Source organism: Oncorhynchus kisutch, linkage group LG13 (genome assembly GCF_002021735.2).
Source record: "Oncorhynchus kisutch isolate 150728-3 linkage group LG13, Okis_V2, whole genome shotgun sequence".
NCBI classification, from domain to species: Eukaryota; Metazoa; Chordata; class Actinopteri; order Salmoniformes; family Salmonidae; genus Oncorhynchus; species Oncorhynchus kisutch.
The window spans coordinates 57843407-57960416 of NC_034186.2; the positions used below are offsets into that span (position 1 = coordinate 57843407).

General features: G+C 41.8%; 5 protein-coding genes across 17 annotated transcripts; 2 read left to right on the forward strand and 3 right to left on the reverse strand.

Moving 5' to 3' along the window:
- Window positions 1–6054: 6054 nt before the first annotated feature.
- Window positions 6055–11107, forward strand: LOC109902116 (sialic acid-binding Ig-like lectin 11). 2 transcript variants are annotated; one of them, XM_031786654.1, is made up of 8 exons: window positions 6055–6146; window positions 6612–6765; window positions 7682–8002; window positions 8113–8373; window positions 8474–8755; window positions 8944–9070; window positions 9270–9351; window positions 9480–11107. In XM_031786654.1, exons 2-8 carry the CDS (start codon window positions 6705–6707, stop codon window positions 9858–9860), a joined length of 1515 nt encoding a protein of 504 aa, XP_031642514.1. In that variant the 5' UTR covers window positions 6055–6146; window positions 6612–6704; the 3' UTR covers window positions 9861–11107. The 2 variants fall into 2 exon arrangements, with proteins under 2 accessions (XP_031642514.1, XP_020353801.2); XM_020498212.2 differs by having other exon boundaries at window positions 6057–6146; window positions 6615–6765.
- Window positions 11108–17371: 6264 nt separating this feature from the next.
- LOC109901749 (sialic acid-binding Ig-like lectin 5) lies at window positions 17372–28811 on the reverse strand. Of its 2 annotated transcripts, none has more exons than XM_031786643.1 (11): window positions 28720–28811; window positions 28101–28254; window positions 27556–27951; window positions 27051–27371; window positions 26683–26946; window positions 26301–26582; window positions 25982–26108; window positions 25701–25782; window positions 25266–25572; window positions 20660–20899; window positions 17372–19396 (listed from the first exon to the last, which is right to left on the reverse strand). In XM_031786643.1, the coding sequence occupies exons 2-11, from the start codon at window positions 28159–28161 to the stop codon at window positions 19236–19238; spliced, it is 2241 nt and encodes a 746-aa protein (XP_031642503.1). In that variant the 5' UTR covers window positions 28162–28254; window positions 28720–28811; the 3' UTR covers window positions 17372–19235. The 2 variants fall into 2 exon arrangements, with proteins under 2 accessions (XP_031642503.1, XP_020353303.2); XM_020497714.2 differs by having other exon boundaries at window positions 28101–28251; window positions 28720–28809.
- An 8616-nt stretch (window positions 28812–37427) lies between these two features.
- On the reverse strand, window positions 37428–64129 carry LOC109902114 (myelin-associated glycoprotein). Of its 10 annotated transcripts, none has more exons than XM_031786645.1 (13): window positions 63995–64129; window positions 50159–50301; window positions 48959–49090; window positions 48602–48677; window positions 46084–46452; window positions 45498–45794; window positions 44783–45040; window positions 42788–43048; window positions 42354–42656; window positions 41960–42059; window positions 41183–41285; window positions 40747–40800; window positions 37575–40049 (listed from the first exon to the last, which is right to left on the reverse strand). In XM_031786645.1, the coding sequence occupies exons 4-13, from the start codon at window positions 48645–48647 to the stop codon at window positions 39888–39890; spliced, it is 1953 nt and encodes a 650-aa protein (XP_031642505.1). In that variant the 5' UTR covers window positions 48648–48677; window positions 48959–49090; window positions 50159–50301; window positions 63995–64129; the 3' UTR covers window positions 37575–39887. The 10 variants fall into 10 exon arrangements, with proteins under 10 accessions (XP_031642513.1, XP_031642512.1, XP_031642510.1 ...); XM_031786644.1 differs by lacking the exon at window positions 63995–64129 and adding an exon at window positions 58713–58956; XM_031786646.1 differs by lacking the exon at window positions 63995–64129 and adding an exon at window positions 58713–58853 and having other exon boundaries at window positions 50166–50301.
- Window positions 64130–65049: 920 nt separating this feature from the next.
- On the reverse strand, window positions 65050–75008 carry LOC109902113 (lipolysis-stimulated lipoprotein receptor-like). 2 transcript variants are annotated; one of them, XM_020498199.1, is made up of 11 exons: window positions 74762–75008; window positions 72855–73184; window positions 72543–72662; window positions 71949–72005; window positions 70406–70552; window positions 69540–69743; window positions 69267–69326; window positions 68822–68950; window positions 68083–68422; window positions 67496–67964; window positions 65050–66042 (listed from the first exon to the last, which is right to left on the reverse strand). In XM_020498199.1, exons 1-11 carry the CDS (start codon window positions 74799–74801, stop codon window positions 66007–66009), a joined length of 1932 nt encoding a protein of 643 aa, XP_020353788.1. In that variant the 5' UTR covers window positions 74802–75008; the 3' UTR covers window positions 65050–66006. The 2 variants fall into 2 exon arrangements, with proteins under 2 accessions (XP_020353788.1, XP_020353790.1); XM_020498201.1 differs by lacking the exon at window positions 71949–72005.
- Window positions 75009–92762: 17754 nt separating this feature from the next.
- Window positions 92763–106829, forward strand: LOC109901477 (serine/threonine-protein kinase Nek8-like). Its single transcript, XM_020497474.2, has 5 exons — window positions 92763–92823; window positions 99294–99439; window positions 102948–103086; window positions 103277–103384; window positions 103571–106829. The coding sequence occupies exons 2-5, from the start codon at window positions 99294–99296 to the stop codon at window positions 104693–104695; spliced, it is 1518 nt and encodes a 505-aa protein (XP_020353063.2). The 5' UTR covers window positions 92763–92823; the 3' UTR covers window positions 104696–106829.
- Window positions 106830–117010: the final 10181 nt, after the last annotated feature.

A 117010-nucleotide genomic window follows, 5' to 3' on the forward strand; every position in this document is an offset into this window, starting at 1 on the left:
GTCACTCTCTGAGGCTCTTCATCTTATGCGGCGTGACCAAGTAACTCAGAAGCAAAGATGATTGGAAACAATTCTGTTCCTCAAGTTTATCTCGATCCCGAGTCGCCCCATGTACTTGACTATACCCCTAGACCAGCTGCGGGGAGCTAAAGGGGAACCATCCTTTCTCAGAAGCACAGCACTGGTAGAATAGAAATGTCTTACTATTGTTAAGCATATAGTTGTTAAACTTATCAATATGCACGCAGATATAGTAAACAAGGCAGGTAAATACGTGTGTGGAGGCTATATACAGGAGGTACAGGTACAGAGTCAATGTGGAGGCTATATACAGGGGGTACAGGTACAGAGACAATGTGGAGGCTATATACAGGGGGTACAGGTACAGAGACAATGTGGAGGCTATATACAGGGGGTACCGGTACAGAGACAATGTGGAGACTATATACAGGGGGTACCGGTACAGAGACAATGTGGAGGCTATATACAGGGGGTACCGGTACAGAGTCAATGTGGAGGCTATATACAGGGGGTACCGGTACAGAGTCAATGTGGAGGCTATATACAGGAGGTACAGGTACAGAGACAATGTGGAGGCTATATACAGGGGGTACAGGTACAGAGTCAATGTGGAGGCTATATACAGGGGGTACAGGTACAGAGTCAATGTGGAGGCTATATACAGGGGGTACAGGTACAGAGACAATGTGGAGGCTATATACAGGGGGTACAGGTACAGAGACAATGTGGAGGCTATATACAGGGGGTACCGGTACAGAGACAATGTGGAGACTATATACAGGGGGTACCGGTACAGAGACAATGTGGAGGCTATATACAGGGGGTACCGGTACAGAGTCAATGTGGAGGCTATATACAGGGGGTACCGGTACAGAGTCAATGTGGAGGCTATATACAGGAGGTACAGGTACAGAGACAATGTGGAGGCTATATACAGGGGGTACAGGTACAGAGTCAATGTGGAGGCTATATACAGGGGGTACAGGTACAGAGACAATGTGGAGGCTATATACAGGGGGTACCGGTACAGAGTCAATGTGGAGGCTATATACAGGAGGTACAGGTACAGAGACAATGTGGAGGCTATATACAGGGGGTACAGGTACAGAGTCAATGTGGAGGCTATATACAGGGGGTACAGGTACAGAGACAATGTGGAGGCTATATACAGGGGGTACCGGTACAGAGACAATGTGGAGACTATATACAGGGGGTACCGGTACAGAGACAATGTGGAGGCTATATACAGGGGGTACAGGTACAGAGACAATGTGGAGACTATATACAGGGGGTACCGGTACAGAGTCAATGTGGAGGCTATATACAGGGGGTACCGGTACAGAGTCAATGTGGAGGCTATATACAGGGGGTACCGGTACAGAGTCAATGTGGAGGCTATATACAGGGGGTACCGGTACAGAGTCAATGTGGAGGCTATATACAGGAGGTACCGGTACAGAGTCAATGTGGAGGCTATATACAGGGGGTACCGGTACAGAGTCAATGTGGAGGCTATATACAGGGGGTACCGGTACAGAGTCAATGTGGAGGCTATATACAGGAGGTACAGGTACAGAGACAATGTGGAGACTATATACAGGGGGTACCGGTACAGAGACAATGTGGAGGCTATATACAGGGGGTACAGGTACAGAGACAATGTGGAGACTATATACAGGGGGTACCGGTACAGAGACAATGTGGAGGCTATATACAGGGGGTACAGGTACAGAGACAATGTGGAGGCTATATACAGGGGGTACCGGTACAGAGTCAATGTGGAGGCTATATACAGGGGGTACAGGTACAGAGTCAATGTGGAGACTATATACAGGGGGTACCGGTACAGAGACAATGTGGAGGCTATATACAGGGGGTACAGGTACAGAGACAATGTGGAGACTATATACAGGGGGTACCGGTACAGAGTCAATGTGGAGGCTATATACAGGGGGTACCGGTACAGAGTCAATGTGGAGGCTATATACAGGGGGTACCGGTACAGAGTCAATGTGGAGGCTATATACAGGGGGTACCGGTACAGAGTCAATGTGGAGGCTATATACAGGAGGTACCGGTACAGAGTCAATGTGGAGGCTATATACAGGGGGTACCGGTACAGAGTCAATGTGGAGGCTATATACAGGGGGTACCGGTACAGAGTCAATGTGGAGGCTATATACAGGAGGTACAGGTACAGAGACAATGTGGAGGCTATATACAGGGGGTACAGGTACAGAGACAATGTGGAGGCTATATACAGGGGGTACCGGTACAGAGACAATGTGGAGACTATATACAGGGGGTACCGGTACAGAGACAATGTGGAGACTATATACAGGGGGTACCGGTACAGAGACAATGTGGAGGCTATATACAGGGGGTACAGGTACAGAGACAATGTGGAGACTATATACAGGGGGTACCGGTACAGAGTCAATGTGGAGGCTATATACAGGGGGTACCGGTACAGAGTCAATGTGGAGGCTATATACAGGGGGTACCGGTACAGAGTCAATGTGGAGGCTATATACAGGGGGTACCGGTACAGAGTCAATGTGGAGGCTATATACAGGAGGTACCGGTACAGAGTCAATGTGGAGGCTATATACAGGGGGTACCGGTACAGAGTCAATGTGGAGGCTATATACAGGGGGTACCGGTACAGAGTCAATGTGGAGGCTATATACAGGAGGTACAGGTACAGAGACAATGTGGAGGCTATATACAGGGGGTACAGGTACAGAGACAATGTGGAGGCTATATACAGGGGGTACCGGTACAGAGACAATGTGGAGACTATATACAGGGGGTACCCGTACAGAGACAATGTGGAGGCTATATACAGGGGGTACAGGTACAGAGACAATGTGGAGACTATATACAGGGGGTACCGGTACAGAGACAATGTGGAGGCTATATACAGGGGGTACAGGTACAGAGACAATGTGGAGGCTATATACAGGGGGTACCGGTACAGAGTCAATGTGGAGGCTATATACAGGGGGTACAGGTACAGAGACAATGTGGAGGCTATATACAGGGGGTACAGGTACAGAGTCAATGTGGAGGCTATATACACGGGGTACAGGTACAGAGACAATGTGGAGGCTATATACAGGGGGTACAGGTACAGAGTCAATGTGGAGGCTATATACAGGGGGTACAGGTACAGAGTCAATGTGGAGACTATATACAGGGGGTACCGGTACAGAGTCAATGTGGAGGCTATATACAGGGGGTACAGGTACAGAGTCAATGTGGAGGCTATATACAGGGGGTACCGGTACAGAGTCAATGTGGAGGCTATATACAGGGGGTACCGGTACAGAGTCAATGTGGAGGCTATATACAGGGGGTACCGGTACAGAGTCAATGTGGAGGCTATATACAGGGGGTACTGGTACAGAGTCAATGTGGAGGCTATATACAGGGGGTACTGGTACAGAGTCAATGTGGAGGCTATATACAGGGGGTACAGGTACAGAGTCAATGTGGAGGCTATATACAGGGGGTACAGGTACAGAGTCAATGTGGAGACTATATACAGGGGGTACCGGTACAGAGTCAATGTGGAGGCTATATACAGGGGGTACAGGTGCAGAGTCAATGTGGAGACTATATACAGGGGGTACAGGTACAGAGTTAATGTGGAGGCTATATACAGGGGGTACAGGTACAGAGACAATGTGGAGGCTATATACAGGGGGTACCGGTACAGAGTCAATGTGGAGGCTATATACAGGGGGTACAGGTACAGAGACAATGTGGAGGCTATATACAGGGGGTACAGGTACAGAGACAATGTGGAGGCTATATACAGGGTACCAGTACAGAGACAATGTGGAGGCTATATACAGGGTACCGGTACAGAGACAATGTGCGGGAGCACCTGTTAGTCGAGGTAATATGTACATGTAGGTAGAGTTATTAATGTGACTATGCATAGATAATAAGCAGAGAGTAGTAGCTGTTTAAAAGCCTCTTGGACCTAGACTTGGCACTCCGGTAGCAGAGAGAACAGTCTATGACTAGGGTGGCTGGTGTCATTGACAATTTTTAGGGCCTTCCTCTGATACTGCCTGGTATAGAGGTCCTGGATGGCAGGATGCTTTGCCCCAGTGATGTACTGGGCCGTACGCATTACCCTTTGTAGTGCCTTGCGGTCGGAGGCCAAGCAGTTGCCATACCAGGCAGTGATGCAAACAGTTAAGATGCTCTTGGTGGTGCAGCTGTTTACGTTTTTGAGGATCTGAGGACCCATGCCAAATCTTTTCAGTCCCCTGAGGGGAAATAGGTTTTGTCGTGCCCTCTTCACGACTGACTTGGTGTGCTTGGACCATGTTAGTTTGTTGGTGATGTGGACACCAAGGAACTTGAAGATTTAAACCTGCTCCACTAAAGCCCCGTTGATGATAACGGGTGTGTGCTCGGTCCTCCTTTTCCTGTAGTCCACAATCATCTCCTTTGTCTTGGCCAGGTCTCTGACCTCCTGAAGTAGGTTTTCATCAAGGATCTCTCTGTAGTTTGGTCCGTTCATCTTTCCCTCGATCCTGACAATTCTCACAGTCCCTGCCGCTAAAATACATCACCACAGCATGATGCTCTTACCACCATGCTTTCCTCCAGAAGATAATCTTGATTTCATCAGACTAGAGAATCTTGTTTCTCATGGTCTGAGAGTTATTTAAGTGCCTGGTCACCTCCCTGACCAAGGCCCTTCTCCCCAGATTGCTCAGTTTGGCCGGGTGGTCAGCTCTAGGTAGTCATGGTGTTTCCAAACTTCTTCCATTTAAGAATGATCTAGTCCACTGTGTTCTTTGGGACCTTCAATGCTGCATACATCTTTTGGTACCCTTCCCCAGATCTGTGCCTTGAAACAATCCTGTCTCGGAGCTCTACAATCAATTCCTTCGACCTTATGGCTTAGTTTTTGCTCTGACATGCCTTTCCTTTCCAAATCATGTCCAATCAATTGAATTTACCACAGGTGGACTCCAATCAAGTTGTAGAAACATCTCAAGGATGATCAATGGAAACAGGATGCACCTTCGAGTCTCATAGCAAATGGTCTAAATACTTATTTAAATAAGGTATTTCTGTTTTCTGTTTTTAATACATTTCACGCTGTGATCAGTTGCATTATTACCATGTCTTCTTGCTATTAAGTCAACATAATGTAACGGTGAAAGAATCATCACTCTTCAAACGTGGGTCTTATATGTGTGTATACTGTAAAGATTGTGGTATAGAACCATCACAGAAATATATTGAATACAACCCAGTAGCCTCTAACGTTGATAATAAATAAATTACCCAGTCAGTTGCACAGCTGAACGCATTAATCCGAAATGTGTCTTCTGTATTTAACCCTACCCTGCATATTTTTACATTTGCCGGCCCCTTTGATTCAAACCAGCAAACTTTTGGTTACTGGCCCAACACTCTTAACTGCTAGGCTACCTGCCGCCCATAATAAGTGCATTTAGCACACTAAACTTACTATAGTTACTATGTCAGTTACTACAGAATATGGCAGTACCCTTTTTGCAGCAGATCTATCATATTGGGTACAGGGCTTCATTTCTCAGACCACAGAGGGCATCAATAACAGTGAGACTATTGCCAGCTTATCTCTATCCAATGCAAGGCATTCTCCATGTAATTCACATGCACATGTTTCAAACAGCAAATCTTGAAATATGTGCACATTTTCTTATAGAAATCTTATACATACTTTCTTATAGTAAAATAAAGCTGCATCTGAATATACAAGGCAAGGGGATTGCAGTGTTGATCAAGATTGGTTGATTGGTGTGGATTGGTGGGGTTTGATATGTTGGTTGATGTGTTTGGGTTGATTATGGTCTAGATGCAGTACAGTATGGCTGGGTGGTATGTGTGGATTGGTGGGGTTTGATGAGTTGGTTGATGTGTTTGGGTTGATTATGGTCTAGATACAGTACAGTATAGCTGGGCGGTATGCAGTACAGAGGGACTTCCTGGATTGCAGCACCAGGTTAGAGGGAGAAGTAACAGACTGGGGACATGAAGTGACAGTTCACACCCATCAGAGACTCACACAGGGCTCACAGTCAATAGGAAGAGAGAGCACACAGAGAGAGGTAATGTGCTGATTCAGTCTTATTCTCTGCATGGATCAAAAGACAAGCTATTGAACCATTATATATTTTTGTCTCGTTACATTGAATGACTGTTAAAACTTAATTATGACTATGTAATGTAATGGTAAGATTATTCATTTAGGACATTACAACATATTCCTTCATAAGGCTTTAAATAGCATAGGAATAAATATTTATGAATGCAGGTAAATATATTTATGAGCAATTGTGAAGAAGGCATTCATATGAACATTGAACATAAATGTTTCTTTGACATCCTCTCTAGGCATTACAGAAAAATACATCTTAGTTGAATAAAAGTGCTAAGAAGGTTGTTATGAATGCCACTGTAGCACTCATAAAGGTGTTATGAAATATTAATATCCAATGTGTATTGCTATATGTTGTTATTATCACAACACCATTTCATATTGTATTTCACACTTGTCTCCTGCTCCATACCAGTAGACACAGACAGATAGTGACCATTAGACAAAGAGGAGAAAGAGGAGAGAAACCCCGGTGTTGTGGTTGATTCATCGAGGCAGTAGAAGCAGGATGTGTGTCCTCATCTGGGCAGCTCTACTTCTCTCTCTGACAGAGAGAACCACATGCCCAAGTAAGGTTCCTTTTATAACTATTATTGTTAATATACATATGACACACATCCCAACAGATACTGTCACATGATTTTTTTACAAACAAGTGAAGTAGTATCAGTGCTTCTTGTATTACTCATGACTCTCCGTCAAAGAAGGCCACTGCAGCAGCATACAACATCACCTTCAGTCCAGCAGAGATAACACCACAGACTGGACTATGTGCTGTTATTCCATGTTCGTTCACTCACCCTGATGACTTCCTTGCTAGCATAGCAATGTGGCTTAAATGCCCTGATGAACAATGTTCTATTAAAGTAGAAACAGACTCTATTTTCCACTCAATGAATTCCTCTATAGCTCAGGAGGGTTATAGAAGGAGAGTAGCACTACTGGAGACAGACCTGACAAAGAAGAACTGCAGTATGATCATCAACGACATCACTAAGACTGATGACGGAGACTATCAATTAAGACTGTCCGGGACATTGAACAGTGGAAATATAAGTCAATTTACATACCAGACGAAACTGAAAATGGCAGTGAAAGGTACAGCATGACTATTACCGTTAGTTACAGTGACAAGAGTATTACTTTAGTGTAATTTGTCATGTACACTTACTGTAACATAAGTACCTCCAATTTACAAAGCCCAAGATTTCCCCAAGTCTCCCATTTCAAAGTGTTTATTTTTCTAAACCGGTACTATGATTTCATTCTTTCTATGAGTATATGTTTCTGCTGTTTTCTATATGGATACAAAATCCATGTTATAGCATGACTTAAATGTAAAGGAAAATTCCTATTGAGCCGACGTGTGCATTTACCATGAATACGGGAACATTGCCTCTAAATGTAAATCATGCTATTGTGCGAATCTTCCACGATCCTGATTGAATTTAGGCCTCAGTCTGTGTTTCTATTTCCTACCTCCAGCTCTGACCCAGAAGCCCCCAGTGTTGACTCCTCCTCTGACAGAGGGAAAACCAGCGACCCTGACCTGCACCGCCCCGGGGATCTGCTCTGGAACTCCCCCTAACATCACATGGACATTGGGAGGGACAGGAGACAACATCACTGAGCTCAGAGACAACACCACTACACAAAGGAGAGAGGATCTGACCCGCGTCACAACAACCCACTTCTCAACTTTGAACTTTACACCTTCAGCAGACCACCACACCACCAAGGTCACGTGCCATGTGACATTCAAAGGGAACATCACCACTGAGGAGACAGTGACTTTGAATGTGACTCGTAAGTAGCCTACATAATCTGACCTTACTTTGCACAACCCAACAGCTTGTTGTGCTTCAACAGTTATAATTCATGAACATGATAAACTGATTATATACTTTATTTTCTAGATGTGAAGGAACCCAAGATCTCTGGTAGTAACACAGTGAGAGAGGGTGATACCCTGAATCTGTCTTGCTTTGTTGACAGCTACCCAGAAACACCATCTATCACCTGGAGTAAGAATGGGACAACAGCTTTGAAACAGAATATCTCTGGACTGGCCACTCTCACCATCTCCAACATGACAAGAGAACATGCTGGGGAGTATGTGTGTAAAGCTCAACACCTCAACAGGACTCTGACAGCTTCCATTGATGTCACTGTGATGTGTGAGTACAAACAACACTGTACAAACCTGATAAAAAATTGCTTGAAACATGTTTACTTTAAATTGTCCATGATATATCTTCCCCCTCTGTCTCTCGTTAGACCCTCCTGTGATTCTCAATGCTTCTGGGTGTGTCATCCAGGCAAAGGTCATGACCTGTGTGTGTGTCAGCCAGGGGGTTCCCTTACCTCTCATAGGCTGGCTTAACACTGAGGAGTACTCCCTCACTAAATCAGTGTTGAGGTCCTCAGTGAAAACCACCATCAGGATGCATGTCGGAAACCACAACAACACTACTGTGGAGTGTGTCAGCACAAATGAAGTGGGCAGAGTGAGAGAGAAGCTGCAAGTCACCCAAAAAGAGAGCCAAGGAAAGCAAGGAGGTAAAGAAATAAGTTGTTACTTTGTTAGAGAGCAACAGCTTCCCAATCCCACCCAATATGTCTGCAGCATAGAGGATTTATATGCTTTGAGTGAGAAAATATAATGTTATTATTTCATTTAAAAAGAAAATCAGAGGATACAAAGTATTGTGAGCAACTTCTAAAATCATACTTTGTTCTCTTTATAGAGGAAGTATCTAAAGACATCTTGGCTCTGCTGTTGAACCCACCACTGATTGCTGCATTTGTGATTGGTGCAGCCTTCTCATCCACCATCTGTTGTATCATCCTGTGTTTGACAGGGAAATGTAAAAGGTACATGCATTCTGTTACTGAAGTACAGTTAGTGTTATATGAGTGTTGGTGATTGTCTTTAGAAATTCACATTTCCTATCAAGAGGATCAGATATATTGTCAAAAGTTGCAATGCTTTGCACCATGTTGTAATGGAGGTGCTTGCTATCCTCTCTAACATATACTTATTGAGACATTTTATTTATAACATTTTCCCTAGATGCAAAGAGAGGATCCCAAAGGACTCAGACTCCAAAAGCCCTTTAACAAAACTGGAGATGGTGGCATGTGAAGACCAACAGGTGCAGTACCAGTTTCCTTCTTTTTTCAGCTTTACCAACATTCTGTTAGCATTGACAGCATAAACAGATCTGGGACCACCAAGCTAACAAGACTCCTCACACAGTGCTTTCTGTAATCTACTCCATAGACAAATGCAGGACAGGCTGTGTGGGGCAAACAGACCCCTCTGCAGGTGGTGCTGATGGAGGGAGCTGAAAACACAGGACCTCAGACCAGTGGAGCTGCAGGAAACTCTGCCAAAGGGGAAAAACCTCAAGATCTGCACTACGCCACCATCAACTACTCCCAACTGAAGAAGACTCCTGAGGAGGCAGAGAAGAAGACCACCACCTCGGAGTCAGAGTACGCCAAAATCAAACGAGAGAATAAGAAAGAAGGGTATGAAGGTGGAGGAGAGGGGAGTGGAGTGATGTACGAGGAGGAGAACGAGAATGGTAAGCCAGCAGCAGAGACATATGAGAATACAGAGCTTTACTCTAATGTCAAGGCTATTATGGGTGGTGAGTGACACAGCAATTTTCACTAGAAACATGGGGGATAGCATGCAGTATTATATAGCCATGTGTTCTTATATCATTTTCTGAATCCAGATTGAATGTTTTATGTTGATACTGGGACTTTTGCTCAACTGAAACTACTGTAGTTTTGGTGTTGTTTCCTCATGTGCTTAATGCAGTTTGAATGTTTTATGATAATACAGAGACGTTGTTTAATAACTGAAACTACTGTAGTTAATAGTTTTGGTAAATGATTTATTTTACAGCCCTGTGTCAGATGGTACTGTATGTATCTGGTGGTTGTACATTTTCAATAAGAATATTTTCTAGTTATACATAGAAGCAAGGTTTGGTCATGTTTTTATAAAGTCTTTCAAGGAAGAGTCATTTTACTTTTGTAATGACAGTGTTTTGTCACCAAGGGGAAGGACTGACACATACGCGGTTGGGAAAAGTAGAGGTCAAGACATTTCTTTTTTCTTCTCCTCTTTCCTTTCATTTTTGCATTTTGATTTGACAAGTGGGTGGGGATATTAGGTAGTATGTGTGGATGTAATCAATATATTTCTGTAAATAGAATACTGATACACTGTTGGAAATGTTGGCAAAATGTAAATCAGAATTCTCATTTTGGGCTAGCCAGAGAGCTCAAATGAAAGAATCAAGAAAAAAAGTACATTATGCTTTTAAAGGTTGTTTGCTTTAGACAGATTGGTTGTTTAGCAACAAAACAGATGTGAGCACAACTATGTGGTAAAACAGATGGGTTGGCTTAGATTGTTGACAACATGTCACATATTTCATCTCCAATGTTTGAAAATATAAATACATTTCCAAAATGAGCACTTGTTGTCTCTCAAATACATTGTTACAGTTGTTTGGTTAGCTAGGTAGCATTTTTTGTGTGCCATATTAGCAAATAACACCCCCCAGAAATATGACATTTCCAGAACAACATAAAACTAGCTGAAACAAGCCACCTACTATTCGACAGATGGCAGCTTTGTGTCATTGTTGCTAGATATCTGGCCATCCAGAATCACCACAACATGTGGTCTTCTGCCCCATTGAAGCATGCCTATCGTTTTCATGACATTGTCAGCTAACCCATTTATGAGAATATTTTTCTATTCATAAGTGTGCATTATTGCAGTATTGTTTTATATTGAGGTACTACCTCAATCTTTTTTTGTATTTTCATTTGTTTGTTCTCTGAAATATGTTAAAAGAATGTATAAATGGTACATTTTCCAACTTACCATCTCCACAAATCTCGTTCAATAGTAATTATAAGCTACCAATTGAATAAATCAGGAATGGGCAACTTTGATGGGGGTGGAGACCACAAAGAAAATCATCACAGGGGTCCGCAGTGGCTCACAGGGCTGCATACCCACATCTATACCAACACATGTAGTCAGAGCCAGAGTCAGGGCTCTGACTACATGTGGGTATGCAGCCCTGTAAGCCACTGTGGCCCCCTGTGATGATTTGTTTTGTTTTTGTGGTGCAGTGGTGCATTCTGCCACGTAAAAAAAAAAATGTTGGACCATCATCTATGAATTGCAAGAGAAATGCCATATTGTGTTATTCCAGCCCAGGTGCATTTTAGATATTTGCCACTAGATGGAAGCAGTGTACGTACAAAGCGTTAGACTGATCCAATGAACCATTGCATTTATGTTCAACATTTTGTGTCAAGACTGCCCTCTCCCACTGAATAAAGATTACGGTAAGGAATTCTTTCCAAATAATATAAAACATGTAAAATTAACAAATGTACAGAAAGATCAGTGAGAAGGCCAAATTACAGATGAAGAACTTTTTGAGGCTATTAAATCCTTTCAGTCTGGAAAAACCCCAGGGCTTGACGGCATACTGGTAGAGGTATATCAAGTATTTTTTGATATACTAAAAGCTCCATTGTTATATTGTTTTAACTACTCCTATAGAAATGGTAGTCTGTCAGGTACTCAGCAGGAAGGTCTGATTTCTCTATTATTAAAACAAGTTACAGATGGCAAATATAAAGACCCGGTCTTTCTAAAAAACTGGAGGCCGCTTACACTTCAATGTTGTGATGCAAAAATACTAGCAAAATGCATAGCACTCTGAATTAAAAGGGCTTTACCAGGTATTGTTCATCCTGATCAGACAGGTTGTTAACATGGACGATACATTGGAGATAATAACCACTACTAGAAATAATAGAACATCATGAAACATATAAGAAGCCAGGAATGGTATTTATAGCAGATTTTGAAAAGGCATTTGAGAAAGTAAGACAGGGTTTTATTTATAAATGCGTGGATTTGTTCAATTTTGGTAATTCTCTTATAAAATGGGTAAAAAATTTGGTATAGCAACCCCAGGTGTAAAATAGTAAATAACGGCTACTTCTCAGAGAGTTTTGAATTGTCAAGAGGAGTTAAACAAGGGTGTCTGCTGTCACCATATCTATTCGTTATGGCCATCGAAATGCTAGCTATTAAAATCAGATCCAATAACAACATTAGAGGATTAAAAATCCTAAACTTAAAAACAAAGGTGTTCATGTATGCTGATGACTCAAGTTTTATGTTAAGTCCGCAATGTCTCATTAAAGATCTAGATAACCTTTCTGTACTCTCTGGACTAAAACCTAATTATGATAAGTGTACAATATTACGTATTGGATCATTAAAAAATACAACTTTTACATTACCTTGCAGCTTACCTATAAAATGGGCTGATGGTGAAGTAGACATACTCGGTATTCATATCACAAAAAAATATAAATAAGCTCTCCACAATGTATTTCAATAGAAAACTTGTAAAAATAGACAAGATCCTGCAACCATGGAGAGGTAAATACCTGTCTATTTATGGAAAAATTGCCCTGATTATCTCTTTAGTCATATCTCAGTTTACTCACTTACTTATGGCGCTGCCTACTCCTGATGATTCGTTTTTCAAATCATATGAGCAAAAAATATTTTGCTTTATCTGGGACGCTAAACCAGACAAAATAAAAACGAGCCTATCTATTTAATGAATATGAATTGGGTGGGTTGAGATGATTAAATATAAAAGCACTAACCTCTCTCTAAAAGCTTCACTCATTCAAAAGTTTTATTTGAACCCTAAATGGTTCTCAAGTAGATTAATAAGAAAAGGTCATCCATTGTTTAAAAATGTCATTTTTTGCCTTTGTGCAGATTGCCATGTCTCATTTTTGTTTAATTGAAAATGATACTTTTTTCAAAGTATCTGTCTTTTTCAAACAAGCATTGCAGAGCTGGCTACAATTTCAATTTCATCCCCCTGAAAAGATAGAACAAATATTACAACAAATATTATTACTGAACTCAAATGTGCTGGTTGATAAAATACCTGTATTTATGGGAAAGATGTTTGAAAATGGTATTTTGTTCTTAAATGATATTGTAATGGTAGAATTATGTCATTCATGGAGTAATCAGAATTGTATGGGAAGGTCTGCTTAATCCAAGAGTACAATCAATTAATGGAGGAGGCGGTGGCAGCGGGAGGAGGTAGGGAACTGGTCTGTCTGCCCAATATAAAGGATCAAAACTGTCGGAGGAATAAAAATAGCATAAATAGGAAAGTATACCAGTTTCATTTGAGGACCAGGATGTTGAAAACTGTGCCATACAGATTGCAAAATAGTTGGGAAGAGATTTTAGATGTACCGATTCCATGGTACAGGGTGTATGAGTTGATATATAAAACAACGCAAGATTCAAGACTTTGTGCTTTTCAGCTAAAGTTATTATATAGAATTCTTGCCACCAAATTTTTTTGAATGTTTGGGGCATAAAATCATCGAAGCTCTGCAGATTTTGTTGTGAGGATACAGAATCAATAGACCATTTAGTTTGGTATTGCCCTCAGATAGCCTGTTTTTGGTCTCAGGTTCAGGAATGGCTGAAAATGCATAGCATTGATCTAAAATTGACCCTAGAAATAGTACTGTTAGGCGATCTGGAGAGACCGGGTCAGTCAATTACTAATATACTAACACTCTTAGTAAAAGTATTTATCTTCAACACGCAATCTGTAGATTCTATTCGATTAGATAGATTGAAATTGTACGTTAAACATCATAGCATAGTTGAAAGATATGTGTTGCGTAGAAACACAAAGTGGGTGGCCAGCAGAGATAGATGGGTATGGGATGAGGGAAGCTGAGGGTTGGTATGTGGAATTGGAGACAAGTGGGAGTGGAGTTGCTGTGTGAGAGAGGATGATGGTCAAAAGATAAAGGGGAAAAATAGTAAAAACATTATAAAAGTACATTTGAATGACACTAATTGGCAGTGTTTTTACAACTAATGCCGGTTTGCCTGAGGCTGCAGGTGTTTGTGCACATGCATATACACACACTCTCATTCAAATAAACACATACAAGAACACACACATACATGTAATAGTGCCAGACATGCACACAAACATATACAGTAGGCATTGCTGTTATGATTCCAGTTGTCCTTGATGTCCTTAGTTTTAAATGTATTATTATTATTTATGTTGCATCGTTTTTTTTCTGTTTTCTTCTGTATTTTCCTTTTTTCTCTTTAGTTTATTCTCTCGGTTGTTGGTGCATTGGGTGGTTCTTGGGGTTGGGGAATGGAATTAATTAAAAATATATAAAAAATCTTCAGGGGGGGGGCTGTGGGAGGGGTCTCGAATGGTTGAGGGACAGCTATTGGGGAACTGTGGGGGGATCTTGGAGGGTTCCGGACACAAGATATCTTTAAAATAGGAGCAGCAGTAATGATACATGCCCTCAATGTGAAGCGACATCCATCCATAAATACAGAACACAAGTACATCCTTTTTATATAAACATTTTAATGTAGTAAGAAAATAAACATTCACTTAATATATCATTAAAGAAGCCTTGAATTACCAACAAATACCATGCTAGCAATTGCTAGCATGAAATTACTGTGAACTGACTGGTGCTAGTTAGCTCGTCATTAACGTGGCTAGCTAAACCAGCAAACACTTGATTGATTTGCTGAAATAGGCTTTAAATACATTAACGGCAAAATAAATATATACATAGTCACATTCGCTAATGACTTTGGGATATATGAACCAGTTTTCAAAAGACAAGATTGTGTTATACAGTTTTAAATAGTGTACAGAATAAAGAGACATGAACCTGCCCTCAGACTATCTCTCTCGGATTGAAGAGGAGGCAGACCAACTTTCCAAATAGGGGAGAAGCACTCAAAACCCACTAGTTGTTCATTCAAGGAAAATAATATAACAAAGGTAAGTCTAAAGACCTCTCGTATTGCCAACCTTACGACAATGGCAGTAAATATTTCAATGAATTCGACAACACATAATGAAAGGAAACTTGATTAATATTACATCCTTTTCTGAAGTGAATGGTTTCACCCACTACTCTGACCAGGAACCGCGGTGTTCTTGCAAGTGAGGTTGATGGAAACTCTACATTTTCACTTTGTCACAGTTACTAACGAGTCTGTTTTGTTTCTAAACCACCAACCCATCTATTGAACATCCTACAGTTTTGATAGCAGGCTTGTTACTACTTATCCCCAAATTAAGCAGTTAGGAATAGTGTTGCCCAGACCTCAAGAGACAGATAAATATGTGTGTATTCTGGTGTTGGGACATGAATTGAATTTCCAACCAAGGATTAATTGAATTAAATCAATAAAGTGGTTAAGGACTTGGAAGCATTTCACTGTAAGGTCGCATGTGACAACTAACATTTGATTTGATTTGAACAAAGTACTGAGTAAAGGGTCTAAATGTACATTTAATATTTGTTTTCTTTTGTTTTATTCATTTCCCAACATTTCTAAAAACCTGTTTTTGTTTTGTCAGTATGGGGTATAGTGTGTAGACTGATGAAAAAAACTATTTTATACATTTTAGAATAAGGCTGTAATGTACAAAATGTGGAAAAAGTCAAGTACTTTCCGAATGCACTTGCATATGTTGTTTATACTGTCACGACTTCCGCCAAAGTTGGTCCCTCTCCTTGTTTGGGTGGCGTTCGGCGGTCGACGTCACCTGCTTTCTAGTCGCCACCGATCCATGTTTCATTTTCGTTTGGTTTTGTCTTCATTATTACACACCTGATTTCTATTCTATTAATCATGTTCCTTATTTAACTCCCTGGCCTCCCTCTCTGTTTTGTGTGTTATTGTTTGTCATGTGGGTTCGTGTTCTTTGTGCTTTGGATGTTCCGTGTTGGAACATTATTCTCTCATTTTTTGAGTAAACTGTCGGACTATACTCATCTCTGTGTCCTGCGCCTGACTCCACCTTTCTCCATTTCACCAACACCCTCACATATACTCAGTTTATACAGAGTTTAATAAACTATAGTTTTATAAAATCACCTCTTTATAAAACACATTGTTTCATGATTCGGACTAGGCACCTTAGTTCCAGTGAAGGGAAATCTTGAGGCTACAGCATACAATGACATTCTAGACGATTCTGTGCTTCCATCTTTGTGGCAACAGTTTGGGGAAGGCCCTTTCCTGTTTCAGCTTGACAATGCCCCCGTGCACAAAGCGAGGTCCAAATATAAATGATTTGTCGAGATCGGTGTGGAAGAACTTTACAGGCCTGCACAGAGCCCTGACCCTCAACCCCATCGAACACCTTTGGGATGAATTGGAACGCCGACTGTGAAACAGGCCGAATCGCCCAACATCAGTGCCGGTGCCTGAATGGAAGCAATCCCCTTAGCAATGTTCCAACATCTAGTAAAAAGCCTTCCCAGAGGTGGAGGCTGTTGTGGAGGCTGTTACAGCAGCAAAAGGGGGACCAACTCCATAATAATGCCCATGATTTTGGAATGAGACTTTCGATGAGCAGGTGTCCACTTACTTAAAGTCATACCGTTTAAAAAAAAAAAGACAACTGTGATGGAAGCAGGAAGTTTCGATGATACAATTTAAAAAATGCAGACAGATCATTTGTTCGTTCAACATCCTGGGATATTTTTGTGTCAGTAAAAATGTATTATGCGAGAAATAGCAGTGGAAAATCCCGCACTGATTATATCTGCAGCAAGTCAGTTTGGTGGAAACGTGCACATTTTATTCTGCATGAAAATCTGTCGCCAATTGGATGGAACCTGTCTGGTGGGGTAAAGAGTAGAGCTAAAGTAGAATAGTGTTGGACCAATTAAACAAAGTGTTTTCGTGCCAATTAATTTGTATCACTTCCCACAGATATCCCTGGGCCAGAGAATAGTGACGTTGCAGTCTATCCGTTGATAATTGTTGGTCTGTTCCTCAGCCTTAATGTGGCCCTCCTTGTCTATCTGACCAGTGCTTGTAAATGGTAAGACAACATTACAATCCCACAGTTTCATTACAGGGGGACATATGGCATTAGGTCAGGTGCCAATGAAATGCTTATCACTGTTATATTTAGATGTTTTTATCAACAAGTTATGCAAGGTAGGACTGTCTGAGCGAGGTAAACTATATAGATAACAAACTGAACTGGTCACATTCTCTGTTGTTTACTTGATTTATTTGTTGTTTGGACCCAAAGAAAGATGGCTTTTCTTGAGGCGGGACAGACTTGTAAAAGAAAGAGAATGATCAAACATCATCATAGAGCTCTTATTGTCGTTAAGTAATAACAGTGCTAATTTGCAGAAGGATTGCAGAATTCTGATCGGAATATTTGTGTCAAAGATATAAAAACAATCATCACTGTAGTGTATTTACACATATGGCTGACAGCATAATAGTCATGCAGGGTATTTATTTACATAATGTATACTGGTATCCTTTTACCCATCCATATGCAGCGTATTAATATTGTATTAACAGTCATTGTTATCTAATGTTGCCATTAGTGAGCTTGGAGATTACATTACATGAGTTGATCAAGTATATTTGAATAGCACAACCAACTGGTATAACAACTTCAATGTTGTGCCACTCAAATGCCTCATCTGATACAACCCTATAGGATTAGGCATCGATTTCACACTTCACAACCATTGAAGTAGACATTTTGTGAGAAGCGGTCTCAGGTAAAGTGATCTTTTGAAACAGCCACAGTGATCAGTGTTCGCTGATCTTTCAGCGCTGTTTACATACACACACACACATTGTCTCAACGAGATACATTTTGTCCTGCTGTGCGAGTGTTACAGTGGAGTCATGTATGCCAGATTGATCCAAAAATGTATTCTAATCCATTGGTTCCCATTTAAGGATCAGTTAACACTTACCCTTAGCAAAACATCATCCAAAAATACTAGTAATTAAATCATGGGCAACGGCATAAATAGAACATTCTGTGTTACCCCGGCATATTTCCTCAAGAGCAAAACACAATGCAATCAGTGCTTATAATGCATAAAAACAAGAAAAATCAGGCCACTTCTTGTACGAGCAGAACCTTGTGTTCGAGGCTCCACAAACCTCTAAGAGTATCCATATTCTCTCTTTATATAAAATCAAAGAAATATTCATTTCTCATCATCATCAAAAGCCACGGAGTCACAGCACACATCACTATTGAACTATATGTGGGAACAGAATATGTGAGATGAAGATGACAGGCTTCAATTGGATGTGTACCAGGCCTAACGTTTGTTGAACACTGGTCAGCGTTGACAACCACTGGATCAGGAAGAGAGAAGAGATCCCTCATTTCCTCCAGATCCAGGGTCAGAAATAGAGATAAGAAAAGAAAAAGCACTTTCCCTGACACTTCGACTGGCAGCGGACACAGTGGAGAAGAACTATAACGGACGGATCTAGACAGTTAGCTTGGTATCCAAACTGATTGCGCTGCGTTTCACAGGAAAACTGATGAGCGCAGTGTTCAATCTGGTTTAACCAGGCTAGCTATGAGTATGATATAGGGTGACATACAGAAGGGGAGCCCCAGAAAAGCAATGCCAACAATTTATGGTGTAGAGATGGAAATAGCAACATTGAATCTAGATGATACAGTACAGTAACTAACACATTGCACCTGTTGTGAGGGAATTGTTTGACTATGAACAATAGAGTAAGAGCCTGGAGACCGACAGCTGCTGATAATACAAAGATCTTTTTACATTGTCCACTGGGCCGTGTTCTGACCCTACAAGTAGCTACCAGCAGTCCTGGGTGGCGAGATGTGACTGGGGTTCCCCTTGGAGGCTTGGGGGTCGACTAACAGGGACGTCATTTGAGATGATTCAGGGACGGGCGGAGACGATGGGAGTTCTTGGTGTGACGGTGAAGGTTGGTGATGGTGTCTACGGGGGAGGGGGGGAAGATGTTTAAAGAGGGGGTGAATGACGTGAGGAGGGGGGCGACAACATGGCTGCCACTGTGTCCCGCGGTGATGATGGGTCAGGGAAGGATCGCGCTTCATTTGGCCTTGATCTCGGTGTAGTCGCTGCTGTCATCTCTCCCTGAGGCCCCCCCCCATCCCTGGAGGGCCCCACGAGAAACTGCAGGGCGGCGTAGTTCAGCTCTTGCCTCTCCAGGTCTGCCATAGAGCCCACAGGTTGATAATCCCTGTCTTCTCCCTGTTGAAGGTACGGAAAGAGAGAAGGCCCATACAGAATCACAGGTTATATCAGCACAGTGCCACCAATGCCATTGACACCTCAGAACATTCAGAGTATAAAGGGATAAATAACATGACAGACATTGAGAGAGGAGAAAGGAGGGTTAGTAGTTACTGGTGAGCAGAGGCGTAAAACAAGGAGATTGAGGCGGTTTAGCATATCCTGTTAGTATCGAGGCAGCCATGCAACAGCAGTAGTGGAAATCAAAGGCAATACAGCACATGGAAGCTGATCTCAGACAGCAGACGACTGTGGGCCAGATCTGGTTGTTTTGTGACACATACAATGTGGCTCAGTTCTGGCACCACAATGAGTCATATGGCCCAGATCTGCTCCAAATGTAGGAGATGTGAACTGGGGGAGGGTTGGCACTTTGCTTATGGGCCATCTCTGGCTTGAGTTATGTGGCCCTAACAACTTCCCATAGTTACTTTTGGTCTGAATGTGGGCCACATTGCCAGGCAAGGTCTGGACATTTCATGCTACAGATCCACTTCAGGACCATAACACCAAGTGGTTAACTGGGTAAAATGGTAAGTAGTAATATTGTAGATTAGAGCCAAATTTGGGCCATCGTATAATTTTGCTGTCTGTGATGTGTGAGGGATGCTGTCTACCACTGAGACTTGGAGTTGGGATTGGGGCTGGGTTGTTTAGGAACCTTACCGTGCTCTCCTCTAGAATGGAGTTAAACTTTGAGCCCAGAGCTCTGTCTTAAGCTGTGCAAGAGTAAGGGAAGAGAAAACAGAGACAGAAGAACGCAGAGAAGCGATGAAGCAGAAAACAGTGGTCTGGAAAGGCTATGGTGGCAGCTACACCAGTGGTACTGTGATAGATAGCTATAGTGGTACTGGGATTCTCAGGCTCGGCCAGTAGTTGACTGGGGAAGTTTACAGTTTCTCTAACATAAGAGGTCATATAGGTTTTTGATTATTTATGAATATCTCCACGGAATTAACCTTACTTTACATCAAAAATAGGACATGAATTGAATGGGTATAGTATAGTTTTAGTACCAGCAACGGGTAAGCTATCATTCTCACGTTTAAGACAGATTTGAGAATGGTCATTATCATTGAGCATCACAGGACGATCTGGAAAAGGACATTGAAGAGAGAGAGCTATCAGTGTTAGATTGATGTCAACACGACAGATAAGTGATTCCATGTCATATCAATGTGTAATTTTCAATCAAGTTTGTATAATTCTGTTTGTACTTACACATTAGAGTTACAACAGTGGAAGCTGGAAGTCCTGTTGAGGTGTTGAGCACACAAACTCCCCTGCATGTTCTCTTGTTAGAGATTGTGAGAGCGGCCAGTCCAGAGTTTTTCTGTTCCAAAGCTGTTGACCTGTTCTTACTCCAGGTGAAGTTAGATGATGGTGATGGGTAGTTGTCAACACTGCAGGTCAGATTCGGGGTATCACCCTCTCTCACTGTGATAATGAGTACCTTCACATCTTGGAAACAAAGTGAATATGCAGTTAATCATGTTCATGAAATATGTGACACGCTCTATCATAATCAGTCAGACATTGCAATGGCTAATTTGCATGCACACCAGTGGAGGATCCTCAGAGGGCGAAGGGGAGGACCATCATACTCAGTGAATTTCATAAAAATTAAAATGGTAAAACATTTAAGAAGTTGTACTTTTTAGATAAGCAATACTAAATATGTCACCAAATAGTTAATTAAAACGCACTGTTTTGCAATGAGTAGCCTCAACAGCACTCTGTAGGGTTACACCATGGTGTAGCTGGAGGACAGCTAGCTTCCGCCTCCTTTGGGTACATTGACTTTAAATAAAATCTAGCAGGCTCATCGTTCTCCCCCTTCCATTGAGTTACACAATAATTATGACTTCCGGAGGATATCCTCCAACCTATCAGAGTTCTTGTAGCATGAACTGACATATCCGCCAAATCAAAGGATCAGATAATTAATCTAGTACTGAAAGCATAGGCTACAGCTAGCTAGCAATGCAGTGCATAAAATGTGGTGAGTAGTTCACTCAAAGAGAGAGAGAACGTGTAACGATTCTCCTCTTCGTCTGAGGAAGAGTAGTCAAGATCGGACCAACACGCAGCGTGGTAAGTGTCCATGTTAATATTTTAATATAACAGAACACAAAACAAAATATACCAACGAATGTAAGAAACAAAACAGTCCTGTCAGGTGAAACAACACAAAACAGAAAACAACTAACCACAAACACAGGTGGGAACAGGCTACCTAAGTATGGTTCTAAATCAGAGACAACGATAGACAGCTGCCTATGATTGGGACCCATACCAGGCCAAACACAGAAATACAAAACATAGAACAAAAACATAGAATGCCCACCCCAACTAACGCCCTGACCAAACCAAAATAGAGACATGAAAAAGGAACTAAGGTCAGGACGTGACAGAAAGACATTAGTTTAACAGTTTTGAACAAATTAATTTCTTCAAAAAATGAAGGAAAAGAAAGAGAGATAGAGAGAGAGATTTCGTATTTTTTTTTCACTTTCACTTACTTAGCTAGCAAATGTAGCTAGCCAATTTTAGCCCACTCAAAACCCCCGCTCAAACAGAGGGATGCTATGTTAGCTGGCTGGCTATGACTTTCCAACAGAACACCGGAATTCCTTCAAGTCAAGGTAAGCTTTTAGTTTGACTAATTTATGTTGTATGTGCTAAACTGCTTACTAACTGTACTCTGTAACATTACTGCATTATTGTAGGGGATTTACTAACGCATTAGTTCTATGAACTATGTTGACTATGACATTACTTACTAGTTAATATGGTGACAACGATGTAGGCTGTGTGTTGTGGCTATGATATGGTTTGACTTGGAAAGGTTTTTTCACCTGGTCACATACAGCTGATGTTTTGTGCATTGAACTCCACAAGAGAAGAGGAGAGTGTATAGATATGAGAAGGAATACAACGGGGCTGCTATAAAAGTGAACAGTTCACGCATGATCAGGGGTGTATTTATTACGCCGATTCTGTTGAAAACGTTTCTTAAACGGAAGCAAACGGAACGAAATGGGGATAAAAATACCTGAATTTGTCCATTAGATTCTCTCGTTTATAATTGTTATACTAATGATTACAACCTAGATCAGCTAGATGCAGGCAAGCGTGTGCAAGGCGGTATTGAATGTGCTTCTGTCTGTCCGGGTGTCACTGTCACCCCCAAAAATGATCTCGACCTGTGTGCACCTACGTCATAGCAACCTCATGATGGGTATAGGGAACATTTTTATATCAGGTCGTAGCCTAAACCTATTGCTGTTCCATTGAACTGGGTGAATAGAATATGAATGACAGTCTTAAAATATGCTGCAATAGAATGAGGCCATGCTTATGAAAAAAAGAATCGTCCTCACTCATTTTATACTGCACCGACCACCACTGATATATACTGAGTGTACAAAACATTAAGACCATATTCCTAATTTTGAGCCTGACACCTAGTACCGTACCCCGTTCAAAGGCACTTCAATATTTTGTCTTGCCCATTCACCCGCTGAATGGCACACATACACAATCCATGTCTCAATTATTTCAAGGCTTATAAAACTATTGTTTCCATCAACCTCACTTGCGCTGCATGCAACGTAATGTCAAAGAACCCCGCCGTTCCTGGTCAGAGTCATGGGTGAAACCATTCACTTCAGAAAAGAATGTGATATTAATCAAGTTTCCTTTCATTGTGTGTTGTCGAATTCATAAAAATATTTACTGCCATTGTCGTAAGGTTGGCAATACGAGAGGTCTTCTAACTTACCTTTGTTATATTATTTTCCTTGAATGAACAACTAGTGGGGTTTGAGAGCTTCTCCCCTATTTGGAAAGTTGGTCTGCCTCCTCTTGAATCCGAGAGAGATATTCTGAGGGCAGGTTCATGTCTCCTTATTCTGTACACAAAAACTATTTAAAACTGTATAACACAATAGTGTCTTTTGAAAACTGGTTCATATATCCCAAAGTAATTCGCGAATGTGACTATGTATATATTTATTTAGCCGTTAATGTATTTAAAGCCTATTTCGGCAAATTAATCAAGTTAGATTTGGGTAAATCATTTTAGGTTAAAATTGAAATGGATCCTTAAGAGGTTTTAAGGAGGGATCACATGATTCAATTCGAATAATCAGGAGAGATCAGCCAATGAATTATACTTGTAAGCAAATATTTCTGCAGGTGGTAGTAAATCACCAACCTTAGCTTTATTCCTGTTCATATAACACACTCTAGGTGGCAGAATGCACCATTGCACCACAAAAATAAAATCATCACAGGGGGCCGCAGTGGCTCACAGGTCTGCATACCCACATGTAGTCAGAGCCCTGACTCTGGCTCTGACTACATCTGACTACATGTGTGGGTATAGATGTGGGTATGCAGACCTGATTTTGGGGGGGCCTCCACCCCCATCAAAGTTGCCCATTCCTGATTTATTCAATTGGTAGCTTATAATTACTATTGAACGAAATTTGTGGAGCTGGTAAGTTGGAAAATGTACCATTTATACATTCTTTTAACATATTTCAGAGAACAAACAAATGAAAATACAAAAAAAGATTGAGGTAGTGCCTCAATATAAAACAATACTGCAATAATGCACACTTATGAATAGAAAAATATTCTCATAAATGGGTTAGCTGACAATGTCATGAAAACGATAGGCATGCTTCAATGGGGCAGAAGACCACATGTTGTGGTGATTCTGGATGGCCAGATATCTAGCAACAATGACACAAAGCTGCCATCTGGCGAATAGTAGGTGGCTTGTTTCAGCTAGTTTTATGTTGTTCTTGAAATGTCATATTTCTGGGGGGTGTTATTTGCTAATATGGCACACAAAAAAATGCTACCTAGCTAACCAAACAACTGTAACAATGTATTTGAGAGACAACAAGTGCTCATTCTGGAAATGTATTTATATTTTCAAACATTGGAGATGAAATATGTGACATGTTGTCAACAATCTAAGCCAACCCATCTGTTTTACCACATAGTTGTGCTCACATCTGTTTTGTTGCTAAACAACCAATCTGTCTAAAGCAAACAACCTTTAAAAGCATAATGTACTTTTTTTCTTGATTCTTTCATTTGAGCTCTCTGGCTAGCCCAAAATGAGAATTCTGATTTACATTTTGCCAACATTTCCAACAGTGTATCAGTATTCTATTTACAGAAATATATGGATTACATCCACACATACTACCTAATATCCCCACCCACTTGTCAAATCAAAATGCAAAAATGAAAGGAAAGAGGAGAAGAAAAAAGAAATGTCTTGACCTCTACTTTTCCCAACCGCGTATGTGTCAGTCCTTCCCCTTGGTGACAAAACACTGTCATTACAAAAGTAAAATGACTCTTCCTTGAAAGACTTTATAAAAACATGACCAAACCTTGCTTCTATGTACAACTAGAAAATATTCTTATTGAAAATGTACAACCACCAGATACATACAGTACCATCTGACACAGGGCTGTAAAATAAATCATTTACCAAAACTATTAACTACAGTAGTTTCAGTTATTAAACAACGTCTCTGTATTATCATAAAACATTCAAACTGCATTAAGCACATGAGGAAACAACACCAAAACTACAGTAGTTTCAGTTGAGCAAAAGTCCCAGTATCAACATAAAACATTCAATCTGGATTCAGAAAATGATATAAGAACACATGGCTATATAATACTGCATGCTATCCCCCATGTTTCTAGTGAAAATTGCTGTGTCACTCACCACCCATAATAGCCTTGACGTTGGAGTAAAGCTCTGTATTCTCATATGTCTCTGCTGCTGGCTTACCATTCTCGTTCTCCTCCTCGTCCATCACTCCACTCCCCTCTCCTCCACCTTCATGCCCCTCTTTCTTATTCTCTCGTTTGATTTTGGCGTACTCTGACTCCGAGGTGGTGGTCTTCTTCTCTGCCTCCTCAGGAGTCTTCTTCAGTTGGGAGTAGTTGATAGTGGCGTAGTGCACATCTTGAGGTTCTTCCCCTTTGGCAGAGTTTCCTGCAGCTCCACTGGTCTGGGGTCCTGTGTTTTCAGCTCCCTCCATCAGCACCACCCGCAGAGGGGTCTGTTTGCCACGCACAGCCTGTCCTGCATTTGTCTATGGAGTAGATTACAGAAAGCACTGTGTGAGGAGTCTTGTTAGCTTGGTGGTCCCAGATCTGTTTATGCTGTCAATGCTAACAGAATGTTGGTAAAGCTGAAAAAAGAAGGAAACTGGTACTGCACCTGTTGGTCTTCACATGCCACCATCTCCAGTTTCGTTAAAGGGCTTTTGGAGTCTGAGTCCTTTGGGATCCTCTCTTTGCATCTAGGGAAAATATTATACATAAAATGTCTCAATAACTATATGTTAGAGAGGTTAGCAAGCACCTCCATTACAACATGGTGCAAAGCATTGCAACTTTTGACAATATATCTGATCCTCTTGATAGGAAATGTGAATTTCTAAAGACAATCACCAACACTCATATAACACTAACTGTACTTCAGTAACAGAATGCATGTACCTTTTACATTTCCCTGTCAAACACAGGATGATACAACAGATGGTGGATGAGAAGGCTGCACCAATCACAAATGCAGCAATCAGTGGTGGGTTCAACAGCAGAGCCAAGATGTCTTTAGATACTTCCTCTATAAAGAGAACAAAGCATGTATGATTTTAGAAGTTGCTCACAATACTTTGTAACCTCTGATTTTCTTTTTAAATGAAATAATAACGTTATATTTTCTCACTCAAAGCATATAAATCCTCTATGCTGCAGACATATTGGGTGGGATTGGGAAGCTGTTGCTCTCTAACAAAGTAACAACTTATTTCTTTACCTCCTTGCTTTCCTTGGCTCTCTTTTTGGGTGACTTGCAGCTTCTCTCTCACTCTGCCCACTTCATTTGTGCTGACACACTCCACAGTAGTGTTGTTGTGGTTTCCGACATGCATCCTGATGGTGGTGTTCACTGAGGACCTCAACACTGATTTAGTGAGGGAGTACTCCTCAGTGTTAAGCCAGCCTATGAGAGGTAAGGGAACCCCCTGGCTGACACACACACAGGTCATGACCTTTGCCTGGATGACACACCCAGAAGCATTGAGAATCACAGGATGGTCTAACGAGAGACAGAGGGGGAAGATATATCATGGACAATTTAAAGTAAACATGTTTCAAGCAATTTTTTATCAGGTTTGTACAGTGTTGTTTGTACTCACACATCACAGTGACAACAATGGCAGCTGTCAGAGTCCTTTTGAGGTGTTGACCTTTACACACATACTCCCCAGCATGTTCTCTTGTCATGTTGGAGATGGTGAGAGAGGCCAGTCCAGAGTTATTCTGTTCCAAAGCTCTTGTCCCATTCTTACTCCAGGTGATTGCTGGTGGTGGTGGTGGGTAGCTGTCAACAAAGCAAGACAGATTCAGGGTATCACCCTCTCTCACTGTGTTACTACCAGAGATCTTGGGTTCCTTCACATCTAGAAAATAAAGTAAATAATCAGTTAATCATGGAATATAACTGTTGAAGCACAACAAAAGGTTGGGTTGTTCAAAGTAAGGTCAGATTATGTAGGCTACTTACGAGTCACATTCAAAGTCACTGTCTCCTCAGTTGTGATGTTCCCTATGAATGTCACTTGGCACGTGACCTTGGTGGTGTGGTGCTCAGCTGAAGGTGTAAAGTTCAAAGTTGAGAAGTGGGTTGTTGTGACGCGGGTCAGATCCTCTCTCCTTTGTGTAGTGGTGTTGTCTCTGAGCTCAGTGATGTTGTCTCCTGTCCCTCTCCATGTCCATGTGATGTTAGGAGGAGTTCCAGAGCAGATCCCCGGGGCGGTGCAGGTCAGGGTCGCTGGTTTTCCCTCTGTCAGAGGAGGAGTCAACACTGAGGGCTTCTGGGTCAGAGCTGGAGGTAGGAAATAGAAACACAGACTGAGGCCTAAATTCAATCAGGATCGTGGAAGATTCGCACAATAGCATGATTGACATTTAGAGGCAATGCTCCCGTATTCATGGTAAATTTGTACATGACAAATTACACTAAAGTAATACTCTTGTCACTGTAACTAACGGTAATAGTCATGCTGTACCTTTCACTGCCATTTTCAGTTTCGTCTGGTATGTAAATTTACTTATATTTCCACTGTTCAATGTCCCGGACAGTCTTAATTGATAGTCTCCGTCATCAGTCTTAGTGATGTCGTTGATGATCATACTGCAGTTCTTCTTTGTCAGGTCTGTCTCCAGTAGTGCTACTCTCCTTCTATAACCCTCCTGAGCTATAGAGGAATTCATTGAGTGGAAAATAGAGTCTGTTTCTACTTTAATAGCACATTGTTCATCAGGGCATTTAAGCCACATTGCTATGCTAGCAAGGAAGTCATCAGGGTGAGTGAACGAACATGGAATAACAGCACATAGTCCAGTCTGTGGTGTTATCTCTGCTGGACTGAAGGTGATGTTGTATGCTGCTGCAGTGGCCTTCTCTGACGGAGGGAAATTAATAAAGTCATGAGTAATACAAGAAGCACTGATACTACTTCACTTGTTTGTAAAAAAAATAATAATGTGACAGTATCTGTTGGGATGTGTGTCATATGTATATTAGAAATAGTAGTTATAAAAGGAACCTTACTTGGGCATGTGGTTCTCTCTGTCAGAGAGAGAAGTAGAGCTGCCCAGATGAGGACCCACATCCTGCTTCTACTGCCTCGATGAATCAACCACAACACCGGGGTCTCTCTCCTCTTTCTCCTCTTTGTCTAATGGTCACTATCTGTCTGTGTCTACTGATATGGAGCAGGAGACAAGTGTGAAATACAATATGAAATGGTGTTGTGATGATAACAACATATAGCAATACACATCGGATATTAATATTTCATAACACCTTTATGAGTGCTACAGTGGCATTCATAACAACCTTCTTAGCACTTTTATTCAACTAAGATGTATTTTTCTGTAATGCCTAGAGAGGATGTCAAAGAAACATTTATGTTCAATGTTCATATGAATGCCTTCTTCACAATTGCTCATAAATATATTTACCTGCATTCATAAATATTTATTCCTATGCTATTTAAAGCCTTATGAAGGAATATGTTGTAATGTCCTAAATGAATAATCTTACCATTACATTACATAGTCATAATTAAGTTTTAACAGTCATTCAATGTAACGAGACAAAAATATATAATGGTTCAATAGCTTGTCTTTTGATCCATGCAGAGAATAAGACTGAATCAGCACATTACCTCTCTCTGTGTGCTCTCTCTTCCTATTGACTGTGAGCCCTGTGTGAGTCTCTGATGGGTGTGAACTGTCACTTCATGTCCCCAGTCTGTTACTTCTCCCTCTAACCTGGTGCTGCAATCCAGGAAGTCCCTCTGTACTGCATACCGCCCAGCTATACTGTACTGCATCTAGACCATAATCAACCCAAACACATCAACCAACATATCAAACCCCACCAATCCACACATACCACCCAGCCATACTGTACTGCATCTAGACCATAATCAACCCAAACACATCAACCAACATATCAAACCCCACCAATCCACACCAATCAACCAATCTTGATCAACACTGCAATCCCCTTGCCTTGTATATTCAGATGCAGCTTTATTTTACTATAAGAAAGTATGTATAAGATTTCTATAAGAAAATGTGTACATATTTCAAGATTTGCTGTTTGAAACATGTGCATGTGAATTACATGGAGAATGCCTTGCATTGGATAGAGATAAGCTGGCAATAGTCTCACTGTTATTGATGCCCTCTGTGGTCTGAGAAATGAAGCCCTGTACCCAATATGATAGATCTGCTGCAAAAATGGTACTGCCATATTCTGTAGTAACTGACATATTCTATTTCAACTGACATAGTAACTATAGTAAGTATAGTGTGCTAAATGCACTTATTATGGGCTGTCACACCCTGACCTTAGTTATCTTTGTTTCCTTTATTATTTTGGTCAGGTCAGTGTGTGACTAGGCTGGGTATGTTAGTTTTTGTATTGTCTAGGGGGTTTTGTATATCGAGGGTTTTTTGTAAGTCTAGGTATATGTAGGTCTATGGTGGCCTGAATTGGTTCCCAATCAGAGGCAGCTGTTTATTGTTGTCTCTGATTGGGGCCCATATTTAGGTAGCCATATTCCTTGAGTATTTTGTGGGTTCTTATTCTATGTTTAGTTGCCTGTCTGCACTTTTCATATTAGCTTCACGGTTTGTTTTGTTACTTTGTTAGTTTGTTCAGTGTTCTTTCTTCATTAAAAGAAGAATGTATGCTTATCACGCTGCGCCTTGGTCTCCTAATTACAACGACCTTGACATGAGCGGAAGGTAGCCTAGCAGTTAAGAGTGTTGGGCCAGTAACCAAAAGTTTTTGCTGGTTTGAATCTAAGGGGCCGGCAAATGGTAAGAATAAGCAGGGTAGGGTTAAATACAGAAGACACATTTCGGTTGAATGCGTTCAGCTGTGCAACTGACTGGGTTATCCCTTTATTATCAACGTTAGAGGCTACTGGGTTGTATTCAATATATTTCTGTGATGGTTCTATACCACAATCTTTACAGTATACACACATATAAGACCCACGTTTGAAGAGTGATGATTCTTTCACCGTTACATTATGTTGACTTAATAGCAAGAAGACATGGTAATAATGCAACTGATCACAGCGTGAAATGGAAGGAATTTGTTGCAACAATGCCTGATAAAGTATCAGTAATGTGTAAACTGTCAGATGAATTTCAGTTTCAATTTGTGTAGTTGTAACGGAAGTGCATGTAGTCATAAATAGTTTACTTCATCTTCACACTTTGTGACTGTGATATTTGTTATTTGTTAGGTCGGGTGTTACTTCCCCGAAAAACTTACACTTAAACTCTCTGTTCCTTGAAATATACAGTGCCTTTGGAAAGTATTCAGACCCCTTAGCCTTTTCCACATTTTGTTACATTACAGCCTTATTCTAAAAAAGGATTAAATAAATAAAAAATCTCATACATCTACACACAATACCCCACAATGAGAAAGGCAAAAAAAATGTTTTTATCAATGTTTGCTCATGTATTATAAACAAAACAGAAGTACCTTATTTACATAAGTATTCAGACCCTTTGCTATGAGACTCGAAATTGAGCTCCGGTGCATCCTGTTTCCATTGATCATCCTTGAGATGTTTCTACAACTTGATTGGAGTCCACCTGTGGTAAATTAAATTGATTTGACATGATTTGGAAAGGCACACACCTGTCTATATAAGGTCCCACAGTTGATGGCGCATGTCAGAGCAAAACTAAGCCATGAGGTCGATGGAATTGATTGTAGAGCTCCGAGACAGGATTGTTTCAAGGCACAGATCTCGGGAAGGGTACCAAAAGATGTATGCAGCATTGAAGGTCCCAAAGAACTCAGTGGAATACATCATTCTTAAATGGAAGAAGTTTGGAAACACCATGACTACCTAGAGCTGACCACCCGGCCAAACTGAGCAATCTGGGGAGAAGGGCCTTGGCCAAGATTTAACGTCTGGAGGAAAGCATGGTGGTAAGAGCATCATGCTGTGGGGATGTATTTTAGTGGCAGGGACTGTGAGACTAGTCAGGATGGAGGGAAAGATGAATGGATCAAACTACAGAGAGATCCTTGATGAAAACCTACTTCAGGGCGCTCAGGATGTCAGACTGGGGGGATGGTTCACCTTCAACAGTACAATGACACTGGGCACACAGCCAAGACAACGCAGGAGTGGCTTCGTGACAAGTTTCTGAATGTCCCTGAGTGACCCAGCCAGAGCCCTGACTTGAACCTGATCTAACATCTCTGGAGAAACCCTAAAATAGCTGTGCAGCGACGCTCCCCATCCAACCTGACAGAGCTTGTGAGGCTCTACAGAGAAGAACGGGAGAAACTCCCCATTTACAGATGTGTCAACCTTGTAGCTGTAACGGTTTTCTTCTTCCTCTGACGAGGAGTATGAAATATCGGACCAATATGGAGCGTGGTAAGTGTTCGTCATATTTATTACACTGAACACAGAAAACAAACGAACAAGAGAATAAAGGAAAACCGTATGGTGAAAACACTGAAACGGAAAATAACCACCCACAAACAAAAGTGGGAAAACAGGCTACCTAAGTATGGTTCTCAATCAGAGACAACGATTGACAGCTGCCTCTGATTGGGAACCATACCAGGCCAAACACATAGAAATATAAACACAAAAACAAAACATAGAATGCCCACCCCAACTCACGCCCTGACCAACCTAAAATAGAGACATGAAAAAGGAACTAAGGTCAGGACGTGACAGTAGCTTCTTACCCAAGAAGACTAGTCTGTAATCGTTGTAAAAGGTGCTTATCAGATGGCGCCGGAGGGGATGGCTGCCGTTTTATGGGCTCTTAACCAACCATGCTATTATGTTTGTTTTTTCACATTGTTTGTAACTTATTTTGTACATTATGTTGCTGCTACCATCTCTTATGACCGAAAATAGCTTCTGGACATCAGAACAGCGATTACTCACCTTGAACTGGACAAATGATTTTTCTTTAATGAGTCGGACGAGATTGATTTACTCCAGACACCCGACAAGGCCCTCATCCCGTCATCCCGTCAAGAGACGGAGATATCGCAGAAGGAGGTCGTGGTGCCTTGTAAGTTTCCGGCGATGAGTGGCTAACCTGCCTTTACCATCGGTACTATTGGCCAATGTACAATTGTTGGATAATAAAGTGGACAAACTATAAGAACGTATATCCTACCCAAGGGTATTAAAAAGTGTAATATCGTATGTTCCACCGATTTGTGGCTGAACGACGACATGAATAACATACAGCTGGCGGGTTACACACTGTATCGGCAGGAAAGAACAGCAGCCTCTGGTAAGACAAGGGGTGGCGGTCTATGTATATTTGTAAACAACAGCTGGTGCACGATATCTAAGGAAGTTTCAAGGCTTTGCTCGCCTGAGACCACCTTTAGACTGTAGACCACCTTTACTCCACACACAGAGACGCGAATAAAGCTCTCCCTCGCCCTCCATTTGGCAAATCTGACAATAATTCTATCCTCCTGATTCCTGCTTACAAGTACAACCACGAAGCACCGGTGACCCGGTCAATAAAAAAGTGGTCAGAATGAGCAGATGCTAAGCTACAGGACTGTTTTGATAGCACAGACTGGAATATGTTGCGGGATTCTTCTGATGGCATTGAGGTGTACACCACATAAGTCACTGGCTTCATCAATAAGTGCATAGATGACATCGTCCCCACAGGACAAATATCGAATCGTACTACACCGGCTCCAACGGTCTTCAGATGTGGCAGGGCTTGCAAACTATTACAGACTACAAAGGGAAGCACCGCAGCGAGCTGTCCAGTGACACAAGCCTAGCAGATGAGCTAAATTACTTCTATGCTCGCTTCAAGGCAAGTAACACTGAAACATGCATGAGAGCATCAGCTGTTCCAGACAACTGTGTGATCACGCTCTCCCTAGCCGATGTGAGTAGGACCTTTAAAGAGGTCAACATTCACAAGGCCGCAGGGCCAGACGGATTACCAGGACGTGTTGTCTGAGCATGCGCTGACCAACTGGCAAGTGTCTTCTCTGACATTTTCAACCTCTCCCTGTCTGAGTCTGTAATATCAACATGTTTCAAGCAGACCACCATAGTCCCTGTGTCCAATAACACTAAGGTAACCTGCCTAAAAGACTACCGACCCATAGCACTCACGTCTGTAGCCATGAAGTGCTGTGAAAGGCTGGTCATGGCTCACATTAACACCATTATCCCAGAAACCCTAGACCCACTCTAATTTGCATACTGCCCCAACAGATCCACGGATGATGCAATCTCTATTGCACTCCACACTGCCCTTTCACACATTGACAAAAGGAACACCTATGTGAGAATGCTATTCATTGACGACAGCTCATGGTTTCACACCATAGTGCCCTCAAAGCTCATCACTAAGCTAAGGACCCTGGGACTAAACACCGCCCTCTGCAACTAGATCCTGGACTTCCTGACAGGCTGCCTCCAGGTAGTTAGGGTAGGTAACAACACATCCGCCATACTGATCCTCAACACGGGTGCCCCTCAGGGGTGCGTGCTCAGTCCCCTCCTGCCACACAACAGTGGCAGGCCTCATCATCGACAACGATGTGACAGATTAGAGGGAGGAGGTCAGAGACCTGGCCGTGTGGTGCCAGGACAACAACCTCTCCCTCAATGTGATCAAGACAAAGCAGATGATTATGGACCACAGGAAAAGGAGGGCCAAGCACGCCCCATTATCATCGACGGGGCTGTAGTGGAGCAGGTTTAAATCTTCAAGTTCCTTGGTGTCCACATCACCAACAAACTAACATGGTCCATGTTTTGTCGTGAAGAGGGCACGACAAAACCTATTTCCCCTCAGGGGACTGAAAAGATTTGGCATGGGTCCTCAGATCCTCAAAATGATATACAGCTGCACCACCAAGAGCATCTTAACTGTTTGCATCAGTGCCTGGTATGGCAACTGCCTCCGACCGCAAGGCACTACAGAGGGTAGTGCGTACGGCCCAGTACATCACTGGGGCAAAGCATCCTGCCATCCAGGACCTTGACACCAGGCAGTATCAGAGGAAGGCCCTAACAATTGTCAATGACACCAGCCACCCTAGTCATAGACTGTTACCTCTCTGCTACCGCACAGCAAGCGGTACCGGAGTGCCAAGTCTAGGTCCAAGAGGCTTTTAAACAGCTACTACTCTCTGCTTATTATCTATGCATAGTCACTTTAATAACTCTACCTACATGTACATATTACCTCGACTAACCGGTGCCCCCGCACATTGTCTCTGTACCTTTACCCCCTGTATATAGTCTCGCTATTGTTATTTTACTGCTGCTCTTTAATTATTTGATACATTTATTTCTTATTTTTTTATGTATTTTTCTTACAACTGCGTTTTTGGTTAAGGGCTTGGAAGCATTTCACTGTAAGGTCGCATGTAACAACTAACATTTGATTTGATTTAAACAAAGTACTGAGTAAAGGGTCTGAATGTACATTTAATATTTGTTTTCTTTTTTTAATACATTTCCCAAAATGTCTAAAAACCAGTTTTTGTTTTGTCAGTATGGGGTATAGTGTGTACGTAGACTGATGAAAATAAGTATTTTATACATTTTAGAATAAGGTTGTAATGTAAAAAATGTGGAAAGATTCAAGGGGTCTGAATACTTTCCGAATGCGCTGTATATGTTGTTTATACTCAGTTTATACAGAGTTTAATAAACTATAGTTTTATAAAATCACCTCTTTATAAAACACATTGTTTCATGATTCGGACTAGGCACCTTAGTTCCAGTGAAGGGAAATCTTGAGGCTACAGCATACAATGACATTCTAGACGATTCTGTGCTTCCATCTTTGTGGCAACAGTTTGGGGAAAGCCCTTTCCTGTTTCAGCATGACAATGATCGGTGTGGACGAACTTTACTGGCCTGCACAGAGCCCTGACCCTCAACCCCATCAAACACCTTTGGGATGAATTGGAACCCCGACTGTGAAACAGGCCAAATCGCCCAACATCAGTGCCCGTGGCTGAATGGAAGCAATCCCCGCAGCAATGTTCCAACATCTAGTAAAAAGCCTTCCCAGAGGTGGAGGCTGTTGTGGAGGCTGTTACAGCAGCAAAAGGGGGACCAACTCCATAATAATGCTCATGATTTTGGAATGAGACTTTCGATGAGCAGGCGTCCACTTACTTTTGGTCACTTATCCATCCACAATGTTTATGCTGGTAAAGTCATAATAATAATGACAACTGTGATGGAACCAGGAAGTTTCGATGATACAATTTAAAAAATGCAGACAGATCATTTGTTCGTTCAACATCCTGGGATATTTTTGTGTCGGTAAAAATGTATTATGTGAGAAATAGCAGTGGAAAATCACGCACTGATTATATCTGCAGCAAGTCAGTTTGGTGGAAACGTGCACATTTCATTCTGCATGAAAATCTGTCGCCAATTGGATGGAAACCTGGCTGGTGGGGTAAAGAGTAGAGCTAAAGTAGAATAGTGTTGGACCAATTAAATAAAGTGTTTTCGTACCAATTAATTTGTATCACTTCCCACAGATATCCCTGGGCCAGAGAATAGTGACGTTGCAGTCTATCCGTTGATAATTGTTGGTCTGTTCCTCAGCCTTAATGTGGCCCTCCTTGTCTATCTGACCAGTGCTTGTAAATGGTAAGACAACATTACAATCCCACAGTTTCATTACAGGGGGACATATGGCATTAGGTCAGGTGCCAATGAAATGCTTATCACTGTTATATTTAGATGTTTTTATCAACAAGTTATGCAAGGTAGGACTGTCTGAGCGAGGTAAACTATATAGATAACAAACTGAACTGGTCACATTCTCTGTTGTTTACTTGATTTATTTGTTGTTTGGACCCAAAGAAAGGTAGGACTGTCTGAGCGAGGTAAACTATAATCAAGGACAACTCTAAGTTCCGTTTGGCTAACTGAAATTTGCAACCAGAGAATGTAGCCTAGCGGTTAGAGAGGCAAACCAGCAAACTAATTCCAGATCCGATGAGGGAAAAGTATTTTGTGAAGTGAGCTGGCAACTGGAGGGTTGCTGGTATCAAATATTTGATGCCATTTCGTGCCCTTGAGCAACCCCCCACAACAGCACCCAGTGGCAGGTTAGTGTTTTTGGCCTGAATCTCGTTCTCGAGGCAGCTCTGCAGAGTGGTCACTAGCTGAAATGGCCAAAAGTCATAAAATGTGATTTAAACCGACTTAACCCTAACCTTAACCACACAGTTAACCCTAACGCTTAACCTAACCTCAAATTAACACTACACATCTCTGCAGCTGACCCATCTAGCGAAATTTGCTCTATTCTGTAAATATCAACCTGCCGCAAATTGTGGCAGCCCCCCCACACCTCTCCAAAATATTTCTGTATGTGTATGTATGTGTGTCTTTCGGAGGGGTTGGCTTAAAAAAGGAAGTCAAATTTTGGTTGGAGGCTATACTCGGGGCGGCAGGGTAGCCTAGTGGTTAGCGCGTTGGAATGGTAATCGGAAGGTTGCAAGTTCAAACCCCTGACCTGACAAGGTACAAATCTGTCGTTCTGCCCCTGAACAGGCAGTTAACCCACTGTTCCTAGGCTGTCATTGAAAATAAGAATTTGTTCTTTAACCGACTTGCCTGGTTAAATAAAGGTCAAATATCAATCTTAATAAACAGGTTGCAACATACTGTAGCTGCTTCCTTTATTCTACTTCTTTCAGTACTGCACAAATTGGCTCTAAAATCAAGTCAGTTAACAGTGTTTCTGTGACTTAAATAGCAAAAGGGTGAACCGAAGATAGTACCTACATCTCATTGGACAAAGCAGAGTTGTCTCCCGAAAATGACCTCATCACCCCGAATCCACAATGATCCTCTGCTTGTGATAAACTTCTATTTTATTTTAGCATTTGGTTCAGAGGCTTGATTTAGCTTTTTTTTTCAATTCCAATTATTTTCTATTGCAATACGTTGTTTTTGTTTTGTTTTTACCCCTGAAAGCTTTTTTAAGTGAAATAATTCAACCTCTTTTTTAGAATAATGTCACAGGATTTTTGCACAAAAAATATATATTATAAACGAATTGTGTATTTTATGTAAAAGCACATTAGGAAGCTACAAGTTTTTATCTTCCTCATATTCAACTATGTTGCAAATATTATCAAGTGAAATGGTTTAAAATAAAGCTTTGTGAGATGTAGCTACTGCAAACAATGGGAGGAATAACTGTTACATACTGTATCAATAAAGTCATACTAATACATGGAGATATAGAATGTATTCAGGGTGTATTTTCCATACTGTTTTGGGTATGAGAAAACATATAAACTATATAGATAACAAACTGAACTGGTCACATTCTCTGTTGTTTACTTGATTTATTTGTTGTTTGGACCCAAAGAAAGATGGCTTTGTTTGAGGCGGGACAGACTTGTAAAAGAAAGAGAATGATCAAACATCATCATAGAGCTCTTATTGTCGTTAAGTAATAACAGTGCTAATTTGCAGAAGGATTGCAGAATTCTGATCGGAATTATTGTGTCAAAGATATAAAAACAATCATCACAATAATAATAATAATGAATACCACAAAGTAAAGAAAGTACAAATCTGCTTTACAACACACTATGTGACAAACAAATTAGAGAAGACATGAACAACGCTTCTCCATTTTGTTCCCAGGTTTAGAAAGAAATAACCTCCCCATGAGGCGTTCAAGAGAACTGACGACAGTAAGTGTTACTAAACGGATGTCCATATTGGCATTTCTCAACGTTGGGCAACACATCTTAAACGCTCTGCCATTAGGTCTAGTGACTTAACCATGTCAGAACAATGACATAAAATATGTTATTAACAGTCATGACAGCTGACAAAAGCTTGACACCGTCATGGCACAAATCTTTGCTTCAGTCGGGTTATTGGCTTAGCATACCGCTAGCCAACTAATTTACATAAATACCAATTTGTGTCATGACAGTGTAAAAGGTTGTCAGTATTTTGACATCAGTTTTCATGACCGAAAATGACATGTGTTATGTTATGACAGCGTTATGTCACCCTTATGACAGAGAAGTCAGTTAAAGTGTTACCGAACCTGTATCCGACTGGCCTGTGTAAACCATTGTTGCAATAGTGAGCATGTACATACCGTAGTGTATTTACACATATGGCTGACAGCATAATAGTCATGCAGGGTATTTATTTACATAATGTATACTGGTATCCTTTTACCCATCCATATGCAGCGTATTAATATTGTATTAACAGTCATTGTTATCTAGTGTTGCCATTAGTGAGCTTGGAGATTACATTACATGAGTTGATCAAGTATATTTGAATAGCACAACCAACTGGTATAACAACTTCAATGTTGTGCCACTCAAATGCCTCATCTGATACAACCCTATAGGATTAGGCATTGATTTCACACTTCACAACCATTGAAGTAGACATTTTGTGAGAAGCGGTCTCAGGTAAAGTGATCTTTTGAAACAGCCACAGTGATCAGTGTTCGCTGATCTTTCAGCGCTGTTTACATACACACACACACATTGTCTCAACGAGATACATTTTGTCCTGCTGTGCGAGTGTTACAGTGGAGTCATGTATGCCAGATTGATCCAAAAATGTATTCTAATCCATTGGTTCCCATTTAAGGATCAGTTAACACTTACCCTTAGCAAAACATCATCCAAAAATACTAGTAATTAAATCATGGGCAACGGCATAAATAGAACATTCTGTGTTACCCCGGCATATTTCCTCAAGAGCAAAACACAATGCAATCAGTGCTTATAATGCATAAAAACAAAACAAATCAGGCCACTTCTTGTACGAGCAGAACCTTGTGTTCGAGGCTCCACAAACCTCTAAGAGTATCCATATTCTCTCTTTATATAAAATCAAAGAAATATTCATTTCTCATCATCATCAAAAGCCACGGAGTCACAGCACACATCACTATTGAACTATATGTGGGAACAGAATATGTGAGATGAAGATGACTGGCTTCAATTGGATGTGTACCAGGCCTAACGTTTGTTGAACACTGGTCAGCGTTGACAACCACTGGATCAGGAAGAGAGAAGAGATCCCTAATTTCCTCCAGATCCAGGGTCAGAAATAGAGATAAGAAAAGAAAAAGCACAAAACACACCCCTTTCCCTGACACTTCGACTGGCAGCGGACACAGTGGAGAAGAACTATAACGGACGGATCTAGACAGTTAGCTTGGTATCCAAACTGATTGCGCTGCGTTTCACAGGAAAACTGATGAGCGCAGTGTTCAATCTGGTTTAACCAGGCTAGCTATGAGTATGATATAGGGTGACATACAGAAGGGGAGCCCCAGAAAAGCAATGCCAACAATTAATGGTGTAGAGATGGAAATAACAAAATTGAATCTAGATGATACAGTACAGTAACTAACGCATTGCACCTGTTGTAAGGGAATTGTTTGACTATGAACAATAGAGTAAGAGCCTGAAGACCAACAGCTGCTGATAATACAAAGATCTTTTTACATTGTCCACTGGGCCGTGTTCTGACCCTGCAAGTAGCTACCAGCAGTCCTGGGTGGCGAGATGTGACTGGGGTTCCCCTTGGAGGCTTGGGGGTCGACTAACGGGGACGTCATTTGAGATGATTCAGGAACGGGCGGAGACGATGGGAGTTCTTGGTGTGACGGTGAAGGTTGGAGATGGTGTCTACGGGGGAGGGGGGAAGACGTTTGAAGAGGGGGCGAATGATGTGAGGAGGAGGGCGACAACATGGCTGCCACTGTGTCCCGCGGTGACGATGGGTCAGGGAAGGATCGCGATTCATTTGGCCTTGATCTCGGTGTAGTCGCTGCCGTCATCCCCCCTCCCTGAGGCCCCCCCATCCCTGGAGCGCCCCCCGAGAAACTGCAGGGCGGCGTAATTCAGCTCTTGCCTCTCCAGGTCTGCCATAGAGCCCACAGGTTGATAATCCCCGTCTTCTCCCTGTTGAAGGTACGGAAAGAGAGAAGGCCCATTCAGAATCACAGGTTACATCAGCACAGTGCCACCAATGCCAATGACACCTCAGAACATTCAGAGTATAAAGGGATAACATGACAGACATTGAGAGAGGAGAAAGGAGGGTTAGTAGTTAGCAGAGGCGTAAAACAAGGAGATTGAGGCGGTTTAGCATATCCTGTTAGTATCGAGGCAGCCGTGCAACAGTAGTAGTGGAAATCAAAGGCAATAGAGCACATGGAAGCTGATCTCAGACAGCAGACGACTGTGGGCCAGATCTGGTTGTTTTGTGACACATACAATGTGGCTCAGATCTGGCACCACAATGAGTCATATGGCCCAGATCTGGTCCAAATGTATGAGATGCGAACTGGGGGAGGGTTGGCACTTTGCTTATGGGCCATCTCTGGCTTGAGTTATGTGGCCCTAACAACTTCCCATAGTTACTTTTGGTCTGAATGTGGGCCACATTGCCAGGCAAGGTCTGGACATTTCATGCTACAGATCCACTTCAGGACCATAACACAAAGTGGTTAACTGGGTAAAATGGTAAGTCGTAATATTGTAGATTAGAGCCAAATTTGGGCCATCGTATAATTTTGCTGTCTGTGATGTGTGAGGGATGCTGTCTACCACTGAGACTTGGAGTTGGGATTGGGGCTGGGTTGTTTAGGAACCTTACCGTGCTCTCCTCTAGAATGGAGTTAAACTTTGAGCCCAGAAGCTCTGTCTTAAGCTGTGCAAGAGTAAGGGAAGAGAAAACAGAGACAGAAGAACGCAGAGAAGCGATGAAGCAGAAAACAGTGGTCTGGAAAGGCTATGGTGGCAGCTACACCAGTGGTACTGTGATAGATAGCTATAGTGGTACTGGGATTCTGAGGCTAGTAGTTGACTGGGGAAGTTTACATTTTCTCTTTAACATAAGAGGTCATATAGGTTTTTGATTATTTATGAATATCTCCATGGAATGAACCTTACTTTACATAAAAAATAGGACATGAATAGAATGGGTATAGTATAGTTTCAGTATCAGCAACGGGTAAGCTATCATTCTCACGTTTAAGACAGATCTGAGAATGGTCATTATCATCATTATAGTCATCATCAACATGTCTCACCACTTTCTTCCTCAGACATTGTTTGTCCTTCTTGACTGTGCTGTAGTACAACGCTGGGTTCTCCAGTTTAGAGACCAGGTCCTGCCCAGGGTTGCCATTCTCTCTGGGGGGTGGAGTCACAAGATCAGACTCGGTCTCATGGCCACTAACTAACTCAGGGCGACACTCCAAGCCTGGGCATCCATTTTAAAACAAGGGCCTGCTTCCAAACGCAGTTAATAATCTACAGGCCTATGGTTCATGGTTGTGGTCGACGTTCATGGTTGTGGTTATTGGTTCATGGGTTTAGTTGCGGTTGAGCCGACACCCTCTCTTGGAGCGACTTTCAGTAAAAGCTTTTGTCGGAATGTGATGTATTGGTATAATGCTGAAGCACCTTAGTTAATTAGGCTACCGTGGCTGTATTTTTAGCATAGCAGGTCAAGGGTACAAAGCAGTATCAAAGCAGGGAATTGAGCCTGCAAACTATAGGCTACGGTTAGTCTGGCTTGCTAACCCAATCCACCAGGCAGCCATTTTGGATCTCCATCTCAGAGTATTCCAGAAATGGGACTAGGGATGGCAAATGAATTAAACTCGCTCTGGCGTTAGCATAACTTATGACTAATGATTCTCAAGTCCGTTCATCGATCAATCATTCACTCATGAATACACAGAGGTGTTTTAGAATGGATGGCTAGGCTGAAGTGTTTCCTTATCGTCAATTCAAACAGGAAATGACCTGTACCTGTAACTCGCATCGACCCCTGTCACAGTTAGTGAAGGGTGGATACTCACTTCTTGTTGTTATGGCCCACATATCTCACTGCTGCGATGATGAAGGCGATGACAGCCACTCCACCGATGGTGCCAACAATCACTGCCATCATGTACTTCTCTAACATCGGACAAGAACATCATATTGAAGACAATATCGAAACATAAAATACTGTTTAGCTAGGTCCTGGTACTATAACGTATTTACATTCAAGATAATGCCATTGCCATATCAGGTCAATGGGGTAGCCAGTTTATGCTCTTACTTATACAGTCAATCTAGATATCATATAAAGGTACTACACTTCTGATTTCAGTTCAATCTCTCATGTATGCTTGGCTATACAACGTATAGCATTTTAATTGTATGCATTTGTTTCTGTGTTTAACCATGAACCTGAACTTGTGTACTCACTCTCCTGCTGTAACTCCAGATGAAAGCTCTCCGACCCGTATATGTTGCTAATGCTGCAGTGCACATTGACAGCACCGTTGCCCAGGCGCTCGCCCTTCTCCCGTAGTTTGATCATGCCCGTGGACGTGTGGCCGTCTGTGTGCGTGTAGTAGTTGTAGCGTCCGTCCGTGTCGTTGATGGTGATGTTCTTGTCGGGGAGGTAGAACTCGATGATGGGCTCAGGGTTACCCGTAGCCATGCAAACACACTGGACTCCCTCCCTCACCACCGTGCACTTGGACTCTTCCAGAAGGACAGGGGCGTCTGAAGAGAGGGTGGAGGTAAGGATATGACTGACATGTAGAGTGGGATGGCATGGTGTAGCGTAGTGTAATGTAGGTGGTACAATACGATATGATATGTTATGATACCACATGACATGATGACCCACTCACATTCCACAGTGATGTTGAGGGAGCTGCTGGCTCGTCCGTGTTCGTTCTCTGCCAGGCAGCGGTACTGTCCGTCTCCCTGAGGGGTGAGCTCCAGAAGCTCCAGCACAGACACCTCCTCGGCCGTGATGGTGCCCACCAGCTCCCCGTCCTTCAGCCAGGTGAGGGTGGGTGCGGGATTGCCTTGGGTGCTACATTGCAGGGAGATGGAGGAACCTTCCAAAACGGTCAGGGAGCCGTTTACCACTGGCTCACTGGGAGGGTCTGCAGGGAGGATAGAGAGGGGATGAAAGGTAGAGTTATATGAAAGGAGTTAAAATGTTTTACTGTGTATAAACAAGAGCAAGAAGCTATGGGCCAGGTTTATCACATGACTAATACATCGTTATATTTATTGCGCTTCACTACTTCACAGGAGAGGCATTTGACTGCAAATATTAATTTATTTTAATCATAATAAGTTTTGGTGCAGAAATACCTTCTTGATCATGTGAACTTTCATGTGCCTTAATAACAAACGTGTATGCCATCTGTAAATATGAATACAATTGTTAAATTGCCAGCCCAGTTTGTTTAGCCACGGAAAAAGTCAGGAACCTTCCCACTAGCCATGATTGGCTGAGATAATTGATGGGCTGGACAGGCTGAGAGATGAGTTCGGATTGGTCTGCCATGTAGCATGCTTCTGTCTATAATGAGCTGCCCTTATGTCTAGGTCATCTTTTCTTAAGCAGATTTGTTTTGGAAAGATAGTTTTACACTTTCTGGGGGACCGAGTTTTGAAATCAGTGTAATTCCCGGTGGAAGCAGAGTATGATAGCTAAGGAGATGGAGAAAATTCAGGCGTTTGATAGCAAATGAGTCGTAAAGAAAACAGTCTGTTGTGTAAAACACCTGTCTCTGGATTACATCTTCAAAACTAAGGGCAACCATGTCATCCGTGACAGAGAGGGAGAAGCGTTCATCCATGTACTGTATACAGGTAAGAGAGTATAGCTAGCTACATTTTCAGATATTATACATTTCTAATTTTGTCAGGAAGTCATTTTCATTGCAAGTTAAAGCGTACTGTTAGCTGTGTAGTAATATTATTCGTATCTCAGAGCCATTTTCTAGTTTAGCTACCTGTAGATTCATGCAGGGTACTAATGCTACGAGTTGGGATAATGTTTCATTGTTTAGCTAGCTAGTTAGTTATCTACATGTCTAAACAAAATACTCCACTATGCAAGTAACCATTTCCCTGTACAGTTTATTTGTGCATTATTTGTGCATGTGACAAATAAACTTTGATTTTATTTGATATAGTGTGTGTTTACCAGAGACTGTAATGTGAAGAACAGCATGAACTGCACCATAGTCCGATATAACGTTAGACCAACGAGACAGTGTCCAAGTTCTAAAATTCTCTGGTAGAATGCCATGCTTTTACACTCACAACCGTAAGCTATTTTCTGTAATTAGCGAACCGTTAACTTGTAAATAATGATCTTGTTGTGAGTTTATTTTCCTGGAATAATTAATTGATAACTGTTTACAGACATGTTGATAGACCAGCCTTTAGTCTTGAAATCTTGCCTCACGTGTGAATCCTTAAAGAGATGGGTGGGGCTATGTCTTAAGAGGGTGTGAACAATGCTTAATGGGTGTAGACAAAGAAGAGCTCTCCAGTAGGTCTACCAAAACATTCAAGTGTCATTTTCTTAGAAGTGAGGTTATAAGTTTATCAACTTTTAAAGCAGAATGACTTTCCATTGTTCCTCAACTGCAGTGTGTGATACACTATTTTCTAGCTCCGAGTCTTTACTTTTATCCAATGTAAAAAACACAATTTAAAATTTGACTAAATAAGACCGAACCAAGTCGGTCGGTCACATATGTCACTGCAAATGACATAAACTAAAATGTCAGCTTGGTTGACATACTGTATAACTACAATGGTTAAATGTAACTATTTTTGATTATTCCAGAAACACCATGTTGCACAATGACACTTACACAAGACAGCCAGGTACATGGATGTGTTCATGGCGCCGTAGCCATTATCTCCCACGCAGGTGTAGATGCCCTCCTGAGAGGGGGTTAAGTCCTCCAGGGAGAGGGAGGCGTTGGAAGCCGTGTCCCACAGCAGCTCCTGGTCCCCAAACAGCCAGGAGATCCTGGGAAGAGGGTTACTGTCCACCTCGCAGTGCAGTGTTACCGAGCTGCCCTCCATCACCTCCACGGACACGTTCACCCACACCGAGCGAGGGGCATCTGGGGTGAGAGGAAGGGGAAGGTGGGGTTAGACTATTAAAAGTGACAAGTGTATAACCTGATTAAACCCAACCTAACACTGTACTCATCATTGTTTCAAAGAAAAACAAAAGGTGAAACGTAGAAAAACAGGTTTGGATGCCAGGCTAACATACCCAATACATACCATGTCACAATCATGCAATATATTTCTAAATGAAGTTACTATCCTTCTACTTTAGATGTAGAATAATGGATGACTGTAGATATTGACAATGATTCTACAATGTGTATATCAGAAATATGTGTAACACTGCTAATTTACATTTGGCGTAGTCGGCAAGATTAGTTTTTCTATATTAATATAATCCCCCACATTACATAATGTGTCCCCTGTTGTGTCCCAATGACATGCTTCTCACAGAATTTGAGGATTCAAAGCTACAGGTTCGGTGACAACAGTTAGTTGGTCACTTACACTTGACATCCAGAGAGATGAGTCTCTCATAGACCAGGGTGGTGTTGGGGTAGTAGACCCTGCAGCCCAGCAGCTGACCATTGTGTATGGGCCTGGGGGTGAAGATGAGTGTGCTGGACAGCACGGCTGTGTTGCTCTCTTCCACGTAGTCTGAGGTATACTCGGGTTCAGGCAGGTAGTCTGTGTACATCCATTGGATCTCTGGGCTATTCTCTGGACAATTGTCTGGAGCATAGCACGTCAACTCCAGATTCTCGTCAGCGACTATCTCCTCAGGGATGTCAATGTTGGGCTGGTCTGGGGGACAGAGAGGATAAAAGCAAATGAGTGAAGATTCACCATTTCACAATATTTACCAATTCTCATTAAAACTATAATAATTATAATCCCAGCTAGGACAATCCTAGCCTGGTCCCAGATATATTTGGGCTTGCCAACTCCCACTGTCATTGTCATGCCAAACAGTGTCCACAGTCGTTGGAAAGACAGCACAAACAGATATGGTACGAGGCGAGGGCAATCCAGCCCATAAATGTGACACATTCAATTGTAAACAATTGTAAACATAACCTCTCAGCAGGCTTACCCAGCACCTTGAGCTCAGAGAAATCTGGGTAGGTGTAGATGTTGGCACCGCCCAGGTCGGCACGGAAGTAGTACCTCCCTGAGTGCTCTGTACCTATATTACTGATGAGCAGGGTGCAGTTCCTCTGTTGCAGGTCCCCAATGAGCTTGGTACGCCCTTTGTAACTTTCATGTACGATGTCTGTGCGCGTCTTGATCACCACAGGTGGGAAGAGCTGGGGGTAGGGCTGACCAAAGTACCAGATGCCGTGGGTGCCGCGGTACGGCCGGATACCGGACGGGTACATGAATGTGCAGGGGATGACCACGCAGGAGTTGGTCATGGCCGAGATGTCCCTGGGTATCCATACATTCCACTGGCCACTGACATCTGAGGGAGGGCAGGAGGGATATGGGACAAAGATTGGAAATGGAAATATTAAGAGCGAAATTATATACTGTATCAATGACCCGTCAATCTACAATACATCTACAGTTTCAAATGGAATCACTGAGAAAAGATGAACAGATAGAGAGAACAAAGGATGATATCATGATGTTCTCCCTGGTTGAGATGGTAAGAGCAGAGACCCTATGTGGAGGAAGCATATGGCACCACTGTTTAAGTGATAGGGACAAGGTTGAGTCAAGTTGGGCGCTAGCCAGCCATCAGAAAGCACTGGAACATTAGGCTGATTCCCTGCTGCCATGTGTGACAGTTGGAACCTGTATCTACTCTGTACCCGTTTGTTTTAGTGTTGTTTGCTGTAAGTTTGACACACTCTAAAAGTCAACTGGGTCAATGCAGTAAAACCACCAAATCAGTTTTACTGTGCAATTGCATGCAGTTGAAGTCGAGAGTTTACATACACTCATGTTCTTGATAACAAACTATAGTTTTGGCAAGTCGCTTAGGACATCTACCTTGTTCATGACACAAGTCATTTTTCCCAACAATTGTTTACAGACAGATTATTTCACTGTATCACAATTCCAGTGGGTCAGAAGTTTACATACACTAAGTTGACTGTGCCTTTAAACAGCTTGGAAGACTCCGTAAAATGATGTCATGGCTTTAGAAGCTTCTGATAGGCTAACTGACATAATTTGAGTCAATTGGAGGTGTACCTGTGGATGTATTTCAATGCCTACCTTCAATCTCAGTGCCTCTTTGCTTGACATCATGGGAAAATCAAAAGAAATCAGCCAAGACCTCAGAAAAAAATTGTACACCTCCACAAGTTTGGTTCATCCTTGGGAGCAATTTCCAAATGCCTGAAGGAACCACGTTCATCTGTACAAACAATAGTACACAAGTATAAACACCATGGGACCAGGCAGTTGTCATACCGCTCAGGAAGGAGACGCATTCTGTCTCCTAGAGATTAATGTACTTTGGTGCGAAAAGTGCAAATCAATCCCGGGAAGATGCTGGAGGAAAGAGGTACAAAAGTATCTATATCCACAGTAAAATGAGTCCTATATCGACATAACCTGAAAGGCCTCTCAGCAAGGAAGAAGCCACTGCTCCAAAAACACCATAAAAAAGCCAGATTACGGTTTGCAACTGCACATGTGGACAAAGATCGGACTTTTTGGAGAAATGTCCTCTGGTCTGATGAAACAAAAATAGAACTGTTTGGCCGTAATGACCATCATTATGTTTGGAGGAAAAAGGGGGAGGCTTGCAAGCTGAAGAACACCATCCCAACTGTGAAGCACGGGGGTGGCAGCATCATGTTGTGGGGGTGCTTTCCTGCAGGAGGGACTGGTGCACTTCACAAAATAGATGGCATCATGGAAAAATTATGTGGATATATTGAAGCAATATCTCAAGACATCAGTCAGGAAGTTAACGCTTGGTCGCAAATGGGGCTTCCAAATGGACAATGAGCCCAAGCATACTTCAAAGTTGTTGCAAAATGGCTTAAGGACAACAAAGTCAAGGTATTGGAGTGGCCATCACAAAGCCCTGACCTCAATCCTATAGAACATTTGTGGGGAGAACTGAAAAAGCATGTGCGAGCAAGGAGGACTACAACCGGACTCAGTTACACCAGCTCTGTCAGGAGGAATGGGCCAAAATTCACCCAACTTACTGTGGGAAGCTTGTGGCAGGCTACCCTAAATGTTTGACACAAGTTAGTAAGGCGATGCTACACTCAATTACTATTTGGTATGTAAACTTCTGACCCACTGGGAATGTGATGAAAGAAATAAAAGCTGAAATAAATCATTCTCTCTGCTTTTATTCTGACATTTCACATTCTTAAAATAAAGTGGTGATCCTAACTGACCTAAGACAGGGAATTTTTACTAGGATTAAATGTCAGGAATTGTGAAAGACTGAGTTTAAATGCATTTGGCTAAGGTGTATGTAAACGTCCGACTTCAACTGTATGTAAACTTCGACTTGAACTGTTTCTGGATTACTTCGTTTCTAGTATTACATTTGTAGTCTTGAAATGAATTTCCCCAGTCTGAGTTGTGGTGTAATGGAGTAGTTATTCACACTGAATAGGGAAACATAAAAGTCTTACCTTTGATGATTAGCAACACTGGCAGAAGCAGCTCCAAACACCACATGGTGTCTATTTAACCCTGAACCGGAGACCTCTGCAACAGACATCGGACCTCAATTACGCAGCCACAACTTCACCCTTTACCATTCTGTTCTGGACCAATGGAGCCCAATGCTAAGTGATATATTTTGAATATGCCAATATAGTGACATATAACTAATGTCAGTAGTGGTGACATGTAAATGCAATGGTTAAATGATACATTTAAAAATATATATATATTATAATTAGCCTATGTTGCTTTTATCTCAGGTAACAATGGCAAAAGTCAATATGATTGTGTGTAAAAAGACAGTAGACATTACTGACTATTACCTTGAATTGCTCAATGGGCGAAAAGACAGAAAATGTCTGATTCCTCAGCTTGGTGGTAGCAGTAGTAGTAATGTTCACTAGAGGGCGCCCAATCACACCCAGACACCTCAACAGCCCTCTCCCTTATCTTCTCTGTAAAAAAAACAAAAAAAACACACACAACAATTGACATGAGCATCAGGCGATGTCATCAGCCCTGCTGCCTGAGACGGACTCTTCGGGTTCTTCAAAGGCACTGGCACATAGACATGGTGACGCACACTCTCTCTTTCTCTCTCGCGCTCTCACTCAGACGGCACCTGTTCGGGCGCCGTGGTGTGAGTGCCTGTAAAGTCACTCATTAGGCTATTCATACGTAAGTCCCAGGTCTTCGACAGACAGTCACTGTTGGGCCCTGTTCAGAACCATGACTCAATACCCTAGTCCCTAGGCCCCTATCCACTACATGACATCATGGCGTCAACCATCATCATTTGGTCCGTTGGTTGTTTGGACCATTTAGTCTGTATCTACCAGTCTGTGTCTCCCCCTGTATGTCATCCATGATGCTATGGAGGCAACGACTTGTCTTTAGCCTCCCTCCGAGCAGCCGGTGGCTGCAGATGGTGGGCCTAAGAGTGGATTGTGTTGGAGAGCTCCATGATTAACACATCACTACGTCCCCAGACAGTCTATAGGCTGATAAGCTGTGTTCCTACGGAAAATAAGGGCAAATTCTGTTGGTTTTATGCAGTTTGGCAACAACAGGGAGAGGGTATTCTGGGCTGAGGGACACGAACATCCCGTTCTCGAACAAGCGATTGTACGCACACAAACAGCATGCTCATGCGTATTTCCAAACAGTGTCATAACACTTATACACACACACATTTGAAATCCAAAGTAAAATGTACGGTCCACATACAGATCACTTATAAAGTTGACTTGGACCCCTTTCAACCAAACCATGAGGCTCTAGGTTATGGCAATCATAGCCAATGCCATTAAAACATTTCTAAAACATTGCGTCAAGCTGTACCATCTGCATTAGACAAAACCCCAAGAGAGGGACTGTGTCTGAGCTGAGAGTCAACACATCAGCCATGTCAGGAGGAACATAATAGCCCGGAGAGCAGGGCACTGACACCACCAGCAACAACAACGAGAGCCATTGATTGGCAGACAAACGGCCAGCACAGAGACCAGCCACAGACCACTTGCCTCATACCAGCTTCAGCACCAGGCTCCGGCTCCCTCTCGGTTCCTTCCCTCGGATTCTGTCGGTTCTACGTTCTCCCCGAGCGTGTGCTTCCCTTGTGGGTCTCCACAGGTGGAAAAATCCTGTCTGTCGGGTTCTATGGATTCTAGGACAGGGGACGAGGAGAGAAAGAGGGACAGTGGCAGAGAGAGAGATGGAAAGAGGGAAAGAGAGACTGTGAGCTGAAGGCTGTGGTGAATGTGTGTGGTGGGTAGTTTTGAATGTGAATTCAAACATTTCTCTGCCTTTTCCTAGGCCCACTACACGCATTCCTCTCCTCTATCGCCCGTCTCTCTGTCTCAGACCATGGACCAGGCTTTTGACTCTCACAACCAGGTCAAATGAACCCTGCTAGCATTAGATAACTTCCCTGCTAGGACCTACTGTATCCACAAAGAGCCAGTGACCTCTGGGTGAATGTAAGTTGAGCCATAATATCACTATGACTAGTGAGTGTGACTAGATAAGTATGACTGGGTTCATACCCATACAGATGAGAATGTTCTCAATTTCCAAACAGTTCCATTGGAATCATACATCCCCACAGTTAGAGGCTTTAGTTATTGTACGGTGCCCATGTTGACTACCGTTTGCAAACAAAATGAGTAAATATTTTAAAAACTAAGCCAAAAGATGCAAACCTGAGATTCTGATCTAGAAACGAACAACAATGGTTCTTATTTTATTACAAAAAAAATAAGACATTTGGTGTTGTAAAATGTTTTGAGCATTCCGTTGGACCACACACACCAAATATTTTCCTGCATAAGGTATGTTTGTGGATGTGGGGTGACAACATGGTCCAGCAAGCAACTAGAAGGACCCCCTACATATCAACGCAACAAAGAATACTTCTATTTCATGGTGGAACGGTTATTACAGTTTAAGTGGCGTGAGTCACTGTCTCCAAGAGCCATTAAGCCATAGGCCAAACGATGACATCCACCAAGCCATGGATGTTTTCAAGGGAATCCCTACACAAACACACTTGAGGATGGGCTGAGTAGGCCTGGGTGGTAGAGTCAGAGTGAATACCTCATTCACAGACTGGAGCCTGTACAAATGAATGTGCAGCATGCCACAGACCCCTACACACATGAGGCACACGGCGTGCCAACACACTTCGCACTGTGGCCCTTACGGCGACACAACAGCTATGTGACCTTCCTCTCCACCTCCTCCTCTCTCCTTCCCCCATCCCCTCATCCTCCTCCACTCGCTGTCGTTCCGTTGGGACAAAGCAGTGTTTCCCTGCACCATGGTCATTGTGTGTGTGTGTGTGTGTGTGCCTGTGTGTGTATGTACGTGTCCACTTGGGGGAGGTTTCCTCCTAAGTCATTTCAAACATTTACAGAGCTTAGAGTGTACAGTCGTGACAAATATTAATTTCCACAAAGTTTGCTGCTTCAGTGTCTTTAGATATTTTGGTCAGATGTTACCATGGATACTGAAGTATAATTACAAGCATTTCATAAATGTCAAAGGCTTTTATTGACAATTACATGAAGTTGATGCAAAGAGTCAATATTTGCAGTGTTGAGCCTTCTTTTTCAAGACCTCTGCAATCCGCCCTGGCATGCTGTCAGTTAACTTCTGGGCCACATCCTGACTGATGGCAACCCATTCTTGCATAATCATTGCTTGGAGTTTGTCAGAATTTGTGGGGTTTTGTTTGTCCACCCGCCTCTTGGGGATTGACCACAAATTCTCAATGGGATTAAGGTCTGGGGAGTTTCCTGGCCATGGACCCAAAATATCAATGTTTTGTTCCCCGAGCCAATTAGTTATCACTTTTGCCTTATGGCAAGGTGCTCCATCATGCTGAAAAAGGCATTGTTCGTCACCAAACTGTTCCTGGATGGTTGGCAGAAGGTGCTCCCAGAGGATTTGTTGGTACCATTCTTTATTCATGGCTGTGTTCTTAGGCAAAAATTGTGAGTGAGCCCACTCCCTTGTCTGAGAAGCTACCCCACACATGAATGGTCTCAGGATGCTTTGCTGTTGGCATGACACAGGACTGATGGTAGCGTTCACCTTGTCTTCTCCAGAAAAGCTTTTTTCCGGATGCCCCAAACAATCGGAAAGGGGATTCATCAGAGAAAATTACTTTACCCCAGTCCTCAGCAGTCCAATCCCTGTACCTTTTGCAGAATATCAGTCTGTCCCTGATGTTTTTCCTGGAGAGAAGTGGCTTCTTTGCTGCCCTTCTTGACACCAGGCCATCCTCCAAAAGTCTTCGTCTCACTGTGCGTGCAGATGCACTTCCTGAGAAAGCTCTGTACTGGTGGTGCCCCGATCCCACAGCTGAATCAACTTTAGGAGACGGTCCTGGCGCTTGCTGGACTTTCTTGGGTGCCCTGAAGCCTTCTTCACAATTGAACCGTTCTCCTTGAATTTCTTGATGATCCGATAAATGGTTGATTTAGGTGCAATCTTACTGGCAGCAATATCCTTGCCTGTGAAGCCCTTTTTGTGCAAAGCAATGATGACGGCACTTGTTACCTTGCAGGTAACCATGGTTGACAGAGGAATAACAATGATTCTAAGCACCACCCTCCTTTTGAAATTTCCAGTCTGTTATTCGAACTCAATCAGCATGACAGAGTGATCTCCAGCCTTGTCCTCGTCAACACTCACACCTGTGTTAACGAGAGAATCACTGACATGATGTCAGCTGGTCCTTTGGTGGCAGGGCTGAAATGCAGTGGAAATGTTTTTTGGGGATTCAGTTAATTTGCATGGCAAAGAGGGACTTTGCAATTAATTGCAATTCATCTGATCACTCTTCATAACATTCTGGAGTATATGCAAATTGCCATCATACAAAATGAGGTAACAGACTTTGTGAAAATTAATATTTGTGTCATTCTCAAAAATTTGGCACAACTTTATGCATGTTCATCTGCTAATCTGACCACTATCGCATTGCCATTGTTAGCCATGTTGGCACAGCAACATTTCCAAACTGCTATACTTTAGTTAATGGCATAGAGACAAAAATAACACATTGATGAAATGTTTTTATAAAGTTGTTTCTTATTCATGATTGTTGGTTTCTGTGTGTTATACAGTAATAACAACATTACACTGCTAGAGGTCACAGGTCTGCATTGTGATAAATACTTAGGTGAAATGTACACACTAAGGTCATCCACACTAAATTACCTTAGTGTGGACCTTCACTCTTGGAACATTCACATTGTAAAAATGACTGCAACACAAATTCCCCTTTAGGAGTCTATGGGAGAGTTTCAATTGGTTTTGCTCGCCTCCTGCTTCCTTTCCTCTGTTCAGGCAATCTGGAAACAAATGTGCTTTTATGAAATGAGACTCCCCTTTTCCACTTGCGCGTCATCAGGCAAATTACGTTTCAAGCGGTGGAATCCCCAAATAAATGTGTAAAGTGATTTAAAAAACAAACAAAGGTAGCTAGTTGTGCAAGACATTTTAAAGGTTAAAGGATAAGTAGTGTATCGTTTTTAAAAGTGTGCATGCTTTTCTCCTTCGAGAAAACAACAGCTGATTCAAAGGGGGTGTGGCGGACGTTAAAACCCTTCCGTGCTAGGCGCCGTTGGGACGCTCTTGTGCGTCCTCTGCTGAAGTAGATAATCGAGGAGAGGAGGACACTTCTTCATTCGCCAACTAACGAATTGACGCTCTCCTCCACCACTTATTGTTTTCCGGGTCACGGAGGAGAGGAGGACAGCTTACTTTTTATCAGTTGAGAATCTCCCTAGGCGTACACTCCACCACTCCTCCTGTTCTTCATAGTGTTTCACATAGCCTGTGGGGGCTGTATTATCCCAGCGCCAACACAGTAGTAAATAGGCAGAATAATCACAGGCATCCTTAGCCCTATAATTTCATTCTAACAATTATTCTTCAAAGAGAAAATCATAGCCTACACTAGGCCATATGCAGTGTGCACTATGTTCAGGACGTCTAGTGCAACAATGAGACTATCGACACAGAATCAGTAAGGCCGAAACAGGCCATGACACCTTGCCGAAACAGGCCATGACACCTTGCCATATTACCATGACTCATATTCCATATTCCAAATGATCAACCAATAATCAACCAATAACAAATGGCCCAACTGTCCTCAAGAGAAGGAGCCATTATACAAATATAATTTGTATATTTCATATCATATACTGCATGTATGTGAAGCTCGCTGGTGGCTCATATGAATAAAGGAAACACTGTACACGGAACACTGCCCATTGTGAGGCAGAAACTGGAGGAATTTTCCGGAACAGGCCAGCTCACAGCTTGCGTTGCTGTTCGCCTGTGACGCGCACTGGTCCACAAGCTCTGGCCCCCACTAAAATACTCCAAGGAGCAGATGGTCTTAAAGCACACCCGCTCCCCCCTCCCACACACACAGCACTCAGAGCTGCCTGTGAGAAGCCCACCTCTCCACCGTCACTCCACATGACACAGTCTGTGTGAGGTAGAGTACTGCTTATAAGGCCACAATTACAACCTGTAAAATGATGACAAAATGTAGGTGTGACATGTACAGTGCCTGTACAGTATCTGTGTGTGCATGTGCAGTGCCAGTAAAAAGTTTGGACACACCTACTCATTCCAGGGTTTTTCTTTATTTTTACTATTTTCTACATTGTAGAATAATAGTGAAGATATCAAAACGATTAAATAAACACATATGGAATCATGTAGTAACCAAAAAAGTGTTAAACAAATCAAAATCTATTTCATATTTGAGAATCGTCAAAGTAGCAACCCTTTGCCTTGATGACAGCTTTGCACATTCTTGGCATTCTCTCAACCAGCTTCATGAGGTAGTCTCCTGGAATGCATTTCAATTAACAGGTGTGTCTTGTTAAAAGTTAATTTGTGGAATTTCTTTCCTTCTTAATGCGTTTGAGCCAATCAGTTGTGTTGTGACAAGGTAGGGGTGGCATACAGAAGATAGCCCTATTTGGTAAAAGACCAAGTCCATATTATGGCAAGAACAGCTCAAATAAGCAAAGAGAAACAACAGTCCATCATTACTTTAAGACATGAAGGTCAGTCAATCCGAACTTTTCATGAACTTTGAACGTTTCTTCAAGACCTGTCGCAAAAAAACATCAAACGCTGTGATGAAACTGACACTCATGAGGACCGCCACAGGAAAGGAAGACCCAGAGTTACCTCTGCTGCAGAGGATACGTTCATTAGAGACTGTTCAGAGGAGACTGTGTGAATCAGGCCTTCATGGTCGAATTGCTGCAAAGAAACCACTACTAAAGGACACCAACAAGAAGAAGAGACTTGTTTGGGACAAGAAACACAAGCAATGGACATTAGACCGGTGGAAATCTGTTGAATCTGATGAGTCCAAATTTGAGATTTTTGGTTCCAACCACTGTGTCTTTGTGAGATGCAGAGTAGGTGAACAGATGATCTCCGCATGTGTGGTTTCCCCTGTGAAACATGGAGGAGGAGGTGTGATGGTGCTGGTGACACAGTAGGTGATTTATTTCAAATTCAAGGCACACTTAACCAGCAAGGCTACGACTTCATTCTGCAGCAATACTCCATCCCATCTGGTTTGCGCTAGGTGGGACTCTGATTTGTTTTTCAACAGGACAATGACACATGACACAAAACACACCTCCAGGCTGTGTAAGGGCTATTTGACCAAGGAGAGTGGTGGAGTTCTGCATCAGATGACCTGGCCTCCACAATCCTCTGACCTCAACCCACTTGAGATGGTTTGGGATGAGTTGGACCGCAGAGTGAAGAAAAAGCAGCCGACAAATGCTCAGCATATGTGGGAACTCCTTCAAGACTGTTGAAAAAACTTTCCTCATGAAGCTGGTGGAGAGAATGCCAAGATTGTGCAAAGCTGTCATCAAGGCAAAGGGTGGCTACTTTGAAGAATCTCAAATATAAAATAGATTTTGATTTGTTTAACACTTTTTTGGTTACTACAATATTTCCATGTGTTATTTCATAGTTTTGATGTCTTCACTTTTATTCTACAATGTAGAAAATAGTAAAAAATAGAGAAAAACCCTTGAATGAGTAGGTGTGTCCTCTATACCAGGCGGTGTCAGAGGAAGGCCCTAAAAATAGTCAAAGACTCCAACCATCCTACTCATAGACTTTTCTCTCAGCAAGGGATCCGGAGTGCCAAGTATAGGTCCAAGAGGCATCTAAACAGCTTCTACCCCCAAGCCATAAGACTACTGAACATCTAATTAAATGGCTACCCAGACTATTTGCATTGCCCCCCCCCCTCCCCCAACCCATCCCCATGCTGCTGCTACTCTCTGTTATTATCTAATCATGGTCACATTAATAACTCTACCTACATGTATATATTACCTCAATTACTTCAACTAACCGGTCCCCCCGCACATTGACTGGGTACCGGTACCCCCTGTATATAGCCTTATTATTATTATTTTACTGCTGCTCTTAATTATTTGTTACTATTTCTTATTTTTGTAGGTATTTTTCATAAAACTGCATTGCTGGTTAAGGGCTTGTAAGTAAGCATTTCACTGTAAGATGAAATACCTGTTGTATTTTGCGCATGTGACAAATAACATTTGATTTGATTTGCATGCGGGGGTGTATTTTCTGAGTGCATTTGTGTGTGTGTGTTTGTGCACCTGCATGCATTCAAGAGTACATTTGTGTGTGTGTTTACTAATGTGTGTGTGTTTACTAATGTGTGTATCCACCTGGCAGCCGTGTGTCTCTGGACCAGTATCCAGTAAAGTGCTGCCAAATGCAGTCCCAGCACAGTGGGCAGATGGTGAGCCACAGGCCTCCTCGCTCATTAGAGTGCTCTCTCTTCCGCCCTGCCCAGTAGGGGGCGACAAACAGAGCAGTCACCTGCATAGCCCCACAGGCAGGAGGCCAAGACCTACTGCGGAAAGATACGTATCGCCATTTTCAATTCTCCCCCGAACCTTCCCAATGTCCAAATCCCAAACCTTCCCAATGCCCTTCCCACACTGCTATTATTTCCTTTTGTACAACATATAGACTGAAGGAGTGTGTCAGTTAATACCATGTTCCTCACTCCTATGGAGTATTTTGTTTGCATCAGCGGCAGGAGAAGAGCCAAAGAAAGGACACATGGACCTTATGGCACAATAAGCTCAAAACAGTCCGTCCGAATTTAGATTTGGAATCTTCATCTGCTGTTGTATCTGCTTTCACAATTCTAAGTAATTGTGGTGAGACACTGGCAAAAGCTCTGGTAAAAGTAGGAACTGTTCATTTCTGTGTTGTACTTGGAGGAAAATCTGTCCTGTGATTATTGCATGGCTTTCACTAGCCCCCACTCACGCAAATGCAAACACACACACACACGCAGATACACACAAACTCACACAATACTCAATCACTAGATCACTTACTTCCTCATTTGCCACTTACACACTCACCTTAGAATACGAGGTAAAAGACGCATTCTCGTTTCACTCTCAATGTCCTGAGTATTAAATGAAAAACAACTGAAATCCAACACATTTGCTGTGTCACTGTATTAATGAGGACACATTGAACCATCATACAGACACTGCTCCTCATACCTTAAATATTACTGTAGAAAAGCAAGAGTCGTTCAGGTGTAATAACTCATCCAAAGTCAGCACCTAGACCAGTGGTTCCCAGACTTTTATGAACAGCGGCACACCTCCATGTGATAAACATTTCTACAGAAAACCTAACATTCCCCTATTAATTTATTTAGTGGTAATGACCTCCATCTAATCTGATCCATACTACAAATCTTCTATTTTCTGTGACAATTTTTAAAAATAGATTAAATAGGGTTTATTTGAATTATTATAATAGTTTGCATAGTTCCTTACTCATTATGAATCACTTGTAGGCTGTAGGCTACCCCTTTAAGAGCGTCCAAGAATCCACCGCAGGAAAAAAAAATAAATGTGCTCAGGTAAAATAGGTCTTTCGTTGTGAACGGTTTGCGCTAGAGAGGAGCGGTTTTCTGCATTATAAAGGTTCAACCACGGACACAAAGCCATGGTCGGTTTGTTTCTGTGGTAGAGGCTGTGGTACAGCTCAGCCTAATCAGACTTGCCTGTGCTAATGGTTCTTGCAGGCAAAGTAAAATTATACAAATTACTTTTCTCTTGATGAGAGGCCTGAACACATTGGACTTGAAAAACAATGACAGAGATGTAACCATGTGCCAATGCCAATATTGTATTAATGTATTGTCAATGTATTAGCTGAGCGCACTGGTGCTCCCAAGTCAAAATTCCACGTGCATTCCACAGGTCAGGTCACCCTCAAAAGAATTCTGCACACCGGTTGAAAACCACTGACCTAGACATCTCTAACAAAAGGTATGACACACAGAGAGGCCAAGAAGCACTGAGCAACCAAGTCAATAGCTTTCATTAAATAATCATGGCCATGAAACCAACTAACTCCATGGACCAACTGACTCCAACTATCTCCATGGACCAATTAACTCCAACTAACTCCATGAAAATGATATTGTTCAGAGCTTTTACTCACCTGTGCAGTCAGGTGAGTGTCACAGGCGTTTCTCTCTTGGGCTTCTAGCCTTAGTGCCAACAAGCCTGTCCCCAACAACAAGCACATGTACTACTATACTCTAACCATCACGCCACCGCTCACGCTGCCATCAAGAGACCTCTCGCCCCTCTCTGTACCATGCCCCATCAAGAGGGGAGGAATAAACTGCCCTCCCTCCTTCTCTCCCATATGGAAATCAGTCTCCTCAGTGTACCAGCATTGTTCTGTGCCTTCGCCTCGAGGCCCAGCCATTCATAAATGCACACCCCGCACCGCCCTGGCCACAATGACCTCCACTGTTCCCACTCATCCCAACACATGTGGGTGAGGCTTTGAGCTCCAAGACCCTTTCAATCCAACACGGCCATTAGTTTAACATTGGATGGGTCCGAGCATATTCGTTTGTTTTGGATTGATGGAGTGCAATGTCCTTGTTTGAGGTCACTACTACGCCAAAGGGGGTGGAAGAAGGGACGCCGGAGAAGGGGGACAAACAGGGTTAAGACAGAGATGGGAATTAAAATAGCAATGTCATTGTATGGAAATGGTTGTTGTTTTGTGGTAGAAGACCTCTCAGAGGCTAATATAGTATATGCCACTCATGTCCATATGTAATCTATAGACCTTTTTGAACTATAGCTACGGTACTTGTAGCTGCCACCTAACCTGACCAATAGAGGGCTTGACCAATACATTTGCCACCACAATCTTCTAAACGGCTGGATATTGAGAATAATGAAAGTCACTAAACTTCTCCTGTGGCTGAACCATACTGAACTGGTTTTGAGGGCACAGTGAGGAGCATGTGACGTCAAACTGCATCACTTCCTTTGTGACCAGATCATAAACCATGAACGCATTGTCAAAAATTCCCTTACAGTTCTCAAGAGGCCCTATTCTTTCCTCCAGCCCTATTGTCTATGACCTTGTCCAAGATTGAAGGTTGACTATACTCAAATTTACTATAAAGGAAGGTCAGGCAATATATTTACTGAACAAAAATATAAATGCAAAGTTGGTTCCATTTTTCATGAGCTAAAATAAAATATTTGCCAAGACATTCCATCCACCTGACAGGTGTAGCATATCAAGAAGCTGATTATACAGCATGATCATTACACAGGTGCACCTTGTGCTGGCGACAATAAAAGGTCACTCTAAATGTGCAGTTTTGTCAGACACAATGCCGCAGATTTCTCAAGTTTTGAGAGAGCATGCAAATAGCATGCTGACTGCAGGGATGTCCACTAGAGCTGTTGCCAGATCATTTTATGTTAATTTCTCTACCATAAGCCACCTCCAACATCATTTTAGAGAATTTGGCAGTATGTCCAACCGGTCTCACAACCACAGACAACGTGTAACCTCGCAGGATTGTCAATATGTATGGGTGGCTGGACAACTGACCAGCCACCCGGACAACTGATGAAACTCAGGACTATTTATGTCTGTAATAAAGCCCTTTTGGGGGGAAAACATAGGTCCTGGCTCCCCAGTGGGTGGGCCTATGCCCTCCCAGGCCCACCCATGGCTGCGCCCTTGCCTAGTCATGTGAAATTCATAGATTAGGGCCTCATTTATTTATTTAAATTGACTGATTTCCTTATATGAACTGTAACTCAGTAAAATTGTTGAAATTGTTGCGTTTATATTGTTGTTCATTATATTTACAAACATTTATTTCACGATAAAAACAATCATAACAATAACAATGTGACGGATGATATGAGCCCTCTGAACATGACCCATTGACTACAGTGACTGTAACTGCAGTATGAGAACATTCGCAAGTGTTTTGAGGGCCAGAGGAAAGGTCTAAATATGGTTAAATGCTGAAAACCAATCATACGCACATGGCATATATCCAGATATATCCACATCCCGATAATAATATTAATATTATATTAATTATGATATTGCGATATACACTGAGTGTATACAATATTAGGCACACCTTCCTAATATTGAGTTGCACACAGTTTTGCCTTCAGAACAGCCTCAATTCGTGGGAGAATGGACTTTACGAGGTGTCGAAAGCATTCCACAGGGATGCTGGCCAATGTTGACTCCAATGCTTCCCACAGTTGTGTCAAGTTGGCTGATGTCCTGCGGGTGGTGGACCATTCTTGATATACACAAACTGGTGAGGTTGAAAAACCCAGCAGTGTTGCAGTTCTTGATATAAACCACAGCACCTGGCATTTACTACCGTACCCCGTTCAAAGGCACTTACATGTTTTGTTTTGCCCATTCACCCTCTGAATGGCACACATACACAAACGTGTCTCAATGTGACAAGGCTTAAAAATCCTTCTTTAACCTGTCTCCTCCCCTTCATCTACACTGATTGAAGTGAATTTCACAAGTGACATCAATAAGGGATCATAGACTGACCAGGTAAATCCAGGAGAAAGCTATGTCAAAGAAAGAGCAGGTGTTCCTGATGCTTTTCAGACTCCGTATACAGTTTATATTGCTCAGGCCTTAGAAAACAGAGCATGAAAACACAATGGTGAGGGGAGCTGCTCCCTGCGCCCCTTGACTGAACCTCTCTCCACCCAAGACTCCTCCACCCCTTCAACCCACCCTGCTACTACCCCCTCCTGTCCTGACACAGTAGCCATTGTCTCCCAGGCCCTGCTGGGTGAAAAGAACAGCACAGCTCGAGCCTGACACCGCACAACACTGGGAAGTCGATGTGCACAGATAATTGTCTTTTAATCACAACAATCCTCTTTTCTCTCTGCTCTTGCTCCTCTCTCTCTCTCTCTTGTTGGATTTTTCTCTCTTCTGGTGGCATTAGCTAATTCGACCCATCGCCCTTCTTGTTCTATGATTTCTCACATTAGTCTTCCATTGTTTGGTCATGGCAGCATTCAAGTGAATCATGTTTCTTCTTCTGCTTCTTCTAGTTCACCATCATCCCCACCATCATCACCCACTACCATCACCAAATACACAAAGACACACTTACTCACTCTCTCTCTCACACACACACACACACACACAATATCCACCTATTGTAGTGTATGATTTCGGGGGGGTTGGGCTCTTGCTGGACAGTAATAGCCAGGCCAGGGAGAAAGGGTGAGAGCAGAGCACACACTGAGAAAGGATCCACACCTACCCATCCACCTTTGGTGGACAGGAGAGATGCATGGTTGTCATTTGTGACCTCCCAAGTGGAGCAGCAGTCTAGCGGTGCTCGAGGCATCACTAAAGACATGGGTTGGATCCCGGGCTGTATCACAACCGGCCGTGATCGGAAGTCCCATAGGGCGGCACACAATTGGCCCAGCGCCGTCTGGGTTAAGGGAGGGTCTGGCCGGGGGGTCTTTACAATTAAGCTGTCACTGTAAATAAGAATTGCCTACTTAAATAGAGGTTAAATAAATAAATAAAGTTATTGGTACGCATACAGGGTGTCAGTAGAGAGACATCAATCAAATGTATTTATAAAGCCATTTTTACATCAGCCGATGTCACAAAGTGCTATACAGAAACCCAGCCTAAAACCCCAAACAGCAGACATAGAAGCACGGTGGCTAGGAACAACTCCATAGAAAGGCAGGAACCTAGGAAGAAACCTAGAGAGGAACCAGGCTCTGAAGGGTGGCCAGTCCTCTTCTGGCTGTGTCGGGTGGAGATTGAAACAGTACAACAATCAAATACTTAAGCTCTGACGGTACTACTCTCACAGTTTTTATTTTTTAAGATCCGTAAACTCATTATTTTTCTCTCTCATTGATTAAAGTTTCTCATGATTTTCTGACACAGCTTGCTATCTTGGTACATTCCAGACCTGGGTTCAAATACTGTTTGAAATCAAATGCTTTATCTGATGCTTTATTGAAGTTGTCTGTTTTTTTTGGTTACCTTTATTTTACTAGGCAAGTCAGTTAAGAACAAATTCTTATTTTCAATGACGGCCTAGGAACAGTGGGTTAACTGCCTGTTCAGAGGCAGAACGACAGATTTGTACCTTCTCAGCTCGGGGATTCGAACTTGCAACCTTTCGGTTACTAGTCCAACGCTCTAACCACTAGGCTACCCTGCCACCCCAATGGATCAATAGAATAATCAAAACAATGCAAGCCCCATCTGGCACTTTATGCAGGCTAGAGCAAACACTCAAAGTATTTGAAAGATTTCAAATAGTATTTGAACCCAGGTCTGGAACCTTCTGCTACATTCTGCAATCATGACATTATGACATAGAAATGAACATGTTGTCATTACGTCCATCTGTTCCAGCCATTATTGGGTCCAAAGGAATCAGGTCACTAGATTATTGGATGTGTCTGTTGTACACCCACTGTCACTACTGGCTTGTGTCCCTGTGGAACGGAGGAATTACTCCCCAAGGCACATTTGCTCCCCAATCTGTGCCCCACTTTGCCTCATACCCAATTCTGGCTTTATCTTGGGAATTAAGTAAACTATACTGAGATATAATGCCAAGATCAACTGAATTGTATTTGTTTAAACTGATTGTCCCAATGGACCCTTCTCCTGAGGCACCTCATCTTATTATCTAAAAGCAAAAATGGGATCACCCTCTCGAATAAGAACAGAATAAGAGAACAAAACTTTGTTGGGATATGGAACAGCACTCATACCCATCTAGCTATCCTAGATGTTCTGTTACACTGCTGCAAATAGACCCAAGCCAACATACTGTACACCCCTTAGCATTAATGAATTGGTGTGAGTCATGATGTTGTTTTCAGCCTTAAAAAAAGACCACGGATGATGAGAGAAGCTCCGTTGCTATATCGAGGCTTCTAAAGCATTACTGGTACCAAACCTCTACAGCTATCACATGAAAACAACTCTTATGTTATAAAAGGTCACCAACTCACTCTCACAGTGCCACACTCATCCTGTCACCAAAGCCTGAACGTGACTGCCAACAACCATGTGCTAAAACACTTGAGACACGAGGCTGAACTCGCAAACCATACCTTGTGAACTCGTTTGTCATAACCAATGAATTGTAATGGTACCCTGATACAGAGCATGCAATACAGTGTGAGGTATTAAAGGCAAACACAATGGGATACAATGGAAGCGTTTCAGCCGACTATCAAATAAAGTAGGATTACGCAAGAATACAGCCCTGAAAAGACTGATGCAATTAGCAATAGTAATCAAAGTCAATAAAAGTCTATTAACATAATTGCAATAAAATCGAGATTAGTAATCTAAAGCTAAAAACAAACATAAGAACACAAGTCCCATACATTTAGTATAGCTCTTACCTCATCAGTTGATATGCACCCAGTGAAGCACTCAAATGCCCAGCAGATAAGACCCAGCAAGTCCTCCTCTCCTATGGCATCTGCCTTCTCTCCTACTCCCTCCCTCTTTCTCTCTCTCTCTCCCTCTCTCTCTGTGAATCAATCAAAGAAAACTAAGGGAAAACACAATTCTGTATCAGTTGTATTACTTGTAATATGGATTCATACCCATTGGGTAAATCTGTCATAAACCACTTTCTTTATATAGGCAAAACATTACATTGTAGTGTCAAGCAGGTTGTAGTGAGTGAATAACATTGACTAAAAGACTGTTTGGCTTCCTTTGTGAAACAAGTTTCAATATATACCACGGCTTTCAGTCAATCCACATAAAGGGCTCGAACCACTCGGTTTATAATTATCTATATAACTCTTAAAGTTTGTATATTTGATTCGATCTATCCAAAAGCAGGGTGACACAGCAACATCTGGTGTGCTGGTGGAGCTGATGTACCAAGCAGGTGGCAGCAGGTTTCTTACCTTGTACAGTACCAATCCTCACGACTTGCCATAACAAAATGTGGCAACAATTCAAAATCCTGAACATATTTCAATAACAGGTATAAAACAGAGGGCACCGTTCAGTCAGACACAGCGTTACACCACATCCATCATGTAGACATATTGGCAGATGTTGAACATGGAAATTGGACAAGCAAAAGGCCTTAAGATTTCAATCTATGAAAATAGGAGAGACAACGTATGGTAATGACATTCATGTGGTCAAATAGTAGATACCCATAAAGACAGAAACAAATATTGAAATACTATCGTGCCTTCTGTATGTCATACAGTATTCCCTGCATGATACTCCCTCAGCGAACAGCTCTTCTTCATATGCCACAGAAACAAGACAGTGACGTCCGGTGGTACCTCCTAGAACAGCATGTCAGATCGCTTATTATTGAATTTTCACTTAGTTTCCAATTGACATCAATGCATGACTAAGTGAATATTTGACTTAAGTAGAAGTTCGCCCTATAGAATGTATTTTATAGAGAGAAAAAAGCACTGAGCATTTTGAAAAAGATTTATTGTAAAATGACGCCTGTTGTAAATCACAGTAAACACAGCACAGACAGTGGGTATGACAAGTAGACTGTACAACAATGCAGCAAGTTCATTTTTCATGGCAATGTAAAAAAATATATATAATCTGCCTATGGCTGACATTATTCATGACAAATACATGCTGGACAGACAGTTAAAACTAATCCAATACTCTAAATACGATGATAAACGCAATGTAAAAATAACATGGCTATTATTCGATTTTAGTCATTTAGTAGACGCTCTTATACAGAGCAATTAAGGTAAAGTGCCTTGTTCAAGGGTACATTAGCAGATGTTTCACTTAGTCGGCACTGCGACTAAGTGAAGAACTCTCTTAACCGCTAGGCTACCTCCCTCCTTAATAAAATCTATTCCATTTCAAATGTACAGCATGATCTAATTTTCAATAAAATAAATCCATGACTTCTCACAGTAAGTAATTAAAAGTTCAAATTAATACTTGCTTTAGAAACTTAAAGCTCCGGGTTACTCACATTCATACTCACATTGACTGTAAGATGACTGTAAAGTGAAAATGAATGGTTAAAAAGAGTGAATAGAAAAACCCTTTTTGGTTTACTTTGGCTACTGCCATTCCAGTGTAGTCTACTTTAATTAAGCCCTCGGTATGTTCAACCACACACTACACTTAGCACTTCAATTAGAGCTATTCTGTACATTAAAATGAATTGAGAGGACATAAGGCTGACAATGTTTTCAGTAAATATGAAGCAATCAATTACTAAATTACCCCAATAAGGTCATTTGTACATATATTTGCACCGTCAAATTTTGATATCTTAGTTTAGGCATTGAATATAAAATCACGGTAGCAAGTTTGCAACATTAGTACTATTTACATAGACAATTGATCATTGTGTTACGGGACAGAACAGTTACGCTGGGGGATACTGAACGTCTCACACCACCAGACTCTCCCGACTCACGGCTCCATTCTGTCAGAAAAGAAAGAGAGTTGAAACAAACAGAACGATGAGTTGGCCTGATACTGTACTATAAAGCATTACTATCAATCTAGAGACAACAAGCTAAAAACCTGCTAAAACATACCACCACAATTCTGGCAAAACTAGGATCTGGATATTTGTTTGTTTGTTCTGCTGAATATGATTATACTATTTTGTAACTGGCATTAAAGGGATACTTGGGGATTTTGGCAATGAAGCCCTTTATCTACCTCCCCAGAGTCAGAGGAACTCGTTGTAGCCTCTACAAATCCGAGAGTGGAAGACTCTTCTCTCGTCTCTAACATATAGACTCCCTTTTGTGAACAGTCCCATCCCAAGTAAGAATGCTGAATAAACTTTATTTGAACGTACTTTACCTTAATCTGACACAAAATACCCAGAGTATTGTTATTAACCAGACTTTCACTATGCTGGTCTGTATATCGGTTTGTAGTTTCAATTATGATGCAATTCGCACGCTACTTGCACAATATGTCAACAATGGCCGAGCTTAACCGAAGCAGAGACCGAACATTATCGCACGCAATCAGCTAGCAGATTTCACAAGCACTTCCAAATGATTGTGAGGGAATGGACTTCAGTCGACAACGTTCGGTTACATTCGACTATTCTTTACATATTGTGCATCACGTGAACTGCATCAGGAAATGGAAAATACATACGACATAAACCTACCGGGGCCGCAAAAAGTTGGGGAAACAATACTTTACTGTGGACATTTGATCTCCACTACCTTCCGGCAAAAGGACCAAAAGCACGGACAACCAATTTAGTCAACATTCTGGCTTGTAGAGACTATTGCGTCTTTTCACAGTGACTTCTTTGACTGATTATCCATGGAATATCCATGGTAACAGTCTGATGTTTAGGTAAAACTCGTGGATAACATTTTTATGTCTCGACATCCTGTATGAACGAAGTTTGTGGTATTTTTGCGAGCAAATGCTAACTAGCGTTAGCGCAATGACTGAAATGCTATGGGAACAGCATGCTATCTTTCCCTTCAAGCTGCACGCAGAGACATAAAAAAGGGCATCCACTCGTTCATCTGAATCTGGGGAAGTAGATTTTATTTATTTTTAAAAATTGTACCTTTATTTTACTAGGCAAGTCAGTTAAGAACAAATTCTTATTTTCAATAACGGCCTAGGAACAGTGGGTTAACTGCCTGTTCAGGGGCAGAATGACAGATTTGTACCTTGTCAGCTCGGGGATTCGAACTTGCAACCTTTCGGTTACTAGTCCAACGCTCTAACCACTAGGCTACCCTGCCGCCCCCGCCAAAATCACGAAGTATCCCTTTAACTATGTTGATGAAAGTAGTTCTATGAATGAAACAATCAATGAGGCATTTTGGCAATGGCCTTGAGTGGCACCCTGAATGCTCAATGTCCATATGCAAAACTCTGTGATGACTGACCTTGCGCAGGTTGCTCTTCTTGCAGGACGTCAAGCTCTCGTCATCACTAATGTAGGGGGGCGGGGGAGGGGCTGGGTAGTTGTCATCGTAGCGATGGACGGGGTAGGCGGAGGGCGGGGACATGGGGAGTGGAGGGGGTCCGCGGGGGGCCCTGCCTCGGTCCGAGCGCTCGCTGTCGCTGTCCAGGCGCTCGCGGCTCCTCGCCCTCTGCTGCTCGCCTAGATGCTTCTTCTCCATGGCTTCCCGCAGAAAGCTATCATCGTAGGCGTCCCGCCCACCGCCACGGCCGCCACCACGCTCCCGATCACGTTCGATGGCCATCAGGTCATCACGGCTACGTCTCCCCTGGAGACCGCTGACCGGGCTGCCTCCGCGGCGACGGTCGTCAGGGGAGGGCTCGCGCCGTCTGCGGTCGTCAAAGTTACGGCCGCGGTCGTAGCCTCCGCGGCTGCTAAAGTCAACATCCGAGCTGAGAGGAGAAAAAACAGTGGGTCGAATCATTATCTTCCCCAGATTTGACCTCTGAGAGGTAAGGCTCATGCACTAGAAGGAGAAAGAGTGAGAGAGGCGCCAAATAAAAGCCTCACCCTCTGCGATCTCTGGCTCCTCCTCCTCCGTCACGGCGTTGGGGAGGGTAGTCGTCGCGGGGATCCCGGGGGTCTCTGGGGTAGCGGTCTCGGCGGGCGATGTCATCCAGATTGTCCATGGAGCGAGCGCGTCCCTGGGCCCCCATGTGGGGGGAGGGCCCACCTCCTCGCCGCTGGTAGTCATCACGCCCCCGCTGGCCGTGCGCGGACACGCTGCTGATGGTGCTCATGGCCTCGTCCTGGTCGTACACGGTGGCGAGGGGCGGGGCCTGGGAGCGGCCGCCGCCACGGCCCCGGGGGTCATCGTGTAGGGAGCTCATCTCGCTCATCCCCCCATCCACTGAGAGAGAGCGACAGAGAGAGAAAGATGGGTGGAGAAGGAAAAAGGAAGAGGATGGGGAAACGCTCAAGAAAGACAGACATAGATCAAGCACAAGTCAGAGTTAAAAAGCCCTATCAAAGGACATTACAACACATTAAAGTTGATGAAGCCCGTTGAAGGCTCCATGTGAAATGAATGAAAACTTGACCCTTTCAATTGAACAACAACCACAAAACACAACATTGATTAAGAGACGAGCCTAGGAACCATATTCAAAAAGCGTCTCCTATGATCTAAAAGTTTCAACTGATCCTAGAACAGCACTCCTACGCTGAGGCTCTTTGTGATTACAGGCCCAGAACTCCGCAGTACAGTACAGTTGACATGGGTGTGTTTATGTGTAGATGTAAGACTCACAGCGGTTGTACTTCCCACCGGCATCACCAGCCCGTGTGGGGTCCAGGTTGGCTAGCTGTCTCTCCATGTAGTAGATGGCCCGCGTTGCGTTCCCATCTGGGTCCACCTGGATACGGTAGCCACTCCGAGCTGAGGAGGAGGGAGTAAATCATGAGACATTGTGACAAGCAGGGTTGGTCTCAATTCCATTTCAATTCAGGAAGTAAACTAAAATTCCTTTGAAAAGCAATGAAGAAAATTGGAATGGGAATTTCAGTTTACTTTGTGAATTGACTGAATGGAAATGGTACTGAGCCCAACCCTAGTGACAAGACGAAATATGCTGACATTTCTCAGCCCCCCCAAGATGCTTTGGGGGCTGAGCTATAGGTCTGGTTAGACTTATGTATTATCACAAATAATCAAACAGACTGAGGATTTTGTAGTAACCATTTTGACTACTCACTTTGGTCTCCTGCGCCACTGTCCTGGTCATGCAGCAAAGGCACCTGGGAGCCTTGTCCAACTACAAACAGAAAACAAAAACAGAGATTTATCAACAAAAATGTTCCTCACACCAGCGTTGAAAACCACATTGCTGCGAAAACGTGCAGTAGTGAGATCTGAGAGCAAGAGGAGCATCAGTCCAAACAAAACTGAGAAACGAAAGTCACACATCAAGTCCTTGCTTTTATCTAGCTAATTGTCACGTTAAAACTGGAGAGGGGCTGTAAGTCACCTGAGCTGGCTCTGTCGTACTCCCGTCCGTAGCCGTTGGGGTGCAGTGGGGGGCCACCCATTCCCTGGGGCAGGGGCAGCATGGGTATGCCGGGCTGTTGCATGCCCCCTCCGTAGGGTGGCTGGGGGTACATGCTGGGAGCATAGAGCGTGGGGGCGTAGTGGCTGGGGATGCCCGACTTCACCGCCTTGCCTGCTTCGTACACTGAATTGAGAGGAGTCAGTTCAGTGTTACAACACATTAATGCTGTAGTTAGGTCGCATATTGTAAATGCATATTCTGCAGGCCTCATTTGCCGGGGTTTACTTTATTGGTCTGTTAAAATGTGTTTAATTGTAAGTCATGATGAAATTCAATACAACTAGTGTGTTGTGAGCAAAACCTTATGTCTTTCTATGAACTGTATTGTATTTATTTTTATTTAACTCGGCAAGTCAGTTCTGAACTAATCCTTATTTACAATGCCGGCCTACCATGGCCAAACCCTAACACTAATCTACGGGACTCCCAATCACAGCCGGTTGTGATACAGCCTGGAATCAAACCAGGGTCCGTAGTGACGCCTTTAGCACTGAGATGCAGTGCCTTAAACCGCTGCGCCACTTGGGGGCCCCAAGAAGATAAGAGTAGCAGCACATACTGTATAAATAACATGTACATGAGAATGGCAAATGAAAGGTAAACAGTGCCAGGGTCACAAACTGGCAAAGTGAAACTGAATGAGAAAAGGGAGTTTGGTTGAATGGAATGGGCATACTAATGTGAAGGTGGCATGGAAGCAGGATGCTCTGTGCCCAGTGGAAGAGGAACATGTAGGGCTGGTGGTGGCGGGGGTTTTCTACAGAGCGGTGGAGAGTGGTACTTACGTGCCCGTGGGCAGCAGCATTTCTCAGGGCAGCAGGGGCAGCTGATGTAGCAGCAGCAGGTGTGGGGGCAGCACTGGCACCAGCAGATCGCTATGAGGAGCAACAGCAGCAGGAAGCCAAACACTACCAGTACCACCAACAACCAGTCTGTAGACAGAGAAAGAGTAGAGAGAGCGAGACAAAGAGCAAGACAGAGAGCAAGATATTATAATTATGTATGTATGTATGGGCAAGCTAATGTGTGTGCCATTCAGTCAAAATGAAACATCTCTGCGTTCTCTGGGTGACTATCAGCGTGGTTGAATATTAACGTTTCTGTATTCACATAGCACTTGTTCAGGCAGTTCTAGGTTTCCCTTGGCTCTGTTTAAACCAGAGAAGTGGAACACTTCTACTGTTCAAATAGCCAACTTGACAAACACTAATTTCTTCAAAAATGTGGACCAGAAAATGACAATTTACAAGTCTATCAAGAACACTTGAGAACAGAGCCCTTGTATAGAAAAATAAACATTTGTATTATAACCTGTAGCTTGGCTAGTCCAATGGTCAGTCTAGTATGCAAAGGCTACAGTATGCATTGGGTGAAAAGTCACAATGACAAGCAGTAAACATTGGAGCATCTACACGAGTGGTTCATTTCAGACATCAGAGAAACCAGATTTCACGTGAGTCATTCTGTCAGATGAGGGAGCTAGCTGCACGGGAAAGAAAAACAATATATGCCAATATAGTGAAAGAGGACATACTCACTTCAACCACACATTGCCTGTAAATGTCATAGGCTGCAGTCTGACTGAAAAAGAGTTCATTTGCTGTTTGAGCCAACACAAAACAGACCAAAGCTATGTGCTGAGTGGCCTCATATTGCAACAATGTCACAGCCTTTAGGGCTATAGTTATGTTCTGCTGAGAGTTTTGCAGTCTCGACCATGAAGGAGAGAAAAAGCAAGTTAGAGTTGAATATCACTTTTTAATCAACGCAACCAACTAATTGTATATTTCAAGGGTTAACAATCAGTTTTTTAAGTTGTTGTGAGGGGACTTTCCATGCAAGGACAAGTCAAAACAAGATGATTGTAAAGAGGTGTGGGGGGGGGGGGGGGGGGTTAAAGCTTTTTAGCTGTCTGTTGAGCATTACTTTGAGATGTTAAGCAATGTGGCTCCTCATACTAAAAGGTAGACATTGAAGGTGTTGTAATGTTTAAAAATTGACCAAGGCTTGATTCAGTACAGCCAAAATTGTTGCACGAACTACCTTGATAAAAACATCAACAAGCTTGTTAAAGTAAACCAGGCTTGATAAAGTAAACCAGCAAAACTTTAGTTGTCGTCAGCCTTTCTCAAGGGAGGCCAGCTTCTCAGACTATGTTTTCTAACCACCCTGACCATATGTTGTCCCATTCAAAGCTGTGGGTTCAGGCCAAATGTTATTCACCGGAAACTGAACATAAAACAGTGGCATAGTTGACATATCTTAAAAAACAGGGCTCTTAGGCTAGGGTTAGGCTCTACTGATTATAAGGGGCAAATTGGAAAGTACCTTCCATAACCAGTAAGTCAATCTCAGGCAGGAGATCAGTGGTATTTGACTTTCTCTCTGTGAAAGAAAGAAAGCCACAATTATTTTAAAAGCCCCAACTATCTTTCTAATAAATGACTACACCTTTGCCCTCTTGAGTCTCCCTCACAACAACTTGTCCTTCTTGGAAGTCCCTGCTAAGTGGTCCATGATTCACGAATCACTTCAAAATAGAAGCCATGGATCCTTCCGAAGAAACGTCACTGAGCAGTCTCATTAAGCACAACCAGGAATCAAATAGCAAATTTGGAAATTGTGGAACTGCCTGAAAATTGGACTTAGCTTTTCAAGATCTTTTACATTTGATTGCTACTGCTATCAGATGTTGTGTTGCTCCACACGGTGTCCAGCTAACTCAACAAATAAACCCAAGCGAACTAAGGGGAAACTAGCACAGAGAAAATTAGTGATTGTTCCTCAAAAGGACAGCAGTTCTGTGAGGAGCAGTAGAATAGGACTTGGTAGAGAGATGGAGGGGTGGTGGTGGAAGGGTGGATAGATGACAACAGGTCAGGGGAGCTCTAAAAATAGTCTATGAGGATAGGAGCCACTCACCCAGCACTATGAGCTCTGTGTAGTCCTCGCTGTTTCCTGTCAGATCCTGAGAAGACACCACAGAGCACACGTACACGCCGCTGTCTCCCCACGCCGTCTGGGCAAGGTTCAGGTCTGCATCTAAAGAGACAAGTAGGGTGGGTTTGATGAGGGGACACTGGCAACAGACAAGACTCACTCTGATATAGGAGCCTTGTAATGGAAGTAACACACAGACAGAGAGAGACAGGCACATATACACACACACACCGGTGCGCTTGCCTGCCTCCCAACACACACATCACATTTGAAATCACTAAAAGCCAAACTCACTGTTCAAGATGCTGACTTTGCGCCCCTGGTACTCCAGGCCCAGAGTAACTGCACTGCCCTGCTTGGAGGCCACGATGCGCACCGTCCGCAAGTTGTCGGCACACTCAATGTTGGCGTTGTAGTTAGGGTTGTTCTGGGACAGGATGTTGTCAGCACTGCTGGGGTTCAGGGCTGCCTGGATGGGGTCCCTGCAGTAGGACTTGTACCTCCAGGTGATGACGGGCGGCTGCGTGGAAGACGTCTGGAAGTTGCAGGTGAGCGTGACTGGCTGGAACAGGATGACCACATACCTCTTGACAGGACACTGGACAGAGATGGCCATAGTGGAGCCTGGAGAGAGAATAGGGGGTCTTTAAAGAGGATAGTTTGTCTCAATGCATGCAGGTAGAGATCGATATCTTCACCACCCATAACAGTGCGCAAGAAAGTGTTTGTTGTTAACTGAAGGCAGCTAACTTTTCTTGTGAGTACATTAATTGTTACATTTTCTAACTTAGTTTGTAATTCAGCAGCTCTGTTTGAGTGAGATTTAAGGACTCTGGGTGTGGCAGGAAGTTGACCAGTCTGTAAGTGACATTCACAAAGGTCTTTCATAACTAAAGACTGGTATCATAGAGAGTAGATGCAATGAGTCACCAAGACCTTCAGCTGGGCATGTTTCATCAACAAAACTCCACTAGACTCAGTGAGATGATGTCATAGTTCAGCTTTGACTGAATTCTACATTTCATAGGGGGTAAAATTGTATCAAATGTATAAGGCAGACATGGGCATTTGGCAGGAACATATTAGATGCTGTTACTTGGCTCCATCAGAAACTTCAACTTGCTAAGATTGCTTCACCGTTCTTCAATTGTCAAAAAGGTAGCATCCCTGTGGAATTACACCCCTTCATCTTATTCCAGGCCATGTTTGAGTACAAAAAAATGTCAGGAGACAAAAAAAATAGCAATGATATGATGAATACTTGATCTGAAAGTAAAGCCTTTTTTTAAAGGCTTTGACTATGATTCTGGCTTAAAAATGAACGTCTCTAGTAATCCTTAATGTATTATATTCTGACATGTAAATATACTGGAAATCTGTGAGTTAACTAATAAATCACAAAATCACTCATTATCTGAATACATAGGGCTATTTTCTTTCTTTAGGAAAAACACTCAATATTTCTTATAGGTGATGATTCTACAAAGCCTACACAAAACTGTAAAAAATACATAAACATAGTATTTCGGGCACGTCATGAAGCCAACAGATGATTAGCATTTATAAACGTTCAAATGAATACAGATTTAACCATTTGGTGGCCAACACCTGATAAAACAACGAACTCCAGAGATCCAGGTTACCTCTTCCGATAACAAAAACAATCGAGGCCAAGGCTACTTTAGCCGGGTGGGTTTAATTTGTGGAACGTTCCAACAGGAATCTGTTCCAATAACTTCGTAAATAATAAGGTTGCCAACAAACAACACGTACAAAGTTGTATAGCAACAGAATAAAATACAGGGTAGGGAGTGAGCTATTTAATTATGTTTTTCACTCATGTTTATTCCGAAAAAATGTCTACTCTGGTAGGCTATTGACAAACATTCAAAATAAATTACATGGTGAGTTGATGCCTATTCGGCAGCTAGTTAGCTAGGTGGCTTGATCGTGTTACTTTGTATGTGTCGTTTGTTGGCAACCTTGTACTTCAAAGGTTTTGGAACAGATTCCTGTTGGAACGTTCCACAAATTATACCCACCCACTTTAGCCTACGAATTCGACATCAAAATAAGTCAACATTAGATCATATAAACTGTTTAAATAAGGAGTATTAATAAATACGCACATCAGTAACACACTTATTGATTAAATTGGGCCCTGACCCTGCCTTGAAAAACATTCAATTTCCTCTCCCTACCTGTTGCCATAAGGACGGTCACGACGAAAGTCAGGAACATTTTTCGATCCGAAGTGAATATATTTTAGTTTAAATTTAAAAGCCTCAATTTAAAAACTATGTATAGTAATGAATTCAAGACCTGCATAAAAGCCATTCGAAACCTTGAAAAACCGCAACCATTTATTTTTTTATTAACTAGATAGGCCTACTTCCGACATTTTGTCTCGCGGTGTAGGTATGCGAGTAGGAGGCGGACCTGACAGGTGAGACTGCCAAGCCTCTGGCACAACAGGGGGACGTTCGATGTGAATCCTAGGGGTGGCCGTTGTAAACTAGTTTCCATTGGCCACCCCTAAGATTTGAATGTGAATTGTGTTGAGAAAAAAAAACATGAATAAAAAAACATGAATTTTTCCAATTACAGTTTATCGTCCTCTGCATTGATAATGTACATTTGAACGTGACCTGGGATACACCCGTTCCACTTCAAACTACCGGGAGTGATAGTTGGTATTTCCCAGCTCGAAACTAGTTCTTAGTTCTTCCCTCTATACTAAGCATTAGAAATGTTGCGATCTCAAGCTTCTGGCCTAGTAAAACACTGTTTTAAGGGAAAGGGGGATACCTAGTCAGTGTACAACTGAATGCGTTCAACTGAAATGTGTCTTCCGCATTTAACCCAACCCCTCTGAATCAGAGAGGTGCGGGGACTGCCATAATCGACATCTCCGTCTTCGGCGCCCGGGAACAGTGGGATAGGTCAAATCTGTTAAAACACTGATGTAAGAATCTGTATGAAGTGGTTTCAGGAATCCCAATCAAAACTATGTGAAACTTGTAGGATACCATCGCTAAGGACATTCAGAGTGAAAACTATGTAAAACAAACTTTCTTCAAGGAAAATGAAATACTTGGAAGTCCACAAATCAAACTCAAACAGAAACCAACTCAAATAGAAATAAACTGGGTGGTTCGAGCCCTGAATGCTGATTGGCTGACAACCATGGTATATCAGACCATATACCATGGGTGTGACAAAATATGTATTTTTACTGCTCTACAGTTTATAATAGCAATAAGTTGGTATATGGCTAATATACCACGGCTAAAGGCTGGGTCCAGGCACTCCGCGTTGCATTGTGACTAAGAACAGCCCTTAGCTGCGGAATATTGGTCACCCTCCTCGGGCATTATGGCTTAATAATTGAAGCCCACAAATGCTTTTACTGGCATTTCACGCATAGGGTAAATTGCTTATCAACAAACCATACTCATATCGAATCCCCAAGCTGACAGTTAATCAGCAAGGCAGTTATTTTTATTTTCTATTAACAACAAATCAATACAGAAAGTACGTGAGGGAACACAAGTATATATAGATTATATACAATGGACAATCGAGCTAGGGGGTACAATATCACATTACAATTACACAAGGATCTTAAGGGACATACATACACTTTTAAGGGACATACATACAGCTTTTTTGTTAGTAGGAGTATTTCACTGTCTTAAAATACAGTTCAATTTATTTTTGTAGGGTAAGAAAATCAGTTTTTTTGTTTGTAAATTTACATTTGTGTATATGAAATTTGGCCAAAAGAAGAATACAATTAATTACATAAAAATGTTTCAGCTTATTTCTATCGTATGTAAAGAATCCAAGCAGGTACATCTCTCCACAATAGTGTAAAATCTTCATAAATGTGTTCAATTATAAATCTACTTGTCTTGCCACAGTTTTCTTACATGAATACAATGCCAAAAAAGATTCAACACTGTTTCTGGGTGGTCATTACAAAAGGAGCAATTTGAGTTGATGTTTTCCTTAAACTTCTTCATATAGTGGTTGGCAGGATAATATTTAGGAATAATTTTAAAGGAAACTTCCTTCATTTTGTTAACAAGTAGGTATGTGTGTGGCAACATCCAAACTTTTTCCAACAGATATTATCAATAAATCCATTCCAATAAGGCATGACATAAGGTATAGATACAACATCCTGCTGAAACAAGGTTCGTATCGCTCTGTTGTTGAATGGACCAAAAGAGAAACAAATCTTTCCTACTGATGTGTCAACAGGGTCAATAGAAGGTAGGCTCTGAGAGTCAGGTCTTGACACGTTCCTGAATAACAGAACAACACCTGAGGGAATGGCGTCTAAAACAATTGCAACATCTTTAGGTGTTACAGGGACCTTGTAAAGTGATAGGAATTCCTTATAACTGAGTAAAAGACCCTCTGCATTTACCAGTTGGCTCACCAATAGGATATTATTTCAGAACCAATATTCAAAAAAAAAGAAGTATTTTTATACAATATATCCCGATCATTCCATATATAATATCTGTGTGGAGAAAAATTGTGTTTATAAATTAAGGACCATGACAAGAAAACCTGCCGATGGAAAGCAGAAAGTTTCACTGGAATTTTGTCAATATTATAATTGCAAAACAACATGAAGTTAAGGCCACCAAAAGTAGAGAAGACATGATGAGGAATAAAATTCCAGATAGAAGACCAGCAAGGCAGTTAGCTATTGTACGGGGGACAGTCTTCATGGCAGGGCAGTCTGTCATAAAAACAGTTCATGATTATAAATATCAATCGAGGGAAGGGTATTTGAATTACTTATTTATAGAATAACAAATCACATTTTAAAAACAAAAGACAATATACAACTTTGAAGATAGATTTCCCATCCTGACGGTTGAATGGTATATCAAAATCTGTTTTGTCAAATTGCTTTAATTCACTATTAAGTCCTATTTCAGCCATATGTTATACTTCCCAACCATAGAGATGTTTTTCAATTGGACGCCATCAACCTCCCAGTCGAGTGGCCCAGCTGCTTCCCCGCTGTCTGAGCAAAAGAGGACCATAGCTCTGGTATCAGCAAGACACACAATGCATCTCTGACTCTGAGGAGGTGGTGCAGAGGTGGTGGAACAACTTGTGAGGTTTTCCATGGGGTTACTTCTCTGATACAAAAGGGTGTCATTCGATCCATATATTGTCTGCACTTTTGCACATCCGTCGTCATTGCAGGCTGAACAACTTCCTGAGATAACACAAAAAGGAGGCATGGATGAACACAAAGGCAGCAAGTAGGAAAATTAAAATGAACACATTTGGAATATTACATTTTCCTGAGCAGCTTGATCATATCAACTCAGCAAATTGCAATGTCCGTACAGTGAGACGCCTAAGACAGGGCTACAGGGAGACAGGACGGACAGCTGATCGTCCTCACAGTGGCAGACCACGTGTAACAACACCTGCACAGGATCGGTACATCCGAACATCACACCTGCGGGACAGGTACAGGATGGCAACAACAACTGCCCGAATTACACCAAGACGCACAATCCCTCCATCAGTGCTCAGACTGTTCGCAATAGGCTGAGAGAGGCTGGACTGAGGGCTTGTAGGCCTGTTGTAAGGCAGGTCCTCACCAGACATCACCGGCAACAATGTCGCCTATGAGCACAAACCCACCGTCGCTGGACCAGACAGGACTGGCAAAAAGTTATCTTCCCTGACGAGTCGTGGTTTTGTCTCACCAGGGGTGATGGTCGGATTCGCGTTTATCGTCGAAGGAATGAGTGTTACACCGAGGCCTGTACTCTGGAGTGGGATCAATTTGGAGGTGGAGGGTCCGTCATGGTCTGGGGCGGTGTGTCACAGCATCATCGGACTGAGCTTATTGTCATTGCAGGCAATCTCAATGCTGTGCGTTACAGGGAAGACATCCTCCTCCCTCGTGTGGTACCCTTCTTGCAGGCTCGTCCTGACATGACCCTCCAGCATGACAATGCCACCAGCCATACTGCTCATTCTCTGCTTTATTTCCAGCCTATTAGTCACATGTCTGTGGAACTTGTTCAGTTAATGTCTGTTGTTGAATCTTGTTATGTTCATACAAATATTTACACGTTACATTTGCTGAATATAGTTGTTGCAGTTGTCAGTGAGAGGAGGTTTCTTTTTTTTACTGAGTTTAGATCGATTTAACTTTTTTTCATCTCCATGACATTTTTATTGGTTGATCCAAAAATAATAGTTAAAAGCCACACAACTAAACATCTGTGGTTGATTAGTTGTTTAAAGCAATACACATCTCACACAAAGTGGGGGGGAGAGAGAAGGAAAGAGACATAGGGAGAGAGAAAATCCCTCTACTGGTTTAAACTGATCACACAGCCTCACTTACAGGAGTGTTCCTGAGAGTGTTCCACTTCCTGCATGTGTGTCAGTCAAGTAGAGCTATTTACATGACTGTAAAGACATGACTCTAACAATTTAAACACACATCAGAATGTATCAAGCTTTTCCTTGCAAAACAAATTCTCAAAACGTTTAAAGAGCAAACATAGACAAAAAGGCAGAGCTCACCAGCAGAGTCTTGAATTAGTGCACTGATGATTAAGAACTGGAGAAACACTGGAAACACAGGAAATTGAGGTTCGTTTTTGTTTTAATTGTTTTAACAAGTACCAAAAGCACCTATTTTGTTCAAAGTTATTGATTTCAGAAGTACTGCAAACACAGTGTACTGTATGACAGAGTGATACTGTTTCAACATGAAAGAGAGGAGGATGGCATTGGTGTTTCTCTACAAGTAGGGTGAGTCAACATGTATTTTTCTACTTGCACGAACGCACACCTTCGGACACACACACACACACACACACAGAAATCAGAACCATGGACAGCCACATGATATTTAGCTTACATTGATTGGACTAAATTGTTTTTGGTATCTTTTTGTTCGCACTGTATTAGACTAAGCATAGGTGGTTTGATGGGGTTGAAGTTGAAATAGTGCTGGAAGAGTGGAGGCAGCTCCTGTTTTCTTTGCAATTTGCAGTAACTCTTCGTGGTTCTAAATCAATAGTTGTTTTAGTGGTCAGAAAATTTTGGAAACGTTCATTTGCTTTACCATGCTGTAGGTCATGTAACTGTTTGTTACATGCAGTATGCTTTGTGGACTTCACCGGACAGAGGTTGCTCTCTGGTTTTGTGACGAAACAAAGGTGTGGTTGAATTTATTCTGCCACTGTCTTCTAATTGTCTCGGCCTTAGGCCTATATATCACTGTCGCAAGGCATATGAACTAACAGGTTATAGAGCAAACAACACAATTATCACAATACATGGCTTGGCTTCCCCAGGGATTTTACCCCACGCACCGCCAATGGTGGAAAAAGTACCCAATTGTCATACTTGAGTAAAAGTAAAGATACCTTAATAGAAAATGACTCAAGTGAAAGTCAACCAGTAAAATACTACTTGAGTAAAAGTATTTGGTTTTAAACATACCTAAGTATCAAAAGTAAAAGCACAAATTATTTCAAATTCCTTACATTAAGCAAACCAGACAGCACAATTTTGTTGCTTTTTATTTATTTACAGATTGCCAGGGACACACTCCAACACTCAGACGTAATTTACAATTGAAGCATTTGTGTTTACTGAGTCTGTCAGATCAGAGGCAATAGGGATGACCAGGGATGTTTGATTGATAAGTGCGTGAATTACATAATTTTCCTGTCCTGCTAAGCATTCAAAATGTAACAAGTACTTTTGGGTGTCCGGGAAAATGTATGTATGTCATTGTATATAGACTTGTTTATACTGCATTATTGACTGTATGTTTGTTTTTACTCCATGTGTAACTCTGTGTCGTTTTATCTGTCGAACTGCTTTGCTTTATCTTGGCCAGGTCGCAATTGTAAATGAGAACTTGTTCTCAACTTGCCTACCTGGTTAAATAAAGGTAAAATAAATAAATAAATAAATGTAGTAAAATGTAGATTATTTTCTTTAGAAATGTAGTAAAGTAAAAGTTGTCAGAAATATAAATAGTAAAAAACAGATACCATAAAAAATGACTTTAGTAGTACTTTAACATATTATTACATAAGTACTTTACACCACTGCACACTGCTACAGCAAACACATAACATTGCAAGTTAAAAGAAAAATAAATACCAGTATATTTCACATGCTCCATCCCAGCCCCTCTTCTTCTGTAAAATGTTGTTTTATTTTTGTTGACGAGGAGCTTGTTCACTCACACCCTGCGTGACAGGAAGTGGGGGGCCTTTGGGTTCCTCCAGATGTTGAGCCATGTTAGATTTAAGATTTGGAGACTCTTCATCTCTTCTGTTGGTAACAATGGTCCATTTTGCATCTCTTGTACCCTGTTGCACCATCCATTATTGCTGGGTTTGTCTTTGGTACCAGAGCTAGATCCAGAGCCTCATTGTATGATGGTTGGGATGGACTACCTCAGCATCTTTTCCAGGGTTGGTCTCTGGTTCAATGGCGGACATGGGTTTGCTAATGTGAGGTGCCATCAGAAAGGTATCAAGGGGGGGTGCTGCTAACACCCCCATTTCGGATTTGTGATCCCCTGAGACTCATACATTTTCTTCACCACTATAGAGACACCAACTGGGTCGGTGGATCTCTGGCCAGTCTCGTGAGTGGATAACTCAATGATCCTCAGGGCATTCAGACACTTGCACGAGTAGATTAGCACAAGTAACAGGCACTCCTGGTGTCCTGTAGCTGAGTTATTTTATTCTCTGTTTTGCCAGGGATAGGCCTTACAAAGCTGTTGCTCTCAACTTGTTAAGTGATGTTTTCTCAGGGTAAGGATCAGTCCAGATGCTGTGCTGCATATCTGCTAAGAAACCAGCACACCTATACAAAGACATTTAATAAATGTATCTTCCGGGTTAACCTGCCATGGTCAATGCCAATCCATGATCTAAGCAAACGTGCGCGCACACACACACACACACACACACACACACACACACACAAGATTGGGTAAGTCTACAACTAACTACTATCCTGAACATGCTGCAATGATCCACCTGCGGGGTAAATAAAAACAGTAATTCTGAATCATTATCTGGACATTGGGAAAGCGTAAATAGGGGCCTGGAGAATATGATGTAGGCCTAGTTAAATTCATCAGCCGTTAAATGCTACCACGTTAATAATCTGCTGCCAAATAACCGCAAGCAAAATAAAACGCTACGTTTTTATAGGGTATGAATTGCGTTATGGACCTTGTGATGTCTGGGGACAAGGCTTTTTTATATAGGCTACTAACTATCGGGATTGTAAAAGTCTATGTCACGCGTTATTGGAATTACACGCGCCCTATCTGATTTTCTTTTTTTTAAAGAACAGGTCAAGAGAAATAGCACAGGATAATATAAATACAAAAGTCCTACTATAATAGCTTATATTTAACCAATTACACACACTAAATAGGAGAACGATTAAGCTAAATTAATCATTAATCTTATCAAATTTGATAGAATCAAACTTGAAGTCGTATTAAAACTACGAGTTTAAGGCAGGTTAAAATTAATATAGGCATACCCCACGAAATACAGGCTATTCTGCACGGGCTAAAAAAATGTATGTTCCGTTTTGGCTTTGCAAACTATTCATAATTTATTCAATATTTCGCTTAGCTACCAAATGGTTTCGGAATGGAATGATATCTCCCCAATATTGGATTCCGTAATTGATTAATCTATCAGGCTATTCATTTTTTTTCAGGCTTTCTGGGAGCCCCAGGCGATACCATTATTGATACACCCTAATTAGCATAATATTATTCATTGCAATTCTGACTGGCATCCAAGTTCATAGACCATTTTTTAAATGAAAGACACCCTAAACGTATTATTTTATGACCTTGGTTTATCATGCGAAGCCTAAAAAAAATAAACCTGTTTAGGCTATTCGATGGAGACCGAGACCTCCGCTTTGAAAAGGTCTAAACTTCAATTAAATTTTGTAGGCTAGAATAGGCTACTCTAGATAGCATTATCAAAGACTATGCTAACTTTATGTGGTTAGTTTTCACCTTTCCTCTGTGACAGTATTATCGGAGAAAAATTATCGGGCTTCTGCGTGCAACATGTCTACAAAGTTCAGAAATAGCCTAGCAGGCCGTATAGGCTATTCCGAGCACTATAATGAACATTAAAATCATACAAGTTAAGTTAGATGACATATTTGAATGTAGACTTAGTCAGCTTTGTGATAATAATAATAAGCATTGTTGCGAAGTTTGAGTGAGCCCAGTACGTGTCAGTTGTCAGGTACAGCCTACAGTATGCTTTAACCTACTTTCAAGGAAATAGACATGCGGGACCGGACAATACAGATGTTGTGCCGAAAATCTCCCCCCTGCCAGAATTTCTGCTCTTCACTCCGTTGTCAGTTTAGCCTACATTTCACTGATCTTAGTTTGGCTATTTGTTCCAAGTGTATGTGACGGTTCTGGCTTGTATGGCGCCCTGGGCGAACCCCCCCTTCCGCGCCCGCACCAGGGGGCGCCCCGCGCCTCCGCTGGCAAGATGCCGCCCTGGGTGGCTACCCATGTCGCCCGTACCTCCAAATTGATCCCACTCCAGAGTACAGGCCTCGGTGATTTTGTATTAGTCTATGAATAAATCTCTTTGCCAAAATTCGTCATCTCTCCCACGTCTTATTCGACTAGTATTTTTGAAAGTGTATGGATAATAATTCAGCTATAGTGTTCTGAAATGTTTATTTCTTGCCAACATTTTTCTCCCTCCTATATGTTTAATATAACATACCAGAACATGCATACATTAATTATTAATTTCGGTTGCCTATCCTGACATGAAGTTTGTTCTGCAGAAAGTATTTGACTCTGATGTGTGTCACAGAAAGTATTTGACTGTGATGTGTGTCACAGAAAGTATTTGACTCTGATGTGTGTCACAGAAAGTATTTGACTCTGATGTGTGCCACAGAAAGTATTTGACTCTGATGTGTTTCACAGAAAGTATTTGACTCTGATGTGTGTCACAGAAAGTATTTGACTCTGATGTTTCACAGAAGGTATTTGACTCTGATGTGTGTCACAGAAATTATTTGACTCTGATGTGTGTCACAGAAAGTATTTGACTCTGGTGTGTGTCACAGAAAGTATTTGACTCTGATGTGTGTCACAGAAAGTATTTGACTCTGATGTGTTTCACAGAAAGTATTTGACTCTGATGTGTGTCACAGAAAGTATTTGACTCTGATGTGTGTCACAGAAAGTATTTGACTCTGATGTGTGTCACAGAAAGTATTTGACTCTGATGTGTGTCACAGAAAGTATTTGACTCTGATGTGTGTCACAGAAAGTATTTGACTCTGATGTGTGTCACAGAAAGTATTTGACTCTGATGTGTGTCACAGAAAGTATTTGACTCTGATGTGTGTCACAGAAAGTATTTGACTCTGATGTGTGTCACAGAAAGTATTTGACTCTGATGTGTTTCACAGAAAGTATTTGACTCTGATGTGTGTCACAGAAAGTATTTGACTGTGATGTGTGTCACAGAAAGTATTTGACTCTGATGTGTGTCACAGAAAGTATTTGACTCTGATGTGTGCCACAGAAAGTATTTGACTCTGATGTGTTTCACAGAAAGTATTTGACTCTGATGTGTGTCACAGAAAGTATTTGACTCTGATGTTTCACAGAAAGTATTTGACTCTGATGTGTGTCACAGAAATTATTTGACTCTGATGTGTGTCACAGAAAGTATTTGACTCTGATGTGTGTCACAGAAAGTATTTGACTCTGATGTGTGTCACAGAAAGTATTTGACTCTGATGTGTGCCACAGAAAGTATTTGACTCTGATGTGTTTCACAGAAAGTATTTGACTCTGATGTGTGTCACAGAAAGTATTTGACTCTGATGTTTCACAGAAGGTATTTGACTCTGATGTGTGTCACAGAAATTATTTGACTCTGATGTGTGTCACAGAAAGTATTTGACTCTGGTGTGTGTCACAGAAAGTATTTGACTCTGATGTGTGTCACAGAAAGTATTTGACTCTGATATGTTTCACAGAAAGTATTTGACTCTGATGTGTGTCACAGAAAGTATTTGACTCTGATGTGTGTCACAGAAAGTATTTGACTCTGATGTGTGTCACAGAAAGTATTTGACTCTGATGTGTGTCACAGAAAGTATTTGACTCTGATGTGTGTCACAGAAAGTATTTGACTCTGATGTGTGTCACAGAAAGTATTTGACTCTGATGTGTGTCACAGAAAGTATTTGACTCTGATGTGTTTCACAGAAAGTATTTGACTCTGATGTGTGTCACAGAAAGTATTTGACTGTGATGTGTGTCACAGAAAGTATTTGACTCTGATGTGTGTCACAGAAAGTATTTGACTCTGATGTGTGCCACAGAAAGTATTTGACTCTGATGTATTTCACAGAAAGTATTTGACTCTGATGTGTGTCACAGAAAGTATTTGACTCTGATGTTTCACAGAAAGTATTTGACTCTGATGTGTGTCACAGAAATTATTTGACTCTGATGTGTGTCACAGAAAGTATTTGACTCTGATGTGTGTCACAGAAAGTATTTGACTCTGATGTGTGTCACAGAAAGTATTTGACTCTGATGTGTTTCACAGAAAGTATTTGACTCTGATGTGTGTCACAGAAAGTATTTGACTCTGATGTGTGTCACAGAAAGTATTTGACTCTGATGTGTGTCACAGAAAGTATTTGACTCTGATGTGTGCCACAGAAAGTATTTGACTCTGATGTATTTCACAGAAAGTATTTGACTCTGATGTGTGTCACAGAAAGTATTTGACTCTGATGTTTCACAGAAAGTATTTGACTCTGATGTGTGTCACAGAAATTATTTGACTCTGATGTGTGTCACAGAAAGTATTTGACTCTGATGTGTGTCACAGAAAGTATTTGACTCTGATGTGTGTCACAGAAAGTATTTGACTCTGATGTGTTTCACAGAAAGTATTTGACTCTGATGTGTTTCACAGAAAGTATTTGACTCTGATGTGTGTCACAGAAAGTATTTGACTCTGATGTTTCACAGAAAGTATTTGACTCAGATGTGTGTCACAGAAATTATTTGACTCTGATGTGTGTCACAGAAAGTATTTGACTCTGATGTGTGTCACAGAAAGTATTTGACTCTGATGTGTGTCACAGAAAGTATTTGACTCTGATGTGTTTCACAGAAAGTATTTGACTCTGATGTGTGTCACAGAAAGTATTTGACTCTGATGTGTGTCACAGAAAGTATTTGACTCTGATATGTGTCACAGAAAGTATTTGACTCTAGCCACCATATGATGGAAATTGGTGGTGGTGGTGGGGGGGGGGGGTTCTGTCAGGGGGGAGATCGTTTGATCCTTATATAAAGAGTTATTTAACTTGATTGAAATTTGATAAACATCTCCTCCTGGTGTTTCAAATGTACATGGGCATAATAGGTCTATTCATATTAGCCTACAAATACAGCTGTATTTCATATAGAAAAGCAGTTGTAAAGGGCTCTTCTACAGGGGCAAGGAATAAAGGCTGCTAAACTTTGTTAGGTGAAAAGGTTCTACCTGGAACCATAAAGAGTTCTTCTACATGGACAAGCTCAATGACCCTTGGACCCTTGGTTTTCCTCTGACACCACCTGGTATAGAGGCCCTGGATGGCAGGAAGCTTCGCCCCAGTGATGTACTGGGCCGTACACACTACCCTCTGTAGTACCTTGCAGCTGGAGGCTGAGCAGTTCCCATACCATACCATACCATACCATACCAGGCAGTGATGCAACCAATGCTCTCGATGGTGCAGCTGTAAAAAAATATTTTAGGAGCTGAGGACCCATGACAAGTCTTTTCATTCTCCTGAGGGGGAATAGGCTTTGTGCCCTCTTCACAACTGTCTTGGTGTGTTTGGACCATGATAGTTTGTTGGTGATGTGGACCAAGGAACTTGAAGCTCTCAACCTGCTCCACTACAGCCCTGTCGATGAGAAAGGGGGTTTGCTCGGTCATCCTTTTCCTGTAGTTCACAATCATCTCCTTTGTCTTAATCACGTTGAGGTTGTTATCCTGGTACCACACAGCCAGGTCTCTGACCTCCTCCCTATAGGCTGTGTCATCGTTGTCGGTGATCAGGCCTACCACTGTTGTGTCATTGGCAAACGTAATGATGGTGTTTGAGTCGTGCCTGGCCTGCTGAAATGTGAATTAATCTTCCAGTGTCTGTCTGGTGGAAAGCAGACTGAACCAGGTTTTCCTCTAGGATTTTACCTGTGTTTAGCTCTATTCTGTTTATTTTTTATCCTGAAAAAATCCCCAGTCCTTAACAATTACAAGCATACCCATAACATGACACAGCCACCAATATGCTTGAACATATTGAGAGTTTTGATTTGCCCCAATCATAACATGTATTCAGGACAAAATTAAATGCTTTGCAATTTGTTTTTCCAGTATTACTTTAGTGCCTTGTTGCAAACAGGATGCATGTTTTGGAATATTTGTATTATACAGGCTATCTGCCTTCACTCTGGTTAGGTTAATAATGTGGAGTTAATACAATGTTGTTGATCCATCCTCAGAAAACTATCACAGCAATTAAACTCTGTAACTGTTTTAAAGTCACCATTTTCCTCATTGTGAAATCCCTGAGCACTTTCCTTCCTCTCCAGCAAGTTAGGAAGGACTCCTGTATCTTTGTAGTGACTGGGTGTATTGATACACCATTCAAAGTGTAATTAATAACTTAATGCTTAAAGGGATATATTCAATGTCTGCTTTTTTTATTTTTACCCATAGGTGCCCTTCTTTGCGAAGCTTTGGAAACCCTCCCTGGTCTTTGTGGTTGAATCTGTGTTTCAAATTCACTACTCAAATGAGTCACCATAAAGTTAATTGTATGTGTGGGGTACAGAGATGAGGCAGTCATTCTAAAATAATGTAAAACACTGTTATTACGCACAAGAGTGCGTCCATGCAACTTATTATGTGACTTGTTAAGCACATTTTTACTCCTGAACTTATTTCGGCTTGCCATAACAAAGGGGTCGAATACTTATTGACCCAAGACAATCTTTTTTTTTTATCAATTTGAAGAAAGAAAACATCGAAAACATAATTCCACTTTGACATGATGGGTTATTGTGTATAGGCCAGTGGCAAAAACATCTAAATTGAATCATTTTACAATTCAGCCTGTAACACAACAAAATGTGGAAAAAAATTGAGCGGTCTGTATACTTTCTGATGGCACTGATTATTAGTCACTCTTCAAGTTAGGCTGTCCGTTAGGCTGCACATAACAATAAAGGCTCATTGCAGTCATAAAGTGTTGTCATGTGCACTAATGAAGGGATACCAAGAGATACCCCTAATTGGGTGAAGAACAGAACCCAGCAGTGTATATATTATAGAGCAGCAGCATTAGGATGGTCAATAACTGAATCATGTAACATTTTTGTCCCTTAAAAACATTCAGCTGATCATGTCGCATTTGAATCCATGGCTCAACTCCTGGCACACTTTCTCTATGTATTATAATAAATCTGGCGGACCACCCGAGAGGTGGGACAAGAATTGGGTTGAGCAGAGTAGCTTAGTGCTACAACCAACGTTTTGTTTTAATCAGTACAGTCAGTTGTCCGAGGCTTGGACACTCAACACAGTTATAACAAACAAACAACACACTTATAACAAAGTGTGTTATAAGCAGGGTAGCCTAGTGGTTAGAGCGTTGGACTAGTAACCGAAAGGTTGCAAGTTCGAATCCCCGAGCTGACAAGGTACAAATCTGTCGTTCTGCCCCTGAACAGGCAGTTAACCCACTGTTCCTAGGCCGTCATTGAAAATAAGAATTTGTTCTTAACTGACTTGCCTAGTAAAATAAATGTAAAAAATAAAAAGAGAAAATACCAATTCGTAGGACAGCGTGGACCCAAGATGAGCGCCCTAATCATATTAAGCAGCTGTGTCACTGAAATGGACCAAGAGTAGGAAAGTGAAACACGCTGTAGAATGTGACAAGCGCACAAAGGTGAAACATGCAGTTACACGGGGAAACTGACTATCAAACACTTTGGAAGCATGCAACTTCAATGCAAACAGGTGTTTAGCTCAATACACGGTCAAAAGACCCACTCGATAGTGATAGCGTCAAATAGAACTCTACAAACGAGAGCTGAATGCACACGGTCCAAAAGTCCCACAGGTGATCGTAAATCTATGTAGAACCCAGCCCACTTTAAGCCACACAGTCTGCAGTACTGTTCTGCCCGCCCCTCGTAACCCTCGCTGTAATTTTAAATGGCTATGAACAAACTGGGACATAGATATAACATTGAACATTTAAATGTTGCATTTAAAAACACTTCGCTTCTCCAGCTGACGGACCCCCTCTTCCCTCACTCATGGGGTCTGGGTGTGTTTTCAACATCTTTGGGCCCTGCAGTAGATGCACATCTGCGGTGCACTGAATAAGCTACAACAAAAAAACTGGACAGAAGCAACAGGCTAGGCTATACTCGGTTTCAGGTTAATCACTGTGAATCCAGGAAACCAAGATGGGGAAGACAAATGCAGCAACCTATGACCGGGTTTAGCTTGATTAAGTTAAATAGAGGAGTGCAATACAACTGGCAGCACGCTCTGTTTAGCCAAAAATCACTGATACAGCTTCAAGCTAATTCATTTGCATGTCAAAGAACACGTTAGGTGCAGCGTGATCCATTTACAGAAGCAGTAGAGAGGGCTAGCACTCCTAGAAACCCCACTATCCAACCTGGACTATCTGGTGTAATTCTCTGTCTCTCTGTCTGAGGACTTGAGCCCTAGGACCATGTCTCGAAGGGCCTGACGACTTATGGCTATTCCCATCCCCAGTCCACCTGGTCGTGCTGCTGATCCAGTTGTTCTGCCTGCTGCTATGGAACCCTGACCTGCTCACTGAACGTGCTACCTTGTCCCGAACCAGGTGTTTCAAAGTGTCTCTCTCCCAACCTTGACCTCTGAATGCTCGACTATGAAAGTCCAACTGACATTTGCTCCTTAGGTGCTGTCTTGTTCCACCCTCTACTATTATTTGACCCAGCTGGTCATCTATGAACATCTTGAAAAAACGATCTGGCATTAATGGCCATGTACTCTTAGCTCCACCCGGCACAGCCAGAAGAGGAATGGCCATCCTTCAGAGCCTGGTTCCTCTCTAGGCTTCTTCCTTGGTTCCTACCTTTTCTAGGGAGTTTTTCCTAGCACCGTGCTTCTACATCTGCATTGCTTGCTCTTTTTCGGTTTTAGGCTGGGTTTCTGTATATGCACTTAGTGACAACTCCTGAAGTAAAAAGGCCTTTATAAATCAATTTGATTAAACATAAATCCAGGACACTCCAATTAGTATGATGTGTTACGTTTCGTATGGGATGATTTACATCCACAAATGAATACATATATTTTGTATGACATGTTACGAATGTAAATTCGTATGATATGTTCCAAATTTTGAATTTGTTTTGGCTAACGTTAGTTAGGTGGCTAACGCTAACATTAGCTAGGTGGCTAACATTAGCTAGGCTAGAGTTAAAGGTTAGGTTTAGGAGTTAGGTTAAAGGGTTAGGGAAAGGGTTAGCTAACATGCTAAATAGTTGCAAAGTAGCTAAAAAGTAGTAAGTATTTGCTAAAATGCTCACAGGCATCAATTGGGTATCTAGACATTCGCATTATACGCCCACTCATCTTGCCTTAAAGGGAAACTATGGGATTTTGGCAATGAAGCCCATTATCTACTTCCCCAGAGTCAGATGAACTCAAGGATACCATTTTTATGTCTCTGCATCCCGTATGAAGGAATTTGGAGGTAGTTTCGTGAGCCAATGCTAACTAGCATCAGCACAATGACTGGAAGTCTATAGTATCTACTAGCATACTATAAAAATGTATCCATAGTTCATCTGACTCTGGGTAAGTAGATAAAGGGCTTTATTGCCAAAATCTTGAAGTTTCCCTTTCAGTAACCTTCTGTTTTATGTAGCTGTTGGAACCCCCCAAAAAAATCCAATCATTTCAAACCTTTGAAATCGGATTTTTACATTTAACTTGAACATTAAATTACTTCACCTATCATGCAGTGCGGATAGAGCAGCTTGCTATGAAGCGGGCAAGCGCTAGGTATCTAGTGATGACATGCATTATCTGAATTAGGCTCAAATAATTATCTGGGATCCTTGGGACATTCCTACCCCATTTGAAGTTGAAATTTTAAAAGATTAAGGGTTATGGTTAAGGTGAGGGTTTAGGGTAGGGACGTTCCAAGGACGTTGGATAGCACTGACTTTTGGCAAATCCGATTGTGACTCGCTCCGTTGAGAAATGGTAATCAGAAACAGAGATTATGGACTGCTTTGCTAGCGCTGATTGGAATATGTTCTGAGACTCCGCAGATAACAACGACAAGCTAACCACCTCTGTCACCGGCTTCATAAGTAAATGCATCGGAGACGTTGTCCCCACAGTGAAGGTTCGCTGCTCCTCCAATAAAATACTGCATCTACCAACATGCACACACTCACATACAATCCTAATTTACACTGCTGCTACTCTGTTTTAGTATATATCCTGATGCCTAGTCACCTTACCCCTATACATATCTACCTCTATCACTCCAGTATGCCTGCACATCGTAAGTATGGTATAGAAACTACCCATGTATAGTTGAAGTCTGAAGTTTACATACACCTTAGCCAAATACATTTAAACTCAGTTTTTCACAATTCCTGACGTTTAATCCTAGTAAAAACTCCCTGTTTTAGGTCAGTTAAGATCAACACTTTATTTTAAGAATGTGAAAGTTCTATTTTTGTTCTATTTTTGTTTCATCAGACCAGAGGACATTTCTACAAAAAAAGTACGATCTTTGTCCCTATGTGCAGTTGCAAACCCTAGTCTGGCTTTTTTTATGGCGGTTTTGGAGCAGTGGTTTCTTCCTTGCTGAGCGGCCTTTCAGGTTATATTGATATAGGACTCGTTTTACTGTGGATATAGATACTTTTGTACCTGTTTCCTCCAGCATCTTCACAAGGGCTTTTGCTCTTGTTCTGGGATTGATTTGCACTTTTCACACCAAAGTATGTTAATCTCTAGGAGACCGACTGCGTCTCCTCCCTGACGGCTGTGTGGTCCCATGGTGTTTATACTTGCGTAATATTGTTTGTACAGATGAACGTGGTACCTTCAGGCATGTGTAAATTGCTCCCAAGGATGAACCAGACTTGTGGTGGTCTACAAATTATTTGCTGATTTCTTTTGATTTTCCCATGATGTCAAGCAAAGAGGCAAGTTTGAAGGTAGGCCTTGAAATACATCCACAGGTAAACCTCCAATTGACTTAAATGATGTCAGAAGCTTCTAAAGCCATGACATCATTTTCTGGAATTTTCTAAGCTGTTTAAAGGCACAGTCAATTTAAGAGTATGTAAACTTCTGACCCACTGGAAATGTGATACAGTGAATGAGAAGTGAAATAATCTTTCTGTAAACAATTGTTGGAAAAATGACTTGTGTCATGCACAAAGTAGATGTCCTAACTGACTTGCCAAAACTATAGCTTGTTAACAAGAAATTTGTGGAGTGGTTGAAAAACAAGTTTTAATGACTCCAACCTAAGTGTATGTAAACTTCCGACTTCAACTGTATATAGCTTCTTACTTTCTCCAGTTGTTTTCATTTCTTATTTTTATTGTGTGTGTGTTTTTCTACCACATTAAATGTTTTTGTGCTACATTGATATTGATTACTATATTGCTGGGTTTGGAGCTTGCAAGAAAGGCATTTCACTGTACTTGTGCACGTGGCATAAAAAGCTCGAAACTTAAACTGCGGAAACTTGCAAGGGTTAAAGAGCCCAATATACATCAAAGCACCAGCTCCCCCGCCAAGACCTTCATGCGCTCTCGGCTCTGCCTTATATCAGTTTCTCAGAGTCCCGGGCAGAGTTTAGCAAGCAGGAACAGGTTCGAGCAATTAGTTCATTATTTGGACATGTCTTTCCTTGTAAGCTGTCCTACAGTTTCATCACAGCATGACACCAGATAAAGGGGCGTGACTACTTTAGGGGTTGGGCAGAGGAGAGGTAAAAAAACACAGACAACTGTATTCTCTCATGTTTAGACCTGACACAGCAAGACCCCAGCCATTCCTGAGCTAAACAGACGGCGTTATAGGTAAGGATCCTTTTATTTTAGGATGATATAAACTGTATTTGATTAACTTCCCATTTATAACAAGCATTAAGTTAATCAACTTTGCTTTTGTAAAGTAGAACAAAGGAAATTGGGATTTTGCGTGTTGTATCAATGTCCAATTAAATGTAAGTATCTCCTAGAGAGGATTGCAAATGTTATTGCCTATCATGAGGCATTAAAAACACATCTATATCCGGTTTCTAGAGGTGTCAGCGTTATTTGCCCAATGTGGCCATTTGTGTAAAGGCAATGTCAGGAGAGCTGCACATTGGTGGGGGGGAAATCATTTTCATATTCTGCATACTTACAGTGCCTTTAGAAAGTGTTCTCAACGCTTGACTTTTGCAAAATGTTGTTGTGTTACAGCCAGGATTTGAAATAGATTCATTTAGATTTTTTTTCACTGTCCTACGTACAATACTCCATAATGTGAATGTGGATTTATGTTTTTTGACATTTTTGCAATTGATAAAAAAATGAAAAGCTGAAATGTCTTGAGTCAATAACTATTCAATTATGTTCAGGAGTAAAAATGAGCTTAAGTCACATAAGTTGCATTGACTCACTATGTGTGCAATAATATTGTTTAACATGATTTTTTAATGACCTCATCGCTGTACCCCACACATACAATTATCTGAAAGTTTCCTCAGTGAAGCAGTGAATTTCCAACACAGATTCAACCACAAAGACCCTGAAAGTTTTCCAATGCCTCGCAAAGAAGGGCACCTATTGGTATTTGGGTAAAAAAAAACAGACAGTGAATATCCCTTTGAGCATGGTGAAGTTATTAATTACACTTTGGCTGGTGTATCAATATTCCCAGTCACTACAAAGATGCAGGTATCCTTCCTAACTCAGTTGCTGGAGAGGAAGGAAACCGCTCAGAGATTTCACCATGAGGCCAATGGTGACTTTAAAACAATGGCTATAATAGGGGAAAATGACTGAGGATGGATCAACAACATTTTAGTTCCTTCACAATATTAACCTAATTGATGGAGTTAAAAGAAGGAAGCCTGTACAGAATCAAACATAATCCAAAACATGCATCCTGTTTGCAACAAGGCACTAAAGTAATATCGAAAAAAATGTGTCAAAGCAATTAACATTTTGTTTGGGGCAAATCCAATACAACACAATACTGAGTACATATTTTCAAGTATAGTGGTGGCTGCATCATGTTATGTGTACGCTTAAGGACTGTGGAGTTTTTCAGGATAAAAAAGAAACGGAATGGAGCTAAGCACAGGCAAAATTCTAGAGGAAAACCTGGTTCAATCTATTTTCCACCAGACACTGGGAGAGTCATTCACCTTTCAGCGGGACATTAACACAAGGCCAGATATACACTGGAGTTGCTTACCAAGAAGACAGTGAATGTTCCTGAGTGGCTGAGTTACAGATTTGACTTAAATCTATGGCAAGACCTTAAAATGGTTGTCTAGAAATGATCAACAACCAATTTGGCAGAGCTTAAAGAATTTTGAAAATAATAATGGGCAAATGTTGCACAATGCAGGTGTGGAAAGCTCTTAGAGACTTACCCAGAAAGACTTACAGCTATAATCACTGTCAAATGTTATTCTACAAAGAAATGACTCCGGGGTGTGAATACTTAGAGATGCGTATTTCTGTATTTCATTTTCAATACATTTGCAAAATTAAAAAATAACATGTTTTCACTTTGTCATTATGGGCTATTGTGTGTAGATGGGTGAACTTTGAGGCTGTAACACAACAAAAAGTTAAGGAGTGTGAATACCTTCTAAAGGCACTGTACATGCTCATAGTTTAGAAATTCCCTCTTTGCTTGAATAGCATGAGCTATGAATTCATTATTGTAATGTGTGGTCACTCCCAAGATAAGATCTTTTCAAATAATTGTAGTGTTGGGAACAGAAATAGGGACCACAATATACTGTATTTCATGGCAGGCCACAAATGGTAACTAAAAGGTATTTACCTATCTTGATGTCTGTCCCTCAGACAGCTTTGCTCCTATACATCATAATCTACACTGAGTGTACAAAACATTAGGAACACCTTCCTACTGAGTTTCACCCCCTTTTGCCCTCAGAACAGCCTCAATTCGTCAGGGCATGGACTCTACAATGTGTCAAATGTGTTCCACAGGGATGCTGTCCCATGTTGACTCCAATACTTTCCACAGGTGTGGATGTCCTTTGGGTGGTGGACCATTCTTGATACACACGGGAAACTGTTGAGTGTGAAAAACCCAGCAGCATTGCAGTTCTTGACACCACTCAAACCGGTGCACCTGGCACCTACTAACATACCCCTTTCAAAGGCACTTTCATATTTTATCTTGCCCATTCACCCTCTGAATGGCACACATACACAATCCATGTCTCATTTGTGTCAATGCAAAAAAAAAAACATTCTTTAACCTGTCTCTTCCCCTTCATCTACACTGATTTGAAGTGGATTTAACAGTCGACCTCGAGATCATAGCTTTCACCTGGTCAGTCTGTCATGAAAAGAGCAGTTTTGTACACTCAGTGTATATTGTTACTATGCCAATGAATGACAAATGGATGGCACACAACACAGGATGTGACTTTTTGTTCCTGTGTAGAGTATGAAATAACGTGTTTGACAATTTTACCCAGCTGGCATAAATAGGGTACTGCTCTATCTGGGAGTGCCTCAATTATAGTTGGTTGGTTTTGATTGGATTAGAATACCAGTTTAGAATTAACCGAATTTCCACCTTACTATATGAGAAACTGAAATTGTCCAGATACCCATACTACATACAGTTGAGGTCGGAAGTTCACATACACTTAGGTTGGAGTCATAAACACATTTTTCAACCACTCCACAAATTTCTTGTTAACAATCTATAGTTTTGGCAAGTCGGTTAGGACATCTACTTTGTGCATGACACAAGTAATTTTTCCAACAATTGTTTACAGACAGATTATTTCACTTACCATTCACTGTATCACAATTCCAGTGGGTCAGAAGTTTACATACACTAAGTTGACTGTGCCTTTAAACAGCTTGGAAAAGTCCAGAAAACGTCATCATGGCTTTAGAAGCCTCTGATAGGCTAATTGACATAATTTGAGTCAATTGGAGGTGTACCTGTGGATCTATTTCAAGGCTGACCTTCAACCTCAGTGCCTCTTTGCTTGACATCATGGGAAAATCAAAATAAATCAGCCAAGACGTCAGAAAAAAATGTGTAGACCTCCACAAGTCTACACATTTCCAAAAACCTGAAGGTACCACATTCATTTGTACAAACAATAGTACGCAAGTATAAACACCATAGGACCACACAGCCGTCATATCACTCTGGAAGGAGATGCATTCCGTCTCCTAGATATGAACGTACTTTGGTGCGAAAACTTCAAATCAATCCCAGAGCAACAGCAAAGGACCTTGTGAAGATGCTGGAGGAAATCGGTACAAAAGTATCTATATCCACAGTAAAATGAGTCCTATATCGACATAACCTGAAAGGCCACTCAGCAAGGAAGAAGCCACTACTCCAAAACCGCCATAAAAAAGACAGACTACGGTTTGCAACTGCACATGGGGACAAAGATCGTACTTTTTGTAGAAATGTCCTCTGGTCTGATGAAACATAAATAGAACTGTTTGGCCATAATAACCATCGTTATGTTTGGAGGAAAAAGGGGGAGGCCTGCAAGCCGAAGAACACCATCCCAACTGTGAAGCATGGAGGTGGCAGCATCATGTTATGAGGGGGCTTTGCTGCAGGAGGGACTGGTGCACATCACAAAATAGATGGCATCATGAGGATGGGGAATTATGTGGATATATTGAAGCAACATCTCAAGACATCAGTCAGGAAGTTAAAGCTTGGTCGCAAATGGGTCTTCCAAATGGATAATGACACCAAGCATACTTTCAAAGTTGTGGCAAAATGGCTTAACGACAACAAAGTCAAGGTATTGGAGTGGCCATCACAAAACCCTGACCTCAATCCTATAGAACATTTGTGGGCAGAACTGAAAAGCGTGTGTGAGCAAGGAGGCCTACAAACCTAACTCAGTTACACCAGCTCTGTCAGGAGGAATGGGCCAAAATTCACCAAACTTATTGTAGGAAGCTTGTGGAAGGCTACCTGAAACGTTTGACCCAAGTTAAACAATTTAAAGGCAATGCTACCAAATACTAATTGAGTGTATGTAAACTTCTGACCCACTGAGAATGTGATGAAAGAAATAAAAGCTGAAATAAATCGTTCTCTCTACTATTATTCTGACATTTCACATTCTTTAAGTAAAGTGGTGATCCTGACCTAAGACAGGGAATTTTTACTATGATTAAATGTCAAGAATTGTGAAAAACTGAGTGTAAATGTATTTGGCTAAGGTTCTAACTTCAGCTGTGCTTAAACTGCATACTTTGTACTCATCGTTGCATACTATTTAGTACATACCATTTAGTAAAAAGTATGCCATATGCCACCGCCACAGTGTAGTAGTGACTCCTGATTGGCTGAGTAGGTGGGGTGGGACCGAGTGCGGGTAGATTTTTCCAAATTCAACAGACATGCATGCTTTAACCAGCCTGATAATAGCTATTTTGTATAATTGCTTATTTCCAATTTGATTAATTTCTGTAAACTCTGAATAGGAATGGAGTTATAAGCCTCCTCAGCTAGTTATAGGCAGACTATCACATTCGACCCCGTAGCCCATATAGCATCTATCCTATTTAGAAAGGACTGAAGACAGAAAAATATCATTTGGTTCCATTTTAACATATTTATTCGTGAAACCAGGTAACCTAGTACACACAGCAAAACATTTCAAATGTTCAAATCAAAAGGCTATTGCACAGAAAAACGTGGATAGTCAGGTGCATCGCAAGTTCAGAATCACTGGACAGCAACATAATAAACAAAAGCACTTATCATTGGGAACAAGATCAGAAGGACTGCTAAGGCTTGATCCATAAAGTAAATAAATAGGTGGCCTAGCCTACAAAACTAAAACAATCTATATGTTCATAATCAAAAGGCCTGATTTAACGATGACATCAATAATGACATCATGTTGAGTCCCCGGTGCAGACACATTCAGAAAGAGCTCTGAGGAAGGTCAAGAGAAAAATAAAAACTTTTCAGTGAGAAAACAGAAATCCACTTTTTGGATTTAAAAATTAATAAAAAATAAAGCTTCTGTTTTCAAAGATGTGATAATTTTAAGGAGAACAAAAACTACTTTGCCTACATTTGAACACTACCACAGAGGCTTTGCTTTTTGGCATCTTCACAATTACGTATCCTAGTTTTGTTGTTTGGCTACTTGAAGAGAACTAGGACCTATCACTGGCAGCCCACCTCTTCCAATGCATTGTGGAAAAGTGTGGATTGTATATAAACCATACTCGATTTTCAAAAATTCACATATTAAAACATATTTTGTAATACTGACAATGCCTCATGCGCGACTGCGCTGTTTCCTCGCTATTTGTTGATTTCGCTAGGGCATTCCCATATCCAGTGGTGTAAAGTAGCCTAAGTAAGTAAAAAAAAAACTTTAAAGTACTACTTAAGTAGTTATTTGCGGTATTTTTACTTTATTTTACTATTTCTATTTTTGACAACTTTTACTTAAACTAGATTCCTAAAGAAAAGAATGTACTTTTTACTCCATGCATGTTCCCTGACACCCAAAAGTACTCGTTACATTTTCAATGCTTGACAAGACAGGAACAGAACATCCTGGTCATCCCTACTGATCTGGTGGACTCACTAAACACACAAGCTTTGTTTGCCAAATATGTATAAGTGTTGGAGTGTGCTCCTGGCTATCCATAAAATAAATACACGAAAAATGTACTGGTTGGTTTGCTTAATATCAGTCATTTGAAATGATTTATACCTGAACTTTTGATACTTAAGTATATTTTAGCATTGGTATTTACTTTTGAAACAAGTTCATTTAAAACCAAATACTTTTAGACTTTTGCTGAAGTAGTATTTCACTGTGTAACTTTCACTTTTACTTTTACTTTCATCTTTACTTTTACTCAAGTATGACATTTGGGTTCTTTTTCCACCATGCCCATATCTAATTGATTTGTCAAAGCCCAAATGAGTATGACATCTAGGCATTTAAAGTATAATTGATTTTCAAAATGTTGCTTACTATTAAACTTTACTTTTTCACATTCTCAAACAGCCTACTATTTTGGACGGTTGCAACACTGTTTGCTTTAGTTCCTAGTCAACAGACACATCCTTCTCTCCCACTCCATTATAATCTTGGAATTCTCTCTTTGTCTTTGTAACTTTGAGAGAATAGGGTGTACTTACAGTTACCTACCCTAACACCAGTACTATAACAAATGTTATGTAGAGGTAAATGCTTTAGTCGTTTTTGGTCAACATTTTTCTAATTTCTGATCTTGACCTCACTGCCCACTCCCCACCAAACCCCTAGATGGCGTACTCCACCAAAACTCTTGCTGCTGGCTCGTTTGGGAAGGTATACAAGGAGAAGTACAATGACACCTGGGCTGCAATCAAGAAGGTGCCACAACACTTAATCAATAGGAGAGACCTGGAGAGAGAGTGTCAAGTATACAAGTGAGTATGACAGACAATGTGCTATCATGGTATGTTGCTAAATGATATCAGCCCAGAGGGAAAGTATTTTGAGCCGTGGTCTTTTTTTCATCTCTGAAGAAAAATGGAAGATCTCAATTTTGTATCATTTAGCGATCCCTTATATCTGAACTGTTTCTCCTAAGAGAATTCATTCTTGAAATCTTCAGGAGACAAATGAGCTTGAATTGAGACTTCCATTTGAGAAGCATGAGAAATAGATGAGATCTTATCATTGTCTCCACATGAGCTCATGAATGTCTCATTTATTGCGCCAGAAAAGCCTTTTTGAGCATCAAGGAGATATATACACAGTGATGTAAAGTACTTAAGTAAAAACACTTCACAGTACTACTTAAGTAGTTTTTTTTGGGTATCTGTACTTTACTACATTTACTACATTCCTTAAGAAAATATTGTACCTTTTACTCCATACATTTTCCTTGACACCCAAAAGTGCTCGTTATATTTTGAAGGGATTTACGCACTTATCAACCTAACATCCCTGGTCTGATCTCTGATCTGGCGGACTCCCTAAACACACATGATGTCTGAATGTTGTGCTTTTTTTTACAGAAATGTTAATCTCTGCAAAATGTATATCTAAATTTCTGTAAATAAAAAAAATACGGTGCCATCTGGTTTGCTTAATATAAGTTTGCTAAATTGAAATTATTTATACTTTTACTTTTGATACTTCAGTATATATATTTTTTATTACCCTGTTTTCTCCCCAACTTCGTGGTATCCAATAGTTTTTTTGTTGTTGTAGCTAATAGCTTGTCTCATCGCTACAACTCCCGTACGGGCTCGGGAGAGAGGAAGGTCGAAAGCCATGCATCCTCCGAAACACAACCCAACCAAGCCGCACCAATGTGTCGGAGGAAACACCGTGCTCCTGGCGACCTGGTTAGCGTGCACTGCGCCCGGCCTGCCACAGGAATCACTGGTGCGCGATGAGACAAGGACATCCCTACCGGCCAACCCCTCCCTAACCCGGGCTACGCTAGGCCAATTGTGCGTCGCCCCACGGACCTCCTGGTTGCGGCCGGTTACGACAGAGCCTGGGCGCGAACCCAGAGTCTCTGATGGCACAGCTGGCGCTGCAGTACAGCGCCCTTAACCACTGCGCCACCCGGGAGGCCCGTTTTGATATTTTAACATGCGTGTCGTGATCGCGTTTGGTGTAGGGGGACAAAATACATTTATGCACGATAGCGCAGGCTCGCAGCCAGTTTGGGTTCCGTCTAAGTGTATGTAAACTTCCGACTTTAACTGTATACATTCTATAAATGTGCATGCATTAAACACATTCAAGTTTCACAACAACACATTCTTTAAATGTTAACTACTTTTAATGTTTAATGAACTAAAAAATACCCCAAAAGAGTGACTGGGAAGAGGTTAGATTGCTTTTAATACAAAGTCATATTGCTTGTAAAATAACAAAATAGTCCAAAAAATTGGTGTGTAATTGAAAGTGCTGTCATTAACCCTACACAAAAAAATAGGAGCTGGCGCACACCCCCACCAAAAAAGTTGGTATAGGTGCTGACTAACTGGCACGTAAACTGCATTCTATTAAAACATAAAGAGAGTTAAATACTATATACAGGCTCCCAGTAATTTATTGGGTAAACCACAAACGTTTTCACCACCCCATTTAGACAAAGCCAAAGTGTAAAACTCCCTGCAAATGCCTGGGGGAGCTGCCTAAAAAGCTGTCAGTCAGCACATACCAGCTCATAACTGGTACAAACTGTACCACCTCCACACCTAGTGAAACTCTATTATAAATACTGAAAATGATTGCAAAAATCTTACATGTGTCAAAATGGACCTGGTGTTCAACTTAAATGCAGCTTAACCCATATGAAATGACATAATGTATTAGGGTTTAGGGCTGGGAATTGCCAGGGACAATACAATATTATCGTGATACTTTGGTGACGATACGATATGTTTTGCGATTCTCACTATTCTATATGTATTGCAATTCCATACTGTGATTTTATTGTGATTCAATGTTCCAAACATGACCGTCTGCTACAGTGAGACGAGTGAGCCATGAGAAGATGCCGAAAACAAATTGAATGCCTTTTTGTGCAGGTACAGCCAACTAGCGCAAAAAAAAAATATTGTGGCATTTTCATAACGATTCAATATAGTGTCAAAGATAATATCCTGATATGTAACTGTATATATTTTTTTCCACATCACTATTGGGGTTGTCCCGATGCCAAAATATTACCAACAAAACAATGTAGACAAGGACATTGTTGCAACCGAGGACAGACGATTTTTACACGCTACGCGCTTCAGCACTCAGCAATCCCGTTCTATGAGTTTGTTAGGCCTACCACTTCCTGGCTGAGCCGTTGTTATTTCCACTTCACAATAACAGCACTTACATTTGCACGGGGCTGCTCTAGCAGGGCAGAAATCTGACCAACTGACTCGTTGGAAAGGTGGCATCCTATGACGGTGCCAAGTTCAAAGTCACTGAGCTCTTCAGTAAGGCCATTCTATTACCAAAGAGTGTCTATTGAGATTGCATGGCTGTGTGCTCAATTTTATACACCTGTCAGCACTGGGTGTAGCTGACATGACCAAATCCACTAATTTGAAGGAGTGTCCATATACTTTTGTGTTTATATAGTGTATGTGGTTGTTTCTCTTAAGAGCTCTTAAGGATCCGCCCCTTTTTGACCCAAATCTAACTGCCTGTAGCTCAGGACCTGAAGCAAGGATATGCATATTCCTGATACCATTTGAAAGGAAACACTTTAAAGTTTGTGGAAATCTGAAATTAATATAGGAGAATAAAACACATTAGATCTGGTAAAAGATAATACAAAGAAAAAAGCATGCGAGAGAAAGGCCATGATGCATTATTCCAGCACAATACATGGCAGCAATGTATGTGCAAAGTTTTAGACTGATCCAATGAACCATTTTATTTCTGTTCAAAATTTGGTTCCAAGACTGCCCAAATGTGCCTAAATGGTTTATTAATAAGTTCCTAACTGTGCACTCTCCCCGAACTATAGCATGGTATTCTTTCACTGTAACAGCTGCTGTAAATTGGACTGTGCCGTTAGATTAACAAGAATTTAAGCTTTCTGCCGATATCAGATATGTCTATGTCCTGGGAAATGTTCTTGTTACTTACAACCTTATGCTAATCACATTAGCCTACATTAGCTCAACCATCCGCGGGGACCAACTGATCCTGTAGAGGTTAAGTAGACATTTTGAAATGTAAGAAAATGCTCTTAGTCTCATTTTGGTGTTAAAGAGATATAATTTGTGTCTAGGAGAAACAAAGGGGGAAAATATGGTCTCTTCTTGGGCTTTGCTTTGCTATAGGAGAGATGGTGCTGATGAAGGTCACTACAGAAGTGATTAGTTGTGCTGTCTGTAGACTCCAGTGCCCTCAACTCTTTCTCCCCATTTTCTTTCACACTTTGTCTGTGATCTGGGACTCCAGTAAAGCGATTCATCCTAACATAGTGAAGCTTCTGGGTAATCCAACACTCAAGGACTCTAAGTGGATCATCCCCATGGAGTTCATCTTTGGAGAGGAACTGGAGACAACCATCTTCAAATCACAAAAATCTCAAATACAGGTAGGTCTATGGATCCCAATGCTGCCACCAAACACACATGCGACAGTGTTGATGGAAGTTCACAGAAAAACTCATATTTCATAAATACATATCTAAGCCTACAGGATTTTCAGGGGGTGTTCCAAACATTATTACAAAAAAGTGCAAGTTAACTCATCAGTTGGTAATGAAAGCCTTTCATCTCCCACAGTTAACTCCATCTATAAAGGCCACCATCATCACAGGCATGTGTGAAGGACTACTTCACCTACACAGCAAAGATATCGTCCATCAAGACCTCAAGCCTGAGAACATCATGGTGAGACAGGCATTATAATGTTTTTTGTTGTTTTAATGTTCTTCATTAATTATGCAAGACTTCCGAAGCAGTAGTTAATCTGTTATTGGGAATAAAGGACGCTAAATTATTTAGCATTATCACGCTAAATGCTTCGATTAGATATAAAACTATATTTTTCCATCCCTTTCAAATGATCTCTTCCAGGTAGAGCATGACACTCACAGAGCTGTGATCATTGATATGGGACTGGCCAAATTCTTCCGCAATGGCCTAAATTCTGCCGTGGATATGGGTAACGAGGCCTACTCTCCACCTGAGGTCCTGCAGAGGCGGGGCCACCGAGACCAGCGTTCGGACGTGTGGGCTATGGGTAAAATCATTGCTGAACTCTGTGCCAGAGTCAGGCTGCACACCCCCAGTGTCTGTCCGGCTAAGATCCATGAGATCCTCAGTCTCCAAGGACAGCAGTACTGTAACGCTGTCTGTAGGATGGTGCAGAGTGACCCCACAGTGCGAGCCACCATGGCCGGGATCATGCCAGAGATACGAAAGGCAGTGGGAGGTGGCAACACCGAGGAACAACAAAGAGGACATCTTCCAACACCCTTTCCTCACACTGAGATAAAAGTCACATCGCCACGTCCTCAAGCTCCTGTACAGCAATCACTCCCTCTATCAAGAGCTGAGTGCGCAGCCTCACCAAGGCCTGAGGTCAAGACGCTAGTGCGAGCTCCTGTGCGAGCGCCTTCTCCATCGAGATGGGAGCGTGCAGCCTTGCCAAAGACTGAGGTCAAGACTGAGGTCAAGACAACACTGCAACCACAACCCGTACAGCGTTCACCTTCCCCGTCAAGGTGGGAGCGTGCAGCCTTGCCAAAGACTGAGGTCAAGGCGACACTGCAACCACAACCCGTACAGCGTTCACCTTCCCCGTCAAGGTGGGAGCGTGCAGCCTTGCCAAAGACTGAGGTCAAGGCGACACTGCAACCACAACCCGTACAGCGTTCATCTTCCCCGTCAAGATGGGAGCGTGCAGCCTCTCCAAATCCTGAAGTCAAGAACTCATCATCTCCCCTTCCAAAGGTAGACCAGGGTAATGCACTGGTTCCATCAGGCATGGTTCAACCCAGTCAAGATGTCATGAAACAGCTTCTCTACGAAGAGGCCTTGAAGGGTCTCCCATGCCCACTCCCAACAACGGGCAAGGTGCGAATCCGCCGTTATGAGCAAAGGAATGGGGAAGTGGAGACTTGGGAGCAAAAGGAGGTGGAGACTGAAGGAGGGAGGATAGTCAAGTTTGAGGATGTGATGTTTAACAACAAGTCATAAGTAGGTTGTTGAGAGGTTGTGAAATAGTTGCGAGTTGATTTGACTCTGCTTCTGAAATAGTTGGGAGTTGATTTGACTCTGGTCACTCCCCTTATATCCTTCATTGTCAAAGTCTGACATTTTTATGGAGAAGGGGAAGAGTATATTTGGGAGATGGGACAAACTAATATAAGAATTCTAACATCCAGTGAAACTATACCAGATGTACTGTGCCTAAAAACAAAGTGGCACAATATCCCCCCCGAAAAAGACTATTAACAACAAGAGTTTTCTTGCACTGGTAAGAAGGAAACCTTTGAGTGAGTTAAGGTTGAGTAAGGATTTAGGCATGATCTTGAATGTACTATCACTTCTTCTAATGCTACATCATGTTACAGTATGGCTACAATGTTGCACAACTGGTTAGGTGACAGTGTACAGAGGCACCTGGAGTCAAATAACTATCTGTGAATGTTTTTGAAAACCTTTTGTTTTAGGAATCTCATCCTTGTTGCAAATCAGTTGACTCTTTAGTTCTATATCATACATTTGACTGTGTACATACAGTACCAGTCAAAAGTTTGGGCACTCCAACTCATTCAAGGGTTTATCTTTTCTATTTACTATGTTCTACATTGAGGAATAATAGTGAAGACATCAATACTTTGAAATAACACATATAGAATCATTGAACAACCAAAAAAGTGTTAAACAAATCAAAATCTATTTTATATTTGAGATTCTTCAAAGTAGCCACCCTTTGCCTTGATGACAGCTTTGGCATTCTCTCAACCAGCTTCACCTGGAATGCTTTTCCAACAGTCTTGAAGGAGTTCCCACACATGCTGAGCACTTGTTGGTTGCTTTACCTTCACTCTGCGGTCTAACTCATCCCAATCCATCTCAATTTGGTTGAGGTCGGGTGATTGTGGAGGCCAGGTCATCTGATGTAGCACTCCAACGCTCTCCTCCTTCTTGCTCAAATAGCCCTTACACAGCCTGGAGGTGTGTCGGGTCATTGTCCTGTTGAAAAACAAATGATAGTCCCGCTAATTGCTAACCAGATGGGGTGGTGTATTGCTGCAGAATGCTGTGGTAGCCATGCGGGTTAAGTGTGCCTTGAATTCCAAATAAATCACAGACAGTGTCACCAGCAAAGCACCCCCACACACCATCACACCTCCTCCTCCATGCTTCACAGTGGGAACTACACATGCAGAGATCATCAGTTCACCTACTCTGCGTCTTACAAAGACATGACGGTTGGAACCAAAAGTCAAAAATTTGGACTCGTTAGACCAAGGACAGATTTCCACCAGTCTAATGTCCATTGCTCGTGTTTCTTGGCCCAAGCAAGTCCCTTCTTCTTATTGGTGTCCTTTAGTAATGGTTTCTTTGCAGGAATTTGACCATGAAGGCCTGATTCACACAGTCTCCTCTGAACAGTTGATGTTGAGATGTGTCTGTTACTTGAACTCTGTGAAGCATTTATTTGGGCTGCAATCTGAGGTGCAGTTAACTCTGATGAACTTATCCTCTGCAGCAGAGATAACTCTGAGTCTTCCTTTCCTGCGAGCCAGTTTCATCATTGCGCTTGATGGTTTTTGCGACTGACTGCACATGAAGAACCTTTCAAAGTTCTTGAAATGTTCCGAATTGACTGACCTTTATGTCTTAAAGTAATGATGGACTCTCCTTTCTCTTTGCTTATTTGAACTGTTCCTTCAGTAATATGAACTTGGTCATTTTACCAAATATACCACACCTACCGTGTCACAACACAACTGCTCAAACGCATTAATTTGTGGAATTTCTTTCCTGCATTTTAACAAGGCACACCTGTTAACTGAAATGCTTTCCAAGTGACTACCTCATGAAGCTGGTTGAGAGAATGCCAAGTGTGAAAAGCTGTCATCAAGGCAAAGTGCAGCTACTTTGAAGAATCTACATGATTCCATATGTGTTATTTCATAGTTTTGATGTCTTCACTGTTATTCTAGAAAATAGTTTTAAAAAATGTAAAAACCATTGAATGAGTAAGTTGTCCAAACTTTTGACTGGTACTATAATAATAAGCATTTGTTTTGTATCATCTAAGACAAAAAGTTGTAACATTTTTTTTACTCTTAAGAATAAAAGCATATATTTATGAAAATGACTGTGTTATCCTCTTTACACCAACAGTGTTCAAAATAACCTTTTGCAAGACTGTTAACCAGAGCTTTGTTCAGCAACAGAAACTGTGTCCCACACAGTTCATCCACTTCATCCCATCAGAAGGAACTTCAATGGTGTTTGAGTAATCATTTTGTTAATCAATCATTGTATAAAGTCACTCTGGACTGTGCAGGCTTCATTGAGAGAAGAGAAATTAAATCAGAAGTATCACATTGTCAGTGAGCTCCATCTTCTGGCGCAGGCACCCTGGACATTATATCCACATCATAATGGAGTGAAAGTCAAGTTCAACATCGACTGAAGCCAAAGAGCGCACATACAGACATGATAATACAACATCACGATATGATAATAAACCATGGCATGAAGTGATAAAAGGTACATACTGTACGTACATGTAGCATACGTCTTACGAATCACTACACAAGCATACGCTTTAGCATGCTTCAGGAAACTCAAATGTGAAGTCCTGCTGTGGTGGTCTGTGTGTGGTTCTCTGTACATCCCACTCATCGAATACAGGGTCTCTGTGTCATGCATAATCAGGCTTCATATGGAGTAGAAAAGGTAAAGACATAGACTACATAGTGAAGCAGGTCATCCACGAGATTCCTAGATCAGATAGTAGCGCACACACAAAACTCAACATACCTGCAGTCAGTGGAAGCCCATCTATCCCTATTGTCAGCATGCAACCACATGCACAGCTATCAGACATCCAATGTTTCTCTCTCACGTTATTTGATGCTATTTAGGCTTGCCATAACAAAGGGGTTGAATACTTATTGACTCAAGACATTTCAGCTTTTAATTTGAAATTAATTTGTAAACATTTCAAAAAACATAATTCCACTTTCACATGGGGTATTGTGTAAAGACCAGTAAAAAATCTCAATTTAATCAATTTTAAATTCAGGCTGTAACACAAAAATGTGGAATAAATCAAGGGGTATGAATACTTTCTGAAGGCACTGTAATTGGTGGAACGACCCATATGCTACAGCATTATCAGTGGCTGAAAGAGGTTTTTCATGTATTTATTCTATCAACTAGTCTTGCTATCACTAGAAACCGGTTCCATTCATAAATCTCGACCTGAAGTTTAATCAAAAGTAAAGTGAAAGGACAAATAGAACAAGACAGGGTTTCTAAGGCAACAGTGTTTTCAGGAGCAACTCTGGTGCTGTAGATATAGTATATTTAAGCAAAAAGCCCTGAGGGGGTGTGTTATATGGCCAATATACTACGGCTAAGGGTTGCCTGGATATAGCACTTAGCCATGGTATATTGGCCATATACCACAAACCCCCGAGGTGCCTTATTGCTATTATAAACTGGTTACTAACTGAATTAGAGTAGTAAAAATATATGTTTTGTCATACACGTGATGTGCAGGGAGGGGTATGAGGAAATGGATGTAGCTCCAGTTGAAGTCGGAAGTTTACATACACTTAGGTTGGAGTCATTAAAACTTGTTTTTCAACCAATGACACAAGTAATTTTTCCAACAGTTTACAGACAGATTATTTCACTTATCATTCACTGTATCACAATTCCAGTGGGTCAGATGTTTACATACACTAAGTTGGCTGTGCCTTTAAACAGCTTGGAAAATTCCAGAAAATGATGTCATGGCTTTAGAAGCCTCTGATAGGCTAACTTACATCATTTGAGTCAATTGGAGGTGTACCTGTGGATGAATTTCAAGGCCTACCTTCAAACTCAGTGCCTCTTTACTTGACATCATGGGAAAATCAAAAGAAATCAGCCAAAAATTGCAGACCTCCACAAGTCTGGTTCATCCTTGGGAGCAATTTCCAAACTCCTGAAGGTACCACGTTCATCTGTACAAACAGTAGTATGCAAGTATAAACACCATGGGACCACGCAGCCATCATACCGCTCAGGAAGGAGACTCGTTCTGTCTCCTAGAGATGAACGTACTTTGGTGCGAAAAGTTCAAATCAATCCCAGAACAACATCAAAGGACATTGTAAAGATGCTGGAGGAAACAGGTACAAAAGTATAAAAAAAAAGTAACAGATGAACATGGTACCTTCAGACGTTTGGAAATTGCTCCCAAGGATGAACCAGACTTTCTGAGGTGAAGGTTGGCCTTGAAATACATCCACAGGTACACCTCCAATTGACTCAAATGATGTCAATTAGCCTATCAGAATCTTCTAAAGCCATGACATCATTTTCTGGAATTTTCCAAGCTGTTTAAAGGCACAGTCAACATAGTGTATGTAAACGTCTGACCCACTGGAATTGTGATACAGTGAATTATAAGTTAAATAATCTGTATGTAAACAATTGTTGGAAAAATTACTTGTGTCATGCACAAAGTAGATGTCCTAACCGACTAGCCAAAACTATAGTTTGTTAACACTATTGTGTCGTCAGCAAACTTGATGAAGGTGTTGGAGTCGTGCTTGCCCACGCAGTCGTGGGTGAACAGGGGGTACAGAAGGGGACTAAGCAGACACCCCTGAGGGGCCCCCGTGTTGATGGTCAGCGGATGTGTTGTTGCCTACCCTCACTGTCTGGGATCGGCATGTCAGGAAGTTGAGCATTCAGTAGCAGAGGGAGGTGTTCAGTCCCAGGGTCCTGAGCTTGATGATGAGCCTGGAGGGGACTATTGTGTTGAATGCTGATCTAAAGTCAATGAACAGCATTCTTACATAGGTATTAATTTTGTCAAGGTGGGTGAGGGCAGTGTGGAGTGCAATAGATTGCGTCATCTGCGGATCTGTTTGGGCGGTATAAGAATTGGAGTGGATTCAGGGTGTCTGGGATGATGGAGTTGATGTGAGCCATGACCAGCCTCAAAGCATTTCATGACTATACATGTGAGCGGTACAGGTCGATAGTCATTTAGGCAGGTTACCTTGCCCTTCTTGGGCATGGAGACTATTGTGGTCTGCTTGAAACAGGTTGGTATTACAGACCGGGTCAGGGATAGGTTGAAAATGTCAGTGAAGACACTTGCCAGCTGGTCAACTCATGCTCTGAGTACGTGTCCTGGTATTCCGTCTGGCCCCACAGCCTTCCAAATGTTAACCTGTTTAAAACCTTTTTGGGATAGGGGGCAGCATTTTCACTTTTGGATGAATAGCGTGCCCAGAGTGAACTGCCTCCTACTCTGTCCCAGATGCTAATATATGCATATTATTATTATTATTGGATAGAAAACACTCTGAAGTTTCTAAAAACTGTTTGAATGATGTCTGTGAGTATAACAGAACTCATATGGCAGGCGAAAACCTGAGAAATATCCAACCAGGAAGTGGGAAATCTGAGGTTTGTAGTTTTTCAAAGCTTGGCCTACCGAACACACAGTGTCTATGGAGTCAAGTTGCACTTCCTACGTCTTCCACTAGATGTCAACCGTCTTTAGAAACTGGTTTGAGGATTCTATTATAAAGGAGGGGCTCATGAGACCTGTTTGAGTCAGTGGTCTGGCAGAGTGTCTCAGGCTCGTGACGTGCGCTCCCGACAGAGTTAGCTCTCGTTCCAGTGCTTTTCTTCAGACATAGGAATTCTCCAGTTGGAACATTATTGATGTTTTATGTTATAAACATCCAAAAGATTGATTCCATACATCGTTTGACTTGTTTCTACGACCTGTAATGGAACTTTTAGAGTTTTTTGTATGGACAAGGTGCTCATGCCTCCTGAAGATGGGATTACTGGGCTGAACACACTAACAACAAGTGGCTATTTGGACATAAATGATGGACTTTATGGAACAAATCAGTCATTTATTGTCGAACTGGGATTCCTGGGAGTGCCTTCTGATGAAGATCATCAAAGGTAAGTGAATATTTATAGTGTTATTTCTAACTTCTGTTGACTCCAAAATGACGGATATTTCTCTGGCTCGATTGGGCTCTGAGCACCGTTCTCAGATTATGATTTTTCCGTAAAGTTTTTTTGAAATCTGACACAGCGGTTGCATTAAGGAGAAGTCTATCTTTAATTCTGTGAATAACACTTGTATATTTTATCAATGTTTATTATTATTTCTGCAAAATCACCGGCTGTCAAAGGAATCAAAACATTACAGCACATAACTTGCCAATGTAAACTGAGATTTTTGGATATAAATATGCACATTATCGAACAAAACATACATGTATTGTGTAACATGATGTCCTATGAGTGTCATCTGATGAAGATCATCAAAGGTTAGTGATTAATTTTATCTATATTTCTGCTTTTTGTGACTTCTATCTTTGGCTGGAAAAATGGCTGTGTGTTTTTTGACTTGGCGGTGATCAAACATAATCATATGTTGTGCTTTCGCTGTAAAGCATTTTTTAAATCGGACACGATGGGTAGATTAACAAGAAGTTTATCTTTAATTTTCTGTTTTGGATTTGTTATTGTCTGAAAGTTACATTTTCTAAAAAATATATACGCTCGCTGCCTTTTCAGCGGAATGTTGTCGAGGGGTTCTGCTAGCGGAACGCCTGCGCTAGAAAGGTTAATGGTCTTACTCTTATAGGCTATGGAGAGCAAGATCACACAGAACAGCTAGTACTCTCATGCATGGTTCAGTGTTGCTTGCCTCGAAGCAAGCATAGAAGGCATTTCACTCCTCTGTTAGGCTTGCGTCGCTGGGCAGCTCGTGACTGGGTTTCCCCTTTGTATTCTGTGATAGTTTGCAAGCCCGGCCACACCCGTCGAGCATCAGAGCCGGCAAAGTAGAATGCGATCTTAGTCCTGTATTAACACTTTACCTGTTTGATGGTTTGTTGGACGTCGTAGCAGGATTTCTTATAAGAGTCCGGATTAGTGTTATGGTCTTTGAAAGCAGCAGCTCTAGCCTTTAGCTCAGTGCGGATGTTCAAATCAAATCAAATCAAATGTATTTATATAGCCCTTCGTACATCAGCTGATATCTCAAAGTGCTGTACAGAAACCCAGCCTAAAACCCCAAACAGCAAGCAATGCAGGTGTAGAATCCATGGCTTCTGTTTGGGGTATGTACATATGGTCCAGGGTTTCCGCTAGGATAATGTGGCACCAGATAACATTTACTGGCCATTTGAGAAATTTACCGGACCCATGTGCATTGGGTGCATAACTCAAAATGTAATTTGCAGGAAAACACCATTATAAACAGCGCACATGAGAAAGCACCATTCTAAACAGCACACCTGATAGCAGTTCCATATCCTCTATGGCAGGTATCCCAAACTGGGGTATTGGGTTTATTGCAATGGACTAATTTCCTCATATGAACTGTAACTTAGTAAAATCTTTGAAATTGTTACGTTTATATTTTTGATCAGAATAGATATTATTCTAGTTATTATAGACCAGGTAACATCAGGGATACGTGCAATGCTATCGGGGGTACGCCAAATAAAAATGTGATTAACATTTTTTTTTTAAGTCCATTTATATTTTCCAACGGGGCTATACATTTGGGTGAGTTTTTTTTTCTCGCATGAGTAGCCTCGTTTCACTGCCAAAAATAAAATTAAACCATCTGGTGTTCAGCAAAATAACCACACAATGTCAAATACGGGTAGCTTAGACAAATAATTAACATCCAATCACATTCAAACTGTTACTCTCTCGCGGGAATTCCATTAACGGTCCGTATGTAGCCAAACGTAGCTGCTGCTCATTCCTGTTTGCTCGAAAATGCATAAATCATTTAAAAAAGTAAGACCCACGTCCATAGAGACACATGTCAGCTCTACTGGTAGTACTGCTACTACCAGCAGTACTACACCTGCACCTGTCGACAACACAAGTTGTTCTGCTTCCACGAGCACATGAAGTGCTAGCATCAGTAATTCTATATTTGTTGTTAGCCCAGCTAGCATGGACACTGACAGTTGTGAATCTGAAGCAGCCAAAGAGCTACTGCCCCCTTACCCGGGAAAGCACAGAACAACAGACAGGGACGTTGGACCATCGAAGAGACGCAAATATGATGAGAACTATATTGATTTTGGGGTTCACTTATATTGGGAGTAGTGCCTTTCCTCAGCATGTTACAGTGTGTACTATCAAAAAGTACTATCCCAACTCGATGAAACCTTCACTCTTGCGCAGACATTTAGAAACAAAACATGCCAATTTGAAACATTTTGGAGCGAGAATTAAGACGACTTTCGAGAAGTAAGACATGTATAATAGCAACAGATACCATTAATAAGAAGGGGCTAGAAGCGTCTTATATGGTGAGCTACCGAGTGGCTAGGACAGGCAAGCCCCATACTATTGTGGAGGACTTAATTATTCCTGCTGCCGTGGATATGGCTTGGACAATGCTGGGGGAAAAGGCCAAAGAAAACTATATAGACTATCTTCATCAAACAACAGTTTCACGACGCGTCAGTGACATGGCAGCAGATGTTTTGAAACAATTACTGCTTCGCATACAAGCCAGTGAATTCGATGTGTTACAGCTGGATGAGTCAACAGACGTGGCGGACCTGGCACAGCTCCTGGTATATGTCTGTTACGTTTATGGGGGGTCAATTAAGGAAGACATCCTCTTCTGCAAACCACTGGATACCAGGACAACAAGAGAGGATCTTTTTAAAGTACTGGACAGCTTTGTGACATCAAATGGACTTTGGTGGTCAAGATGTGTTGGTGTCTGTACTGATGGCGCAAAAGCTGTGACAGAGAGACATAGTGGAGTGGTAACACGTGTGCAAGCAGTTGATCCCGACGCCACTTGGGTACACTGCAGCATCCTCCGAGAGGCTCTTACTGCCAAGGGAATGCCTGACAGCTTGAAAGACATTTTGGACACTACAGTGAAAATGGTTAACTTTGTTAAAGCAAGGCCCCTGAACTCTCGTGAATTTTCTGCACTATGCAATGATATGGGTAGCGACCATTTAACACTTTTACAACATATAGAAGTTTGCTGTTAATCAAGTGGCAAAGTATTGACATGTTTTTTTTTATTGAGAGACAAGCTTAAAGTTTTCTTTGCTGACCATAATTTTCACTTGTCTGACTGCTTGCATGATGACGAGTTTCTCACACAACTGACCTATCTGGGTGATGTTTTTTCTCGCCAAAATTATCTGAATCTAGGATTACAGGGACTCTCTGCAACTATATTCAATGTGCGGGACAAAATTGAGGCTATGATTAAGAAGTTGGAGCTCTTCTCAGTCTGCAATAACAAGGACAACACACAGGTCTTTCCATCATTGTATGATTTCTTGTGTGCAAATGAACTCAAGCTTACGGGCAATGTCAAATGTGATATAGCGAAGCACCTGAGTGAGTTGGATGCGCAATTACGCAAGTACTTTTCCAAAACGGTTAACTCAAACAACTGGATTTGTTATCCCTTTCCTGCCATGCTTCCAGTCCACTTAACAATATCTGAACATGAGAGCCTCATCGAAATTGCAACAAGCGGTTCTGTGAAAATGTAAAATTGGTTTTCTGGATTGGGCTACGCTCAGAGTATCCTGCCTTGGTAAAAGACGCTGTTAAGACACTAATGCCCTTTGCAATCACGTACCTATGTGAGAGTGGATTCTCCACCCTCACTAGCATGAAAACTAAATACAGGCACAGATTGAGTGTGGGAAATGATTTAAGACTGAGACTCTCTCCAATACAACCCTACATTGCAAGGTTATGTGCATCCTTTCAAGCACACCCTTCTCATTAACCTGTGGTGAGTTCATCACAATTTTCAATGAACAAATAACGTTTTATATGTTAGATGGCTAAAATAAAGAGCAAAATGATTTATTATTATTATATTATTATTTGTGCTCTGGTCCTATAAGAGCTCTTTGTCACTTCCCACGAGCCAGGTTGTGACAAAAACTCACACTCATTCTTATGTTTAATAAATGTATTGTATATTGTGTGTGTGGCAGGCTTACAATGATGGCAAAAACATTTGAGAGTGCGCTGACTCTGGTGCTAGAGGGGGTACGCAGCTGGAGGTTGAATATTTGAAGGGGTACAGGACTGAAAAAGGTTTGGGAACCACTGCTCTTTATGGTAGAGTGGCCAGACGGAAGCCACTTTTCAGGAATAATCACATGACAACCCGCTTGGAGTTTGCCAAAAGGCACCTAAAGACTCTCGACCATGAGAAACAAGATTATCTGGTCTGATGAAACCAAGATTGAACTTTTTGGCCTGATTGCCAAGCGTCACGTCTGGAGGAAACCTGATACCATCCCTACGTCGAAGCATGGTGGTGGCAGCATCATGCTGTGGGGATGTTTTTCAGCAGCAGGGATTGGGAGACTAGTCAGGATCGAGGCAAAGATGCAGGGAGCAAAATACAGAGAGATCCTTGATGAAAACCTGCTCTAAAGCTCTCAGGACCTCAGACTGGGTCAAAGGTTTACCTTCCAATGGAACAATGACCCTAAGCACACAGCCAAGACAACGCAGGAGTGGCTTCGGGACAAGTCTCTGAATGTACTTGAGTGGCCCAGCCAAAGCCGGGACTTGAACCAGATCGAAAATACCTGTGCAGCAATGCTCCCCATCCAACCTGACAGAGCATGAGAAGATCTGCAAAGAAGAATTGGAAAAACCTTCCAAATACAGGTGTGCCAAGCTTGTAGAGTCATACAAGGAAGCTCGGAGGCTGCAAAAATGTGCAAGAATGTCTAAAAATTTGTTATTATGGGGTATTGTGTGTAGATTGATGGGGGGGGGAAAGCTATTTAATCAATTTTAGAATAAGGCTGTAATTTAACATAATTTGGGAAAAGTCAAGGGGTCTGAATGCACTGTACATTGGTGAAAAACTGCCACTTAAGTTTTGTAGTCAGTTTGCATTACCTTGTAAGTTTAATTAAAATATAGTAGCTGGTGAGAGTCTACTTGGGGAGAGTGGGTCCACCGAGAGACTGAAGTGAGAAGAGTGGAGGCCCCACACACAGGCCTCAGAGAAGTGTCTGATGCCCTCCCAGTCACCCCATCACAATCCCCTTGATAGAGCCCCTCTCCACTCTCACCAATAACCACCATTGAATCTTAGCTATAATGCCAAACAAGGAATAATAATAACTCGACATCCTCTCCTAATTTTGCAAGTCACAAAAATGTATACAATTACACTGTAGTATAATTAAATCCTTCCTTCTCCCGCTACCAAGCCAAACCCATCCCTCTCCACCTCCCTCCCTGTTTTCTCCCCCCTTTACCCCACCCAAGCCAAGCTTTTCTCAACTTCCCATGCTTTCTCATGAATTCCTGCCCAATTTATACCTAATGCATCCGCACACCCATTCTCTCCCATCCTCCTACACATATTCATATTCACCATCCCACACTCTTCCCTCATCCGTCCATTCATATACACAAACACACACACACACACACAAACACACACACACACTCCCACACACACATCCATAGAACAGTTGTTGACACATGCTATATTTCCCCCTTTGAATTGTCTTTTCAGTGTCCATGTAGTCCATGGCATTGGCTACTTCTATCGTTACTTCATAGAGAAGAACAGTTATTTGGGGAAAGTAAAGTATAGATTGAATTTGGGGGAGGAGAAAATTATATTGTCTCAACTTACAATAAGCTGGTCTAAGACATCACTGTATGTAGCCTGATGCGCTCATCGTGATTTCCTACGACTTCTTCTCAGAGCAGGGTGCTCCCTTCCAACTGGGATGGTTTCTTGTAGCTTGATTAGGGCTTCATCTGCGCTTGTGAATTCCATCCTTTAAGTTCCCTTCCATACCTACAGTACTGCCGGGAAGCGGGGGTTGAGATTTGATTCTCTCTTCCTCCTTTTCCTCCTTGACTGTTGAAACAGAATGTATCGCTTGTGTTTTTTTTCTCAGCCTAGCAGATAGGTCCTGGACGAATCAAATGGACTGGCCTTGGATTTTGATCTCCTTTCCCCCATGTTGACTTGGATAGTTCCAAAGCTTGACAACAGATTGTAGCAGTTAGTTTGTTTTGGTGAGCATTGAGAGCATTTTAGCTATGTTTTCCTGGATATCCTTTAACTGTTTATTACTCTCATTTGCATCTCCAAGTTGCTCCTTATCTTTTGCTCTGGGAGAATTATTATAATACATTTTTTAATTGAACCTTTATTTAACTAGGCATGTCAGTTAAGAACAAATTCTTATTTACAGTGACGGCTTACACCGGCCAAACCCGGGCCAA

Excerpts from the sequence above, each read along its gene's own strand:
- LOC109902113 (XM_020498199.1), bottom strand. The coding sequence starts at position 74,801 with ATGTTCCTGACTTTCGTCGTGACCGTCCTTATGGCAACAG. Across the intron at positions 70,553-71,948 it reads TGACTTACTGGTTATGGAAG|ACTGGTTGTTGGTGGTACTG; the intron begins GTACTTTCCAAT and ends CTCTGTCTACAG. Across the intron at positions 66,043-67,495 it reads AGAAGAGCAACCTGCGCAAG|AATGGAGCCGTGAGTCGGGA; the intron begins GTCAGTCATCAC and ends CTTTTCTGACAG.
- LOC109901477 (XM_020497474.2), top strand. The coding sequence starts at position 99,294 with ATGGCGTACTCCACCAAAACTCTTGCTGCTGGCTCGTTTGGGAAGGTA. Across the intron at positions 99,440-102,947 it reads AGAGAGTGTCAAGTATACAA|TAAAGCGATTCATCCTAACA; the intron begins GTGAGTATGACA and ends CTGGGACTCCAG. Across the intron at positions 103,087-103,276 it reads CACAAAAATCTCAAATACAG|TTAACTCCATCTATAAAGGC; the intron begins GTAGGTCTATGG and ends CATCTCCCACAG.
- LOC109901749 (XM_031786643.1), bottom strand. The coding sequence starts at position 28,161 with ATGTGGGTCCTCATCTGGGCAGCTCTACTTCTCTCTCTGACAGAGAGA. Across the intron at positions 25,783-25,981 it reads TTGACAGGGAAATGTAAAAG|ATGCAAAGAGAGGATCCCAA; the intron begins GTACATGCATTC and ends TATTTTCCCTAG. Across the intron at positions 19,397-20,659 it reads CACTGTTGTAACTCTAATGT|GGAGAAGACAGGGATTATCA; the intron begins GTAAGTACAAAC and ends TACCTTCAACAG.
- LOC109902114 (XM_031786645.1), bottom strand. The coding sequence starts at position 48,647 with ATGTGGTGTTTGGAGCTGCTTCTGCCAGTGTTGCTAATCATCAAAG. Across the intron at positions 43,049-44,782 it reads CATGTACCTGGCTGTCTTGT|ACCCTCCCAGTGAGCCAGTG; the intron begins GTAAGTGTCATT and ends TCCTCCCTGCAG. Across the intron at positions 40,050-40,746 it reads CCATTCTAGAGGAGAGCACG|GGAGAAGACGGGGATTATCA; the intron begins GTAAGGTTCCTA and ends TACCTTCAACAG.
- LOC109902116 (XM_031786654.1), top strand. The coding sequence starts at position 6,705 with ATGTGTGTCCTCATCTGGGCAGCTCTACTTCTCTCTCTGACAGAGAGA. Across the intron at positions 8,374-8,473 it reads CATTGATGTCACTGTGATGT|ACCCTCCTGTGATTCTCAAT; the intron begins GTGAGTACAAAC and ends GTCTCTCGTTAG. Across the intron at positions 9,352-9,479 it reads TGGCATGTGAAGACCAACAG|ACAAATGCAGGACAGGCTGT; the intron begins GTGCAGTACCAG and ends TCTACTCCATAG.